The sequence below is a fragment of the Arachis stenosperma genome, chromosome 8 (assembly GCF_014773155.1).
Source record: "Arachis stenosperma cultivar V10309 chromosome 8, arast.V10309.gnm1.PFL2, whole genome shotgun sequence".
Lineage (NCBI taxonomy): Eukaryota > Viridiplantae > Streptophyta > Magnoliopsida > Fabales > Fabaceae > Arachis > Arachis stenosperma.
In genome coordinates this window covers 8826650-8970828 of record NC_080384.1, presented here as the reverse complement: position 1 = coordinate 8970828, position 144179 = coordinate 8826650, and the positions used below count along the sequence as shown (strand labels likewise).

Below are 144179 nucleotides of genomic sequence, written 5' to 3'. Positions count from 1 at the left end.
AAATGACAAATCACAAGGATTTGAGCACTTTTTACCTCAGCCCATATGAAGTAGGGATAGAACCCACTTGGAATCCATGTTGAAGTATCCCTAAACACCCAAAATTACAAGATTTCAACACTAACTACCCAAAAACGTGTAACAGTAGAGAATTTCGAAAACTGGGCAGAGATGAATGGAATACTCACCACAAAACTTAGATATAATTGTAGAGGATAAGAAGAGTGATGCGTGGCCACAAACGGCTCGTCAATCGGAGCTCCGTAGCTCAAGTTATGGTGGTTTGAAAATCAAAGAGAGTTAGGTTTTCTCTCTTCTCTTCTCTCTTCTCAATTTTAGTGCCCCAACCCTTCCTTTAGGGTAAAATAAGCTGAAATGCTCATAACTAATGTTTATATATGTTGGGTCTTGGGTCCATTTAGACCCGGTTCACTTATTTTTGTCCGTTGGTCCAATTTTGGACCAAAACCTTTAAGATTAGCACTCTAAATCGCACTTCAAATATTTCTACCTCCCCTAATTATAATTTCTCATTTCTTAATCCTATTTACTCATAATCAATTTTGTCAGCTACAGTACCAGACAGGTCTCAGCCGGTACTGCCGGTCAAAATTTCACTGCGCGCTTTTACGCAGAAAACTATGTCTTCCGACTCGGAAAAATTCACTGAATCCAAATATCATATTTAAATCATCAAATTCCAATTGCCAAATCTTCCAACCATATTCGCTTCTACTTAACTTATTATTTAATTAATTTCGGTTAGACCGGGTATTACAATCCCTATCCGAAACCATCTAGAACATTCTCAAACACTCTAAAAAACTATATAAATACTGTTAAATCTAACATTCTAAAATTTACCGTGACAATTTGCTAGAAATTAATTTGCTTTGTATATTTGTAATTCAATCCATTAGGTAACAAACAAGGAGTACAACCATGTAACAATTTTTTTTCAATTATTTTGTTGAAGATTACGTGAATTCAAATTATCATAAAAAACATCCAAAATCTAATAAAAAAATATCCAAAATAAAAAAACTTCTAAAACCAAATAATAACAAACATAAAAATCTTTTAAAAATTTTAAAATCATTTTAAAAATTTCTAATAAAAAATTATTCGAAGCGTAACAAAAAGAAACATCCAAAATTTAACAAAAATAATATATCCAAAAATTTTTTGAAATTTCAAAATCTAACAAAATGAAACATCCAACAAAATATTGGAAAAAAAAATCTAAAACTATTAAAACAGTAATACAAAAAGAAGAAACATCCAAATATAAGAAAAAGAAACATTCAAAACTTAAGAGAAAGAAACATTGAAAAATAATAACATCCAAAATCATTGTAAAATTATTTTAAAATTTTTAAATCATTTTAAAAAATAAAAAGAAACATCTGAAAGGTAACAAAAAGAAACATTCAAAACCTAAAAAAAATGAGATATTCAAAATCTTTTCAAAATTCTAAAATGTAATAAAACGAGATATCCAATAAAATATTGAAAAAAGAACATTCGAAAACTAAGAAAAGAAATATATAAAACTATTACAAAAGTCATCCAAAATCAATACAAGAAGAAAATCTAAATCATTAGAGAAAATAAATCTAGAACTAATAAAAAGAATTATCCAAAACCAAGAAGAAAAAAGAGGAGAAGGAGAAAGAGAATGTGAAGGAGAAGAAAAAGAAGAAGGAGAAGAAGAACGAGAAGCAGGGCTAGCGGCGCGGTGAGACGTGTTGCAAGGATAAGCTTTTCGTCGTGGTGATCACGGGCCGTGGAAGGGCCGGTGGTGCAGCGCGACATGTTGTATGAAGTGTCGCGCACGATCAGAGTTGGATGGAAAGGGACTGGCGTTGTCAAGAAAAGATGTGGAGGGAGGACACGGAGGCGCGCGCCCCGGAAAGAGTCCACGGATCGTGGAAGTGCCAACGGCACGGCGCAGCGCAACGTAATTCATGAAGTATTGCACGCGATTAGGGTTGGATAGAGAGGGGTTGGTGCTGTAGAGATAAAATATTGAGAGAGGAGAAGTGGAGGCGCACGCTGTGAGAAGAAAAAACAAAGAAAAATATTATGTTTGGGGTTAAATGTAAATGGTGTGTGTTTTTAAACCTAATCCTAATATTTAAAATTTTTAAAATTAAAATTTTTAATTTTTTTTATAAAATTATTCAAATTGACTTATACATGTAATTGGTCCATATACATACATACATACATACATACATACATACATACATACATACATATATATATATATATATATATATATATATATATATATATATATATAATTAATTTTTGTCGATTGCTTATTTGTTGAAACTGCAGTGTTGGCACACTTTTATTTTGGATATTTAGAGATACAGAAGGTAGATTATCCTTTGCGGTGTTAGTTAACTAAACAGATTAATTAAAAATAACGACAATGAAATGAATATTCCTACAATGGAAAAGTGCCTACTACACTAGTTTTATTGAATTAAATATAATAATGCTTGTTGACCTTGCTTAACAAAAAGAAAATTAATCAGATATATTAAAATTAATTATTAAATTAGTTATTTATATAAAATATATATTAAAAATAATAATATATATTTAAATATAAATACAAAATGATATATATAGTATTTTTTAAAATTAAAAAATAAAAATTATATTATATTAATTAAATAATTAATTCGTTTATTTAAATAAGTATTAAAATTTAAATTTGATCTTAAACATATAATAACTCATATGCGATGAATTAATTTTTGACATATATAAGAGTCGAAGACAATATGTTTACTTAAATACTAATTCTCCTGTTGATCATTTAATACAATGTACGTTTTTTTTTTGTTTGGAGACTTAATACAATACAATGTACGTTGAGGCAACTAAAGATATTTTTAAATTTTCCATGTATTATTAACAACGGACTATGATAGGGTGGGTAGCCTTTTCCAAATAATAATAATACATAAATATTCTAACAAAAGTTTTATAATTACTTATATAAAAATATTTTTTAAATTTTTGAATGGTAAATTATTGAATTTAATTTTGATATGTTTAAAAACTTTATTTTTATCTTTATTAAGTTTAAGTATGATTAAATAAATATTTTTATACAAAATGATTTTAACATTTTTGTTGGAAGAGTTGCTTAATATTGACTAATTAATTATATAACATGTCGGTAGTATGGCTATTCTCACAAAATGGATCTGGAACCGTACTTTTAAATGTGCGAGTGTGGTCATGTACCAATATATCATAGTCATGAATTTATGGCAGAACAGTTTAGATTTTAGTTGAATGGTTTTTTAATGTTGTTATATTTGGATTTTAAACTTGACAATAAATAAATAGAGATTTGGATACTCTAAATTTTAAATTTTATTTTAGAAAGTAAAATTTGATTTTTTATTTTTAAATAATTTTTCTCTTATATTTTTTTGAGTTTGATGAGAAATTAAACTTTAATTTTTAAAATAAAATTTAAAATTTAGAAGATCTAAATTTAATAAATAATGAATAAAATTATTTAATGCGTGTGAATGGCTAGTGTGTCAGTGTTTGTGATGCCTTGAAAGTTTGACCGAAAATAAAAAATCATGGCAGACATTGACATTATTAGCCCATAAACGTTTACATTTGTTTTCTTTTCCAACCATAGATGGTGTATGTCTATGGTTGCCCACAAGGTGGAAAGTGGACTATGCTTGACAGTTGACACCACTCACGTTTATGCGAGGTTTTGGAATTTGCCCACTCTTTCCCTCAAATCCCATTCTTTCCACCCTCATTCACTCTACATCCACGGTTCAATATACTAATATATGATATTAATTGCTGATAATTAATTAAGAAGTAAATTATTATTTTTAAAGTTTAATTATTCTGTTTTATAAAATTTTTAATTAGGTTTTTATATTTTTTTTCTTTTAATTAGATCTTTGTACTAATCTTTTTTATAATTGAGTTCTTATTTATATATATATATATATTTTATTTGAGTACTTATATTAAAATTTTTTTAGTTAGGTCCCTATATAATTAAATTAATTACTACCAATAGGGATCTAATTGAAATAAAAAATTAGTACAAAAATCCAATTAAAAGAAAAAAAAGTATAAAGACCTAACTAAAAATTTTGCAAAACTATATGGACCAACAGAATAATTAAACATATTTTTATTTATAAAAATTTATAATATTGATAAATTTATCTACGAATAAATAAAATTATTAATTTTATTCATAAAAAATAGACTTTTAATAATAAAACTACTCGAACCATAAAAAGTAACTTGAAATTTTAAAAATATTCTAATATAACCTAACTTTAATTTCTCTTTTTACTCTATATCACCACTCCTTCAATCCCAAATTCTATCACCATTCAAATCCTTCCTCACCACCACTCTCATCCCCAACTACGACTATTATTGTCATCATTACCACCATAACTGCCATCACTGCCTCCTTCTCTAATATCATGGTAAAGACAGAAATAGAATGACAACAGTTGTGCCTTGGCAGTTGTAACACCCTAACTTTTATCACCTTATGATCGTAATAAAAATTTAGGCATTACTTATCTCTAAATCTTTTTATTTTATACTATTTTTATTTAATATCGAGCCTTTGTGAATATAAACTAGAATTTTAATAAAGAAAACGTAGAGTCTTCATTTTTAACCACTTAATCAAAATGACTCACACATATATTCACGTAGCATTATATACTTAGAATTATATCAAGATTCTCAAATACAAGCCCTACCTCTCTAAAAATCAAAGACAATAAATGGCGAGGGAAAAATCCAAAGCTAAACCAAATACAGAAGATACAGATACATATGTACATAAGGCTCTGATGTTTAGTCACGGCTCCGCGCTAAGAATTTCTAAACCTGTTGCTGAAAGAAAAATCTATAGGGGGTGAAAACATCGTCCTCACATGTTCTCAGCAGGGTAAGTAAATGCCGTAAAAGTAATGCACGAAATGCGAATAATTAATTTTACTCGGTAAAACTGTTCTTTTATCAAACTTTTGAAAATACTTTTTAATTTTACTTTAGATAATTAATTGCTTTCTTTAAAATTTCTAAAGTTAAAATAAAACTCATTTACAGCATTAATTCTTAATCACTTCAATACATAAACTAATAGTACTAAAGATCCAATTGAACACACAAGCAAGGCAGAATAAGACAATTAGCACAATCACAAGGTAAATACAACAAGCAAAACACAACCAAATACAAATGTGCAAACAATATGATGCATGTCTGTCCTAAGAAGACCATGAACTCATGCGTCGGTTGTCTACTCGCAACTTGACGTTACTAGGGGCGAACCCCAAATATGGTCTCTTTACCGTGTTAGTTAGGCACAATTATTATCATGGGCTAACCCATGTCAGTCAAGATATCTTGACATCACGGTAAGAAACAGTCTATTAGTCAGGCGAACATTCCTGCATTAGCAATCTTAGACTATCAGTCAGGCAGGCACTTTCGTATTAGCAATTTGGCACAAAGGCTCATTCAAACATACAATATTCAACTATCCTTTCATTCCTAGTTTCTCATTCCTTTTCTTTTTTCATACTTTCGCATCACCATGTTACCAAGCATACCTCCACATCACCAAATAATCAATCACTCTTACCTCCACATCACCTTATAGGTATACTTTCAATCTTAGCATTAAAATCTTTAACTTTCAAATACCCAAACTTCTTTAACATTTAATCAAGATAAAAGTAATTTTTCTTAATAAACCGAACTTAATTCCTAACTTGAAACAATTTTTTCTCAATAGATTGAACTTAAAACATTATACTGTTCTTAATAAATCGAACTGTACAAGAATCTTTTCTTAATAAATCAAAATTAATTAATATGATTCTTAAATTAAATTTTCTTTTAAATAACGTTTTAAACAAGTCTTGGAGTTTTATAAAAAAATTTCTACATCATTTCCTCTAAAATTTGGGCTTTACCACCCTTTAAGGGTCCTTACCAAATCATCTTCAATTCTCAAAAACCCTTCTTGATAACTCAAACAAATCAAATTCAATATTATTATAATTTTATTTTCAATTCTCAAAGATCACTTCCAATAAATCAAATTTTTAATATAAAAACCCTTTTCTCCATTATGAGTAAATATATAAACCAAATCTTTTTCTAACATAGAGTTATTTCTCAAAATAAGTTTGTAAATCAGGTTTCCAAAATAAAATCATTTTTTCGTATATTTTTACAAGAATTCAGACAGAGCCTCCTCTTAAAAATAGACTTCACTACCCTCACGACTCCCTCACTTCCATCATTCCTTAACTTATCTCATTCCAAACTAGTACTCAATTCAGAATCAATCAAATTAATTACTAAATCAGTCAAGTCAGCCATTTCATCCGTCCCACACAATTCCGATCAATACACTATTCTCAATTCATACATTATTTTACCAAAGCATACACATAATTTATTCACAACCACAATTTTGGCAATTCTCACCACAATCAACTAGAAATCAGAATTTTAGCATCCTCAAACATTCAAGGAACCAAGCACATATTCGTCAAATTCAGTTATTTTCACAGTCACAAATCCAACATAAATTCTCCATTCAACTAGTCTAGACAGTCAGAAATTATTTGTAATTACTCATTAAGCTTTTGAGAATTCATGAATTAAAAACTTTTAACTTTAAAACGAACTTTCTACCTCCGTAGAAAATCAAAATCAACGAAAATTCTGGAGAAGTGATGCGTGAGCATCTTTCCTATCTTTTCCTAATGAATTTGCATTTGAATTTGTAAGTTTAATCAAGATTTAAGTACATTTAAGCCACTATGAATGCTACTTTGAGTTGTGTGCAATTTTATTTATTTTAGGTAGCATTCGGATAGATTTGACAACTTTGTGTAGCAGAAAAGGAAGAAAGTGAATGATGCTATCAACCCTGACCTCCTTGCACTCCAACAGAAATAACTTGAGCTATAGAGGTCCAATTGATGCGGTTCTAGTGGCATTGGAAAGCTAACTTTCAGAGCTTTCCAACAATATATAATAATTTACTCTTTCTTTAAGGACACATGGACAAGGTGGCACCTAACTTGGAATTTCCCAAGTTAGGCACCATGATCATAAAATGCTCAAAGTTCATTCAACCAAGGTGGCGCCTAACTTAGAATTTCCCAAGTTAGGCGCCATATTAGGCGCCATATGAAAGGAGAAGCTTCAAGTTCCATTCGGCCAAGGCAGCACCTAACTTCACTTTCTTGAAGTTAGGCGCTAGTTCAAAGAGAAACGCTGGTCCCCACATCCATCAAGCATTGGCACGGAGATTTTATTTAATTTTTAATAAAAACTTTTATTTTATTAACAAATAGAAAAAAATATTATTTAATTTTAGAAAATATATTTTACATTAATTAGGATTAGATATGAAAGGAGAAAAGATCTGGACTTAGGCTCTTCTCCTAATTTTAGTTTTCCACACTTTCATACTTTTTTCTACTAGGGTTTATTTTATCCATGAGAAACTAAGCCTCCATTGTTAAGATTAAGAGTTCTATTTACTTTGATGGATTAATAATTATTTCTTTTTCTACTCTTGATTAATATTTTGATTATTGTTTAAGAATTGGTTTCGTTCTTCATCTTAAGAATTAGTGATTATTGAGAAATAACTCTAATTCAACTTGAATTCTATTTGAATTTTGAAAAAGTTATATCATTAGAATTACATCTTGAAATCAATTCCTCACAACTCTCTATTTATCTGGATTTAACGCGATACGTGACATATAATCGTCTTATTTTTTGGTATCTAGGGTTTGTATGGCTCAAACTAGAATTGAACTTAATCTTCTAATTCAATCAAGTGACTAAGGAATTAGCGGTTGATTGAGTTAGAAGAGATTAATAAATTACTAAAGAATCAGGGTTTAATCACTTAAGGTTTACCATGAACATAATCTTTATATGATCAAGGTAGTTAACATTGAATATTAATCCAAAAATTTAAATATCTCTGACACCTTAACTATTTTTATCATATTATTTTCTTAACCAATTTTTGTTTGCTCTTATTTAATTTTCTGTTTTTATGTTATTTGCTATTGAAACCCTAAATTTTGATTGTCTGACTAGAATAATCAATTGATTATTGTTGCTTGATCTATTAATCCTCGTGGGATCGACCCTCACTCACCTGAGTTTTTACTTGGTATGACCCGGTGCACTTGCCGGTTCAGTTGTGGTATTCTAATTCCGCACCAAGTTTTTGGCGCCGTTGTCGAGAATTAATTGTGATTAACAACTACCAGTTGATTGATTACTTAGATTAGACTTTTTCTTTGTTTAATTTTCTTATTTTATTTTTACATTATATTTTTTTCCTTTTTCGAAATTTTTTTATTTAAAAAAATGATTTTTTTTAAAAAATAAAAAAAGAAAAAAAATTAATATCTCTTTTTGTTTTTTCTTCTTAGCTTTTCTGTTTACCATATAGTGCATTGAATTCTATTTGGTGTTTTGTGCTAAGGAAAATAATGGAGAGAGATCACATGGTTTACTATTCACACCCAAGGAGTGATTGATATTACTGTGGATGGAGGAACTACTCGAATTTTGGTTGGAAAAGTCAAGACCAAAGAAACTTCAGTGCTCCATGTTCCAACTATCAAGAACCATCATCTCCTTTTTATTCATATCAAGAGCCACCATCTCCTTATTCATATCAAGAACCATTAGCTCTTGAGCTTTTCATGAGAGAATGCATACATGATATAAGAATGAGTTTCAAAAATATAGAGAAATATGTGGAGTTGATTATCAAGTCCCAGGAAGAGGAACAAGAAAATTACTTCCCAAGAGATACAATGTAAACTCCTATGGAAGAAGTTCATACTCCAATGAATTAGAGAACTCTCCACCCTGACACATGGAAGAAGAGGAAGATGCACAAACAAAGGAGGTTGTAAGGGATGAAAACAATTATAAAAATCTATACTCCAATGAAACAGAGAGTAACATAGAGGGTGAGTTTATTGAACCACCAATTCAAGATGTTCTTGATGAAAGATACACTTCAACCATCACACAACATCCAAATTTTGAAATCAAAGAAGTGAAGAAAACTAAGAAAAGCATTGAAAAGGGGATTGTGACCAAGAGACAAAAGAAAATATCCATGAAAAAGAGAAGGTCGGCAAAAAGCAATCCAACCTCTACCCCAACAAGCAAGGTGAATCAAGCTAATAACAATAAAAGAAATCTTGTTAGGAGAAATTTATATCAGGGGGAACAAATTTTCCCTTCTTCTCCCTTGGAGTCATTTCTTTTAACCAACTGGAAGAAAAGGAAGAAAATTCAAGAACAATCGTCAAGCTAGCAACGTTAAAGAAGCGCTTGTTGGGAGGCAACCTAAGTTGGTATTTTCTTTTCATTCTCCTTTTTGTTTTGCTTAAGATTGTGTATGTGTTCATGGATTAAGTTTGGTGTGCTACACCAAATTTGTATCCCACTGGATACTTGGCCTAGTTTTACATAGATTGTATCACACTAAGTTTGGTGTCCTCACACAAGTTTGGTATTGCCACAATCACCATGCAACACATTAACAATCTAGATATTTTATACTATTTTAGTTTTTCTTGAGTTTTGTTTTAATTTGATTAATTTATTTTGAATAAGACCTCTGCATTGCTTGATTTTTTTTCACTTGCTAGTCTTATTTACTCTTATTTCCATCACCATTATTTCTCTTTCTTTGTTGTTTGAGGACAAGAAACTATTCTAAGTTTAGTGTTAGAAGCTATGCTCTATATAGCTTAAAAGGGGATAAAGAAGAAGATAATGAAGAGAAAGGCAAAGATAGCTAAGGTTGTTTCCTTCCTTTTTAATTATATGCATGTGTATTCTTCCTTTTAGATAAGCATAATATAATTTTGAATTGTAATATATTGCCTTTACATCATGATTATCATCTTAAAATTTGTGAGTCAAGACAATTAGGCATCATGATCATCAACAAACAGGATAATTAAAGAAGAAGCTAGTATGAGCATATGAGTATTAGAAGGCTAGCATGACTATTTTTGCTCAAACACATTTGAATTTTGTTTGATTGAAATTTTTATCAAGAACACTTTATAAAATCTTTGAAATTTTAAAAAATTTGAAGAAGCTTGTCAATTAATGATCAAGTATAGAAAAAAAAAAGAAGAGAAAGGGAAAAATGAGAAAGCTGAAGGCTCTGAGTACCAATGACAACTCATTAGTCAAGTACTTGTAGTGTTTATGTATCAGGCAAAAAGCTTGAAAACAAAACACTTAGAGTCAAAGTTAGGCTCAAGTGCAAAGGACTCCCTCAAAATTCAAGGTTCTGAGTATTAATGATTAGAGAGTAAAGAAAAGAAACAAAAGTAAAGCTTAAAGAGTTCTCTAGTTATATGCTTGTGGTGCTTATGTATCAGGTGGTAATACTTGAAAACAAAGCATTTAGAGTCGAAGCTATAAAAACAAATGGTGCAAATCACCCAAGAAGCTAAAAAAAGAAACGAATGAAAAGCTTATTTCAAGGAAGGAATATAAGAAAAGATTTCATAAAGTGAGCAAGATAAAATCATCAATCATTTGAAATTCTTTTGTGAGTGTTGCATGCATAATAAACCAGCCAACCATCAATATTAAAATTGCTATTATTCTTACCTTGGATTGTCAATTTATATTACATGGTTCTTTGTGTAACACCCTAATTATCAAAATGTCACGCTTCCGGTTGCGCCACTCTGATGGCTCGAGTATTACAACTCTTAAAATATTTAATACTAAAATATGAGCCTATTTAAATCTTAAACCAAATTTTCGAAACATACATCCATACTTTTCAATACAATTCATATAACTCATGTAATTATAAAAATATATTTTTCATACTATTATCGACTTATAACAACTCTTAAAAGTAAAATGAATTTAAGAAAACGTCCCTACCTTGATAAGTCAAAACTATAGCCCAAACGACTCACAGAATTCCTTTCGTCTCGACCCGAATCGACTGCAACCAAAACCTCAGCTCCGCTTGCTTTCTCAATAGTAGAAGCATCCTCACTCGCTACATGTAAACTCGATTACTAATTCCTAACTCATTAATATTGCAAAGACTTTTATACACTCAACAAGACACTAACACGGAGGTTTTCAAAACGTAAATACTCACTGTAATGATAAAACGAAGCAGCGGCGGTCTCTGAATCGGTTCGGCGGCAGCCACCTCAAGCGGCAGCGGTGACCTGAACAACATGCAGCAACAATGAAGTTCCCAGAAACTCAATGGAAAAGAAAATCAACTCAAATCTCTTACCGGCAGTGGTCATCGGCGACGACAGCGGGGTTCTCCGGCGCAGGAGCTTGGCGGCGCACCCCCATCTGCGACGACAAGGCTCGCGACAGTAGTTGGGCACAGTGGCAGGGATATCTCTGCAACGGTTCTTCTCCTCCGATGCGGCTCTCTCCTTCTCGCGACGTTAGCGGCATGTAGACCGGCGACAACTCCTCACGGACGGCGACTGAGTGGCGGCGAACGATGTCTCTCTCCTCCCTCTTGGTGGTGACACGACAGCGGCAGTGACGCGGAGCTCCAACGGCGAGGCATGGCGACATGCCGGCGACGCTCTTTTTCCCTCCTCTCGCACCTTCTTTCCCGTTCCCGTGGCTCCCCTTTTCTTTCTTCCCTTTCTTTCTTTCTTTTTTGTTTCAGCTGCTAGTGTGTGTTTGTGTTGTTGGTGTGCGTGTGTGAGCCGTGGGTGAGAGGGGGTGCGGTAGCTAGGGTTAGGGTTAGATCAAATTAGGATTAGGTTTAGATGAAAAATAGGATTTGATTTGGAAATTTTTGGGTTTAATTAGAGTAAGATAGTTTGAATAAAATTAAGGCATATGATATTAATTTAAACTCTAATTAAATCTTTAAAAATTACTTAAAAATATTATTTGTTGTACCAAAAGACTAATTAATTAAAAGTCAAATACTTTAATTGAAATTATAAGATAATAAGATTAATTTTCTTTATTTTTAAAACTTAAAGTATTGAACTATAAAAATATCAACTATTTAAATTAAATAATATAAAATTCTTATTATTTTATAATTACTAACATTATAATTTAAATATAGAAAATAAATAAAAAATTATAAAATTCGATAAGAATCTTAATCTATTTCAAATTCAATTAATCAAAACTTGTTTTAAATATTCTTTAATAAAGTAATTTTTGAAATTAAAGCTACAAATAAGTAATTGAATTTGAAATTAGTTTATAATATACCTTTTTAAAAGTTCTGGGTCTTACACTTTGTTTGCTTGAGGACAAGTAAAGCTTAAGTTTGGTGTTGTGATGCGTGAGCATTTTTCCTATCTTTTCCTAGTGAATTTGCATTGAAATTGTAAATTTAATCAAGATTTAAGTACATTTAAGCCACTATGAATACTACTTTAATTTATGTGTAATTTTATTTATTTCAGGTAGCATTCAGATGGATTTAATAAGTTTGTGTAGCAGAAAAGGAAGAAAGCAAATGATGTTGTCAACCCTGACCTCCTTACACTCTAATAGAAATAACTTGAGTTATAGAGGTCCAATTGATACGGTTCTAATAGCATTGGAAAGCTAACTTCCAGAGATTTCCAACGATATATAATAGTCTACACTTTCTTTATGGACACATAGACAAGGTGGCGCCTAACTTGGACCATAATCATAAAATGCTCAAAGTTCATTCAACCAAGGTGGTGCCTAACTTGGTAGCCATATGAAAGAAGAAGCTTCAAGTTCCATTCGGCCAAGGCAGGGGTGCCAGTTCAAAGAGAAACACTTCAAAGAGAAACGCTGGCCCTGATAAACCACTATTTTATGGTTTATATTGTGCTTAATTGAGTGGATTTTATCAATCTTTCATACACTTATTCATACTAAATGCATGGATTTACATTCTCCTTCCTGATTTTGTGCTATTATTGAAAACATGCTTCTTTGGTCTTAATTTTGCTCTGTTTAATCCTCTCTTATTACCATTCGATGCCGTGATATGTGTGTTAATTATTTTCAGAGATTACAGGACAGGAATGGCTCAAAGGATGGAAAGGAAGCATGCAAAAGTGGAAGGAATACAAGAAACTGAAGGAATTGCCAAAGCTGTCAGCCTGACCTCTTCGCACTCAAACGGTCATAACTTGAGCTATAGAGGTCCAAATGATGTTGTTCTAGTTGTGTTGGAAAGCTAACATCTGGGGCTTCGATTTGATATATAATTTGTCATAGTGGCCATATAGCTAGGCAACGCGAATGCATACTCCACGCGGACGCGTCGCAGTGACGAAAATCAGCGTGGCAGATTTTGCAATCAGCGATTTCTGGGCTGTTTTTGACCCAGTTTTGGGCCCAGAAAATACATATTAGAGGCTATAAAGTGGGAGAATCCATTCATTCATTTAACACAATATAGACGACTCATAGTTCACTTTTCATAATTTAGATGTAGTTTTTAGAGAGAGAAGTTCTCTCATCTCTCTTAGGTTTTAGGAATTAGGATTTCTCTTAGTTTTAGGATTTAGGATTATTTCTTCTTTATCACAGGTTAAATGTTCTTTTACTCAATTCTCTTTTACTCTTCATGTTAGATTTGATTCTCTATTTAAATGCAATTTGAGATATTTCATATTTATGATTGCTTTCTTCAATTTATGTTATGATATGGTGTAATGGCATTCATGTTAATAGAGTAAGTTTCCAACTTGGCTTTGGAGTTGATTAATATTAGGAGACCCTTGAGTTGGGATATTCAAGAGTTCAATTGTAATTGGTTCGTTGTTGGTTGGCTTGTTAGTAACTAACTCTAATTCTTCCCAAGGGAAGGATTAGGACTTGTGAATAGAAGTTGACTTTTAACTTAACTTTCCTTCCTTCGTTGAGGGTTAACTAAGTGGAAACAACTACTAATTATTAATTGACCTTGAGAAAATTCCATCAAGGATAGAACTTCTGATTAATCTTCTCCTAGTCAATACTTTTTATCGTTATTATTTTATTTTCTCTGCAATTCACTCTTCTTATTTCTTAATCCAAAACTCCAATTTACACAAACTCATAACCAATAATAAGAACACCTCCCTGCAATTCCTTGAGAAGACGATCCGAGGTTTAAATATTTCGGTTATCAATTTATGTAGGGGTTTATTACTTGTGACAACCAAAACTTTTGCACGAAAGGATTCTCTGTTGGTTTAGAAACTATACTTACAATGCGATTATATTTGTGAATTTCTTTACCGATAGAAATCCGATCGTCAGTCCCCACATCCATCAAGCATGGGCACGAAGATTTTATTTAATTTTTTATTAAACTTTTATTTTATTTAGAAATAAAAAAAGATATTATTTAGTTTTATAAATTATATTTTTACATTAATTAAGTTTAGATATAAAAGAAGAAGAGATCTGGACCTAGGCACTCTTCCTAATTTTAATTTTCTACACTTTCATACTTTTCTCTACTAGGGTTTATTTTCTTCATGAGAAACTAAGCCTCCATTGTTAAGGTTAAGAGCTCTATTTACTTTGATGGATTAATAATTATTTGTTCTTCTACTCTTGATTAATGTTTTTATTATTGTTTAAAAATTGGTTTCGTTCTTCATCTTAAGAATTATTGATTATTGGGAAATAACTCTAATTCAACTTGAATTCTATTTGAATCTTGGAAAAGTTATATCATTAGAATTACATCTTGAAATCAATTCCTCACAACTCTCTATTTATCTGGATTTAACGCGATACGTGACATATAATCGTCTTATTTTTTGGTATCTAGGGTTTGTGTGGCTCATAAACTAGAATTGAACTTAATCTTTTAATTTAATCAAGTGACCAAGGAATTGGCGGTTGATTGAGTTAGAGGAAATTAAATTACTAAGGAATTTGGGTTTAATCACTTAAGGTTTACCATGAACATAATCTTTGTATGATCAAGGTAGTTAACATTGAATATTAATCCGAAAATTTAAATATCTCTGATACCTTAACTATTTTTATCATATTATTTTCTTAACCAATTTTAGTTTGCTCTTATTCAATTTTCTGTTTTTATGTTATTTGCTATTGAAATCCTAAATTTTTATTGTCTGACTAGAAAATCAATTGACAATTGTTGCTTGATCTATTAATTTTTGTGGGATCAACCCTCATTCACCTGAGGTATTACTTTGTACGACTCGGTACACTTGTCGGTTCAGTTGTGGTATTTTAATTCTGCACCAAAAAGCTTTCTAACTGAGCTGTTGAAGAAGAAAACGTGACCAAACTAAAAAAAAAGAGGAGGTATATTACCGTCAATTTTTATCAGACAAAAATAATACTGATGAATAAAAGAGGAGAATACGAATATTTTTATTGGATTAGATTTTTTATTAGAATTAGGAATATCTGAGAAATCGAAGTTGAAAACTTTGGCGAGGGTTATGGTTCCATGGAAGCTCACATTCTCTCTCTCGATCTTTCTTTCTTTTTCTTGTCCGTGACAAGAATGAATGAATGGAAAGGAATAAGTGAATGTTATGATTAATGGGGATTGGTGTAAACCTCATTAGGTGGCATCGCCAATTAATGAAAGAAAGCATATGTCATACTTATATAAATATATGCACTAAGCCGCATTTTCTATTTTCTTTTCCTTTTGTGTATGACTCGGTGGTGATGATAATGAATGATTTAGAAATGATTAATGACCAATTAATGTAATATATATATATATATATATATATATATATATATATATAAACCACATTTAACTTTCTTTTTCCTTTGTTCCATTTAATGGTTTCAGCTAGTTGCTTGAAACCAAGAAGAAATAATAATAATAATAATAATAATAAATATTTTAAATAAAATAATAAATTATGAATAACTTATTATTTAATTTTTAAAAATTCGAGTTGTTATTAACATTCTAAATTTTTATAAATAAAAATAGTAGTTTACTCTTAATTAGACTATAATAAGAAGTTTAGAAGCCTAAGCACTAGGCAACTTGTGTGTATTGATTAATCAATGCATTTTTTTTTTAAATTCATTTTTTATTATCTTGTGGTTATAACTTATAGTTATAAGTCCATCCAAGACTTAATTATCTATTTTTTTTGTTATACTATGTCTTATTGGTTGATAATAAAAGAACATTTACTGAGTATCTTAGATGTGTAATACAGTATTTATTATGTATTCTGAATGTATTTGATATATGATATTGTTAATCAAAAAAATATTTTCGAAAGGATAAGCTAATTTGAAATGTTAGAGAGATGTTAGGATGGGAGTGGAAATCAAAAAGACGCATGTGCAAGCATTAAATGAAAGTTATTTGACGCGTATTCAATTTCAATACCTTAGCAAATCGGGAAAGTAATTCGAATAGGGAGTCAAATGGTGCTTTCAAGTTGAGAATCGAGCAGTTACACAAAGAAGGAAATTGAAGGTTTTCCTCTGGGTTTGGAATTTATTGGAACGTTCATTAGCAAAGGAGCGAGAACGATTACCTAGGAATGCGCATGCCAGGCAGCACCATGTAATTAATGGTCGGTTATAGAAGTAGATTATAAATATTAGCAAGTTTTAGGAAATAAGGGTTGGAACTTTTCTTCAGAAATACACTCAAGCACACTCACATCCCCAGCAAATTTCTGAGTCTGCATTCGAGTTCAATTTCTGTAGGGTTCCTTCCATTGTCTTTGATTTTCCATTTACAATTTATGTAAACTTTACTTTTTCTTGTCAGATTTATCTTCAAAGCATCTTTTAATATTATTGTCAGATTTACATTCAAAGTTTCTTTTACTTACATGCCCAATTTATGTTTCAGCACCTTTAAGTTCTCTGTCAAAAGCCCTTTGATCAAATCAAAGGCATTTTAATCGCTTTCTTTATAATTCAGCACAAGTCATTTCTGTAACACCCTACTATACAGAGTTTTACGCTTAAGTCGTAGCACAGAGATAGTGGGGGTGTTACGGACCTCTATGCGAAAAATATTTACATATAATAGTGAAAGGAGGTAATACACTAGGAGTCTTGAAAAACGGGTAAACAAAAATCGCAAAATAAAAAGCGCAACGCTCAAGAGATAAGATTACTTGCGTGCTAAGAAACGTAGAAGATAAGGATAAGAATAAGTAACAGAATAAAAGAAGGCCAATAATACAACATAACTAGCTCCCAAAATACACAAAATACAAAATAAGATCCTATCTCTCCCTCAACCTCTATGAGGAGCAACATACACAAGTTTCTCGGAGAGCAAGCTAAATACATATATACATATATATAAACAGAAACCAAAAAATACACCCAGGAACTACTTCGCTTCAAAGATCCAGACGCCTAATGAGGAGCCTCTCGACCTGCATCTAAAAAACAATAACACAGTATGGGATGAGAATCGGAGGTTCTCACCATGGTAAAGGTGCCACGCGTATAATAAATAAGGTCCTGGGAATGCCAGAGGTAATCCTAGAACTCCGTCACAATTACAGAACTTAATTTTTAAGTAAAAGCCATAAATAGAGGTAGGTAGTCTAAGTATACTATACTCCCTTGCCTTAAACCTAAAACCTAACACTTAACCAATTCACTATTCCTCCATCCCTCTGTCATCCATAATTCAACAAACACAAACAACCAAACAGATTCACACACAAGTAAGAAACAGATCGTGCAAGTAGCAAGTGTACAACTCGCAGGATATATACATTCAGTTAGGCAATCCCAGGTAGTGCACAACAACCAAAACAAACAAATGCACATGATGTATGCCTGTCTTATTGATGAGAGGATAATTTATACGCTTTTTGGCATTATTTTTAGGTAGTTTTTAGTAGGATCTAGCTACTTTTTAGTATATTTTTATTAGTTTTTAAGCAAAATTCATATTTCTGGACTTTATTATGAGTTTGTGTGTTTTTCTGTGATTTCAGATATTTTCTGACTGAAATTGAGGGACCTGAGCAAAAATCTGATTCAGAGGTTGAAAAAGGACTGCAGATGCTGTTGGATTCTGACCTCCCTGCACTCGAAATAGATTTTCTGGAGCTATAGAAGCCCAATTGGTGCGCTCTTAATTGCATTGAAAATTAGACATCATGGGCTTTCCAGAAATATATAATAGTCCATACTTTTCTCGAATTTTGATGACACAAACTGACGTCCAAACGCCAACTTCCTGCCCTATTCTGGCATTAAACGCCAGAAACAGGATACAAGATGGAGTTAAATGCCCAAACTGACATAAAAGCTGGAGTTTAACTCCAAGAAAAGTCTCTACACATGAAAGCTTCAATGCTCAATCCAAGCACACACCAAGTGGGCCTAGAAGTGGATTTCTGCATCATCTACTTATTTCTGTAAACCCTAGTAACTAGTCTAGTATAAATAGGACCTTTTACTATTGTATTTACATCTTTGGATTATCCTTAGATCATCTTTGATCAGTTTTATGCTATCTTAGACTTTTATGGGGGCTGGCCATTCGGCCATGCCTGGACCTTCATCACTTATGTATTTTCAACGGTGGAGTTTCTACACCTCATAGATTAAGGTGTGGAGCTCTGCTGTTCCTCGAGTATTAATGCAAAGTACTATTGTTCTTCTATTCAATTTAAACTTATTCTTATTCCAAGATATTCATTCGCACACAAGAACATGATGAATGTGATGATTATGTGACACTCATCACCATTCTCAACTTATGAACGCGTGCCTGACAACCACTTCCGTTCTACCTGAAAACAAGCTTGAATGTATATCTCTTGGATTCCTGATCCATGACGCATGGTTACCTCTCCTGACAACAGAGCCTTCCATTTCGTGAGATCAGAGTCTTCGTGGTATAAGCTAGAATAATTGGCAGCATTCTTGAGATCTGGAAAGTTTAAACCTTGTCTGTGGTATTCCGAGTAGGATCTGAGATGGGATGACTGTGACGAGCATCAAACTCATGACTGTTGGGCATAGTGACAAACACAAAAGGATCATTCGATCTTATTCCGACACAAGTGAGTACCGACAGATGATTAGCCCTACGTAACCCGTAGCTAGACCATTTTCACTGAGAGGATGGACGGTAGCCATTGACAACGGTGATCCCCCTACATACAGCTTGCGATGGAAAGGAGTATGAATGATTGAATGAAGGCAGTAGGAAAGCGGAGATTCAGAAAGAATAATGCATCTCCATACGCTTATCTGAAATTCCCACCAATGAATTACATAAGTATCTCTATCTTTATTTTATATTTATTTATCTTTTAATTATCAAAACTCCATAACCATTTGAATCCGCCTGACTGAGATTTACAAGATGACCATAGCTTGCTTCAAGCCGACAATCTCCGTGGGATCGACCCTTACTCACGTAAGGTTTATTACTTGGACGACCCAGTGCACTTGCTGGTTAGTTGTGCGAAGTTGTGAAAAAGAGTTGAGATTACAATTGTACGTACCAAGTTGTTGGCGCCACAATTTCGTGCACCACTTATGGCTGATGAGGCTCATCTGTCGGTTATCCAGCCAACCCGACAAGTCCAAAAACCTTAGACTGTCTCTCGTTGCACATCCCCACGAGTCTATGCATAGATTTCACATTCATTCATCATTTAAAACACTCACTGGGGGCTATCCATACCCGGGAATTTATACGTGCCCGATCACCCTTACGACGTAGAGTCAACAGAGTGTGGAGATTCGACTTGGAACACGTGGTGAAAAGCCACGGTTCTTACCCAGGGAAACTCATATCTGAGACATCATCATTCATAACCCATTTCATAGTCATAATCATTATTTAATCATTCATCAAGCCATGTCATATTAACTTCATTCATTAACCACTTCCCTTTCACATTTCTCTTCATATTTACCTCTTTCTTCACTCTCAAGTTACCTCAAACTCCTAACTTCTGCTATTTAGTAAACTTACTAATAGAATTTAGGATTAATATGGCAAAAATAGGGGGTTTAGAGTTCAAAATCATGTTTAGAACAGGAAAACATAGGTGCTGGAAAACAGGGCGTGTGCGTATGCACATACCTGTGCGTGCGCACAGCTCAACAAGAAAGCAGAACGTGTGCATGCGCACGAATGCGTGCGTGCTCACACATCACTTGGTGTGCAAGTGCCTCACCTGTGCTGGCGCCACCAATAGAAGGCCCATCCTGGTGTGCGTGCGCACAAGTAAAATTTTGCTTCTGTTGGGTGCGTGCGCACAGACCTGTGCGTAGGCACACACCAGAAAACTTGGTTCTGCTGCAATGTTCAAAAATCCAGTTTTTAGCACCAAATTTCCGGCATCCATAACTTCCTCTACAGAATTCGGTTTTCCACAAACTTTATATCAAACTAAAGCTTATAAAACACTCTTTAATTTAAAACAAACCTTATCTTGATTCAAAATTTGTAGAGCAAGATATGGACTACCAAAGTTCATCAAAATTCACATTTTACCAGAACACCCCAAACCCTATTTTTACCAAATTCACATTCCTTACCCACACAAAATCTGCATATATACAATATATCAAGCCCTATTCCATCATCACCAACCTCTAGCACATCAATGCTCATACCATTCCATAAAAATCCATACAATAGTCCCAATATTTACCATTTCAACCATAAGCTACAAACTTCAAATATTCTTTAACTTACTCCTTTAATTCATTAATGGAAACTCATAAATTATCATTGACTAATCAGCAAGCCATAATTGCCAAGATCTCATCAACACATACCACAACATCATCAACTTATCATTAATAACTCCAAAACACATATTCAATGACACCAACAATTCAAGCTTACTAACTCCAACACAAGCCCACTCATTGATTCATACAACATCATTGCAAAGCTAAACATTCAATGCATTTGACCATTTCAACTTATCCTATAATGCTCTAGCCTAAGTTTTCACAACACTATATATGTTAAACACGCAAAACCTAAACCATACCTTGACCGATTACCGCGCTTGGACCAAGGCAGCCACACAATCACAATCACACCCCCTCACAAGCTTGAGAAACCAACTAAAGTCTTGGCTCCAATCACCACCAAGATTCCAAATGCTTCCAATTTAATTCTAATGCATATATATCTACTTAATTCACACCTAATTCATATATATGTTCCGAATTCAGATTTCTCATAATCACTGCAAGATTGGGTTAGGGTTTAGGTTGTTCTTACCATACCCATACACATAATAACTCAAGCCCAATAAGCTCCGAAAGCTAAATCGAACCTAAAACACCAAATTGAGTAAGATTTCATCACAAGGGTCCAATTTCACCACAAGAAAATGGGTAGAGATTCTGAAACGAAAATGGAGCTTACCAGTGAAATTGATCCGACAGGAATATAGAGCTCGATGCGCTAGACACGTGGCCGTGAACGGTGCGGCGATCGGAGCTCAAACGGAGAAGTTATGGTGGTTGGAGTGTTTGATGAGGGTTACGGAACTCTCTTCCTCCCCTCTTCTGTTTGGCGTCGCTGGAGCTAAATGGGGAAGAAGAAGCTGCTGCTTCTTTTAAGTTATAGGTCCGGTTGGACCCACGGATCCGGTTTGGGCTTCGATTTAATCGGTTCAGTCCTTCCGGTCTAATTTTGGGCCAAAATTTTTCGAAATCAGTATCAAAATTCTCGTTTTGACGAGCTCTATCCTAATTTGATATTAGTTTTGCATTTTTAATTATCCTAATTAAAATTCAATTTATTAACTAATTATTTACCGATTTTAGCGAGGTTTACAATTTCGATTTCAGTCAAGTTTACTTTTCGAATCTTTTCTTTTACATTTATTTTATTCTTTTTGTACTTTTCAAATTTGTTTTTTTATTTTAAAACTCGTCTAATTCGAACATCTTTGATACACTTATAGAATTGGTACCGCAAAAGAGGAGTATCTTTCGCTTCCAAACTATTAGAATCGAACCACTATTGATTTATTGAAAATCGACAAAACAAATATAAATATACAAATTAAATACTGAGTATCCAAGATATGTACATAATAAAATAGAATACTCAGTACCCGCGATATGATTAAATTGTTAAAAATAGGTAGTAGTCGATCTATTATGTCATTTGAGGTTTTTTTTAAGTTTTGAAAAGTTTTGAAATTGCATAAGCTCAACGCTAGAATTACATATACTCCAAAAATATTGACAGGCTAAATGCTTAGTTTGTATTTTTTTTATTTTAAATATTTAAGTTGTTGAAGTGTTATAATATTTTGATTTATTTAATTTTAAAATTGATATATTATTATTTCTTGATTTAATTAGATGAAAATTTTATATTTTCTATATGTTAAGATATTTGAATCTTAGTAGTTAGAGCCAGCATTAGTGTTTATTACTTTAAATTTAAATGGTTTAAATTGTTCAAATAATTGGAAGAGTATTATTAACATTAGAATCCGGTTAACTATATATGAAGCTATAGTTATTTTAACAAAAAAACTTTTTATTAAGTTAACATGTTAATAATATAATTTGATTAAATTAAATTATTTATTTAAATTAAATTATTTAATTAAATTGTTTGCTCTGTTATAATTAAATTTATTCTATTATTTATAATATGTAGTAACATTGTATTATTGAATTAATCAATTATATATGAAAGTATATTTTTTAATTAAATTATCTATTCTATTATATAGAAACATTGTATTACTTATTAGTCAATCATAAAATTCAATTAATTAATTTAGACTTTTTTAAATTATATGCAATATTATTGAAAGGAATAATGAACAATATTGTGATAGTCACTGTGGTTGCTCTTATCACGTCGCATGACGTTGTCTATCTCACTGTCTGACACGTTATTATCGTACATTAAGAAGGTTGGATTCGAATATGCAATAGAATTAAAGGATTTCATCTTTAGCAATGTTTCACTCTCTGTATTTGTGAAGCAGTAGAGACTCGAGACCCATATTTTTCATCTTCTATGGGTTGAAGCCACCATCACACTCCAAGATGTGGCTTATCATCACCCAATTGGTGGCTGTACTAAAAATTTTCAGCAATACCATAGACACCCCACATGACAGTAGATTGAGGACTTGTTAGATGATAGACCTCCACCTCAGTCAGATAACAGGAAGCAGATTTTCGGGCTGAAGATTACATGGCTCAAAAACAGGGTTGCACATATTCTGCTAGAGCGGATCCAGATACTGATATGGAAAAATAAAGTAAACAAGAAGACAAGGTTTCAAACGGAATAAAAAGATACTTTAAAATTTAAATAAAAGCAAAAAGGATTGATTGAAATTGAATACAAAGAGAATCACTATACTTTCTACCCAATTTCTTGACGCAATAAGAAAGGAACTTCTCAACCTAACTTGTCCACGCTATAGTTTAGGAATTGAATCGAAGGGACTCCTCAACTTTCTACCCAAATTTGTTAGGTTGAATATTATTATATAATATTTGAGGCTATGGTTTTTATTACGTTTAATGAAAATTGAGTGATCTAAAAAATAAATATGGAGGTGACATACATACGTATATTCAGGGACGGACCCATTAGTTAAGAAGAGGGGGCACTTGCCCCCACAGTGTTTTTAATTTTTTTTAAAAAAATATATAGTTATATATAATATGCCCCCACTTTAAATTTTAAATGACCCCACTATAAATAAATTAAACTCAATTAGCTAAAGTTCCAAATTCACTTTTTTTATTTCTCTATCATTTTGATTATTATTTTACCTAATCAAATTTAATTCTTGTGTCGTCACTCCTTTATTCCCTTAAACCCTCTTTATATTTTTATATTTTTAACTTTTTTTTCTATTCCTTATCTAGTGGTCATCTTCTCTTTATCAAAAAATAAATTTTAAATTTTTTTATGTTTTTTATATAGTTTTCCATGACCCTATGTATCTTCTAATTCCATTATTTCTCTTTTTGATATTTTTAATTGCAAATTTTAATTCAAACAATTGTAGTTTAGGTATTAATCTAATATTTTATTTTCTTCGTGACTTTATATATTTTATTTATTTTTGATTTATTCATTTTTATTACTTATTTTTTATCTTTTGTTCTATTATATGTACCTATGTTGCGTATAAAATTTTAAAATAAATTGATTAATTTATTAATTTAGAATATATTTTTTATTTTTAGAAATAGTAATAAAAAAATATTTTAATTACAATACATAATTAAACAGATGTATAAAATCTTTCATCTAACATTATATCAAAATTAAATTAAAAATTATATAACAAATTTAATTATTTTAAAAAGAAAGAAAGAAAAAATAGTGAATTATGTTTCTATTATTTTATATAAACATACTTTTCGTATACAGATTTAATTTTTTTAGTATTTATATATAATTCTAGTTTCAAATTATAAATATTAGTGTATCATTAGGTGCTAATATACCAATTAATTCAGTCTTTTATTATTAAATGTGTATACAAAATTAGTTAGGATTATAAGGTATTTATAATTTAATTAAAATATTTTAAGTTAAAGTTTTAGAAATAAAAATTATTTTTTTATAAATTATATATAATGAATAGTATTTTAAGAATGAAAGTGTTCACTAACTCTTTAATTTTTATATCTCTATATAATTAATAATATTTAACAAAATTTATTTTAGTATATATATTTTTGCCCCCACTTTTAAAATTTTCTGGGTCCGTCACTGCGTATATTAATACAGAAAGAATATATATTCAAAACACAAATTCATCCTTTATCTTCAGTAAATATTTAGATTAATTCAGTTAAATGAGTGTTTTAATAAAAGGATAGACTATTATTATTATTATTAAAATAAAAATATCATTAATTGATAATTAGTTTAATAATATATTAAATATTAATTTGATATAATTATAATGAAAATATTTTCTCAAAATAATATAATCATACATTATTTATGAGTTAATTATAATGCAATTAAAAATATTATTATAACATATTATTTACTTTATTTCTATTACACTTTGTACATATCATCAGTTAATTATAATGCAATTAAAGATATTATTATAACATATTATTTACTTTATTTTTATTACACTTTGTACATATCATCAAAAGATGCATGTTTCATTATTTTTTTCTTGATAAAATCTGTTTTTATCGGGAAAAAAATTGTGTTTAGGTCAACAATTTACTATATGTTTAGGTAGAGATTTTTTTCGAATATAATGAAAATACAATTAAAGAAATAAAGGATAAAAATGAACTTAAATATATCTGATACTACTTCATTTTATTAAAATATTTAAAAATAGCACATCCACAAAAAATACTCATAATATATAAATTGAAACAATAATTTTAAATTCTCTAATACTAATTTAATCAAATACTAATATTAAAACCAAATTACTTAAACAATATTGATTCTATTCTAGTCCTTAGTCACGTATAGAATAAAGTCATTCTCGTAACGACAACCAACTGAAATAACATAGTAAGTTTGAACATTTAGAATTCGTGTAAATTCAGACCATCCTCGTGTTAAATAAGCTTCATCATCCGCTATCCATGCAATGCGACAAGGTATAGAATTGCCACACCGAGAAACCAAACTAACCCTTATTCCCCTAAATGGCATTGCATGCATGCAAAAGAAAGCCGATACTTTCTGAACAAAAATCACAATATGTTATAAAAGTATTCTAATAACGAAAAGCTTAAAATAAGAAAATTTAAATATATTACCAATCGTTGAAATTATATATCCGAGTTTGTCACGAATTTAGCAAAATTGAACTTAAACTGAGGGAATTCAATCTCATTATGTGCTCCACTTCGAAGATCTTCGGGCAGATGTAAAAAATATGGAGGGGATGAAACTTTAACTTGCCATATAAAGTTCCATGGAAACAATTCCTCAATAAAAAATCGAGCTCCTCCCAAGAAAGCTAACTTTAACCACATTCCATTAGGTTGGTCATAATAGGTGACTAGATCCAACCATCCTTCGGTAAAGTAGAGATTATTGCCCCTTCTTTGAACGCTTACATCCATGTAGTTGAACTCAAATCAGTGAAGACAATTCGATGATGTATTTCATGGATGTGATGCATTGTAAACGATTGTGGCAAAAGACAATCAAACTGGAACATTAGACGATAAGAATAACTTAGAGTAACAACAATTAATAAATTATCAAAAGAATAATATAATAGAATGAATATATGAAGAATATTATAAAAAATTATAAATTGTATCTTAAAATGATCAATTTCAATAAAAAACGAAGAATACATTCTTATTCTATGAAGTAGTAAAAAAATATAAAATTATGAGTTGACTCTCAAATTTAGATTCATGTACCACAGAAAAATATTATATATAGACTTTAGTAAAATAAAAATAAATATGTAAATTATTTATTATTAAGGTAATTTTTTATTAAATACATTAATTATGCATCATATATTAATTTTATTAAAATTATATAATTTTATCATATCATAATTAGAATCATTATCTTCTATCATGATCAGAGAAATCTCGGACAATAAATGAGAATATTATACCTAATATACACAGATTAAAATAGAAAGGAGGTAAAGATATATTATCATGGACGAATTTAATAACTTAAAATGTTTAAAATAAATATCATAAGAAAATAGAATTATAATGGATTAAAGTAATAAAAAAATAACTTGTACAATTATTATATGCTAATGCTAAAAATAATTTTACGTAACCCTATTATAATTTTTACAATTACCCGTAATAAATTATTATAATTTTAAGTTGTTACTTTACCCACGTGATAAATTCAATTTTATCAATTATAATTTATTATTATTATTATTATTATTATTATTATTGAATAATGAATAAGAATTAAAATTATATCAATATTTTTATAATTAATATAATTAAAATAAGTAAAAATATTTAAAATCAATTTGCGTTATTAATATTATAAGATTTGATCATTTTATGATTAGAATCAAATATTCTTCTCATGATTACCACGACCGGTGTTATTATCATATCATTATCGTATATTATTATTATTATTATTATTATTATTATTATTATTATTATTAATTAAAAAGTAGTTTAATAGTGTATTAAATATTGTTTTGATATAATTATAATGAAGATATGTTTCTAAATTACTATAATTATATATTATTCATTAAATATTAATTATAATATAATTATAATAAAGATATTTTTTATAAAATAATTTGGAATAGATGGAAAATTTCATTATTTTGGAGAGAAAACGGACTCACGAGAGATCGACACGTCACTTTTATTAGTTAGAGAAAAATTCAATTTTAGTATATTAAGTAGATAAATAGATAGATAACTCACTAGTCGTGTCTAAACTTGTAAATGCTTTAATATATTGGTTAACTAATTTTCATTTTATTTCATTATTCAGTCTTATCTGCTGAGAGAAACGGATTAACTTCCAGTTTTATGTATTGAGTATTGACATAAAATACATCAAATAATTTATTCAAAATCATTTGAGCACTAATTACTTAGCTTTTATAATTTGAATATAAAGGGATCCAATCTGAAAGAAAATCTTGTGATGCATTTTCTTCAAAAAATAGACAGATTATGTAAAATCTACACTTATGATTTGGCTAGTTATCTGGCAATACAAGAAAATGATGTAACCTATACCATTGGATCTGTTTAACACTTTGGTACCAATTAGGATCCTTTACAATCTTAGCGTACACACAAAGTCTCATTTTTTGGGTTAATTTACATATATATAGTTTTATATGTGAGGACAAAAAGACATCCATTTTGTAACTTAGATTAGATTGATATTTACTGCCACTGAAGCATCAAGTCCACTTGTGCCTCATGTATATATATTAAGAGGAAGATATATGATTAATTGGCTCAACAAGAAACATTAAATAATTATGAGAAATTGGTTTCAATAATTTTACTTTTAGTATCATCTTCTCTTGGACTGTAAGACCATAACACGAGGTTTCAAAATAGTTTGATAGATTGCAAGTGTCAAGATGGTAGCTTTGTTATGAGGTATTGAAATGGAGAAGATTGAGAAACTACATGACATTTAGTTTTATATTTGTTTGTTTAGAAATTAATACTAAAATTTTAATTTTTATTTATTTAAATTTTAGTATTTTAATATCTTCAAAAAGTAAAGACGCAAGAGATTAAAATTTTTTAAAGATAAGAAACTAAAATTTTAATAACATTTTATATCTAAAATATCTCTATTTTAATTAATTAATTAATTTTAATTTTATTCTTTATATAAATTAAACTAAAACTTCATTTTTATTTCCATCTCTATCTTTCACATTATACTAAATATAATATTAAAATTTATTTCAATCTCAATTTTTCAATTTTTATCTCTCATTTTTTATTTTTTAGTCTTTGTCTCTCTCCCAAATTATGTAAAGTAGGATAATTGATTGAATTACGGACAATACTGAATTTAATTAAGTCATTATTGTTGATAAAAATATATCTATGTATAAGAGAAAAGAAGCAAAAAAGGATGATGACAAGGAAACATTAACCTATCCAAATAAATGGGTCCTAAAACATCAGCCACAAATTCAGATTCCGAGTCTTCAATATCCAGAATACTCAGATATTTATGTCTTACAACGACAAGCTTCTAAAAGTTCTTGTTACATATAACACTCAAGCATATGCCACTTCATATTCCAAGTAACTTCAACTAGCTAGTGACCATCAACTAGATCATTTTTTATTTGAACTCACTAAAAATATATATATATATATATATATATATATAGAATTATCTGCAGGTTTGTTTCTCTGTTGTTAATTAAGCGCGAAAGTTGAAACGATGGCTGCTTTTACATCGGTTGCTCTACAACCTTTGGTACCTTCTTTTGAAGGAACCCGTGATCATAGTTCATGGTTGGTGAGTGTGAAATCACACAGATACACAACAGGTCAGAGATTAAATCAGATGAACATTGCAAGGGGGTTAACAATTCATTGTGCAGCAACAAAACCAGCAAAATCACCAGGTATTAATATTAGTTTTCTCTGTGTTACTGTCACTGAATTCCAGTTGTGTTTGTGGTAGCAATTTGAGGAGCATTAACCAGTTTTTTATTTCAACTTTTCTTGGTGATATTAGCTGAAGAAGACTGGAAGGTTAAGAGAGAAGTTCTGTTGGAAAAGAAGGTATATCTCATTCTCCTTATCAGAATAAAGTGTTATTTGAACATAATCGTCATGGTATTCTATGCTTCATCATAAATTCCATGCCTTATTTAGATCCCAAGTTATAATATATTCAAAGAACTATGACCTTACAAGAGAGATCATAGGATAAAGTATGATACCAAATATTTAACTAACTAAGAGCACTGCTGTAAAGTTAAAATGGTAGGCAAAATCTATTTCATAATCATATCACATCAATCTAAAAAAGAAGTCTAATGCATTTTTCCTAATAATTTGTGTTAAACATAAGGGAATGTAAAATGCCACTTTTATCATCAAATTCAGAGTAAATGAGTTGCATGGTATGATAATATGGAAATTGCAGGTAAGAAGTGTTGATGTAAAGGAAGCTCTGCGCCTTCAGAAAGAGAATAAGTTTGTGATTCTTGATGTAAGGCCTGAAGCAGAGTTCAAAGAGGTTAGTGAACAATGTGCCTACACACACATTTATCTAGTTTCATGTGTACAATTCTTCTCATTTCCACTAATCTGATGAAAATAAAAAACCAATGGGTTTGAGAATTTGTGCAGGCTCATCCTCCAGATGCCATTAATGTGCAAATATATAGGCTTATAAAAGAGTGGACTGCATGGGACATTGCTAGGCGCGCTGCATTTGCATTTTTTGGTATTTTTTCTGGTACAGAAGAGAACCCTGAGTTCATAAAGAGTAAGAGATATACACTACATGATGCATTTCTTGAATTCATGCATTTCATGTTTCCTGAATCTAAAGAAATATTTGGTTTATGCTGATGGCAGCCGTTGAATCAAAATTAGATAAAAATGCAAAGATAATAGTAGCTTGTTCATCAGGGGGTACAATGAAGCCAACACAAAATCTGCCAGAAGGTCAACAATCAAGGTACTAACTTTTCTCCATCTTCATATATTCATTTCAGAGTATAGAGGGTAGTAATAATACTATTTTATTAGTAACAATATAAATGATTGATTCTATGAAATTGAAATCCATCCAGAATTTTAACATAGCCCTAAACTCCAAATTAATAATTCGGGGGCTGAAATGCACAAGAATTTGTGTAGTTAATTAATTAATAGCTTGCATTGCGTGCATGTAAGACTAGAGTAAGTCACATGAATGTTTCGTTAGCATGCGGCATATCACTCTTGCAAGTATAATAGCCACAATTGATTTGTTCAGGATTACTCACTCATTTAATACAACATAACCTCTATATAATTTTTTCTCAACAGTAACATAATAATATACTAGGAAAAAAAATACCACTATACACAATAAGATATATTTCTACTCTCTATTGCAAATAAATTATTAATTCTTGATAACTAAGAGCAAGTTATAATGGAGGTGAAGAAGCATGTAAAATCCAACTTACTTTGCTACTTGATAAGCAAGTCAACTTGTCTTACTACTAGATAAATATGCTTACATAATTTTGATAAACTCTAGTCATAAAATTTGATTATCTTTTTATAATTTGATCAATTTTGACTTGTCAAACTTCTATAATTTCCTATAACCTTCTTGCAACATAGTCAACTCTTGTCCATTCTTTCATGAAATTTTCATCCTTCACCATTTGTTATCAACTTGAGTAAATAATCTTGTCATTCATGAACATTCTAGCAATCTCTAGGAGTTCTAATGCAACTTGAATTCTTCAACTTGGTTATTGGTAATTTATAAGTTTAGTTTAATTTCCAACATTTATGCTTGATTTTCACAAATTATTGTAAACTTCAAACCACTAATCTGTTGCTATAATAGTTACATTTAATTCTTTCATAGGTCTCTGATAGCAGCTTACGTGCTGGTCCTTAATGGTTTTACCAATGTGTTCCATCTAGAAGGAGGCCTTTACGCATGGTTTAAAGAGGGTCTTCCTACTGTTTCAGATGAGTGAAGCCAAGGCCACGTTTTGACCATAACGAGAGTGCCCATAAATGGATAAATACCTATAGAACAAATGAAATGAAATGTCACCATTGAACTAGTTCGGAAAAATAGTGTTAGAACTGACAAGAAAATGTGTCAAGACTGGTTCCCTTGATTACATTTTGAGATGTAGTGATATGCATACACTAAGGATTCTGAACCTCTCTGTATGATGTACCATACTGCTTCAATTAAAACACTTGGTTCTATTGTTCCTTTGTATATCTTATCAAAGAGGAACTACCTAAGCCTTTAAGGATGCTCTTGCCATAGCTAGAGCACCTTCATAAGTTTGATTTCCTCCGATAAAACCACTCATGTGAACAAATGTACAACCTGGGATGCCAGCAACCTCAGAGAGCTTGTCATTCTCCAAACCCCTCCAAGGGGATGGTAATGGTTTTCTGCTCTCGAATCTAGCAGGTGAAATTACCACTGCCTGCAGTCTCCACTTCTCGCTTCTATCATCCTACAGGTAAAAAAGGTCTCCAATGTAAAATTTTCTTAATAGAGGGACAAAATCATTAAATAAATGATGAGAAGAAGGATTTGCTTCCTATATGATAGTTTGCGTACAATCAATCTTAAACAGCCATTGACTAAATCAGTTAAACATACATACCGGATAAAGAACATATTTGATGGAAGGACTAATTTCCATTTCCTTCTCAAGCTCATGTATGTGAAATTTCCACTGAGGAACAAGGGAGAAAAGGTTTCAGGTAATTAAAATGAATATTATCAAGAATCAAATATGATAAGTAAAAAGTTCCCATTATCCCAAGAGAAAGTACTAAAAATTTGTGCGAATCCATAAATATGCCTTGTATGCTTACAGGACAAGATCTAGTCAGCTTTATGATTTCTCCACTAGAATCAATAGTTTCTCTTGCTGCAAGACACTCCATAACAATCGACCGTGCCGGTAACCATGATTTTGCATAATAGTTCACATTCTGTAGTATGAAAAAGAATTAAATTAATCCTTTTCAGAGCAGAACAGAGAGAGGTATGTGAGACGCAGTACAAGCATAATGTACAAAATCAACATGGACCTTCCAAATAAGTCTCACTTACATCCAAAAATTCATCACCGGCCAGGGACATTGCACGATGAAAGGCCTCATTTTCTCTCTCAGGTGACTGATCAGAATCCATCCAATCTAAATTCAATCGTTTTATTCTGGAGGACAAGCTAGTATTAATTACATATTTTGGAGGTTCTTCGATGTCATATTGATTCACTCCATTATCCACAGCATCAACTGCCTATATTTAACCACATATCCACTAAAAAATTGGAGAAAATTATATACTTAACCACAGATGCGCTGAAAAATTAGTTACCTCTACAAAGTTTCTGTATACAGCTTTATATAACTGATGTACATGAGGGTGTCCTTCATCAAGCTGAAGCACCTTTGCAATTATCTCCAACCCATAATGCTGCATGAATTCAGTACCATATATATTGTATTAACTTGGATACAAATATAAAATATGAATAAATAAGTGAGACAATGAGACAAACACCTTGTAGACAAGGCCAGCGCTGCTTAGCTTAGTGGCAAAGCCATGACCCAACACTTCATCGAAGCCTCTTTGATGGTGATCGTAACGGTGTCATTTAGGGTCATACACGCCTCCAACATCGACTACTGCATCAAGTGTTTCCAAAACCTGTCAAGGCAAAAAATAAAAAGATTTCTTTTTTGTAGCACCAAAAAACAAAAAGAGCAGAAAAAGGAAATGTGAGGAGGTTAGTTACGTTTGGGTTTCTAGTTCTTAGAATATGGGCATTGGAGAAGTATTGGGTAAGGCGAAGCATGAAGCAAGCGAGTGCTTCGTCGCAGTGAAAGGTTCCACTGTGAGTTCCCACCCGCTTAGCAGCGAGCGTGCAGAAACACGAGGAAGCTACAACGCCATGGTTTGGCAGAGAAGGCTTTCGGAATGTGAAGACCACATTTTTCCACGCTCCCGCGAGCTTCACCATTTTCTTCGAAGTTTTCTCCTTTGCTCTGTTTTTTTTTTCTGCCTCTGCCACTGCAACGGCAAGTAAAGCACGAAACAGAGAAAGAGAGGAGGACTAGCTCGTGCTTTATTGCCGCCTAAACGCCGTCGTACTTGGCGACTGGTTCGTATTTCTTTTTTTTTTGGGGTCTTGCGGTGTATTTCATTTGAGAAAGTACAAGAGATTAGTATATTTTGTGGTTTTTAAGTATCAATCATGTTTTTAATAGTATGAGATTGTATTTAATGGTATAAAATTATTTAATTTTTTTTGATGGTTAAATGCTGGCCAGAATTTAACAAAAGTGCTGGCCCTAACACTCTTCATTTCATTTCTTTAGAATGGATGATGTGGCGGGTTGGCTCGTTCCGTCTTATTTAGTGAGAAAGTCTTAAAATTTTATACTCATTCTGTTTAATTGTGGACTGGCGAACTATTAAATAATATATAATTTCACAATTATTTTAATAAATTTATAATTTTTAAAGGTATAAAAAATTATAATTTTTATATTCACAAACATTAAAGTTTTTATAATTATAAACTAAATTTTCATCCAAAATATAATTATAAATATTGTCTTCAAAGTAAAATAAACATAATTCAAAACATAATTATAAATATTGTCTCCAAAACAAAATAAACATAATCCAAAACACTCAATTTTCATCTTCATTCTCTTGTAAGTTGAGTCGAGGAAAGTTGAATTTTGGCCAAAAAAAATTACAAAAATACCCTCTTGCCAAAAAAACACTAAACCCGGCGGAAAAGTCCACCAAATCCCGCAATTTAAGCGGTGCGGATTAGGCGGACTTTTACTATTTGGCGGTCCCAATTTTCTAGTCCGATCCACCTTTTTTGGCTGATTACGTGGATTGGCCCGGCGGGTTTAGACTCGTTTGCCACCCCTACTTGTGTGTTTAAGGTTTCGGCTTAAATTTTTCTTCTCTTTTTTGGTCCAACCAAAAACAGAAACAGATCAAATGCAACCAGATCTGATGAACCAAATTTGATGAAACCAAGCAACCAGGTAAAAGACAAGTAGAACAGCAGAGAGGCTGAGATAAACGAATAAGAAAATCAAAGCAGGAATCGACGAGTTAGGAATAGAGGATGATGAAGGTGAGAACAGAGATGGATGGTGCGACGACAACTAGGCTGTGCGATGAGGAAGAGAAGAGAAGAGAAGACAGTGAGCGACGCGACTGTGAGACAGCGATGAAGACGCGGCTGCAAGACTGCTAGTGGATGAAGAAGCGATGAATGTCGAGATGGTCACTGATAAGAAGATTAAAAGTTGAAAGATCTGAAAAGGAGATTGTGAGAAGAGCAGAGGAAGGAAAACGAGTGAGAGAGATGCACAGAGAGGGCACACCGCCGAAATAAAATATTTAGAGAATTAGGGATAGGGTTTCTGATTTTTTAAGTTAGCTATATATATATTATTGAATTATATATTTATTTATTAAGTTGCGGATCTGTGGATCGAATTTGCGGATTCAAGTGTGATATTCGAGATTCGATCCCCTTATAATGCGGATCGGATCTTATTTGATCCAATGATAGTGTGGATCAGATAATATCTATAATTTGTGGATTGGATGCGAAGGGGTTAGGGGGAAGGGATTGTAGTGACAAGATAGAGGTTATTTTGGTTGTAGAAAATATTGGTGGTGTTGATAGTTTTGGTGAAAATGTTGACATAGTTGGATTAGAGAAGGTGGGAGCAAGTGAATAGAGATAAAATTGAAATTGGAAATAAGATTAGAGATAAAATTAGAAAAAGTAATTTGACTAATAGTTGATCGCCAAAAAATTATGAATAAGTTTAAATTGAAATTTATTTTAAACATTAAGAAAAAAATTAAAACAAATTAAAATTTAGTAATATTTTTAAAATTTTTTGAAAATATTAGAAATAAAAGATATATTTTACTCAAGAGAAAAAGAAAGTTGTGTAAAAAATTTATACAAATCCAAATAAAAAGTTCTTACATAAGAGACATGTTAGATATAATTATTTACGCACTTTTTTCTATCACTTTAAACTTTTAAGAGAACTAGTTTGATGACAAAATTAAATACCCAGTAATACGAAGTCAGCATGTAATCAAGAGATGACAACAATAATAGATTAAGAGTAGTGAAAGATTATTGAGTAAATAATTATTTCTAATCATATAAAATTTGATTACTCACAAAACTAACCACAAAATATTTAAATTAATGTTATATCCATAAAAGATGAGTATCATTTGACAAAAATAACTAATCGTTAAAATTAAAGTTGTCTCAGTTAATCTTCTTTTAATTTTTAAATTACCCTTATTCTATTATTATCTTTAACCTATTTCTTCCTTATCCCTTATTAGAATCAATCCCTGCCAAAATCAAAATCAGAATCAAAATTAAAACCAAAATCAAAACCAACCCTCACCCATACCTTCTTTATTCTTTCTCACCACTCTCACTGTCTCAACTTCATTTACTCATATTTATCCGTCATCTCAACCCCTCCCTCACTCTTTCTCGTTACCAGCCAAATTACCGCCAAATCTACTCCTTTTCACTTTCATCTCATATTGTTGTCACCCAGTATTTCTTGTCATTGATTGCTTTAATGGCAAAAAACAAAGCGTACACGTAGTAGGAAAAGATGATAGAGGTGTATGCATCGGGGACGAGATCTTCCTCGCTGTTGCACCCTCTTCCTTTTTATCTTCTTCATTCTTCTTTTCTGTTTTCCTCTCTTTCTCGCTCGTCTTTCTTTGGTTTTACTTCCAACATCAGCGGCAGCGTGACGACTCTCTCTTTCGTCGACGGCGTGTTTTCTTTTTCTGTTCTTTCTCATCTCTACTTCTTTCTTCTTTCTCTCTATTTATTGTGTGTATATATTGTGTTGATGGTGGCGTTGTTATTGGTAGTATAGCAGTAGTATGGTTGTCGCATTTTTTCTTCTTTCTTATGTGTATGTGTGTTGTATTTATGATGGTGTTGGCAATGGTAGTGGTGGTGGTGGTATAATAGTAGTGGGGATGTGGTGGATAAGAAAGAGATTTAGAGAGTGTGGAGGAGATGAGAGAATAGAATATAATTAAAGGTTGATTTTAGTAAAGGTAGGATTGATTCAGATTTTAGAAAGATTTCATAGTTTGATTTTGGTTTTGGTTATGGTTCTGATTTTAATTTTGGAACAGATTGATTATGGCAAGGGTAGGGTAGAGAAGAAAGAGGTTGAAGATAATAATAGAACATGGGTAATTTAAAATTTTAAAAAAAATTAACGGAGTCAACTTTAATTTTAATAATTGGTTATTTTTGTCAAATAATACTTATTTTTTATGAGTACAGTATTAGTTTAAATTTTTTATAGTAAATTTTGTAACATCCTAATATTCAAATCCTTATACTCGAGTCATAAGTCAATGATATTACGGTGGTACGACTCTCAGGTGGATTCTTAATACATAATTATAAGTATAACTGAAAGGAGTATTAATCGAGAAGCCTGAAAAGAGTAAAAATAAAATCGCGAAGACGTATCACTCACGTTTCAACAACCAAAAGATAAAACGTGAAGTCGAAAGCGATATAAGGATAAAGGCATAAAGGAGATTAAGAGAAGGACAACATATAGATATAAAACATAAGTAGATAGCCACTAGTCGCGACCCACAAAGTTTAGGCCAGCTAGGGTACAGTATGAAAGTGGTTGACAACAGTACCTCCTAATCTCTCCCAAATAAAACATGAAATCCTCTATAGGCAAGTTCAAAAGAATTCAATACATAATATGAGTTTTTCAAAATAAAGGTGGAGATATTCTAAGCACAAAATTAAGAAGAGAATATAAAGATCTTCGCCATCTCTCAAATGAACCACAGCTCTCTTCTGAGCACCTGGACCTGTATCTGAAAAACAAGAGATATATACGGAATGAGAACCCCCGACCCATGGGTTCTAAGTACGGTAAAAGTGCCAAATAAATACAATGCATTGTAATAAAAACTCACTAAGCATCCTAACCTCCCTTTCACCAAACATTCACCCTATGTTCTCGGTAATCCATAAATAGGCAACTGTCATAAGGGAATGCTAAGTCTAATTCATATATTTCATGCTTCTCAACTCTCTCTAACTCTCCAATGAATCAGAATCAGAGCCATAAACAAAACCATCACCAGTTATTCTATCTCGACAATTCTATATCGTTACCTCATATCCTTACCTGGAGCAAGTGAAATCACCTCATTGCGTCTACCCAGGGAACTCAAATTATCTCATTCAATAATCATCATCATTATTTAATTGCATGATCAACTCATCTCATTCAGAACAGTCCTCAGCGTTAACCGACACCAGCAAGAGGGACCTCTCAGTTGTACAAACACAAGCAATATACAGATAAGGTACAAGCATAACATGTAGCATATAGTCAAGTACCATAGCATATATGATATAGCAATCCAAACAAATAGACAAACCCAAACAATTCAAACACATGCCAATGATGTATGCTTGTCCTATGACTGATGATATCATCTGTCGGTTATATAGCCAACCCGACACGTCCTGGTAGCTAACCATGGACAAAAACACCCATCGCGGAGTAAGTAGGTTTGAGCTATAACCCCCTTGCTACTACTCGCTCAACCCAGAGCCAGTGGAATAACCACTACTGCGGCTACTATCCAGGGGCTGTTTAAAAGCTCAATCTGGAGCGAGTTGAATCACCACTACTGCCGCTACTACCCAAGTGTCACAATCTCTTACCTGGAGCAAGTGGGACGAACCAAACCCTTTCTACTTCCCAAGATCTCAAAATATACATTCATTCATTTTAAAATCAATCATCATTGTTATCAAATCTCAAACATTAACCTGGAGCAAGCAGGACGAACCACCACTTTTACTACTACCGAGGTATCACAAATACACATTTATTCATAATCACCATTCATTATTATCAATTCTCAGACAATGATCCGGAGCAAGCGGGACAAATCACGACCCTTGCTACTACCCAGGTATCATAGATACACATTTATTCAAAACTCCATAATTAAACTCATTTATCATAATACTCCTTCCCCATCTCATACACGGAGCAAGTGGACAACGCCACTGCCTACTATCTGGGGTCACACGTCACATTCAACACTTTCCATCATTACTCATTTACCACATTCATTAACCATATATGCATCTCCGGCATACTCGCCACATGTTCAAGCTCCCTCAATCAATCATAATCATTTAATCATTAATAATATACATGTACATACTCAGCCATATTTCAATGCTTGTCACAGCCATCCGGCTCATAACATATACAGCACTCTCACCATCATCCTCAGCAACTTGTACAATCATCATTACTCATCATTCATCATTGATTCTTACTCTACTTCATCAAAAATTTACCACATGTCCTAACTTCTTTTCATTACTAGGCATGCTATAAAGATTTAGGACCTAGAGGATGAAAATAGAGGCTTAGAATTTTGAAATTCAGCTTTAAAAATTAAAAAAACCAACTTTTGTTGAAAACAGGGTCACGTGTGCACGTCGCCCATGCGCACGCGTGGAAGCCAGAAAAAAACAACGTGATGCATGCGCGTCGCCCACGCGCACGCGTGGTGGTAAGAAAAGCAGAGCGACGCGTATGCGTCAGCCACGCGTACGCGTGGGTGCGTTTTGTGCTCCTCGCACAAAACCGCACAGTATCCGCACAACTCTCAGGATTTTCTATGGGGCATTCACATTAGTGAGTGACGCGTACGCGTCGGCTAGGTGCACGCGTGGGTGAGTAAAAATTGAGACTGACGCGAGCGCGTCGGCCACGCGTGTGCGTGGTAGCACGATTTTCCAAAATTTTTTACTAAGTTAAAAAGTTGCAGAATTACACTTTTAAACCCCAAACTTCTAACACACATAACTTCTTCTACAAAATTCTTTTTTCAACCATTTATGAACCGTTGGAAAGATCTTTGAATAAACTTTTATAAAAATTCATTTTTGAAGGATTTCAAACTCCGTGGACCGAGTTACGAACCGTCGAAGTTGGTCAAAAATCAGTTTTTACCCAAACATAGAAATCACCAATTTTTCCAATGTTCACAAGCCAAATTCATTTCCACTCATCCAAATGACCACAACCCAACCACATTCACATAATTACAGTCAACTAAGCCAAACCTACCTCCTCTATACAATTTCACCCAAACTATCAAATTTCACACCTCAATTTTCTCAAACCTTATTGTTCAATAACCAAACCAATTGTTCATACATTCAATATTAAAAATACATCCAATCTCTTATATCATCACACAATACACACATCAACTTACCTTCCTTACCTTTTTTCAGCCTCCGGCCCAAATTCACAATTTAAATGCATATTCCACAAACCAATACTCACTATCCAATTCATCAAATTCTCAATACACCAAACATAAAATTCACACAATTCTCAACCCAATCATTAATTTACATTATATATCAACTATACATATTAGCAACAACTATTTACACAATCCAAACTTAATTCTAGGGGCATCTAGCCTAGGAATTCTCATCACACCACACGGTACTTAAATAAAACTTAAACCGTACCTCTTGTAGCCAAAATAATTGAGCATCTCCTTTGGAAGTCTCCACCAACCCTTAGCTCCAAGCCTCACCAAGCTCCACAAGCAACACCAACCTCCCAATTGTGCACCAAAATCACCAAATACACTAACATAACTAATTTCACATATATACATCAACCTAGGATTCATAAAAATGATAAATCATAAGGGTTGGAGGGTTTCTTACCTTAACCCACTGAAGTTTGTGATACCCATGACTCATACTAGAGTACTTCTAGACAACCAAAATCACAAGTATTTCTCAAAACCCAAATTAAATTCAAATTTAAAGAAAAAAATGAAAACTGGGCAGAGAACAGTGGGATAATCACCACAAAACTAGATAGAATTGTAAAGGATAAGAAGAGCAACGCGTGGCCGTAAATGGCTTGTCAATCGAAGTTCCAGAGAGAAAGTTATGGTGATTTGAAGTTGGAACTTGGATTAGATTTTCTCCTCTCTTCTCTCTTCTCCAAAGCTGCGTCCCTACCCTCTTCCTTTAGGGTAAATGAGCTGAAATGCTCATAACTAATGTTTATATGTGTTAGGTCTTGGGTCCACTTGGGCCCGGTTCACTTATTTTTGTCCGTTGGCCCAATTTTGGGCCAAAACCTTTAAAATTAGAGCTTTAAATCGCATTTTAAATATTTCTACATATCCTAATTATAAATCCTAATTTCTTAGCCTTATTCACTTATAATTAATTTTCTCAGTTGCAGTACCAGACAGATCTTAGTCGGTACTACCGATCAAAATTCCAGTGTGCGGTTTTATGCAGAAAACTATGTTTTCCGACTCAAAAAATTTACTGAATCCAAATATCATATTTAAATTATTAAATTTCGATTGCTAATTTTTCTAATCATTTTCACTCATATCTAATTTATTATTTAATTAATTACGGTTAGACCGGATTTTACAAATTTTGTTAGCGTCAAATCTTATATGGTTAAAAATAACTATTCACTCAAGATTATTTTAAATAGATAAATGCATAAATAAATAAAATTATAATTCTAGAATAAAATAAAACTCAATTAAAATAATTGCAAGTTGAAACGAGCTAGTTAAAAATGTTAGTTTGATCGACCATGTTGATTTACAGTTTTTGACACTCTAGAGTCATAACAAAAAATTAAAAATAAAATATATTTTTTGTTTCTAATATTTGTAATTTTTTAAAAATATTTATAATATCTAGTTTCATTTAATTTTATTTTAACATTTTCAACTCATTTTATTTTCAAAAATAATATTTATAATTTTTTATATACTTCTTACATTTATTTGTTTTTAGTAAAAAAATATTTTTTTTATATTTTTTCTTTTTAACAATCACATCAATATCATAAGTAAAAGATATGAAAAAAATAATATAAAAAATAATATAAATTCCTACCTAACTTAAAGCCACTTTCGTATTTTCTAAGAAAAAACACGCAACAAGAGAAAGTTTAACAATGACTCCAAAAAAGGCCATTCTCGACTTAGGTCCAATAGTTATACAAGGCCTAACCCTTCGAATCAAGTCTCCTATTTCAGGTGAGTAACTTGATTCTAACCTAAGATGGAGATTACTCTAGTAATTTCCTACTTATGAGAGGATCCAGCGCATTAGAAGCGATCCAACCTCCCTAATACGAATAAGCAAGCTACTATAGGTGATAACCAAGATGTAACACCCTACTCTTCAAAACCTTATGCTTAAGTCATAAATCAATGAGGGTTTGGTGCTACGATATAAAGCTGAGATATAAATACTTATGTATAGAAGAAATATTAAACTAGAAGCCTGTAAAGGAATTTAAAATCCCAAATAAAAGACAAATCGCCATTCATTCACACTCGATAACATGCGTAAGCGCGTTGGGAGAAAGGTAGATAAATTAAAAACTTGAAGGAAGAATAAGAGTAAAAAGACATATATAAATATATATATAATGATATCTATTAGTCCCGGACGGCGAAGATTAAGCCGGTTAGAGTTACAACAGTAAAACAGTGGATATACATAACCTATCTCTCCAAGGATGCATCATAAGCCTCTATAGGTAAGTCTTTAAAATAAATACAATATAAGTGTTTTCAAAGGAAAGAGAGAGTCTAAAACCAAAATGGAAACAAAAGTCTTCTTCGCCATCTTCCAGGTAGAACTGCCGCTCACTGAGGATCGCTAGAACCTACATCTGAAAATTAGAAATAATGTATGGGTGAGAACCCAACCCAACGAAATTTTTATTAGGGTAAAAGTGTCAAATCGATACAATATAAAGTAACAAGAAATCTCTAAGTAATCTTAATCTTCAACGTCTCATTAATCCAAGCCTAGGATTCTCACTAATCCAAATTAGGGTAATTAAGCTAAGCATTCCACTATACTAGTAATTCATAATCTCATTCTTTCAATTTCATCTCTCAGCCTTTCTCCTTTCACTATCACAGGTCATCATCATATGATTCAGTAATTAAGTATCAAAACTCAACTTTTTACAAACCTCCAATCACCACTTTCAAATCAAGAACAATCTTAAGTGCCACCACCGCCAACATAAGAGATCTCTCAATTGTCAAACATGACTAAAACCCTAAAGTGGTCCCTGAGATTGGGCGAGTTACCCATAATAGTCCTTGACTTTCAAAATTCCCTAATAGTATCCCTCACATTCAGCTCCGGGACCCAGAGTTGTCCTGCGACCCTTTCCGGTGCACAGTCAGCAAACGGAATAATGATCTGGCACCTCCCATGCCATGCTGGAGCCAGCAACGGCTAACTGACGTGGCAAATCTTAATTTTCTACCCAATGTGGTCCTGGTCCTATTAAAACCCTAAAAACTAAGAATGATTATTATATGTAGTATCTCTTCTTTCCTTCTCCTTCCTCCCATAATTGTGGTCCACCATTGTGATTTAACGGAGATTCCATTGACATGTGCAAAGGTGCTTTCCACATAATAAAATCAACCTGTCAGAGCCAGATCTCAGTGAAAATTTGGGGTTGCAGGATGAAACTCGTGATGAACTTAGTGCAGAGTTCCACAAGAAGTTGGATTTGAAGGATGAGGATGAAAGGGTAGCTGAAAATGAGAAGAAAGATTCGGACTTTATAGCTAGTAGTGGAGAATATGGTGGTGAGGAATTGGGTGGTGAAGGTGGTTGTGCCACAAAAACACATGAAGCACAAGGGAGTGATGATAATGATGGTTGGAATGATGATGAGGGTTATGGCTGGAATGAGAATGTGAAAGAGAGTGAGGTTGATAAGGTAAGTGGAGATTTCGATGTTAATAGTGATGGTAATGGTGATGATGAAATTGAAGTTGAAGGTGATGAAGAAGTGGAGAAGAAGAAAGATAGAACCAGTGGTAGAGTTCAACAGCAATATCCACTGAGGCCTGATGCTGAAGATTGTGCTTTCTATCTTAAAACTGGAACTTGCAAATTTGGATTCAATTGCAAGTTTAATCACCCACTTGGTAGGAGGAAGAACCAGGTATTAATTATTCTTCTGTTCCTATTATCAATCTAGCATAGTGGTCTGGACTGCATGTTTGAAAATTAAGGTTGAAATTTACTTATGAATATTTATCATTTGCCCAAGATTTTTTTTTCTTGTATTTTTAGCATTATATATTATATCAATGGAATGAGTAGATTGAGATAAAGGGCATTTATGCTTAGCTGAATAATCACTGGCTTGCCTTTCATCTCCAAACATTGCTTCAGAGCATCAATGGAATCTCCGTTAAATCACAATGGTGGACCATAATTATTGGACGAAGGAGAAGGGAAGAAGAGATACTACATATAATAATCATTCTTAGCTTTTAGGGTTTTAATAGGACTAGGACCACATTGGGTAGAAAATTAAGATTTGCCACGTCAACTAGCCGTTGCTGGCTCCAGCATGGCATGGGAGGTGCCAGATCATTACTCCATTTGCTGATTGTGCACCGGAAAGGGTTGCAGGACAACTATGGGTCCCGGAGCTGAATGTGAGGGATACTGTTAGAGAATTTTGAAAGTCAAGGACGATTATGGGTAACTCGCCCAATCTCAAGGACCACTTTGGATTTTATTCTGTCAAATACATACAAAGTAGTACAAAGAATACACAAGTAGAGAGAACAGATAAAGCAGTTAGATCAAATATAATATAGATACAATTAATCAAGAAGGCAAACCAAAGACCAGATGCACACCCAATCAATACGTACAAATGCAAATGATGCATGTCTGCCTACAGCCAATGAGCTCATCTGTTGGTTATACAGCCAATCCTGGCATGTCTGGTAGCAAACCCTAGACAGTCCCTTGGTGCGCGTATCCCCAAGAGGTATTCATTTTCCTTGGAGGAAACTATCCAGAAAGGTCTAAGTGTCCAGCCACATCTTGCAACGGAGGGTCAATAAAGTCTCAAATATCTAAACCCAGAGCAAGGGGGGCGAACCACTGCATCTACCCAAGGAGTTCTAATCATCTTAACTAGGAGCAAATGAGGTGAACCACACCCTTGCATTTACCCCGGGAGGTATCATTCTAAACTAGGAGTAAGTAGGACGAACTACACCCTTGCATCTACCCTGGGAGCTTAATTACCGACTTGCAGTAAGCGAGACAAAACTACAATCTTTGTATCTATCCAAGAAGCTCAAATAATCTCAATCAAACTTATTCTCATCATCCAACCACATCAATTTATCCCTTCAATTACTTCCAACTCGTCCCAATCTCAATCCGAAGCAAGTAGAGCGAACTACTGCATCTACTCAGGGAGCTTCAAATCTCAACCTGGAGCAAGTGGGGTGAACTACTGTATCTACCCAGGGAGCCTCATATCAATCCAACTCATCCTCATCATTCAAACATGTCAACTCATTCCCTTCAATCACTTCCAATTCATTCCAATCTCAACGTGGAGCAAGTGGAGCGAATCAATACATCTACCGAAGGAGCTCAAGCACATATCAATTGATTTTCAGTCATAATTCATCATAATCATTATCACCCTCAATCATATCTCAACATCATAAGTATTCATAGATATACACTTACACATAATCCCCGTCATTATCATCTCATTTCAATAATATCAACTCATCATTAATATAAATCCTCCACTCCACAATCTCTTTCAATATCAATTTAACCTATTCAATGTGCTCACACTCATTTCAAAGCCTAAGAACTAGCTATTAGACCTTAAAAGTGGATTGGATAAGCTAAAACAGTTAAAAAAACATATTTTCTGAAAACAGGTTGGTCGTGCGTATGCATGTCTCATGCGTACGCACAAGTCCACTTTTGCACGTATGCATGGTACTCACATGAAATCTTTTAAATTTTGGAACGTCCATCATGCGTACGCATAGGTCATGCATACACATACGCATGACCTTAAAATTCTACAACTTTTGTAGAATTCAATTTTTAAACCAGATTGTCAAATGTTCGTAATTTTTTCGTTAAAAATCGTTTTTGGGTCCGTTCTTCGAACGTCACAAAATAGACAAACCAAATTTTTATTTAAAACAAGTTCCATAAAATTTAGAGGTCCAAGAGCCAAGTTATGGCTCGTCAAATTTCGTCAAAAATCTATTTTCACCCAAATATTTCTGCATAACAATTTTCAGCAATTCAAATTCCAATTCAGTTCAAAAACCATTCCAACACCACTTCTAAGCTCCCTTAACATGCATTTATCAATTCTCTACCCTTTCTAATTATTTAACACATATTTAATCAATATCTCAAGACAACCTCAACATACACATTCATACAAACAAAATCTACAACCAATCATCATCAAATATCTCATTCTCATATAACATTTCACACCACTTACCTCAACTTACCTCATAGGGGATTCATCATCCTATCATAGCCTCTGGCCCAATTTTTATATCAACGCCTCAATAGGCAATCAATTCACAATATTTATTCAATCTCATTCAAACTCAATCATCAACCAACATATATCACAATTCCACTAAACCAAACAACTAATCACAACAATTTAACAATAATCCTAAGTCCACTAGCCTAGGATTTCATGTCATATTACATGGTACATATCTGAAACTTAAACTCATACCTTAATGATATAGTTTCAAGCTTTTTCCCTTCAAACTTCCAAGCCTCAATTCGACTCTCACCGATATCCGAGTCCAATCTCCACAAATATACCAAAACAAGCTTTCAAATACTCAATCTAATGCCATATCATACAATTTGGTACAATATCAAAAACTAGAGTTTATATAAATTGATTAACCAAGAGGGAAAAGAGATCCTTACCTTTATCCACTGAAATTGGTGATAGAAACCACCAAGAACATAAGCTAGAGAACCCTTATAACATCAAAATCATGAAAAATCCTCAATACCTAAACTCAAATATAAAATTAGCTTTGAATGAGAAATTGGAGCTGGGATTTTAAGTTACTAACCAAGCTATTCAAATAGAATTGAAGAAGAGGAAACAAACTTCGCATGGCTGCAAACAGTGTGGCGATCGGAGCTCAGAAACAAAAGTTATGGAGGATTGAAGGTGGTTGGAGTTAGGGTTTGCTCTCACTTCTCTTTTCTCTCATTCTCTTCTCTATTTCAGCAACTTCCTATGAAATGGAAAAATGAAATGTTGAAATATGTTAAGGAAAAGGCTTATAAGCCTTGGGCTTAGACCCAACATGGGTTCGGTTCAACTGTTTTAACCTGTTAGCCTAATTTTGGGCCAAAACCGTTAAGATTAGTATTTTAATTTCTTGACCTTCCTCACTCATAATTAATTTTCTCACTCGCAGTACCAAACAACTCTAAGCTGGTACAATTATCCTTGGTCGCAACTTTGGCCACACCTGCATTTTTTACTCGCCTATCTTACTGTCATCACTTGTATCACCTATGACGGTTAAAGCCCAAAATCACCGACACTGAAGAAGTCTCTGCCGGTTGGTATCAATCGCCATAACGTCTTCTAAAATGGTTGCTGCGATACCCATTGCACATTCTATTCTTCTTCAATTATTACCCCTGTTGAAGTTGTTTTGTCGTCGTGTTTCCATAAAGATTTGTACTTATTGCCCTTCGGTCGAAACGAAGCGTTTTGCTCCCTCGCTCTCTACGCTGCTAGACATTGCACCACTTGTGGTCTTCCTCCGATTTCAGAATCCACCTACCTTTCCAAACTGGTTGACGAGAAAGCCCCGAGCTACCCTCTTAGTGTCGCCGAAAAATGATTCTCCATCACCTTCTGATGTAGCTTCTTTGGCAAGTCTCCCGGTCCGGTTCATTGTCCTCCTCTCCCATCTCCAATGACCAGATTCTCTGTTTTTTTCTATATTCCTTGGCCCTCGGTTGGACCCCTACAGATGCATCTATTCAAGTTTTGAGCCTCTGACAATGCTATTTGTTATAGATCTCCTTGCAAATTTCATGTCCAGTCTGCCGTTAGTTCATTCGTCATGCACTTTTTTGCTATTTGATGCGCTAGAAAATTTCTTCCCTTGGAATCCATGTGAAACCACTTCTTGGGATTTCCGAAGCTAACCATTGTATATCTCTAAAAATTGGTTCTATCTCCCCTATCATGGCCTTTAATTTCACAACTTCGACTAAGATGAAACTATCAGATTCAATCATTACTTGCTCTATTTGAAGATTTCTTGCCAAAATTAGTGCTTCCCTAACTGCATATGCCTCTGCTGCTAGACTAGACGAGACTTTGATCTTCCCTATTGTTTCAGTGATTATTTTTCTGTCCAATCTCTGATTGCTACTAGTAAGGCACCCTCCCCTATTTGGTTTTGGTATGCTGCAATAACATTTGCTTTGACCTAATCTTCTGGAGGCAGTCTTTAGGTAGCCTTCTTGTCGCTTCTCCTTGATTGTACTACTGTTGTTGCTTGAGTTGTTTCTCTTATTATGTTAGCTGCTCTGAATTCTAATTCCATCATGTTTGCTTTTATAATTGTTATTTGTGGATTGATTTCTGCTTGTTAAAAATTGTATTATTTCTAGTTGTCCATATCTTCCAACTCATGAATCCAATCCTGGCCATCCTGATTTTGTTGTCCTCTCTTTCTTGTGTCTTTATTCTTTTGAACATCTCTATTAGCCATGCACCAAAGCTTGTTACTACTTCTAAGGTTAGGAAATAATGAGTTTGTCTATCAAACTATACTGTTCTTGTCCATGAACAGAGCAACAAAACATGCTCAATCATTTTCACTTCTTCCATGCAAATTTGACATTTAGGATCGTTTGCAATTCTTTTTTTTTTGCATTAATTGTAATTGACATGAATGATATTATGTATTGTTTTCTATAAAAAAATTAATTTTTTATGGGATCTGAAGATTCTATATATCTTTACATAAGTCTCTAAAATCTGTATTAGTTGACAGAACTTCCCCTCTTGATCTGATAGCTCTTTTTTCACAGGATAGTAACCCATCTATAAGGCCATATAAATTTGTCTTCTCTATTATTTCGGTTAATTAGAGTTTGTAAAATATTTTTCTTTATCTCATTTGGGAATATCTCACTAATTTTATGTTTATTCCACCCTACGCCCTCTCTTAAAAGATCTCTCACTAAGTGAATATTAGGATTCCTTCTGCATTGAATTCTGTCTAACCCTAATATCCATTTATCTTCTCAAATTTTGTTCTTGGAACCTTCCCCAATTCTCCATCTACCTTGTCTCTTTAAAAAATCTCGTTCGATTAAAATGCTCTTCTAACCCCAAAATGCCTCTCTTATGCTCTTATTCTCCTAAAAATCCTCATTCTCACAATATTTAGCTTTTAAAATCTGCACCCATAATGCTTCTAAATTCTTTATAATCCTCCAAGCTTGTTTAGCAAGATGCGCAATATTTTGACATTGAAAATCTCTAAAGTCAAGCCTCCCATCAGCCTTACCTTTACTAGTTCTACTCCAACTTTTTCAATGTATGCCTTTATCCTTGTTCTCCGATTCCTCTCAGAACGTTACAATTTTAGCACTTAATCTTCTACAAAAATCCTTTGGGAACAACACCACATTCATTGCATAAGTTGAGATAGCTTGAATGACCGACTTGATTAAAACTTCCTTTCTTGCTTGATTTAACAGTTTTTCCATCCATCCATTTTAGCTCTAATATTTTCTTCAATCTATGCTAAAACTTTATTCTTTGACCTTTTTCATTGCACTGGAAGCCCTAAATATTTCTCGGGTCATCCCAAGCCGCTATACCCATGATGTCCTTTGCATCTATCTTGATTTTAATGGGCACTTATCGACTAAAGGTGATTCCTAATTTGTCTAAGTTGCTCCTCTGTCTTAAAGCCTTAGTGTATTTATTCAAAATAAGAATAATTTGATAAATTTTTTTTCTCCTTTACTTCATTAAAGATAATGCAGTCATCTACAAACAAAAAGTGGATAATGACAGGGGCTATTGAGGCTATTTTAAACCCCAAGATTCTTCCTTGATTTTGTCTCCTCCATAAGAATAGAAAAGACCTCTGGTGCTAGAATGAAAAGATAGGAAGAGAGCGAATCACCTTGTCTTAACCCTCTGTATTGATTGATCTCATTTGATAAGTCATCATTAATTTTGAATCTGTAAGTTGCACTCATGACACATTCCATACACATCCTGACCCACTTGCTATGAAACCCAAACGCTACCAAAACTTTCTCAATAAAATTCTATTCAAGCTTATCATATGATTTATTCATATCAAGTTTGATCGCTAAACAATTAGAGCTCCCTTTTCCTTTCTTGTCAAGCTAGGAAAAGCCTCTTGTACAATAAAAATATTGTCTTGAGTGTATATTCCTTTACAAAGGCACTTTGAATAGGAGATATTATTTTATCTAACATGTTCTTAATCTTATTCAACAAAATCTTTGAAATAATAGGTCTTAACTGATTTAAGCTTTCCAGTTGCCTTATCTTTGAAATTAAAACGACTGTAGTCCCCTTTCTCCCCCATCCCTTTTGACATTTTCTAGTTTACAAAGAAATCTTTAAAAATTATATTAACCTTCATTTGTATCTCCTTCCAATGGTTTTGGTAAAAAAGACTATTTAGGCCATTAGGTCATGGTGCTTTTAGCCTTTCTGTCATAAAAATTACTTCTTGAATTTCTTTATTTGTGGCTTCCTTTATTAATTCTTCATTCATTTCCTGTGATACCCTTCTTGGAATCTTTTTGATGCAATCCTCAATGCTGCCTCTTGTTGTTCTCATGAAGAGATTTTGAAAATAGTCCTCCACTAACCTCATAATATCTTTGCTACCATTGACCCATTGTCCTTCTTCATTTTTTGATCTTTCAATCCTATTTTTATCTCTCCTTTGGACTATAGTCACATGAAAAAAAAAGAAGTAATTTTGTCACCCCATTTCAACCATTTTACTAGTGTTCTTTGTCCCCAAAATTTTTCTTTTCTTTTTCAAAGTTGAGTTATCTCCTTTTTTAACTTTTGGATCTGCATCTATTGAGCCTCACAAAAATTCTGGTTTTGTAGCTTGGTTACTTTCTCCTTTAATTGATCAATCTCCCTGTCAGCTCTAGAAAATGTGGCTCTGCTCTAGCACTTTAATTCTTTTTTGCAATTGTTCATTTTATCCTTCAAAATATTCCAATTTTCTATTTCCTAAGTCTGCTGATTCTAACCTCTTTTTATGACCTTATTACAATCTTGATGATCCTTCCAAAATGTCCCATATTTAAAAAAATTACTACATCTTTCTTTTTGTGCAAGCTTGAGTAAATTTGGAATGTGGTCACAGCTTATAGCCGGGAAAGCTTCCATTGATGTGTGTTGATATATCTTCTGCCATTCTCAATTTGCCATGGCTCTATCTATTCTCTCCCTGGCAATAAAATTATTTCTTGGGTTACTAAACCAAGTATATTTGTTACCATTTAGCTCCATGTCCATGAGATTATTACTATCCACAAACGTTTTAAATTCCTGCATTTGCTCTCTTGGCTTTAGGTGTAGGCCGATCTTCTCATCTTGGTTTAGAATGTCATTGAAATCTTAAATAGAAAGCTTAGGACCTGCTAACCCCGTGTTATTTGTTGTGAGTTCTCGTCATTATTGTTTTCGTTGCCTAAAAATTTGATTTCCATAAAAGAAAAGTAGTCCCAAATATTTCCTATATTATCTTTAATATGCGCATTAATATATCAATGCATGCAAGAGTAATATCAACTTTCAAACTTTTATTCCAAACTAGAGCAAGACCTCTGAATAACCTGGGGTTCTATTCAAAAAGAGTGTTCAAAACGTAATATCCTTCTAAATCTTTTAATTTTACATTCCTTAACTCTAGTCTCTATGAAGAACATGACGACTAGTTTTAACTTCTTACATAATTCCAATTCTGTCGCAGGTGCCGCTATCCCGCGATAGTTCCAACTAAAGAGACTTATGACTCTAGGTGAGGCTGGATTAGACCCGCCTCACCAGCCATAAAACTGATCTTGAGCTCTTCTTGGATAATCACCATTTGTGCATCATCCTCTCCCTTGCTTGTTCCTTCAATCCTGCTCCTCTTTATAATGCTCCTAACTACTTTATCTTTCTCATGTCCCTTATCTTCACCCATGATTCTGAGTATTCCTTTCTCCTCTCTCTTCTTTTTAAAATTCAATTTACTGTTGATACCTTTCACCAATTCTAATTTTCATCGTGTTGGTTCATTTGTCATTGTCCCATCATCTCTACTTCCTTCTTCTTCTTCATCACGTGCCAGCTCCACAATGTATACCTCATCGTTCTCTGTTTTGTGAATTTCTTTTTCCTTCCTATTATCTTTTCTGCTATCTTCATTATTCTTATCACTGCATCACCACTATCCTCTTTTACTAATTCTGTAACTACTGTCCTTTCTTAGAAGCTTGTTTTCTCTCATCTCCTTTCTTGTCTGAATGTGTTCCTGTCCCTCGTTCTTTCTCCTAACCTTTTTTTAAAGATTTTCTTTAATGTTCTGGGCTCCTTACTTATACCAGCTCCATCCCATTGTTTATGATCTTGAGTTGGGCTATTTGTTTCATTGGCCTATTTTTTATTTATATCATGGTTTCTTAGACCCAAAATAGAATGTCTTTGACTAAATAAATCCTCCATGCTGTTAGTTTGGTCATCTTTTTCACTTAAGCCTCTTATATCCAATCACATTTTCTTTATATCATTTTACTTTCTGATTGTCTTGGTAACCTTTTCCATTACTTCTATTAGATCGGCAACATACTCTTCTAGATACTTCTCATTCAATCCCTGAGTTTTAGGAATATCTTCCAACTATTCTGCCAAATTCTGATTTTTCTGCTTTCTACTCTTCTATTTCTCCATGATTTTTTCGTCTAATTGATTGTGTCTCTCCTTAAAATTATTTTTTTTCTCACTAGCTGCTGGCTCTTATTGACATACTATGCACCTTCTTTCTTCTTGAAACTTATGCGCCTCCTCCTCTGCCTCTTGCTCCATTTGTTCTTCTGACCTGCCGCCTGTATCATATCTGTAGCTCAAATTTTTGACTTGGTTTGTTCCTAAATCTATCGTATATCTTGGCTTTGAAGGATCCCAGATCGTTATTGTTGTTTCTCCTGAACATTCTTGTCGTCCATGCGCAAGTATCTTGCAGTTGAGACAGTAACTGCTTGAAGTCGCTCATATTTGAAGAAAATCTAACAGTTTGGCAAGTTCTCTCTTTTCAACCAAAAACCTATTGGGAGAGCCTCTTTCACATTCAATGCCACCCTATCTCTTAAAAAATTTCTACAATGTTGTCTCTTATCGGATCCTTTACCTCTTTCATGCTACCTATTATATCACCAATCTTCGTTGCTGTTTCTTTTTTAATGAACTCCAAAGGTAATCCATGTATTTGAATCTTTTTTAATGAACTCCAAAGGTAATCCATGAATTTGAATCTAGAATTCTATAAAATTGTGTCCAAACTCTTCAATTGCCATATTTTGTGTCCACAATTTAAGATTCAGCAATTGGCCTTTGAAGCTCCATAGCCCGTTCTTAAGGATCTATAGCCCTTTTCTCTGATTTTGAAATTGATTAAGATTTTATTTTTTGTTTACTTTTGATATGAATAATTGAATACTCCTTCGAAATTTTTTCACATTCCTATTAATGCATTTTTGCATGTTCTAAAGTTGATTTTCTTCTCAATTATGAACTTTCCTACAAGATTGATGCAGTCCATTCTGAATCCTTTGAGTTCTTCTTGCTTGAATTTGATTGTTCTGCCTTCAATGGATATTCGGTGTATTCCAGCCATCTAGTTTTGTCGATTGTGGTTAAAAGGTTTGGTGATGATGTTGTGTTGAGTTTGTCTTTATGGTTCTGTTTCAGGTCTAATAACTTGGATTTAGGAGAAATCTAAACTTAGACTACGGTTATGAAAAGGTTTGGTTACAAAAACCTTTGGTTAAGAAGAAGAAAAATTTGGTGATTTGTGATTATGTCTCTCCCTATTGGAGCAATTTCAAGTTCTCTCTCGATGAGAGAAAATTTCTCTCCTTGTTAGAGCTTATGCAAATTATAACATCATAGTCTATCAATATTCATTATTTTATATGATTTTTGTTACAGGCCCAATTGTCTTTATATGTCCAAGGTATTAATGTAACATCTCAAAATAATACATATAATATTTTTCGATAATCTTTGGCATAATTTATTGTTTATCAAATTCCATGTCCTGCTCCGGAATATATTACCTTGGTGCACAATGATAAATTATAAGTGAGCCAAAACTTAAGATTTCTTCCAATTATCGCAGAAAAGAATGTTAACAAACAAATTTAAAAAATAACATGATGCATTTCATTGACAAAAGAAAAAAATGCATTTCGTTTTTTTAAGACTGACTACTCAATATTCACATCGTATTTTTACACTAAGAAAAATTACACTGTAAAATTCTTTTCTTTGCACTTTAATGCACAGATAATTTTTTTTCCTGTAGTAAAAAAAATTATATAATTAATGACTGAAAACCCCCAAACTAAAAGAAAAAAAATAAAAAAATAACCAATGCAATATAATTGTTAGTACCAAGCAGCTACTTTACAATGTTTTTGTTGAGCCCACCTATAGAAGAAAAAAAAACAATTCAGATCTAAATCACCCGACCCTTCCCTCAATTGATTGAGTATCCTTCTCAATGGGCCCCGAATATTCCTTCTCCTCCTTCCTCCTACTTCCCATCCGCAGAAGCCCATACAACTTCCGGAACTCCCTTACAGTATGAAAGCTTTCCCTACATATAACCGCACCCGGTTCGTTATCATCACTGCTCCGACCCGAGCCGCTCTCACTCAACCTCCCTCCCCCTCTTGCTCTCCTCGAATCACCACCACCGTTTGATTGAGCCTGCAAAGCCGTTATAACCGTTTTCAAGGCCCGAGTCGGTGAATTCCGGTTCGATATCATAATCTCGCCGACTTCGGCCGGGCTAAGCCGTGCCCCAGTCTGGAAAACTTCCTCCACCTGAGTGAAAAGCTTGTGTTCCTTAAGCCCTAGGTAACTGCTCGCGAGAATCTTGAACGTTGAGAAATCGCATAAGGGAAAGTGTATGTGAACGTCAACCCTACCAGGCCTCAGCACCGCTTGATCCACCTCATCCTTCGTGCCGTTCATCGTGAACACCATCACGCGCTCCTCGCCGCAGCACGAAACGATGCCGTCCATGAAGTTCAGCATGCTCGAAACGCTGATCACCGCCGTTGACTTTCCAGACAGCAACCGGTCTAGGTCCTCGATCACAATCATCGATTTGCTCGTCGTTTGCATCAGCAGAGTTTTCCAATTGGATCCGTCGGTTACCTTCGAAACATCGATGTCGTAGATGTCGTAGCAAAGGAACTTCGCCATCGCGGCGATGAAGCTCGATTTCCCCGTGCCGGAGGCACCGTAGAGGAGGTAGCTCCGCTTCCAAACGCGGCCTAACCGGTGATAGTACTGCTTTGACTTGAGGAACTGGTCCAGATCCAATTTCACCTTGTTCTTCAGCTCGGCGTCCATCGCCACCGTATCGAAGCTCGCCGGATGCGTGAACGCGACCGACCTCCACCGCGACGACTCGCCGGCGCTGGAGTTCGTGTACAGCCTGATCTCCTTCCTTCGCAGTTCAATTTCCTCCGCCACGGAAAGAATGTGCTGGAAGTACTGCCGGAAAACCCTGCGCTTGTCCTTCTTCTTGATTCGGAGCACGAGAGCGGCGGAATCGGAACCGACGCCGCCGATGACGGCGTCATTGGTCTTGGTCCAAGAGAGTTTGGCGCCGAGGAAGATGTCCTGAATGGTCTGGTTGGCGTCGAGGTGGAGGTAGATATCTGCGGGGTTGTGGCCGGAGAAGAGGTTAGTGTAATCGGAGTCTTGTACCGAAGGGAGAGAATCAAGGTAGGTGAGGATTTTCCGGTAGAGATGATTCTCTTGGAAATGGTGGTTGTAGAGTGGGACTTTGAAGGACTGGTGGACATGGAGTCGGTCCTCGAAGGAGAGCCACCATTTATTGAGGATTTGGAGAGCAGAGGTTTTGCGGAAGAACCGTAGGACAAGGAAGGTGGAAACAACGATGAAGAAGAGGGTAGATATGGAAGTGGCCCAAGGCCATGGCCAAAGCTTCATGTTTTTGTTGATGAGAACTGAGAAGTGAGAAGGTAAGAGAATTGATTTATTTGAAGGCGAATATAATTTTGGTTTGTAAAGTGTGATGAAGAATGAATCAATGATGATGTTGCAGGGAATGATATTGTTGGAATTGGTATTGATAATGGTGATGATGGAATTAGTGTGTTTGAACTTTGAAGAAGTCGTCGCACAAAGAAGGTCCGTGCCGGCAAGTTTTATATTTCAAAGTAAATGGATATATAAACGTGTTGTTCTTTTAGGGCGTTCCGTTTTCAAGGTTTTTGACTCCTACTTGTTCTGCGCAGAAATTTCTAAATTATTCCCATTTTTTTTTTCTTTTATTTTGTTTTAACTCTTAAGACTTAAGAGGGATGATATACATATACATATACATATATATATATATATCCTTGCCATATCTTATTGACCAATGAATTCGAGAAGTGCTGCTTCTTCGCAGAAAATGACAGGCTATAAGGTAAGTTGTCTTAATCAAATCAACTATGCAACCATGAACAATATTTCATTATTTTGAGAGAGAAAGAGAGAAAGAAAGGAAGACTATTATGTACTATCACTCACTCTGCAATTTTTAAGTTAAAGTAAGATTACTAATATTATTAAGTTTGCAAATAATATATTGCTTCGTATGTGAAGAAAATATTTCCTTCATTCACTAATGTTTGCTTCTATGAAAACACTTTTGGGCAGGATAACTTAAAAGTTAAGCTTTTGTTTCCCCTTAATAAAAAGGAAAAGATAATTTGGGTCTGGATATTAAGATTTATTAAGAATTTGTCTGCAAAATTAGTTAATTTTAAGGAAAACGAGTGTATACAAATTATATCTTATAAGGGGGTTTACCTTTTTTCTTTCTTCACTTTCAGCTTATCTAAAACAAGTTTATTAAATAATTCATATTAAATATATCAATCAAAAACCCATATCAAAATATGCCTCTTTTTCTTTTTTTTTTTTTTAAATCTAAAAATTTTTATTGAAAATCCATTTTATTTTTTTAAAGTACCATTTGACTTTGTGCTTGTTTGAATATTATTATTTTGATAAAAAATATCTTTTTTTAATGAAAAAAGCTTTTTTTTAGCGTTTTTAGCAAATTTCTAGTAATAAAAATAAAAGTACTAAAAAAAAACATATTTTGTGAGAAGCTACAATTTACATATTTTTTCAAAAGATTTTTTTCATAAAAAAAATATTTTTTGCATAATAAATAAATAAGTACTTTTATATTATTGGGCAATTTACGTATTTAAATAAAATCAAAGAATCGTTTACCCAAATGTACAAAACAGATAGTTATTACGTGCTTGTGCAAATTTTGTTATTATGTAAACCGTGGGAGCCAACCACGGTTTCTCATTTGTACATAAATCGTGGCTGATAGGGACGGTTTATGGAAGGAAAAGAATGACTGTAAACCGTGGCCACCAACCTCGGATTAGGAAGGGAGAGTTTAAGGCATAAATCGTGGGTGGCCACCACGGTTTATGAGTGTTTTGGCAATAAACGTAAAAATTTTAAATTTTTAAAATTAATTTATTCTTAATTTGTGAACAAGTCCAGCAACAAAAAAGTCAATGATCCGGGTGTAGCATTATTCGGTGAATAAAAAATCTGAAAAATATTTTTAGAAAAATTTAAAATTTTAAAAAATTAAATTTTTTATTTTTTTAATTATAAAATTAAATATTTTTATTTAAATTTAAAAAATAAAATAAAATCCAATAATATCTAGTAAACAATAAATTTGTAAATTCATTTTTTTATATTGAATCTAAAAAAAAATTATTCTAACAGTTAAAAAATAAAAAATAACAATAATATCTAATAAATAAAAAAATAAAAAAATTTTAAATTTTTAAAATTAATTTATTCTTAATTTGTGAACAAGTCCAGCAACAAAAAAAGTCAATAGGCCGGGTATAACATTATCCGGTGAATAAAAAATCAAAAAAATATTTTTAGAAAAATTTAAAATTTTAAAAAAATTAAATTTTTTATTTTTTATTTTTTTAATTATAAAATTAAATATTTTTATTTAAATTTAAAAAATAAAATAAAATCCAATAATATCTAGTAAACAATAAATTTGTAAATTCATTTTTTTATATTGAATCTAAAAAAAATTAATTCTAACAGTTAAAAAATAAAAAATAACAATAATATCTAATAAATAAAAAAATAAAAAATTTTAAATTTTTAAAATTAATTTATTCTTAATTTGTGAACAAGTCCAGCAACAAAAAAAGTTAATAGGCCGGGTATAACATTATCCGGTGAATAAAAAATCAAAAAAATATTTTTAGAAAAATTTAAAATTTTAAAAAATTAAATTTTTTATTTTTTATTTTTTTAATTATAAAATTAAATATTTTTATTTAAAATAGAAAAATAAAATAAAATTCAATAATATCTAATAAACAACAAATTTATAAATTTTTTTTATATTTAATCTAAAAAAAATTAATTCTAACAGTTAAAAAATAAAAAAATTCCAATAATATCTAATAAACAAAAAAATAAAAAAATTTTAAAATTAATTTATTCTTAATTTGTGAACAAGTCCAGCAACAAAAGAAGTCAACAGTCCGAGTGTATTATTATCCGATGAATAAAAAATAAAAAATATTTTTAGAAAAATTTAAAATTTTAAAAGATTAATTTTTATTTTTTTAATTTTTACTTTCTTAAATTATAAAATTTAATTTTTTTATTTAAAGTAGAAAATTAAAATTTAGCAATAGGACAAGAACACTCTCCTTCTCACTTGCCATTATGATAATGATCTCTCTCATGCAGCTTGAACCTCACCCACATATATATAGATGTTTACTCCTCATAAACCGTTGTAGGCTACAAGGGTTTATGTCAATTCCCACTCCTTCATAAACCGTTGCTGGTAGCAAAGTTTTATGAAGATTTACATGCAATCATAAACCGTGGTAGGCTCTCACGGTTTATGCTCATTTTCATCCAACACGTAAACCGTCCCTGCCAGCCACGGTTTATGTACAAATGAGAAACCGTGGTTGACTCTCACGGTTTACATAATAACGAAATTTGCACAAGTACGTAACAACTATCTGTTTTGCACATTTGGGTAAAGGACTCATACATTTTATTTAAATACATAAATTGCCCTATATTATTATACCAAAATATAATTGATAAATAAAAAATCTTTTTGCATGAGATATCCAAACATAAAATTACTTTTTCATAAGATCTTTTAAAAAAAGATAACTCAAAAAATATATTTTCTTAGAAACTCACCCAAACAAGCCCTTTGTAATACTTCTCAAACTGTAATATTTTCGCTATGTGGTTATCCTTGGTTTTCTTTAACGTTGTGGTAGTTTACTAATAGACAGAACTTGATCGATTGAGGAGTATTGAGAAACAAAATAATTTGACCACCATGTGTGGAATGAGGAGGTAGACAAGAAGTAACAGACAACATCCAAATGCTGATATTGTTTGTTCATTATTTGGTGATTGAAATCCAAAACTTTGTCAAATTTTTCTATCTTTGACATTTCATAATGAACCATTTGTGCTTTTAGGTCAAGAGATAAAAGAAAAGGTAGTACTTAACCTAACCCAAATTGTCAAGCTACATATTGAAGTAGATAGGTCACTAATTTTTTTTTCAGAGCCATTGTTGAATCACGAGGAAGCCCGACAAAAAGGAGTTGAGAGTGAAAATACGTGACCATAAGCCATTAACAATGGTCTAATTTTCTGGTTTGAAACTTACGAAAGAATTGAGAAAGAGCAAAACACTTGTTCGATAGGTGAATGCATTAGGATAATAAGAGGTATTGTCATCTGATTTAATGTTCAACATTAAAGAAAGGAAATGACAAAAGGATTTTGTAGTAGGCATATTTTTGGGTTTCGACAATGAGAAGAAGGAAAGTCGAACTACATCAATAGATGACTTTGGAATGTTGACCGAAGAAGAAGTGAATTGTGGTTCTAAAATAGCTTTCAACAAAAGATTCACAACCTACATAGGGCCAAATAGGTTAATCGAGAATTTCCCTCAACGCACTAACCATTAGAGATAAAGACTCATATAGTTGACCTATAATAAGGGATGAAAGTTCGATGTATTTTTCATTATATAGCATGATCACTAAAGGATGATAGTTGATTTTTAAATTTAAATTGACTTGGGACAAAAAAACAAATGCATTACATCTGCTAACATAAAAAAAAGCTACATACTCGCTATTAGAAATAGGGTCACCACTTGTACTCATGTTATTTTGAACAAAGCCTGAGATAACAGTCGAGTCAAACTTAATATCAAAAGTGTCTTTAAGACAATCAGAAGGCTAAGATACACATTTTCTATTAGAAAGCAGACTTGTTAAAGCAACAAACTCCATCAAGATTGGTCTCATCATACTATAAAAAAAATTGTTGGTCAAAGTACACCAAAGTTAAAGACCCCCTCCTAAAAAGGGTGCAATATGTGAAAGGTTAAAGGTGGCAAATTTTAGAGCTTGAGTGATGCCTAATAATTTTTCATATGAACTTGTATGTCAGAGCAAGTCTCGACATCTAAAAAGAAAATAAAGTAGTGCTTGACTCTTTAGAAGGGGTTGTTCAAAAAACTCAACTACCAAAATAAGTGGCTTTGGTGAATTTACAAAATATGAGATGCAAGTGATTTGGGAAGAAAGAAAAAAAAAGATGTAGACTCTACTTGTTCTTGAGTTGAAAGGGGTCTTAAGAAAGAATGCATAACTTCATTAATCTTGAAAGAAAAGAATACCTGGCTTCGTCAAAACTTAGTAGCCTCCACAGTTAAATTTAGGGTGCTCAAAGTGCATCTTCATTATAAAATTGAGTTATATTGGCAACCAAAGAAGGTGGTTCCATTACTTGAACATCATCTTTATCTTGCTAATGAAGGATTTGAGATAAGGAAGCGGTGATAATAGAGTTAGAAGTTGCAGCAGCAGCAACAACGATAAAGGCCGCCACGACAATATTAGTAGTAGAAGATGCAATGACATTCACAAGAGTTGGGTTTTGGACTTATGAAGATGAGATTTTTTAAGCAACAACAACTCTAGGAGATTGAGAAGCCATAGGAACTTTTGATGAAGGAGTATCGTTTTGAGAAAGATGGAAGATTTTAGAAAATGAACGATTGCAGAAGATGGAAGGAGTGAAATGTGAATGAGAAGATAGAATCTTCTTTTTCAAAACATTTTAAATGAAGTTAATAATAGTAATAATGGCTCAAAGCCCATAAGTCTGGAACCATAGAGTAATGTTACGCATTTTCAGAAAAACACTCGCATCATTTCAGCCCTTATAACTATCTTTTTTAAATTTTAGAATTTGAAAGGACAACATATTTGGAATATAAAACCCTTTTTTCTCAGATATTTATGAAATGATAAGTTTTAATGGGTAATTTATTAGTACAAAACGAACTTTGACCAAAACTATATCCTTCGACTTAAAGTACTTGTTGATAAAAACAAGTTATACTAACTTTCAAGATCGAGAAAATGTAAGAAGTGTGGTATCAATGATGGTGGTGTTAAGCAATCCTCGATACAAATACATTATATTAAGCTGTGAAGTCGAAAATGAAGAGATCGGTTTTGTGGGTGATGTTTTTACATTTGATATGTATTCAGTTGACCAAGTAAAAAGATACTTCTAAGGGTATTCACCAAAGATTCTTCTATAAGATATTGGTTAAAAAAGATGAAAGTAACAAAGGGTGTCGAAGATATGGATAAATGATCATAATTAACACGTGCTTAAATTTTGTAATTTGATCCAAATGAATAAACTATCATGAACGTGAGGTGCATTACTTGACTCCCAAGTTGAAGCAGAACTTGGGTGTATGATGTTGAGGAGCAAGTTTAGAAAGAATGTGGAAAAACCTACGTAACTACCAAGAAAAACTTCTAATGAATCAAGAGTTTTCTCTATAAATAGAAGAAGCAAAGAATTACAGAAGACTTTCACTTAACAACACAAATTTTCATTTCAAGTCTGTTTGATTCTACTTTCATGTTCACTTCTGATAAACATTTGTTTGTATAATTCTTTTTATTCGTGATACTGTTCTACTCGTTTTTTGGTCGACTTCGACTGGAAATGCTGCCCTTTCTCTTTGACTGGAAATGAAACAAAGTTGCATCCACCAATTCTGCCCTTTCTCTTTGACTGGAAATGATTGAAAAAACTCATGCTTCCAAGCTTACAGGTCGAGATGTTTTAGTCAAAGTTGTCACTCGAACCACTAACGCTTAAGAAGTAACACACGAATCTTCGAAGCTGGACAACCTCAATAGGATCTGAAGCTAATGTTAAGGAGCTTACTCTAATTGCCCTTATTATGTTTAGTATTTTTTACTTTCTTTGTTTTGTTAACGACAATATTTGTTGATATACTTTCTTTTTACTGCGTGATTCGATTGTTATTTGTATCTCATTCTATGTGCATTATCACCAACAAATTTTTCGATTTCAAAGAGCATTAAAATATTTTCGACTACAAAAAGATCTCAGTTTTGTCCTTTAAAACTTGTGTCAAAGTAATTTTACTAAATCACGTGTTCTTCACATGTTTCTTTCAAATTTTTAAATTTTGGAAAATGGTTATAAGGAAATGAAACGGTCCGTGTGTTTTTAGGAATGTTAACGTTTCTAATGGGCTTTTCATTGATTTAAATTCTTTTGGTATTCCCATGTCCTCATCATTACTCATTACTTTCATTAAGCACTTCCTAAAAATTCGTCTCTCTCAAGACTTTCTTACTTTCTCTGCAAACCCTTCTTTATTTGAAAATTTCATTGCATGACTACTCAATCTGGCCTTCATTCTAGTAGTGCCTCCTCTTCATCTTCTACCATGGCTGCAACCACTACTACCAACATCCCTATTACTATTTCTACTACGGGGATGACAATGGCATCTGTTTCTATCTCTGCTGCCAAAGCTACTACTGCTGCTCCAGGTGGGGCTTCTACTACTCCTACTTCTTCGTCCTAAGAGGGTGATGAAGACATTCACATCATAGGTCATCCACCTCTGTTAACCAGCGTGTCACAATTTTATAATGATGATGGGACTCTAAAATCTCTCAATCCCGGTGTCGAGACTACCGTCTTATGGTGTAGTCAGGTACTATTTCCATTTCAAGTCTCCAATGTCACATATTCATTCTTAGGTCCAATCTCGACTTTAGAACAACTCGAGTAGATTTTTTCTTTCTTTCCTTTTCCTCCGAAACACCTTCCTTTAATTTTTTATAAGAATGCCAAAGTTGCTTACTTTTCCAATTAAGTCTTTAGGACTACTACCCCAAAAGAGTAGAGCTCATGTTTTTCGACTTGACTGTCGAGACTTTCTCTCACTTACAAATCTTTATGGAAGTCTCTAGGTATAGTATCGGCTCTTCGACTTTCAACCCATGACCTTTCCTACACTTCCCCTTTACTTGGAGCTAGTTTATACTTTTGGTGTCCAGCCACAAATAATTTTCATTTTACTTATGGGAAGATGGTCCGACCCTAATAAAAATCTTAGCTCTGATTGGTTTATCTCTCGATGAAAAAGATGTCTGTTGGACAACCCTGTGTCTTAAAGATGTCTATGACATTAATTTCGACTCAACTTCTGTGTCGGGTTTCATTCACAATAACATAGGTTCTGATGAGGATCCCATTACCGACAGTGAACATGTTGTCTTTTTGCTTTTATGGTTTAATACTTTTGACTTTTGTCCGAAATCAATCCAAATCTAGAAGAGCAATTACCTTTCATTAGCTATCATACTTCATCACAAGAAATACATCAATCTTTTCTCTCTTATCTTGGATCAATTGTATGAAGCTCTTTCTTTGGTAGTTAGTGAAATTTGATGAGGGGAATCATTGATCAATCCGTTTGGCCCCTTCTAGGTTGTCAATTTATGGCTCAGGTAGTGTTTGAGCCTCAATTTAGTACCCCTTTCTGAATTCTCAAAAACTCTACTTGAAGGTATTGGACTTTCTTCTCTTACTTGGTTGGAACCTGAGGGTATGTTCTCCATTGATGTTTTTTGCCACTTCATTAAACTCCTCCTTAATGTTGAAAAAAAACGATGACTCAACCTATCATCCAAACCCTCTGGCCTGTTGAAAAAGTAAGATAGGCTACCTTCATTCTTTCACAAGTATCAAGCTTGAAAATTAAGAAGCTCTTGATGAACTGTGGGCAAAAACCCTTACTCCTCAAATTCTCTCTGTAGGGCTTCTTCGTGAGTCAACCATGGCTCTCAAGAAGAAATTTGTCACATATTTTTCACAGTATTTGTCAAGGCAATTTGGTCTCACACAAGCACTACCTTCCCCACTCTCTCTTGAAGTTGGAGCTCAAATGATTCATTATGAAGTGTTGGCTTTGAAAGAATTCGACCAAATTTTGGATATGAATCATCATCGAGTAACTACCCAATACTAAAGATTTGGTCTCAAATTATGCTTCCTTTCAACCACCTGATTTTCACAAAAGGTGGTTTAATTATTATGCTTCTCGTTGCCCTTCAATTGATCAAGCTCTTTCTTACTTGATTTTTCCTCCTACACAGACTGCTGCTCCATCAAAGAAGATCAAAGGTGAGCACATCAAAGAAATTGTTGCCTTTGAGAAATATTATAAGGTAAAATGGAATTTTTGGAACGTAAAGTACATTTTCATCGAGGCCAAAGAGGTATGAAAAAAGAAAAAGAAAGCACACTTTCACATATGTCTCGATCACTATTTGAAAGCTTTAAGTTGAGACCCTTTTGTGCAGAAAAAAAATTATAAAACCATTTAAAATTTCTTATTTTCTTAATGCTTCTTTTAATTGGCCTTGCTGATCAACTATATATATGACCCTCCTAAAGGAACTTTAGGATTAGATTATCGATTCCGGAGAAAAGACCCTCATACCTCGACAAGCGAGATTAACCACCGTTCTTGACAGGTGCATAGCGACTCATCAATATCAATATATAAATAGTATATAATAAATCTCAGTGATCACTACTCATATGGCACAAGTCCATTAATGCTCATCTCATCAATCTCAATAACCACAATAATTCGTTATCAATTTCCAAACTCATCATCAATTCTCAATATATTATCATATCAACACTCCGTCAATCCACTCAAGTCATTTCATCCACAGAACTTCCCAAGCCTAAGTCTCCGTCTTCTAAAATCATATACAAAATATCTAAGTTAAGTTACCAATCCCATCCTCACTAGTCTCAAAGCCTAATCACAAGTTAAGAGTCTTAAGTAGAGATTAGAGAAGTTTAGAAAGGTTGAGAAACTATTAAAATATTAAAAAAAAAAGTGTTCAGCAAACAGGGGTCATGTGTAACTCCCTTACTATCAGAATGTCACGGTTCTGGGTGCGCCACTCTTATGGTGGGGGTATTATGATGACTTTATTATGTTAAATAATAAGGTATGAGCCTTTACGCATAAATCTATTGATGGCTTTACTAAAAGCTTAAACTTTTTCAACAAGAACAAATAACACATATTCACATACTTAATATTAATAATACATTATAGTATTACATACAAAAGCAATTACAAAACCTACTCTTCTGAATAAAACTCTAACTAACAAGGAGAGGGAAAAATAAATTCTAACAACTCAACTCATAAATATAATCTTCTATGCTCCTATAGCTCTGCACTAAACCTTCGCACCTGTAGCTGAAAGGGGTGAAAATAGGGGATAAGAATTAGGAAGTTCTTAGAAGGGTCACCATAGCCAACAACAACGAGCAATAGAATACATTTAGACTTAACAAATAAAGAACATAGAAATCAAACAATCATATAGGACACCCACAATTACAGAAAACACATTCACAAACATATATGATGCATGTCTGTCATATGGTAATGAGCTTATTTGTCGATTATATAGCCAGACCCGACAAGTCTGGTAGCTTATATGGTCACTGTCTTTCTGTTGTGTATTAATACCATTAGAGTAAATACGTGTCCAATCACCATTAGAGGAATTATGTGTCATGTCACTATTAGAGGGAATATGTGTCCTATCACCCTCACAACCAGAGAGAAAACACAAACATACGTATCATCAATCATCCTCAACCATGTCTCATTTATCATATTCATTAAATTTCATAATCAAACTCAGTTTTCTTCATTCTTCTTCCTCATTCCTTTTCCGGAGTAAATGGACAATGCCACTGCATTTTATCTGATAATTCAAATCTTAAATATCCTCTTTGTGACATTCTCCAAAATCCTTCAAAACCATTTCACTTAAAATCAATTCTTCTTTCAAAAGATAAAAGAATAATTATTTATTAGTTAAATCCCTCGGTAGACCTTTAGACTTTTAGAGGAACGACAACCAATCTCATTTCAAAACCAAATCATTTAAACTCAAAAATAATTAATTCTTTTCTTAAATAAATTAAAATCAAATAAAATGATTCTTCAATCCAAATTAACCAAAATAAAACTTCTCAAAATTCTTTTAAAAATTTTGGCAGCACCTCCCCCAAAACTCGGACCTTGCCACCCTTCTCGGGTCCCATCCAAACTATTTCTAATAGCAAAATCATTTACAAAATCGAACCAATCCTAATATTAAATCTCTTTCAAAATCAAACCAACTCAAAATCCAACTGCTTTTAAAATCAAATCATTTTCTTTAATAATTCAAAATCAATTTATATAATTCTTAAAACTTTTGAAAATTTATTTTAACCCTCAAACTTTTTAGAAATTACACTTTAATCACTAAACTTCTAAAAATTCTATTTTAACTCATAAACTTTCTTTTATTTAACTTCCAGTCTCAAAACTCTTTCTTAATTATATTTTGGCCACAAAATAGTCAAAACATAAGGGTTTTGTATTTTTCAAAGAACCAAATCAAACTCATCAAAAGTTAATCAAAATTACTTGATATTTAACTAGTTTTTCATCAATTTCGGTAATTGATTTTTCACAGTTTTTAATTTAATCTCGTAGCCATCAAATCGCATCAAATTTATCTCGAAATACCACATCACAACATCCCCAAAATAATCAAAACACCCCAGCTGACTGTTCATACATAGCCGAACAAAAATCTCAAGTAAACAATATAATTCAACAAAAATTCAACATAAACTTAATCAAACTCAAACAATAATTAATCAAACCAATATTCACTTATAAAATTACCAAACCTTACCTCCGTACAGAAATTATAACAACCGAAGCTTCAAGAAAGGTTTTTAAATGAGAAATTGAAGAAGAAAAAGTCAAAATCGGCTATTCCACCTCCAGGGCTCCCTCGGCCAAATTTTGCATAGAGGGACAGCAGCTCCACCATAATTTTTTCTCGAACAAAGGTGACGTCAATGTGAAGAGGAAAAAGATACGAACACTTTGATCGAATTAAAATTTTTATTGGAGTTACGGATCTCAAGAAGTCGAAGCTTGAAGGTCACGGTTCTATGGAGGTATTCATTTTCTCTCTCACGGTCTTTCTCTCTTGTTTTCCTTATGGTTTTGGTGGTTCATGAGAGAAGATAGGATTAGTTAATTAATGATGGTGGTTTGGTGGCAAGGAGGGCTTGGGTGTTACATTCTTAAGCTGTTGAGTGAGCGATTCAAATTATAAATATCTTAAACAGATACTTATGAAAGATGGATATACTAAAACACAAGTAATAATATATTTAGGGATAAATATGTTTGAGTTACTAATATAAATAAAATTAGTAATATAATTATAAAAGATATACGATGAAACATTAGCAAAGCTAAGTTCAGCGAATAGTACCGATATTTACTCATATCGGTGGATATCGAACTTGATAATAATACTATTAACTAAACTCTATTTTTAAATTAAAAATATCAATTATTCTACATATAATTTTTATTACTTATAAATTACTAGAATTATAGTTTTAATTATATAAAATATTTTATCATAACAAATATATATATATATATATATATATATATATATTACTTTTACTAAAATAATTTTTGAAAATAAAGAACTCCAATTAATAAAATAAATTATGACTTATTTATATTTAGATTTTTAAAAATGTGGGTCATTATATTCTACCCACTTTACAAGAATTTTGCCCTCGAAAATTGATACAATAAAATAACAAAATCTACGAAAAAGAAACTAGATTCATGAGAAAAATACAAGCAACGTCAAGGATGAATACTCAAAAAGATTCAAGTGAACAGATAGGATCACAATTAGGCAACGATATACATGAACAATAAGGTGTAATTGAAAGAAGTAATCAAATCATATTTTAAGGAGAGAATCCGAAACAAAGAATTCCAATGAAAATAATGAAAGAATAGATGACACTAAATCACATAGCATGAATAAAGAAATCTTTAAAACACAACTTCTAACATTCCCAAATCCCGTGATTTGCATAACCTGTTATTTTTATTTCGTCTATGAAACTCCATTAGTGTTTCCGTATACACAAATCATCAGTATTAAGTTGGCCAGACCTAATACCATGAGAGATGTAATGGTCGACTAACAGCATTAATCAGTAGACAATTATGCATTTGAAACTCAAACTCTTGTCATTAAGACAAGTCCTACTGCATGACAGACACTCACAATATGCAGTAAATTATAGTCAGTTCATTTCCTAGGCTCTAACAGGAACGAACTGCTCTGATACCATAATGTAACACCCTTACTATTAGAATGTCACGCTTCCGGGTGCGCCACTCTGATGGCGGGGGTATTAAGACAACTTTCATATGTTAAATAATAAGGTATGAGCCTTTATTCGTAAATCTATCGATGGTTTTACAAAAAACTTAAACTTTTCCAATAAGAACAATCAACATATATTTACATACTTAATATTAATAATACATTTTAGTATTACATACAAAAGCAATTACAAAACCTACGCCTCTAAATAAAACTCTAACTAACAAGGCGAGAGAAAAATAAATTCTAACAACTCATCTTGTAAACATAATATTCTGTGCTCCTGTAACTCCACACTAAATCTTCGCACCTGTAGTTGAAAGGGGTGAAAATAGGAGGTAAGAACTGAAGAATTTCTAGTAGGGTCGGGGTGTATAGTTATGTTCATTTTATTATCATAACCAACAAAAACGAGCAATAGAATACATTTAGACTTAACAAATAAAGAACATAGATATCAAACAATCATATAGCACACCCACAATCACAGAAAACACATTCATAAACAAATATGTGCAAACAAGTATGATGCATGTCAGTCCTATGGCTAATGAGCTCATTTGTCAGTTATATAGTCAAACCTGACATGTCCGATAGCTAGTCCAGATACTATCTCTCTGTTGTGCGTTAATACCATTAGAGAAAATATGTGCTTTGTCATCATTAGAGGGATTACGTACCCTGTCAAAAATCTTAGCACCTCGGCTGACCGTTAGAGGGAATAGGTACCTTGTCACCCTTACAACCAGAGAGAAAACACAGACATACTTGTCATCAATCATCTTCAACCATGTCTCATTTATCATATTCATTCAATTTCATAATTAAACTTAGTTTCCTTCATTCTTCTTCCTCATCCCTTTCCTGGAGGAAACAAATAACGCCACTACATCTTACCTAATAATTCAAATCTTAAATCTCCTCTTTGTGATATTCTCCAAAAACCTTTAAAACCATTTCACTTGAAACCAATTCTTCTTTCCAAACTCAACTCTTCTTTCAAAAGACAAAAGAATAATCGTTTATTAGTTAAATCCCTCGACAAGACCTCTAGACTTTTAGGGGAGCAACAACCAATTTTATTTCAAAACCAAATCATTTAAACTCAAACATAATTAATTCTTTTCTTAAATAAATCAAAAACAAATAAAACAAATCTTCAATCCAAATTAACCAAAGTAAAACTTTTCAAAATTCTTCTAAAAATTTTGGCAGCACTTTTTCTAAAACTTGGACTATGCCACCCTTCTCAGGTCCCATCCAAAGCATTTCCAACATCAAAATCATTTACAAAATCGAACAAATCCTAATATTAAATCTCTTTCAAAATCAAACCAACTCAAAATTCAATCGCTGCCAAAATCAAATCATTTTCTTTAATAATTTAAAATTAACTTATATAATTCTTAAAGCTTTTGAAATTTTATTTTGACCCCCAAATATTTTAGAAATTACACTTTAATCACTAAACTTCTAAAAATTCTATTTTAACTCATAAACTTTCTTTTATTTAACTTCCAGCCCTAAAACTCTTTCTTAATTATGTTTTGGCCACAAAATAGTCAAAATATGAGGGTTTTATTTTTTTCAAAGAATCAAATCAAACTCATCTAAAGTTTATTAAAATTACTTGATTTTTAACTAGTTTTTCAACGGTTTCAGTAACTAATTTTTCACAGCTTTTAATTTAATCTCACGGCCATCAAACCTCATCAAATTTATCTGAAAATACTACAACACAACAGCCCCAAAATAATTAAAACACCTAAGCTGACTGTTCATACATAACCGAACTAAAATCTCAAGCAAACAACAATAATTCAACATAAGCTTAATCAAACTCAAACAATAATCAATCAAACCAATATTCACTTATCAAATTCACATTTAATTATTATAAAAGGGTAAAGTATACTTTTTGTCCTTGAAGTTTGACAAAAGTTTCAAAAATACCCTTAAGTTTTGTTTTGTTTTAATTTTGTCCTAAAAATTTTTTATTTGCATCAAATATACCCCTGACGGATAATTTTTCAAAAAATTTAAGACCAATTCAACAACAATTTCATAAGAATAACCCTCAACACAAGCAAATCAAACATAATTTTATGCATTATTATTGGATTGGTCTTAAATTTTTGAAAATTTAGCCGTCGAGGGTATATTTGATGCAAATCAAAAACTTTTGAGACAAAATTGAAACAAAATAAAACTTAAGGGTATTTTTGAAACTTTTGTCAAACTTTAGGGGCAAAAAATATACTTTACCCATTATAAAATTATCAAATCCTACATCCATATAGAAATCACAACAACCAAAGTTTCAAGAAAGGTTTCTGAACAAGAAATTGAAGAAGAAAACGTCAAAATCGGCTACTCCACTTCTAGAGCTTCCTCGGCCAAACTTTGCTTGGAGGGACAGTAGCTCCACCATCAATTTTTCCCAAACAAAAGTGGCAGCAACGTGAAGAGGAGGAAGATACGAACACTTTGATCAAATTAGATTTTTTATTGGAGTTACGAATCTCAAGAAATCGAAGTTTGAAGGTAACGATTCCATGGAGGTATTCATTTTCTCTTTCACGGCTTTTCTATGGTTTCGGTCAGTGGCGGATCCAGAAATTTTATAAGAGGGCGGCCAAATTAAATACAAAATAAATTAAAATAATATAATAAAAAATCAACAAAATATAATTTATAGTATATAGGTCAAAATTAATAATTATATTATATAGAAATTAACATTCAACTACATACTTTAGGATTTTAATATTTTTAAATTTGTTATGTGATATTTCATATAACTAAAATATCAATTTATCATTTGAAATAAATTTTGAAGCATTTTCTTTTTCAATATATACAATCATATAATCTGCTAAAAATTCATCTTTTATCTTATTTTAAAGTCTTATTTTAATAATTTTTATTGTGTAAAAAATCTATTTAATTATTACTATTGCCATAAAAAAAGTCAAAATAAGAAATTTTTTATAGTTGTTACTTTTTACATTAATACAAATCCATATTTTTAATAACTTTTTAATTATTTATATATTTATACGTTTTTATTTTTTTAACCTATTTGTTAATTGCCAAAAAATATATTATAATACACATTATAATTTATACATATTAAGTTTCTAACATGTAAATAAATTTTTTTAGTGTGTTAATATACTAAAATATATTTAATCTATAATAAATATATATTAATTATATAATAATAATAAACTAATAATTTTTTTTAATGGGGAACCATGCCACCTTAGTCTCCCGTAAATCTGCCACTGGTTTCGGTAGTTTATGAGAGAAGATAGGATTAGTTAATTAACGATGGTGGTGTAGTGGTAAGGGAGGGTGTCACTTTCTTAAGCTGATGAGTTAGTGATTTAAATTATAAATATTTTAAAATAGATAATTATAAAAGCTAGATATATTAAAACACAAGTAATAATATATTTAGCGATAAATATATATGAGTTATTAATATAAATGACATTAGTAATATAATGATAAAAGATATACGATGAAACATTAGCAAAGCTAAGTTCACCAAAGAGTACCGATATTTACTCATATCAGCGGATATCAAACTCGATAATAATATTATTAACTAAACTCTATTTTTAAATTAAAAATATCAATTACTAAAATTAAAATATACATATAATTTTTATTACTTATAAATACTGGAATTATAGTTTTAATTATGTAAAATCATTCATCATAACAATATATATAAGAATATGAATTTAATTGAATTCAAATAGTTCTAAAGTTAATTTAATTATTTTTAATAAAATAATTTCTAAAAATAAGGAATTTCAATTAATAAAATAAATTATAGCTTATTTATATTTATATTTTTAAAAATGTGGATCATTACATCATACGTACGCATGCCCATCTCGCGTATGCATGGGTGTCAAATTGCCCAACTCGCGTACGCGAGCTACATCTGCGTACGTGGACACTTGAAACAGAAAGGGGATGATGCGTTGCGTGTTACAAGTCGCGTACGCATGCCTGTAAAAATAACATTCTTGCGTAAGCATGCCAGTGGCATATATGCAAAAGTACCTGGCAGGAGTCAATAATCGTGTCGCGTGCACTATCTACGTACACATGCCAAGAAAACCTTTGAAAAATTTTAAAAGTTGCGAAATTCAGATTTTTGTATCGAACTTCAAATGCGTATAACTTTTTTGTTTTAAAACATTTTGCATCCATTCTTTAAACATCTTAAAGCTCTCGGACCCAACTTTCATTTAAATCAAGTTTCATCAAAATTGAAGATCCGAGCACAAGTTATGACTCGTTAAAGTTGGTTAAAAATAAAATTTTGCCAAAACTTAAAAAGTTTCCTAGTTTTCCAAACTACAATTCAAACCAAATCAACAATACTCCAAAATCATCATCAAAATACTGCTACACACTACAATTCACTCTCCAAATATACTTTAAGCATTTTCACACCTATTTCAATCAATATTTCCATCTCTTCCATTCATAGTTCAACAAAGCCAATCATTTCCAAACCAAGAATACAATCTCAAAAAAATTTACATAATTTTAACTCATTATAAGCATTCATTCATTACATATCATCACAAATCCTTATCGACATCCATTTTCATCAATATTCATCATCAATTCAATAATTATCTACAAACATCAACAATTCAATCCTATCCTAAGATCCACTAGCCTAAATTTTACGAAACATTACATATTACCTACAGAAAACTGAAACTATACCTTGGCCAAATCCCAACACGCACAAAACACCTAAAAATGATTCCAAACAAGCTTCCAAATCCAAGCAAGTCTTCCAATTCAATCCCAATGCTTTAAGTAGCCAAATCAACTCCAAAAATCATAATATGTCAAGCTATACACATTCAATTTACCACAATTAATATCTAGGGCTCACAAATACACCAAGCCATAAGAGTTTTGAAGTTACTTACCTTATCCAATGTATTAGGGTCAAAATCCAACAATAATTCAATGCTAGATCACCCCTAAACAACCAAAATCAAAGAATCTACTCAATAATTAAAACCAAAACGCAAAATTTGTTAGGGCAGAGGAAAAGAGCATGGAATTTGAGTTCTTACTAACTTTGTTTAGTTAGAAATGACAGGCTTGACAAGAGCTACGCGTGGCCACAAACGGCATGCGAATCGGAGTACCATAGCTCAAGTTATGAGCTTGAGAAGATAAAAGTGAATAATAACATTCTTCTCTTCTCTCTTCACTCTCAATTCTCAGCTGCAAGTGTTTGGTGTTGTTACGAGACTGAATGGCTGCACTAATGGTCTTATATATGTTGGACTTAGGCCTAACTTGGGTCCGATCCAACTGTTTAGTATTTTTAGTTTGTTTGACCCAATTGTGAGTTAAAACCTTTAGAATTAGCGTCCAGATTTCAATTTTAAATATTTTTATAAGTTTTTCTATAGTTTTATTTTCTTTCATGCAGTACCGGACAGACTTAAGCCGGTACTGTCGGCTAATCTACTAGTACGTATTTTTACGTAATTTTTCGTAGAAAATTATATTTTCCTACTCAGAAAAATCCATTGAATTCAAATCTCACCTTTAAATTTTCAAATTAAGATGTCTAAATTTTTGAACCTATTTCGGACAATTAAATTATTATTTTTACGTTAATTAATCGGTTAAAAATCCCCAGTTCTTACAACATCCACATGCACCCATTCATACAGGTCTTCCTTAATCTCCACTACTTTTTCTTTCGATTTTTTTATAGCTAAAACAGAGTAAGCAAAAGCCAACAACAAATGAAAAAACTAACCTTCTGTAGCCATTTATTTTCCTTTTTTGGCCTGGTATGTCAAGAACCCCTTCCAACACATAAACAAACTGAAGAAGTTCGAAATACAAAATCCACTATCACACGATTCGTATTACAAATTAACCCTAGCCGTTAGATAAAGTAACTGTTCACTTCCCCAACAACACTTCAATGGCCATGATCACCGTGAGCCAATATCCCACTACTATTTATTGCTGAGAGAAAAAAAGCGTGCCATTGTGTTTCCCAAAAATAATAATAAAGACACATTAGTAATTAATAAAACCGTTACAAGCTTGACTACTGTGGAAATCGGCACCATATTGAGCTTGGGGGCTCGGATACAAGTAAAAAAGATATAACGTTGAAAATTCAGATAAAAGCTCAACTTGCTATCGACACCAGCAAGTCAAGTTTGGGGGCTGTGATCCGTATTCAAATAACTCGGAGTCGACGGTGTTATACCTCGGAACTACTAGGTCAAAGTCGATGTAACCAATCTAAAGAAAAAGATCCGCGATACACCTCTATACTGGCCGCATGAATCTCAGAATCACAACAGATGGACACTTGATGCACTTTCGAGATAAATACCAACATAGACAACCTATGAAGGACGTGACGAAAACACATGACTAAACAAAGCCTTCTCATATGAAGTTTGATAATTCTAAGATAATAAATTGACTTCAGCATCGGAGTTCTTTTTGCAGGTTCTCCACGCTGCTCGGACAAGAGTGGAACATGTGGTGCAGCACAAAAGAAAAGGACGTCACTGGTGCTCTTCCCATTCTGGACGCACTACACCTCGGAGTCCAGTTCCAAACCAGAACATATATATATATATATATATGTATGTATGTATGTATGTATGTATGTATGTATGTATGTTGGCACAAACTAAAATTCGACTAACAAAAATGGTTTCGACAGTTCGATCACAAAACGATGCAAGTTGAAAAATACTTGGGGATTAAATATTAAATAAGTCAAAGGAAAAATAGAGTCGTAGAAATGATAAGAAAAAAAGGCAAGTAACACATAAAAATATTGGTGCATAATGGATAGGAATTAGCTTAAATGTGGAGACTGTTGTCTAACCTCCACGATATAGTAAAAATGTAGGTAGGTGGCCTTGGAGAACAAGTAATACAAAGAACGTGGTAAAGTAACTGTCAAAAGAAGGGTCTTAACTCAGGATTCTCTCTATAAATAGGAGAACCAAAAGATTTTAAAAGAACTTCAATCTTTCAACATTATACGACACACTAAATCTTTACAAAATTTTAAATCACACGATGAATATAGAGTGCAAATGAGTTAAGCCTCAAAGTGGTCCTTGAAGTTGCACCCGAGCCTCAAAGTAGTCCTTGAACTTAAAAGTTACTCATATTCATCCCCAAAGTTACAATCCGGGACTCAGACTCGTCCTTCCGACACATTCCGTCCATCTGGTGCAACTAAAAAGCTGATTTGGCCTCTTTCGTAACATGTTGGCAAAACAGAAATGACGTTGCTATTGTGCCAAAATGACATGAAACGACGTTGTTTCATGCTCAAAATCTCCCTCCCCTCAATATTACACTAACGTATTGTCTCCCCTCTCTCAAAACACAACACAAATAGAGGTCTCTTCTTCTCCGCTACACTCATCAATGGTGTTTGTGCGATTGCAGTAACCACACCGAATTTCATTGAAAACCTAGGTTCTAGAGCATCGGTTTCGTCATCTGCATCATACAAAGAGTTGTGAAAGCTGGTTTCTTTGAAACAGGTAAGCGAAAAAAGAAAAAAAATATGTGGTAAAGCTCTGTTTTTTAATATTGTTGTTAATTTAATATTTACAATAGTTGAGTCCATTTTCTTCGAGTGTAATGTGTGAGTATGAATGCTTCTGTTTTGTGCTATTTGCTAGGGTTTGATCAGAAACTAGGTTTCTTAGTGGTTAGGCCAATAAAATTATAGACTGACTAGGTTTCTTGTGTTTTGTTAATATGAAAACTTGTTCTTTATGTGTTAGGATTTACTGCATTTAGTTGTGGAGATTCCAATTTGTTAATGTGGTTGAGGACAATGAGTCTGATCAATCAAATTTTTTTTTTAAATTACAAATGGGTGATCCTTTGATTACCATCATATTTCACCATGGAGGGTCATTCATCACAAAGGTTGATGGAAGTATGTCTTACAATGGTGGAGAGATTTCTGAGTTGTCGAACATTGATATAGACACATTGGATATATTTTTTGTCTGAGACTATCACACGAATATTGGGTATGACAAGGTTACTCAAACTTGGTAGCTGGTGCCTAATAGGCCTTTGTAAACTGGTTTAAGAGCCGTAACAGATGAAAAGGAGCTCATGGAGATGTGTTACCTTGCTCAGGAGAACAAGGGAGTTATTCATGTGTACTATGAATATCGAGTCTCTGAACCTCTGTATAGTGAGGAATCAGAACCAGTGGCATCTAAAGGCAAGGAGTTGATGGTGATACAAAATATTTTTCTCACCAAACCCCACCACCAATGTCACGACCGAACCAATTCCCACCACAACACCATGTACTCTGACTTCTGAACCAAAAAAGACTACTGATACAACAAAACAAATGATCCCACCACCTATTTCAAATTCTGCTGGTAACCCAAACTTACTAGAAAAAATACACCTCTAACCCACTGTAACTCTTATATCTAAACCCAATCCACCAACCAAAACAATGGCCCAACCCAGTAAAACTAAGCCCAACATCCCATAAAAAAATGACCCAACCCACTGCAATTCCTAAACCATGGTCCAAAGTGAAAGAAACCAAGAAGTCTGTTGTACCAAAAAGAGGCTCTAAGAATGTAAAAACAGCAGCACCATATGGAAGGAGGCCACTAACAAGGGCTGCTGCTACTGGAAATATTGCAAGAACAATTGGTAATGGAAAATAGCCCCAAACAATCTTTGTGGCTTTGTCTAGCTCAGATGAATCCTCAGATAGCCATGACAGTGATGATAGTGCAGAGGATGAACCATATCGGCCCGGTGGTGATGATGTGTCTAGTGAGAAAGACTTACTTGTGGATAGATCAGTAGCAAAGACTAATGTAAAACTGAAAACTAGGACAGATAAGAAACTTACAAAACAAAAGAAGGCTGTTATGATTGAGGATGATGGTCCTGTGTGTGCAGACTCGGATTCTGAGGATGATGAAATTTTTTTGGATCAATTCCTAAGTTTGGATCATCAATGGCTCCTTATCATGATGTCCAAGATGAATCTTATAATGACTCTGATAGTGGAGACTCATGGCACTTAGACGAAATAAAGACTCCTCCAAACTCTGAGGATGAGTTAGAGAAAGTTGATTCAGATGAAGTCTTCCCTGCATTCAGAAAAGGAGGGAGGTTTGGAGAGCTTCAGCTTGAGGTTGGAATGACATTCACTACAAAGATGGAGTTCAAAGAGGCTGTGCGTGAATATTGTATATAGGAAGGTAGGAGGATTTGGTTTAAGAAGAACGATAATGTGAGGATGAGAGTTGTGTATAAGGATGAGAGCTGTGGCTGGCTTGTGTATGCTTCTAATAATACTGAGAACAATTGCTGGCAGATCAAGGCGTTCATGGATGACCACACCTGTGCAAGAGAGACCAAAAACAGACTAGCTAATAGGAAGTGGCTAGCCTGCAAATTGGTGAAGAAGCTAAGAAAATATCTTAATTTGAGACACTCGGAGGCTGCACAATATTTTAAGACAAAATATAATTTGGATCTAAACAAGTCTTCACTGACCAGGGCCTTAGGAGATGCTAGAGCTATTGTGTCTGGTGATGCTGCTGCCCAATATGGTATAGTGAGGGATTATGGGCTGACACTGTTGAAAATTAATCCAGGCTCTACTGTCACAGTTGGTGTTATACCTTAACCCAACCCCGATGATGATCCAATCTTTGAGAAGATGTACATTTGTTTAGATGCATGTAAAAAAGGACTTCTTGTTAGTTTCTGACCCCTTATAGGCTTGGATGGAGTTTTCCTGAAGATCCGACATGGTGGTCAAATCCTGTCTGCTATTGGCCAAGATTTAAACAACCATATATATGTGATTTCCTATGCAATTGTCCTTGTTGAGAACATTGAGAACTGGAGGTGGTTCTTGAAATTACTTCATCAAGACTTGGGGGATTATAAGCAAAACAAGCTGTGTTTTATATTAGATATGCAGAAGGTATGCAATCTTTGTTGTCTTTATTAATTGTCACTTATCACTGGTGTGTGATTAGTCTATTGTTTCCTTTATTAGTTGTTACTTATCTATTGTTTCCTTTATAAGTGAGAAACTATTCATTACATGGTTCTTGAACATGCTGTTTATATACTGGACTGCAGTTTATACATGCTGCACAATGTCCTATTTATATGTAAGAGTTCTAATTCGATTAGTTTTAATGATTGCCAAGGGATCACCCTGATGTCACTTATAAAAGTTTAGGGACTATTTTAGTGCTCGATAACAAGTGTTTGACAACTATTTTTTTACTCAACTAGGGTCTTATCCATGCAATTAAGGAGGTTTTTCCAGATGTCCATCACAGATTCTGTGTTTGGCATTTATGGAAGAACTTCAATAAGCAATGGAAGGATCTCCAGCTTAGAGGGCTACTGTGAGATTGTGCAAGGTGTACTAGCCAAAATGGATTCTTTGAAATTCTCAAAAAGATTGAAAGGATTAATAAGGATGCTTGGGAGTATTTGAACAAGTGGCCTAGAGACTCTTGGAGCTAGGCATTCTTCAGTAATGCACCTAAAATAGACAACATCTGTAACAATGCCTGTGAAGTCTTCAACTCCAAGATCAAAGAAGCTAGAGCCAAGCCTATTATCACACTCTTGTAAGAAATCAGGATGTATGCAATGAGGTCCATAGTTAGGAACAAGGTCAAGCTTAATTCAAACATTGGAATTCTACCTCTTATACAGCGCAGCAGGTTAGAAAATATAAGGAATGAATAAAAAAGTTGGGTCCCGGTGTGGTCTGATGACACAAACTATGAGAAATTTGAAGTTTATGGCTGGCCAACCAACATGGTTATGGACTTGGAAAAGAGGCTCTACACATGTAATTTTTGGCAATTGAGTGATAATATTTTTTTAATTATTTATTATTATTATTATTATTATTATTATTATTATTATTATTATTATTATTATTATTATTATTATTATTATTATTCGAGGTTGTTGTTGGCTTAATGTAGTTGTCTTTATTGTTGTGTTAATGCTGTTTAGTGATGCCATGTGTGCATGCTTGTGCTGCATTGGCAAGGGCTAGTAAGAGACTAGAGGAGTTTTGTTATAAGTGGTTGACCATGGAAGCATATAATAACACATATGCCTTTCATATCAATCCAATTCCAGGTCAAGCACTATGGGAAACGTCAATATATAACAGACCACAAGCACAAAAATTTAGAAATAAGCCAGATCCACTTAAGAAAAAAGAAGAAGAAAGGATGCAGATGAGGAGACAAGTGGGAGTAAGAAGCAGAGGACCAAGATGAAAAGAATTTATAAAAAAGTTTGATGTCGTTATTGTGGTGAAGCAGAACACACCAAAAGAAATTGTGTAAAGCAAGCTGCTGATGAAGAGGCTGCTGCAGCTGCAGAGGCTGCCGTTGCACAACCCACTGCTGCTAACGGTGGTGAAGGTCAGGCCAACTCTGCTGCCCCTGTCCCACAAGCCCCGACTGAAATTCATCTTGAACTCAGTCAACCACCCTTGTCAGAAACTGATGACTCTCAACAGGTTCACAAAATTAGATGACATTGAATTTATTAAATACATATCCTTACATAGTTTACTAACTATTTTACATGTTTTCGCTGATAGGTTTTACCCTCACTGGTTAGGCCACCAAAACTCCCTCAAAAAAAAAGTTGTCCAAACAAGAAAAAATAACTTTAGGAAGCAGCAATCCATCAGTAACCACCCCACCTGCTACTATCCCACCAGCAAGCAAGCAGTTAACCAGCAAGGAATCACCCACCTAATCCTATGCAAGGTGTAACACAGGAGACTGCTGCAAGGCTTGCAAACTTCATGAAGTTTGTGCCCAACCCTGGATTCAAGGCACCCCAGGCACAAAAAATGAAGACTAAGATGATTATGTTTAGAGACACATGGTGTCTTTGTGTATCTATCTTGATAAAGTTATTTACTATGTATGCTTTCTTAAACAATGTCCTAGTGTTGGAAACTTATGAGGTCAATATGTTAACAACTTTGATATATTTGGTGACTATTGTTCTGGCTGTATATTGCCTTTTTTGGATGAAACATTATGAATATGAATCATGACTTTCTTGAATTGAGTTGTGTCATTTTTTTGTTATATTTTGTCCTCTGATACAGAATTAAGAGTAATTCAAACCCTGTCCATTTCCATTTCATCACAAACCAGAAATTAGGATCCTAGAATTAGTGGTGCAGGAACAGAAGTATGCATATAATCAAACACTTTATTTTGCATTTTTTTCAAACAAAAAGACAGGTACAAATACAGGAACAACATATGCATATAACAAGCATGTCACTTTTTTTTGCTAGATATAATTGACCCTGTTGCCTATCCAACTTTAATAGAACAACACCTACTATAATCAGCAGCATAAACACAAACACCAAAATCTCCCCATTTTTAGAACCCTAACTTCAGTCTCTAGTCTTCCAAGTTTCCAAGCAATCTTCATCTTCCATTCTTCATTATCAATTGAAGGACTTGTACTACCATCACATGCTATCACATCTTCTTCCAGAATTTTATCTACCCACAAAAACAATTCACACCATCTAATCTACAGTCTGCACCCAAGAAAGTGAATCAGCAAATTTTATATCCAGAAATACAACAAACAACAACAATAATCGCTTACATTGTAGTTTGGGCAACCGAGGAATGGTCTTCCTGAATTAGAATCCGTCCCTGACCACTGCAGCACTGGTCTCGACCCGCACCCACACCATTCTAGCAAACGCAATTCTCTGTTTCTATTTATTCTCCTAATAATGCTTCCAAATAATCGTGGATTGTTCGAGCTCCCATCTGCGTTGCTCACGCTAGCCATAACCATCTGCCTTTGAAGACGGAGAAGATAAGAGAAGAGAACCGAAGAGAATAGAAGAGAGTGAGCACTGTGGAGATGGTTCTTCAAAATTTGGGATTAGGGTTTCTAACTTGAATTGAGGGACTAAATTGAATCAGAACAGTTTACTTTACCACGTTAGCTAGCCGTTTCTTTGCCAACATGTCACGAAAGAGGCCAACTCAGCTTTCTGATTGCACCAGATAGACAAAATGTGTCGGAAGGACGAGTCTGAGTCCCGGAGTGTAACTTTGGAGATAAATATGGGTAACTTTTAAGTTTATGGACTACTATGAGGCTCGAGTGCAACTTCAGAGACCACTTTGAGACTTAACTCAGTGCAAATACATATAAATATTAGGAGTCAATTTTAATTTTTTATTATTGTCTTTACTGTTTTTTTATTTTTTCTTTGTCAAGTTTGTTCTAGCTTTCCTTTCAAGCATTTTAGTTTTTGTCTTCTACTTTGTAATAAGTGTTTGACATTTATCTTTCTCATTATTACTAATGCAAAGCTCTAATTAGTTTTTCATTAGTTGCAAAGTTACCATCTGTATTAAAATTGATAAATTCTAAATCAAGTCCACTTTTTTTTATAGGAGTCGTATCGACTTTTCGAATTGATATTATTGATACAAGATTGAATCGATATCTGTGTGGAGATTGAACCAAAATCAAGCTTGAATCGATATTTCCATATTTATTCAAATAAAATAAATAGCGATGGAAAAAAGAATAAATAGTATAAATAATTAAATAAAAGGATAGTTCAATTAAAATGGACATGAATTTCTAGAAATATATTATGGCAACTATTAAGAAGAGACATCTTATTTTTTTTAGTTTTCCATGGTATTTTTTAATTCGGCAGGACAAGGACTAATCTGCCGTAAACGGATTAGTAAACTATCCACTAGACCAACTCAATTTGGTTCAAGAAGAGACATATCTAAATCTAAAATATTGTACTTAAAACTGACTTTTGACCGAGGCGATTGATTAAATCTTGACTGTGAATATAACGAGATATATCATATATGGTTCGACAATTTTCTTTTAAAGAAATTGTAACTGCAAAAGAAATTCTCTTATAATGGACATAATTGAGTTGAGTATGACAAGATACACTATGAATCTTTAGGGACAGTTCCTTCTTGCTGATCTTTCGAGGCTTAAAGATCTGAGGGGCCAGCATCGTAAATTTAATAGTTATGACTTACTATTAAATGATTGTGGTCAGTGCCCAGCGGCTACAAACATTGCCATGTTCGTCAAACAATTAAGCCTTGTCATGCCACTGACAGCAACACCATATTTCGCTTCTAAGTAAAGAAGTTTGCTAAATTCCCCAACCAAAAAGAAATGATGGATTAATTGTAAAGAAACCCTTCTAAGAGAGTATTAGTCTTCAATTTTCTTACTTAATAAATTTATTTACTTTGAAAGTACAAAATTTGAATTATTATCTCCATTTCTAAGGCTTCGATCATGACGGGGATATTTCTGAAACCAAGCGCTAATCATAAAAGGAAACACCGTTCCTTCTTGTATTGTCTTCAACCTTTCCTTTACTTTAAAAAATAAAAAACAGAAGAGAAAAGCTTCCATGTTCACTTTTTTACACTTTTTTAACCCTCTAACCTTAAATTAAAAAAGTGGTTTAGTAATTATGGAACCACGAGACAACAAAACACAAGGATTATTACTGACCCACAATGCTTAAAAGTAATAACCATGCCGAACACACTTCAATGCCAGTTTATTTCCCCCGAGGGTCTCAATCATTGATGGTTGTTGGCAACTTGCTTACAGCATCCTCTTGATGAATCTTAAGCTTATTCTGTTGAAGTTGTTGCTCATGTCAGTGTTGGATCTAACTCTATTAATCAGAAGTTTAATCATATATAATACAGCAATGCAGGTTAACATGTGGGTTATCTTAGTAGCAACAAGATTAAATATGAGTTTTTTTTTTTTTTTTTTTTTTTTTTTTTTTTTGTTGAAACTGATTCATATAGCATGATTTTCCTCTTCCCTATAAATCTAGACAAGACTTAACAATGGTTTGGTTATTTAAACCTGGATCTTTAGTCCACTAAAGTCTAAAGTCTAAACTGTTCAGGCCTGAAGAAAATATTTAATTTTGCCCCCATTATGTATCAGAATTAGTACTATACGAGTTGTAGAATGTGGATGTATCATCTATCTTAAATAAATAAAAATGAGCTAAACCTGTTACTATTTTGTCATTTCAATGCATCATACTATTAACAATATTCAAATTTATTTGCGTAGCAGGTATAGTAATCATCATCCATAGTTACCCATACATATAATTTAAAAAGTGCTGCAACAAAAATACGTGCAACATATATAGAGCAAAATGCAAAAGCCAACCACGGATTTCTATAATATAATCAATATATAGTAATAATAAAGTTACTCTAGAACTACTATAAGTCTATAACTAGGAAGTAGTAGTTGTTAGCCTGTTACAATCTGGAATGGGCAACATAAGTAATAGCAGAATAATGCTCTAAACAAAGTCAAACATTTTACGGATCCTGAGCATGGAGGTTAATCATGTGAGAAACCACAAGCTTAGAAATTTCATTGATTGCAGCTTGAAGTTGATAATCACCTGACTCACTTGGTGTCCATCTTGATGATGACAACCCACTGTATGCACTTGCAGCAGCCTTCGTCTTCTGGGAAGTGTCAAGGACCTTCTCCAAATCCAACTGCGACAAAGGCCTAGGCACCTGATAGGTTAAAAATAGATCAAGCTCAGTGAATGTCAACATCTCCAGCACTTCATATATGATAACGCCACCAACTCCCTTACTCCATCCATAAGTTACAAAACAACAGAAGGCACGGGCAGCTTCTGTTTCAAACTTTCAATACTGTATAATCTAAAAGCCTTTGAAAATAAAGGGCAATTTGAATAAACAACTTAATTAAAATCTTCTAGAAAGGAAGCTTAAAACATAAGGACTTATATTAAAAGTAGCTTATAAATAAGTTATTTTGTATTTGACTTTTTAGTCACAGAAGTGCTTATTTTGAAAAGGGAGTGATAGACAGCTTTTTGTTATAGGAAAAGTTACTCTTTTTAACTTCTTCATAGGCACTTCAAATAACTTTTCGAAAAGTCATAAGTTAATTTTGAAAACTGTACCAAACATTAATACTATGACTTTTCATAGTTTAAAAGTTAAAAAAAAAAAAAATTCTGGACTTTCGCACTAAGGGCACATGTTAGTTAAACCCTTCCTAGAAAGTAACTATAGAAGTCATATTGTAACACCAAGTCACAAACTGATCTACCACATTCTGTAGTTGCTTCCTTTTTTACCAGTGCAGTTCAAGCATGCAAATAATATAACTATTGGAACACACAATAATGGGTAAAGTACTGTTTTGGTCCCCAACGTTTAGGGTGAATATTATTTTGGTCCCTAAAGTTTTAATCGTTCTATTTTTATCTCAAGACGTTTAAAATGACATCAATGTTATCCCACCGTCAAATTCCTCACTAACACTTGACGAAATTGATGTACTATTAATAATGCTTTTGTTAAAGCTACATTTGCTCAACCCCCTCTCCTACCTTCAACTTCTCAACAAGCCCGAACCCCATTCTCCTACTCTCTTCTTCCTCCTCCTCAAACCCCTCTTGGAGAATTAATAATTAATAGTGTAAAAGGGAGTAGGAGAATGGGATTTGGGTTTGTTGAAAGGGTGAAGGTGGGATAGGGAATTGAACAAACGTAGCTTTAACAAAAGCATTATTAATAGTACATCAATTTCGTTAAGGGTTAGTGAGAGATTTGACGATGGAATAACATTAATGCCATTTTAAACATTTTGGGCTAAAAAAGGACGATTAAAATCTTAGGGACCAAAATAGGATTTACCCCAAAAAGAAAATCGATTTGTCCTTTAGTTAACATAAGCGAACTGATATCCATATGGATTCCAGTCAAGTGAGCTGTGGATATCCACCATAGAGAAATGGAAAGATTGAGGTGGAAGACAAAGTACAAGAGATAAAAATTGTACTTACGGAAGAACGTTTTCCCTTCTTCTCTTCATCTAGTAGTTCTCGAATAGGAAGATAGGCAGCCTTCTTGCAAAGGTCAAACAGATCTGACCCAGTATAACCATCACATAAGCTAGCTATATAATCAAAGTCTATGCCTTCGTCAACCCTCTCTCCCCTTAAGATAACCTTCAATATTGCAGCTCTCTCCCTCTGGTCTGGAATTCCAATTTCAAAAGCTTGAGGAAGGCGTCGAAGTATTGCTTCATCAAGTTCAGAAGGACGATTGGTAGCTGCAAGGACCATAACTCGAGCATTATCTACACACACAGAGAGGAATGCAGAAGTCATCAGAAATTACTCAAATATAAATAACTTGAAAAGACTAAATAAACCTCCATCAAAATTGCTATTATCATATTTACAACTTATTTTGAATATCTTAGCATAAAAGGAATATTATGTCATAATGATTACAGAACTTACGATCTGTGGTAAATCCATCCCATAGAGCCATAAACTCAGTTTTCATGTTTAATAAAGCCTCATGATCCGATGTACGACGTTGACCCAAAAAACTGTCAACCTCATCAATGAATATGATGGCAGGCTGGAGCTTATTAGCAAGGGTAAATACAGCAGTCACTGCAAAAGAATAGCAGAATATTATCATTAACATTAAATTAGAAATAAACAAATAAAAAAATTTAAAACACAAAAACCAAACATCAAATGAAGAACATTAGGACATAAGTCAGAAGTACGAACATTAAAAATCAAAGGCAGGCTTGAAAACTAAGATAACTTATCACAAATGCATTATCATTATTATTCAAAAATAATCAATAAGCTCAGCAGATTACATTGAAATATCATCTTACAACTTATCTGTAAAACTTCACCCATAAAAATAACTAATAACTAAGATAACTTGTGTTGAATTTGTCATAGAAATTTTGTCATATATAAATAGTATTTCATATAAGTTTTTCTATCTGAATGGTAGTAACTACTCGCATAATTCACTAAAACAACAGAACGTGTATAACAATAAGTACAACACAGGAAGACAAGCCAATTTTCAATAGACATAAAACAATAGTCAATGATACACTACTGTATTATCTTCACAGTTGAACTTTTATGTGTGACCGATAAGAGCATAAGAGTTTTAATTTATTGAACAGAAAGCCGAAGTCGACAATAACTCTGCATGGACATTCAAATATTCAATCAGGAAATAACAGTGTCTGTCATGATAACTATAGTTTTGATGTTTCATAGTATAATGTAGGATTATTCATGAAGATATGTTGCACTTACCAAGCTTTTGGGCATCACCAAACCACTTGCTCATCAGGTTTGATATCCTCACATTAATAAAAACAGCTCCTGACTCCTTAGCAATTGCTTTCGCAAGCATGGTTTTCCCAGTTCCTGGAGGACCATACAACAGGACGCCCTTTTGAGGTCCAAGAAGCTTACCATAAGAAAACAAGTCCGGTCTTTTCAGAGGCAGTATAACAAGCTCAAACAGAGCTTGCTTGATTGTTTCCAATCCCCCAATAGAGTCAAACTCCACATCGATGTGATCAGGATTTATAACGTCGCCTGCTATAACATCCTGCAAACAATTAAGGGCACAAATTAAAAAAAGAAATACAATCCTATGTTTAAATTAACGAAAAATCATACTAATCTGTCTTGAGATTTCGGTGAAATTCCACCAAACTTCTTTAGGCTTGGGTAGATTTGCATAATAAAACACTCCGTAGTTTGTAAACGATAACATTGAAAACATTAAACTCTGCACAAATAGAAGGGAGTCACAATGGATTCCACCAAACCTCAGGCAGATAAGTATAGTTTGCCCTTAAAAAATAATTTCTTCATCAAAGAGGATTCCAAGTATAATCAAACCATAATTGAGACTTAAACTAACAGGTCTTAAACTAACAATTCAAAATTCAATACTTAAACTAACAATTCAAAATTCAAACCAATTCTATGTATTTGGAGCAGTAGCAACATCGTAACTCAGAAACTAAAGGGCATAAAACCAATCCTAACAAATTCGAAAGTAAACTGAAGAAACAAACAAACAAACAGAGGAAAAGAGAGTAACCTCGTAAGGGTTGGTCTGGACAAGGGGTCGACCAAGACGCTTGGCAATCTCTTTCTTGTGTTCGAGGACCTTTTTGGAAGCCTCCCGGGTTGGGTCAAGTTGTCGTAATCCAACGAAGAGAACCAGGCAACTCATAGCAGCGCTGGCCGCGTACAATAGCAAGTCTTGCAGGAACTTCGTATCTGATGAACCCCCCATTTTTTTCCAACCCCTTAAGTTTCACCTCACTCAAAAAATCTTAACTTTTGTATGGCGATTTTTTTTTTGGCGATATGGATAACAAGCATTCACAATCAAAACCCTTTCTTCTTCTTCTTCTTCTTCTTCTTCTCTATATCTATCGCGCTCGCTCGAAGAGGGTCGGTCTGTAAGGCGAAAAGAATCCCAACGTGCTTGCTTGAGGTTGAGGATGACGAAAGGGGGCCACACTTTTGGGCCTTGTTTCCTCGGTCCGAGTTTCTTCTGGGCATCGCTCACCTATTGACTCCAGCCCAATTAAATTAGTCGAGATTTCTGAGCCCATTTTTTTAACCGAAACTTTTGTCTTGTCAACTTGACGCTCATACAACGAAAAAAAACATTGACCTTCATTTTCCCATGAACATGGCTCGTTGACCTATCATAACGTACAGCGTATAAGAGTGGTATATTCCCAGTCCCCCACATTTCTTATTCTTACTCTTACCGCATGCTTTGGCCACACGCCACTCTCCCCAGTCTCCACCACCACCACCACTACTAAACAACACATAACAGAAATGGAAAAACACGCACTGATTTCTTAAGCTTTTAAGCCAAGCCAACAACAACAAAAACATGTTTAAGTTAGTGAAGCTAGGAACATAGCAGCTACCCCAATTTTACAGGCTCTTATTTCCTCCAACTCGTCCCATCTATGAGTCAACGCCAACCATTTTCATTTTCCCATTAATCATTCCAATAAAATTCCACAGCCGAACACATAGCTCGCGCGCACAAAAAAAAATAAAAACTTTACTTCCAAAGTGGGTAGTTGTGTAGTACAAAAAATATTCTTACAAATCGCCTTTTTAGAAATTGGTTTGTAGTACCACACAGCTGCGTTGTACTACATGCAGAGAGGGATATTGATGAAGGTTCATCTGTATTCATATATAAATAGCGCACTTTGCCGCTTATTTTCACCTATGCTATTGCCTTCTACATACTGGTCTTTTTATCATCAATACTAATTGGTGCGTCTACGTTCTGTTCTGAGTTTCACTGATTTGAAAGCTGCAAAACTCTGGAGTGTGGTTTTTTCTATCTCAGACTTTGTTGTTTTAGGTGGGCAATATTATTGTCCTTCTTCATCTTTTTCTGATCCTGATCGTGGAGAATTGAAAGCTTTGGTCTTTGTCTGAAAGATTCCATTTTTGTTTATGGGTGTAGTTGAAGAGGAAAGAAGAATTAAGAGGTAATCTATCTGTTGGGGGTTTCTTTTCTCACCAGCCATTACGTTGAAATAAAATATCTGATTTTTTCCCCGTTCTAGTATCAGATTCTAATACCATTTTGTCCTTTTGGTCTCTGGACCAGATATCTTATTAGATTTTTAATTTATTCTTCATTTAAATATTAGTATATTTCCTTTCCTCAATTATAAATACGGCATTGTTTGTTCTCTTTGCTTAATAAGTATAACAATCAAGTGTATCAGCAATGAGTTTTAATAACAATCATTGAATATTATGCTTCCTAATTTTCTTTTTTGGTGATGCTTGATTCACTCACAGGTGAGGATTTGATGAATCCAATGGAAATCAATAGTATAAACAGTGAAGATCTCAAAGAAATTGAGAATTGCAACAGAGAGGACCCTGAACAGCCGCAGATTGAGGGTGAGGAGCTGAACGGGATAGCTACATGGGGAAAGCAAATCACTGTCCGGGGACTAATAGCTAGCTTACTGATTGGAATCATTTACAGTGTGATAGTGATGAAGCTGGGCCTTACAACTGGACTAGTACCTAATCTCAATGTCTCGGCTGCACTTCTTGGCTTTGTGTTCATTAGGACTTGGACTAAGCTCCTTTCCAAAGCCAATATTATTTCAACACCTTTCACTCGGCAGGAGAATACCGTAATCCAGACTTGTGCAGTGGCTTGCTACAGCATCGCCATAGCAGGTTGGTTTTCTCAAGCTGTTGAATTGTGTTTGTGTAAATTATACTAGGAGTGCTTTGCATATTTGGTTTATTGAATTGAACTCTATTGTTTGGTTGTAGGTGGTTTTGGTTCTTATCTCTTGGGATTGAATAGGAGGACATATGAGCAAGCAGGGATTGATACAGAAGGGAATACACCTAACAGCATCAAGGAACCTGGAATCGGCTGGATGACAGCCTTTCTCTTCGTTACCAGTTTTGTAGGGCTATTGGCGCTGGTCCCCATAAGAAAGGTATTGAATTGAATCTCAATTGTACAAGAATTTTTACTTGAATGGTGTTGCTGATGAAACTTTTGTTCTTTAACAGATAATGATAATAGACTACAAATTGACTTATCCCAGTGGAACAGCTACTGCAGTTCTTATTAATGGATTCCATACTCCTAAAGGAGACGCCATGGCCAAGTACAAATCTGTTTCTTTTTTTTTTTTTGTTGATTTCTGGCTTATCTTATTTTGTCCAACAAAGTAAATATTTATGTATGAAAGGTAAAACTAACTGAACTGCTTTTGCAGGAAGCAGGTTCACGGTTTCATGAAATACTTCTCATTCAGTTTCCTTTGGGGATTCTTTCAATGGTTTTATACGGGTGGAGATCAGTGTGGGTTTGTTCAGTTTCCAACTTTTGGATTGAAAGCTTGGAAAAACTCGTGTGTCTCTTCATCTAAATATCTTCCATTTAGTAAAAGCATTGAGTACTTGTTCATTGTCATTGATTAAATCACTTTGAATTTTGCAGATTTTACTTTGATTTCAGCATGACTTATGTTGGAGCAGGAATGATTTGCTCCCATCTTGTAAATCTATCCTTGCTTCTCGGTGCTGTGCTTTCGTGGGGCATTATGTGGCCATTAATCGGCAGACTGAAAGGCGAATGGTTCCCTGCGAGCCTACCAGAAAGTAGCATGAAGAGTCTTAATGGTTATAAGGTCTAAATTTTGTTAGAATTGAAGGAATCCAAATACACACACATTTCAAGGCTTTAATTTTCCTTCAATTATCCCCTTTGATGTAGGTCTTTGTTTCAATCGCCTTGATCCTTGGTGATGGGATCTATAATTTTGTCAAAATTCTCTGTTTCACAGCCATTAATATCTATGCAAGCATGCAAAAGAAGAATCGTAATACATGTAATCATTCTAGTCCATGTGTCTTTCTGCATAGAGCTGTTGTTTGGTTTGTCTGTTTATGATCTCAACCATTTTCATACTGCAGATTTGGAGAACCAGAGGCAGCTGTCTCAGGACGAATTTAGACAGAATGAAGTGTTTGTAAAAGATAGCATTCCAGTATCGTTGGCGGTTGCAGGGTACATATTGTTCTGCATCATTTCCATAATTGTGATACCTTTGATGTTCCCCCAAGTGAAGTGGTATTTTGTGGTGGTTGCGTATATTCTTGCACCCGCTCTTGGATTTTGCAATGCTTATGGTGCAGGATTAACTGACATGAACATGGCTTATAACTACGGCAAAGTGGCTCTCTTTGTCCTTGCATCCTTGGCCGGAAAAACTGACGGTGTCGTTGCAGGGCTTGTGGGGTGTGGCTTGATCAAATCAATTGTTTCCATTTCTTCTGATTTGATGCATGATTTCAAGACCGGCCATCTCACTTTCACATCCCCTCATTCAATGCTTTTAAGCCAAGCAATCGGCACAGGGATAGGCTGTGTTGTGGCTCCACTCACATTCTTCCTTTTCTACAATGCCTTTGATGTTGGGAACCCAGATGGTGATTACAAGGCCCCATATGCCCTCATTTATAGAAACATGGCCATTCTTGGCGTCGAAGGCTTTTCCGCCCTCCCCCATCATTGCCTGCAACTTTGTTATGGTTTTTTCGCGTTTGCCATAGCAGCCAACTTAGTGAGGGATCTTTCCCCCAAGAAAGTTGGAAGATGGATTCCACTTCCAATGGCAATGGCTGTCCCTTTCTTAGTTGGTGGATACTTTGCAATTGACATGTGTGTGGGTAGCCTGATTGTGTATTCTTGGCACACACTGAAGAGTGAGGAGGCAAATTTGATGGTTCCTGCAGTTGCTTCTGGTTTGATTTGTGGTGATGGATTATGGATTCTACCTTCGTCCCTTCTCGCTTTGTTCGGGGTTCGGCCACCAATCTGCATGAGCTTCTTTACATCCAAGTAGTATTTCAGAATCTCCCTTCATATATGGAGAAATAGATGAAATATAGATGTAGCAGAAATACTAGATGAGGTAATTATAGCATAATGTCATACGAGGAGGATGCTTATTAGTTACTGGTCCATTCCTAAATGGTGGTCCTTTTGATTTTTTTTTTGGCTACATTCATGAATCAGAGATCAGTGTATCTAGTTTGCAACTACAATTCATTGGAAGGCAAAACAAATTCTCAAGTTACATGACCAAAATGACACTTAAAAGTGGACGGAAAGGATATGGTTTAAAGAAATATTATTATTCATGGGGGAACAAGTTTTTGCATAAGGTGTCGAAGACTGCCTTTGATGCATGAACCAAATGTTGAATAAACAAAGATTATGTGTACAGCAGTGGAGCAATGTGACTAATAGTATAATGATCACTTTCTTCAGCAAAAAGTACTAGAACCCTTTCAATGATGAAGGCTCCTATTTACTCAATTATTCTTGCTTTTTGGACTGATATATAAGCATATTTCAAATAATATTCTGAGGAATATCATCCGAATTATTCAATAGCATCAAAATTAATTATTTTTAGATTAAGATAATAGAACACATATTTTATAAAAGTTACAAAATTAATTGTGATTAATTATTTATTTTATCAACTTCCTCACTTTAGAGGATCTAAATTCTATTCAATGTCCATCCTATATATGGCTTATAGATGGTGATGGTGATTCTGTTTTTTTTTTTTTTCTCTCTTTTAATCTGTTTTGTTTTTAAATTATCTATCCTTCCCAATCAATGCACATACACCAGTCTCCTTCATTATTGTTTTTACTTTTTTCAATTAGAAGAATAATTTCATAATTCCCAAAATCAATAATATCACTTTTTTGTGTGATTTTATTAATTATCTTTTAATTTATTATTTTATTTCTTATCATTTTTTTAAGAATAATTTGCTAATAATATACAATTAGTAAATAATATTATCATTTAAAAAGTGAAAAAAATTATTTTTCTTTCTAGTTCTAAAATTATTTATAGTGATAAAGTAGACGAGGAAAAAAGGTTTTCTTTTAAGAAAAATTGTACTAAAATTTTCTTTTATTAGAAAGGTGAAAGGGAGTAATAGGAAAAATATTTGTGAGTATTCAAGTTGTGTGGAATGATACAATATAAAAGAGTATTTATAAGTATTAAGAGAATCATAATAATAAAAATGTAATATTCTATAATTAATGAATTAATGAACTAATCGGAAGTTTTTTATTCTAACATATTCTGCCATACTGAAAACTACTGAAAAGTAACAAACGAAAAGATGACAAATTATCTCGGAAGGTAACAAAAACATATGATTTCTCTATGAGAATAAGTAAGTAGTGAATTAATTGATGAGTTTGGAAAACTCTAAACTAAATTGATGATGATCAAACATTATTAACAGCAAAGTTATTAAGTTAATCTTGATTAATGTGTTAATTAAAATAATTTTGTTGTGCAGGTTTAATATTGGGCTGAAAACAAGTTTCTGGTGCAAGCCCAATATACATTCAGCCCTTGGTTTTAATAATTTATGATGAATATGGCTGAATGGAAAATAAATTAATTGGGCCAAAACTCAAACATTATCATAAGCCCAATTAATTTGATTGAATCAAAATTTTATTGGGTCAGATTAAGCTTTATTGCAACAAAGCCCAATTTCAATTTTGATGAATGTTTCCATGCATGATCCGAATCCAAAGTCCAACAGGAAAGCAAAAGTTAACATTTGTTGCTTGCCTCCAACGGATTCCATTTCTCACTTTGGATGGAATTCAAATTTAATTTAATGCATTGGAAACATAAGAAAGAGAGAGAAGATTGATTTGATGGCTATTATGACTATGCACGCCACTCTAAGGGAAGTAAAAGCAAACTATTCTCAAAATTAATGTGTTTAACCACTCTACATTGCTTTTCTTCAGATTCTTTAATTCTCTCTCATCTCTTTCCTCTTCTTTCTTCGGTCCTTGTCCAGGAAACAATGGAAGAAATGTTCTTCAACCAAGAAAAGGAAGAGGCTGCATGCATCAAGACCATCAAGCTGATGATGGCAAGAAAAGATACTAAAATAAAAATGAGCTGTAGCTAAGATACTTACCAAATGTGGTTAGATTTGGTGAGGTTATCTTGAGCTTTTCATGCTCAAAAAAAGGAAGATGAAGATTCGGCCAAGAGGGAGATTCTTGAAGCATGGCTTGTCTTTGATTCTGCTCAACCACCACAGGGAGTAGCTAGAGTGGCGAAGTGATGGTTGAAGGCAGAGATTGAAGCAGATGAAGTCATTATCATCATGAGGCATCAAGGGCCAGAAATCCATCTTGGAGAGCAAGCCAAGGATGGAGAGCCCGGATTGATGAAGGGTGATGATCAAGAAAGGACTAGAGGTAATTGCATGTTGGTTAATGTATTGTTATCTCTTCTCTCTCTGTGTGGCCAAACCGGTTCTGTGTTTGTTGAAGGAGAAAGAAGTTGGTTCGGTTTTGGCTTCAAGTGTGGAGGCTTTCCTCTTCTTTAAAAAGGGGGAACAACCACTGTTTGAAGCAAGGAGAAAATTTGAGAGTGCAAGGCACAGAGTTCTCAGAGCTACCTGAGCTAACAATTTTTCTCTTCTCCTTCAATGTTCTCTGTTTTGTAATTTTTCTGTTTAATTTTGTCATGTCTTGAGTCTCATGGAAAAAGGCAAACAAGTGAGGTTTGTATGAAAAAGCCATAGAGCGGAAAAAGGCAGAGAGTGCAAAATTAAAAGAAAAGCCATAGATGTCTTAGAGGTCTTTTGTTCATCTATGTTGTGTATCATGATTCTGTGGGAATCCCCTTGTAAGTTGGGTTAGCACTTTACAAGTTGTAATCAGATTGATTATAGTGAAATTCCATCATGTTTGTGATGGAGACTGGATGTAGGCTGCACTGCACTTAGCAGCCGAACCAGGATATATCTGGGTGCAATCTTCTTCTATTTTCTACTCCATTTCTGTTTTCAAATACACAGGAGCAAAAACCAGAATTATCTCGTGCCAAGTGACGAGACAAAAAGAAAAGTCTCGTGGCAAGGGACGAGACAAAACAAAGTTGCTCGTGTCTATTGACGAGAAAAAACAGAAAAGTCTTCTCTGAAGGTCAGCAAGTGTTAGCATCGAAAAGGGGGCTAAGATTCAACCCCCCCTTCTCTTAGCCACTGAAACCATCAATTGGTATCAGAGCTTGGTCTCAAAGAGATCAAGCTTTGCAGCTTGGAGTAAAGATCCTCATGGCAGAAAACAGTGGCGTAAGTGTGTTGTCATACAATCTGGCTGAAGGTCAATCAAGCAACAGACCTCCCCTCTTCAATGGGAAAAATTATACCTATTGGAAGGAGAGGATGAAGATATTTGTACAAGCCGTGGATTACAGACTTTGGAAGATCATCTTGGAAGGTCCTAAATTTCCAACTACCACAAATGCTCAAGGAGTAAACTCTCTTAAACTAGAAGCAAGCTGGACCGAGGAAGATAGAAAGACGGTGGAGTTAAATGCCAAGGCAACCAATCTGCTCAACTGTGCCATCAGCTTTGAGGAGTACCGACGAGTATCACGATGCACAACGGCAAAGGAAATCTGGGACAAGTTGCAAATCACTCATGAAGAAACTACCATTGTAAAGAAGACTCGGACAGACATGTTAAACAGGGAATATGAAATGTTTGCAATGAAGGAAGGAGAGTCCATTGATGAACTGTTCGAACGGTTCAATATCATCACTGTTGGCTTAGATGCTCTTGGAATCACACATTCAGAATCTGTGCTAGTGAGAAGAGTGTTGAGATGTCTCACAAAAGAGTGGGAAACAAAAGCTTTAATTATTTCTGAGAGTAGTAACTTAGATTCCATGACACTTGATGATTTGAGAGGAAATCTTCTTGCTTTTGAAAACTCCTATTTGAAAAAAGATTCAAAAAAGAAAGGAATTGCTTTTTCTTCTGTGACTAACCCTCTAGATGATGAATCCAGTGATAACTCTTCTGAAAATGAGTTTGTGTTGTTTGCAAAAACATTCAGGAAAATGGCAAAGCTCAAAGGCAAAGGCAGCAGCTCAAGGAGGATGAAGAAAGACCCTAGCAAAGTAATCTGTTTTAATTGCAAGGAAATGGGGCATTTCAAATCTGATTGTCCCAAGTTGAAGAAGGAAGAAAAGCCGAGAAAAGGAAAGAAGAAAGGACTAATGGCTTCATGGGAAGAGTTGGAAAATGACTCAGATGATGATGATGAAGAATCAGAAACCAAGTCTCAACAATGCCTTATGGCAGATCATGTAAATCAGGTAGTCTTTCATAACCCTGACACTGAAGATCTTCATCTTATGATAGACCACCTTTCTGAAAAAATAAGATGCTTTCTGCTGGAAAATCAAGAACTTGAACAACAAATCACCATTCTTCAAGCTGAAAACAGTTTTTTAAAAGAAAAAGTGAGAGAGGCCGAAATTGCTTGTGATCTTGTTGAAGAGAATAAGCAGTTAAGAGCCCAAGTTAGAAGTTGTGAAAGTGACCATTCGGTCCTTGCATATGTGGATTGTTTTAAGCAAAATGAAGAGTTGCTTAAAGAGGTTAAAAGACTTAAAGAAGACTTAGCCAAGTTCACCCAAAGTTCTGAAAATTTGAATCAAATCTTGGCTAGTCAAAAACCTCTTTATGATAAAGCTGGGTTGGGGTTTTATAAATCTGAAAAATCACATTTTGAAAACATTGCTTCATCTTCAAATGATACAAAGTATCAAAACCCAACTCACTTTAACAAAACAGCAACTCCAAGATTTTGTAGGCTATGCAATCGAAATGGACACTTTCCTATTCAATGTTTCTTTGGTGAAAGAATGATTGGTGATAAAGTTTGTAAAGTTGTTTTTGATTACAATGGCTTAGGACATAGAAGATGGTTTAACGTAAAAGGATCCAAAAGGATTTGGATACCTAAGGTCTCTTAAGCATTGTTTTGTAGGTGTGCCTAGCATCCAAAAGAAAGGAGAACATGTGGTATATGGACAGCGGATGTTCTAGGCATATGACCGGAAAGACAACATTCTTCATAAAGCTAGATGAGTATGATGGAGGACTTGTCACTTTTGGTGATGATGCAAAAGGAAAAATAGTGGCTGTTGGGAAAGTTGGTAAAAATTTTTCTTCTTGTATAAATGATGTGCTTCTTGTAAATGGTTTGAAACATAACTTGCTTAGTGTTAGTCAATTGTGTGATTTAGGTTTTGATGTTATCTTTAAAAAGTTTGTTTGTTTGGTTGTTTGTGAGAAAACTGGGGATATTTTATTTGAAGCCAAGAGATGCAACAATGTGTATGGATTAACTCTTGAGGATTTAAAGGAACAAAATGTAACATGTTTTACATCTTTTGAATCTGAAAAATGGCTTTGGCATAGAAAGTTGGGACATGCTAGCATGTACCAAATTTCTAAGCTAGTTAAAAAGAATTTGGTTAGAGGAATTCCAAACATCAAGTTTGACAAGGATCTTACTTGTGATGCATGTCAATTGGGCAAGCAAGTAAAATCCTCTTTTAAATCAAAAGATGGAATCTCAACCAAAAGGCCATTAGAAATGTTGCATATTGATCTTTTTGGCCCTACTAGAACTCAAAGTTTAGGAGGTAAACACTATGGTCTTGTAGTGGTAGATGATTACTCTAGATTTGGTTGGGTACTTTTCCTTGCTCATAAGAATGATGCATTTTATGCCTTTTCCACCCTTTGCAAGAAAATTCAAAATGAAAAGGATTTAAAAATTGCCCATTTGAGAAGTGATTATGGAAGGGAATTTGAAAATCAAGATTTTGAAAAATTTTGTGATGATTTAGGAATTTCTCATAACTTTTCATGTCCTAGAACTCCCCAACAAAATGGGGTGGTTGAGAGAAGGACTAGAAGCCTTCAAGAGATGACTAGGGCTATGCTATGTGAGAATGAGATTCCTAAATTTTTGTGGGCAGAAGCTGTGAACACAACATGTTATATTTTGAATAGAACAATCATTAGAAAAGGGCTAAAGAAAACCCCTTATGAGCTATGGAAAGGAACCCTTCCAAATCTTAAGTACTTTCATGTTTTTTGATGCAAATGCTTTGTGCTTAATAATAAAGAAAATCTTGGAAAATTTGATCCAAAATCCTATGAAGGAATGTTTGTTGGATATTCCACCACAAGCAAGGCCTATAGAGTTTATCTCAAGGAGCATAAGACAATAGAGGAATCCATACATGTTACTTTTTGTGATTCTAACTTAATTCCCAGTACTGTGATAGATAATGATTCAGATGGAGAAGGAGCTGGAACAAGCAAAGAAAATCCCAAATCTGTCCAGAATGAAGAATCTGCCAGTCCATTTTTGTCTCGTCAGATTGAAGGAGAAACTTCCGTTTTGTCTCCTGAGCAGGCACGAGAAACTGAAACAGTGAGACCACCAGAAGTTCATCAAAACTCAACACCTGTCCGAAAGCCTAGAGAACGGAAGTCCATGAGAGGATATCCTCATGACTTCATCATTGGTGATCCCTCTCAAGGAGTAACAACAAGATCATCCATCAAAAGGCCAACCGAACCTAGCAATCTTGCTCTCTTGTCACAAATAGAGCCCAACAATGTCAAACAAGCTCTTGAAGATCCATCATGGGTCAAGGCCATGCAAGAGGAGCTTGCTCAATTTGACAAGAATAAGGTTTGGACATTAGTACCTCATCCGGATGGTAAGAAGGTAAGGGGTACTAAGTGGGTATTTAAAAATAAACTTGGTGAGGATGGACAAGTTGTTCGTAACAAAGCTAGATTAGTGGCCCAAGGTTACGATCAAGAAGAGGGTATTGATTTTGATGAGTCTTTTGCTCCGGTAGCTAGAATGGAAGCTATTAGGTTGCTTCTTGCCTATGCTGTCCATAAGGGTTTCAAAATGTTTCAAATGGATGTTAAGTGCGCTTTCCTTAATGGCTTTATTGATAGAGAAGTGTATGTGGCTCAACCCCCCGGTTTTGAACATAAAGAGTTTCCAAATTATGTTTTTAAACTAACTAAGGCTCTTTATGGCCTTAGACAAGCTCCAAGAGCTTGGTATGAAAGGCTTAGTGCCTTCTTGTTGGAAAATCATTTTCAAAGGGGAACCACCGACACTACTTTATTCATTAAAGCATCTAATGATGATATCCTTCTTGTTCAAGTTTATGTTGATGACATTGTATTTGGTTCGGCCAATGTTTCCTTGTGTGAAGAGTTTGGAAAACTCATGACTAGTGAGTTTGAGATGAGTTTAATGGGAGAGCTTACTTTCTTTCTTGGCCTCCAAATTAAGCAAACTCCCAGTGGTACTTTTATTCACCAAGGAAAGTATGCAAAAGAACTTATCAAAAAGTTTGGCCTAGAAAATTCCAAATCAATGGGCACTCCTATGCATCCCAATACTAAACTTGAAAAGGATGATGATGGCCAAGATGTGGATGAAACAAGGTATAGAGGAATGATAGGTTCACTCATGTACCTTACCTCCTCTAGACCGGATATAGTCCAAAGTGTGGGTGTATGTTCAAGGTTTCAATCTAATCCAAAAGAATCCCACCTTACGGCTGTTAAGCGCATCATTAGATACATTAAGGGAACTTGTAATTATGGATTATGGTATCCTAAAACTGATGACTTTTGTGCAGTAGGTTTTTGTGATGCAGATTATGCGGGAGATCGAGTGGATAGGAGGAGCACCTCTGGCATGTGTTGCTTCCTTGGAAGCTCACTCAACATGTGGTCAAGCAAGAAACAAGCCACAGTGGCTCTATCCACTGCTGAAGCCGAATATGTTTCCGCATCTGCATGTTGCTCTCAATTAATTTGGTTAAAAACACAATTGGAAGATTACAAATTAAAGATCAATAGTATTCCTTTATTTTGTGATAATATGAGTGCTATAAACATTTCAAAAAATCATGTCTTGCACTCAAGAACAAAGCACATTGAGATAAAATATCACTTCATTAGGGAACATGTGCGAAAGGGTACTATTGATATTCAATTTGTAAAATCTGAAGACCAAATTGCTGATATTTTTACAAAACCTCTCTGTGAAGACAGATTCTGTACCTTGAGAAAAAGTTTGGGAATGTTTGATTTAAGTTTCATTGAAAATTTGTGAATATGTGACTCTGTTCTGTTTTGCTCGTAGGTTTGGACGAGATGAAACTGATTGCATAATGGAAGAGCTGTGGTCAAGGGGGAGGCAACGCAGAATTCAAAATTTTATGGGCCCCACCAAAATTCCAAGACCCCACCATAACAGTTTTGTTAGTTATCTCTCCATGCAAATAAGAATCCTCTTCCTTATGTCATCATATCTTTTTGGAAGTGGTTATTGTCAAATCAAATCCCTCTCTCCATCTAATCCCTTGATTTAAGGCAACAACTTTTCAGTTTTAGATTTCAAAAGTTAAAAAAAAAGGGGGAAATCATCTTTTTGGGTAATAACCACCCCATAATGGTCATTAACCGCTCACTAATGATCATTATTTCCACCATTCTCTCTCTCCAAGCCTCATTTAATGCGTCACCTACCTTGCTTCTCTCCCACTCAACTCGGTTATCAAACCCAACCCTTCATATTTCATTCCTCCATTACCATGAAAAAGAAAACCGCGCCAAGAAAGAGTGAAAGAATTCTTCTTTCTCAAAAACCATCAACGCCTCAAACCCACACTCATATCAACATTCATTCAACCTCATCATCTTCTCTTTCACCACCGTCCAAACAAACAACCACCATGAGAAAAAAGGTGATTGCCCACAAAAGTTCAGGCCGAGGCAAGAACAAGAAACCTGTAGTTGAGGAAGAAGAGCAAGAGTCTCATACTTCTCCCACTCCTTCACCTCCACCCTCATCACCGAAGAAGTCTGCCCCCGGAAAAATCTCACAGAAGAATCAGGGGTTTGCACTCAATGACACGACTGAACCTCCAAACTTGGAATCCATGGAATTCAGAGACAAGTATGGCAACACTCACTCTCATTTTGATCCAAGCAGATTTAACTCCTGTACCTCTTTTGAGTTTCACAAAGAGGTTATGTAGAAGCGTCATTTGTGCACTACCTATCTTGTTAGTCTCGAAAATCTCAAGAGTACCAACATTTTCTCTCTGTTTGAACTCCTCAACTGGAAGCCTCTGCTCCTCATCAAGAAACCAGTATATCCAGGTCTTGTTCGAGAGTTTTATGCTAATATGCGACTTATTGACGGCACCCTTCATTCCTATGTCAAAAGGGTTCAAATAGCCCTTGATGCTGAGACAATTGGAGCGGCCCTAGGCTTCAAGGATGAAGGACCGCGAGCATATATGGTGGAGAAATGGGACACACAAGTCGGCGTTTCTCACAAAACTGTTCTCCAGCACATTTGCAAAAACCTTTCTGGATTGCATGGCACCACTCCAACTCACAAAGCCCTTGGACCAGTCAAGTCCCTGCTTCACCGAATCATCACTCATATTCTGACTCCCCAAAGCGGCTCACACAACCGAGTAACATTTTCTGACTGTCTCATATTGTTTGCTTTGGTTACCTCTACCCCTATTTCCTTTGGTTATATCATGATTAGGCACATGTGGGATTCTGTTAGAAGCACCAGAAAGGCTAACCTGCCTTATGGTATGTTTTTAACTAGAATTTTTGAGTACTTTAAAGTTGATTTGTTAAATGAGAAGGTAGAAAACGAGGTGTCTACAATCCGAGAAGGAGGAGCAACTAAGGAAACCAAAGGGCGAAAAACTGCATCGGATAGTGACCATGAAGGCAGGCCAGAATCTTCCAAAACAATCAGATCCATCCAACAGATTTTGGGAGAATTTTCAAACATGGTGGACATGATGTTTCGATCTCACAAAGAGGCCCGCAAGCAAGCTTATAAGAGTGAGAAAGCTTGGAAAAATTGCAAAGAAAGGGTCAACCTGATGCTGGAACATCTTAATAAGGATTTGGGAGATGATAGTGAAGGAGGCGCTGAGGAAGAAGATATTCATTTTTCTGATGATTAGTAACTGGGTTTATCTTGTTTGATATTGGCTCCATTAGGCTCAATCTTTTTTTGTATAAGCATGACTTGATACTCACTGCTCTAGGATAATCTCTAGGATACTGTGATATACTTTTACTACTTTCTCTTGAATATTCTGTTGTGATTATCATGTTTTGTGCAGGTGCCTCCATGATGACAAAAGGGGGAGGAAATTTAGGTTCCAAAATTGAAATTGGAACGAAACAGGGGCTGGAAAAACAGGGCAACAGGGGTTGAAATTTTCAATTTTGAAAATTCATGATCACCCTTGTTCAAAGAATGCATGTTGTTATTGCACTGGTTTTACTATGGTCATTACTGTTTGAACTGCATTTAGTTTTTTGTTTATCATGATTAGTCTATTTGGCATCTGGATTATAATGATGTTGGATGTATTTTGATGCCTGGCTGTTGATTCATCATTGATAAACTTGTTGGATTTAAAATTTATTTTTGGCAGTTCCTTTAATTTGTGTAAAATATCAAAACTGCCTTGTTTTGTTCTTCAAATATTTTTCATAATGTTATTTTGCTCTGATATCCTAAACAGGAAAATGTTTGAAAAATATTTGGATACTTTTTGTAGTTTGAGCAGTAAATCAGTTTATGATATCAAATGAGTTTTGATTATAAATTAAAACTGCTCATAAATCAAGCATTTAGCATCATGTATAAAAATGCTAAATAACATTGTTACTTGAAGCTTGATTTAAATGTTACAGGTTAGTGCTTCCCTTGGTAAAATAGCATACATTAAGGGGGAGCCATGTGACATTTAGAAAGGGGGAGAAATTCAAATTCAAAGGGAGTATTCTTTACTCAATCTCTAAATTTCTTTCCATTTCAATTTTAATAATGTTTGTCATCAAGGGGGAGATTGATGAGTTTGGAAAACTCTAAACTAAATTGATGATGATCAAACATTATTAACAGTAAAGTTATTAAGTTAATCTTGATTAATGTGTTAATTAAAATAATTTTGTTGTGCAGGTTTAATATTGGGCCGAAAACAAGTTTCTGGTGCAAGCCCAATATACATTCAGCCCTTGGTTTTAATAATTTATGATGAATATGGCTGAATGGAAAATAAATTAATTGGGCCAAAACTCAAACATTATCATAAGCCCAATTAATTTGATTGAATCAAAATTTTATTGGGTCAGATTAAGCTTTATTGCAACAAAGCCCAATTTCAATTTTGATGAATGTTTCCATGCATGATCCGAATCCAAAGTCCAACAGGAAAGCAAAAGTTAACATTTGTTGCTTGCCTCCAACGGATTCTATTTCTCACTTTGGATGGAATTCAAATTTAATTTAATGCATTGGAAACATAAGAAAGAGAGAAAAGATTGATTTGATGGCTATTATGACTATGCACGCCACTCTAAGGGAAGTAAAAGCAAACTATTCTCAAAATTAATGTGTTTAACCACTCTACATTGCTTTTCTTCAGATTCTTTAATTCTCTCTTATCTCTTTCCTCTTCTTTCTTCGGTCCTTGTCTAGGAAACAATGGAAGAAATGTTCTTCAACCAAGAAAAGGAAGAGGCTGCATGCATCAAGACCATCAAGCTAATGATGGCAAGAAAAGATACTAAAATAAAAATGAGCTGTAGCTAAGATACTTACCAAATGTGGTTAGATTTGGTGAGGTTATCTTGAGCTTTTCATGCTCAAAAAAAGGAAGATGAAGATTCGGCCAAGAGGGAGATTCTTGAAGCATGGCTTGTCTTTGATTCTGCTCAACCACCACAGGGAGTAGCTAGAGTGGCGAAGTGATGGAGAGATTGAAGCAGATGAACTCATTATCATCATGAGGTATCAATGGCCAGAAATCCATCTTGGAGAGCAAGCCAAGGATGGAGAGCCCGGATTGATGAAGGGTGATGATCAAGAAAGGACTAGAGGTAATTGCATGTTGGTTAATGCATGGTTATCTCTTCTCTCTCTGTGTGGCCGAACCGGTTCTGTGTTTGTTGAAGGAGAAAGAAGTTGGTTCGGTTTTGGCTTCAAGTGTGGAGGCTTTCCTCTTCTTTAAAAAGGGGGAACAACCACTGTTTGAAGCAAGGAGAAAATTTGAGAGTGCAAGGCACAGAGTTCTCAGAGCTACCTGAGCTAACAGTTTTTCTCTTCTCCTTCAATGTTCTCTGTTTTGTAATTTTTCTGTTTAATTTTGTCATGTCTTGAGTCTCATGGAAAAAGGCAAACAAGTGAGGTTTGTATGAAAAAGCCATAGAGCGAAAAAAGGCAGAGAGTGCAAAATTAAAAGAAAAGCCATAGATGTCTTAGAGGTCCTTTGTTCATCTATGTTGTGTATCATGATTCTGTGGGAATCCTCTTGTAAGTTGGGTTAGCACTTTACAAGTTGTAATCAGATTGATTATAGTGAAATTCCATCATGTTTGTGATGGAGACTGGATGTAGGCTGCACTGCACTTAGCAGCCGAACCAGGATATATCTGGGTGCAATCTTCTTCTATTTTCTACTCCATTTCTGTTTTCAAATACACAGGAGCAAAAACCAGAATTATCTCGTGCCAAGTGACGAGACAAAAAGAAAAGTCTCGTGGCAAGGGACGAGACAAAACAAAGTTGCTCGTGTCTATTGACGAGAAAAAATAGAAAAGTCTTCTCTGAAGGTCAGCAAGTGTTAGCATCGAAAAGGGGGCTAAGATTCAACCCCCCTTCTCTTAGCCACTAATATCAATAATATCACTTTTTTGTGTGATTTTATTAATTATCTTTTAATTTATTATTTTATTTCTTATCATTTTTTTAAGAATAATTTGCTAATAATATACAATTAGTAAATAATATTATCATTTAAAAAGTGAAAAAAATTATTTTTCTTTCTAGTTCTAAAATTATTTATAGTGATAAAGTAGACGAGGAAAAAAGGTTTTCTTTTAAGAAAAATTGCACTAAAATTTTCTTTTATTAGAAAGGTGAAAGGGAGTAATAGGAAAAATATTTGTGAGTATTCAAGTTGTGTGGAATGATACAATATAAAAGAGTATTTATAAGTATTAAGAGAATCGTAATAATAAAAATGTAATATTCTATAATTAATGAATTAATGAACTAATCGGAAGTTTTTTATTCTAACATATTCTGCCATACTGAAAACTACTGAAAAGTAACAAACGAAAAGATGACAAATTATCTCGGAAGGTAACAAAAACATATGATTTCTCTATGAGAATAAGTAAGTAGTGAATTAATGAACTAATCGGCGAAGTGAGAAAGCATCGAAGCATTGACAAAAGAAAAAGAAAAAAATGACACTGAAAAAAGTATGAAAAATACGGTAATTTTACCCAAGATAAATAACATATCCTCTTCAAGAAAGATACTATAATTCTGATATCATGTTAGAAAGGATAAAAGAAAATAGTAAAGAAAAGGTTTATATCTATTCAAATTGTGTAGAATGATACAATATAAAAAAGAATTTATAGGGACTAAGAGAATGGTAATAATAAAAATATAATATTTTATAATAAATATTCAAATATATTAAATAATTCTAATAAATACTAATTAATTCTAATATACACACAAGAACATTGCTGACCTTTACACGTGAGAGATCCCATAATTTTGAAAAAAAATTTTAAAGTGACAATACTAATAAAATAATATTTTAATCATCTTTAAATTTATAATATTTATTATTTATAAACTTATTATCTTAATTTAAAAATAACTAATGATATATTTTTTTTGATAAATTATATGATAAAAATGTAAAGATGTAAGTTTATAGATCTTTTCTTTATAGGATGAAAGAAAGATTAAAAAAAAAAGTAAAAATCACACTTTGAATAACAATAAAATAATAAAAAATAATTATAAAAAAATTATTTTCTCTTTCTATACTATTTTATTCTGTATAGTAGAGTATTTTTTTTTTCTAAAATATCAATATAACTTCAGATCCCATATTTTATAAGCAGATTTATTACGAAGAGCTTTGTCAACATATGAGTATGTGATTGTGACGCAGAAATCTTGGAAAAGTCATCCCCTGCCCTTGCATTAATTAATCCAGGTCCATATCTTTAACTTTAATAGGAGTAAATTATGGTTAGTTGACCATTTACCACTGAATTGCAAAGAGAGAGACTGCCTGTCCCCTTAGTAAGTGAATTAAATAAATATAATTTAAAATTTAAATTATTATTATAAAATAAGAAAACTTAAAGAAAAGAATGTTTTTCAATAAAAAATTTTAGTCATGATATCATAGATAAAATGATTAGAAAAAGCTTTTAAGACAAGAATTAGTAATCAGTTATTGTTAAGGTGGGGTATTTACATTTAAAAGTTAAAAAAAAAAATAGAATATTTCACCCTAGAAATATGCAAACTAACAAAGCGGTGGCGGTGGCCCTTTGCTGAGTACTTCTGATCAAAGTGGAGTACTGACTGAGTGACTGTACTGTCTGTAGTACAACAAACAAACGTTTTAATTTTTATTTTTTAAAAAGAGGTAGTTAGCAGTACAACACAACAACGTTGTACTATCTCACACGCAGAGATGTTAATTTGTTTTTGGTAAAACGAAAACAATTCAAATTCTCTTGCAATGCCAAACACACATTGGTAATTACCAGAATTTCGTTCATCTCATCTTGATTCTGTTCTTGCTTCATTTCAGGTACCTAAGTTTCCGAGATTCTCACGCTTCTCGTCTCGTCTCTTTTTCTTAGTTAGAACATGCAAGACAGCTCAACGTAATTGCATAATTCAATTACAATTCACCGAGGGAAGAACACAATTCTTGCCAATTACACTCAAAGAGTTCAAAGCATAGCTTGTTCTTCTCTTGAAAATTCTGCTTTTTTCCACCTCCAGCTGAAAATTCAGGTAATAAGATTAACTTTTGGAAAAAATTTTCAGCACTAATTACGTTAAGTATAGCATTAAAAATCTTGCTTTTTTTTCATCGTAGAATCAGATTCTCAAATTCCTCTGTATTCTTATCATCTGATTGGTTTACATGATTATCCTTCTAAATGTATTAACAATCATATATTATGTTTCCCTATTCTGTTTTCCTTGCTGCTGGAATCACCAAGAGCTGAAGATTTGACGAATCCAATGAACAATATAAACAATGAAGAACTCAAAGAAGCTGAGAATTCTAACAGAGAGGACCTTGAAGAGGCTTCCATTGAGCCTGAGGATGTGGCTAAGATAGTTCCATGGACGAGGCAAATCACAATCCGCGGACTAGTAGCTAGTATATTGATTGGAATTATTTATAGTGTGATAGCAATGAAGCTGAACCTGACAACTGGATTAGTCCCCAATCTTAATGTTTCAGCTGCACTACTTGGCTTTGTGTTCATTAGGACCTGGACTAAGATCCTTTCCAAAGCCAATATTGTTTCAACACCTTTCACTAGGCAGGAGAATACCGTAATCCAGACATGTTCAGTGGCGTGCTACACACTTGCAGTTGGAGGTCGTTGTTTAACTGTTATAGGAATATTCTCTGCTGTTTACTGTTTAGATTAGCCCCCTAATTAAAACTTGTTTCCGTGTAAATGATGGTGTTTCTCAACTCTCTATGTGTGATGTGTATAAATTTGTGTGTAACTGTAGGTGGTTTTAGTTCCAATCTCTTGGCCTTGAATCGGAAGACATACGAGCTAGCAGGGGTTGATACATATGGAAATAGTCCTACTAGCATCAAGGATCCTGGATTTGGCTGGATGTCATCCTTTCTCTTTGTAGCTAGTTTTGTTGGGCTATTTGCATTGGTCCCCATAAGAAAGGTATTTTTATTAGTAAGGAATTCTATGGGTTTTTTTTCAAACTTCTCTGGACACAATTGGTAATTTAAAGGCTGTTATTCTCCAAGTTTATTGGTTTAGTAGTTTGATGTAGAAGTAATGAATTAATAAGCTTAATTGCACAAGAATTTGGTTGTGAGTGACTTTAATGGTGTAATTGACGATGATAATATTGTTGTTTAACAGATTATGGTAATAGACTACAAATTGACTTATCCCAGTGGAACAGCTACCGCTGTTCTTATTAATGGGTTCCATACTCCTAAAGGAGATGCCATGGCCAAGTGTGAATCTGTTCCTATCCCTTTTCCCTTTTTCTTGGAGTCTTTCAAGTTGAAACAAGGTCAATCTATATAAAGGATAAACTAGTTCAACTTCTTTGCAGGAGACAGGTTCATAGTTTCATGAAGTACTTTTCATTGAGTTTCCTATGGGCCTTCTTCCAATGGTTCTATGCAGGTGGAGATCATTGTGGATTTGTTCAATTTCCCACTTTTGGATTGAAAGCCTGGAAAAACTCGTGCGTCTTCTTTGTCTCTATTCTTTTAAATAGAAGTCTGAATCATAGAATAATTGTTCAATGTCATTGATTAAAGCACTTGAATTCAGCAGATTTTACTTCGATTTTAGCATGACTTATGTTGGAGCAGGAATGATTTGTTCCCATCTTGTAAACGTATCCTTGCTTGTCGGTGCTGTGGTTTCATGGGGCATTATGTGGCCACAAATCAGGGGACAAAAGGGAGAATGGTTCCCTACTAATCTACCAGAAAGTAGCATGAAAAGTCTAAATGGCTATAAGGTATATTAGCTCGAGTTGAAGGACTCCATAAGATCTATATTGTTTTCATCTTTGAAGGCCTCAATTTTTGTTCAACGTTTTACCCTCCCAGGTCTTTATTTCAATTGCCTTGCTTCTTGGTGATGGGCTCTACAATTTTGTGAAACTTATCTGTTCCGCAGCCTTGAGGATACATGAGAACAAGAAAAGAAAAAATCTTGATACGTGTAAGGATTTTGAGTAAACAAATATTAAGGCCTGATACATGTAGTATAGACTGTTAGACATGTATGACTGCTGAAGCTTATATGTCTGTGAAATCTAATATTTCTTTGTCCATGTAGGTTTGCACAACAAGAATCAGCTGCCTCTTGATGATCTTAGAAGGCATGAAGTGTTTCTAAGAGAAAGTATTCCAGTATGGTTGGCAGCTGCAGGGTATATTTTCTTCTCCGTCGTTTGTGTCATTGTAATCCCTCTGATGATTCCCCAGTTGAAGTGGTATTATGTGGCGGTTGCATATATTCTTGCACCTGCACTTGGCTTCTGCAATGCATATGGTGCAGGCTTAACTGACATTAATATGGCCTATAACTATGGCAAAGTGGCGCTCTTTATGGTTGCGGCCTTGGTTGGAAAGAACGATGGTGTAGTTTCTGGACTCGTGGCCTGTGGCTTGATCAAATCAATTGTTTCCATTTGTTCCGATTTGATGCACGATTTCAAAACCGGCCATCTAACTTACACGTCGCCTCGATCAATGCTTTTGAGCCAAGCAATCGGCACAGCAATAGGTTGTGTTGTTGCACCTCTGACATTCTTCCTTTTTTACAAGGCCTTTGATGTAGGGAATCCAGATGGTGAGTACAAGGCCCCATATGCCCTCATATACAGAAACATGGCCATTCTTGGTGTTGAAGGCTTCTCCACCCTCCCCCAGCATTGCTTGCAACTTTGTTATGGTTTTTTCGCGTTTGCCATAGCAGCCAACTTAGTGAGGGATCTTTCCCCCAAGAAAGTTGGAAGATGGATTCCACTTCCAATGGCAATGGCTGTCCCTTTCTTAGTTGGTGGATACTTTGCAATCGACATGTGTGTAGGTAGTTTGGTAGTGTATGCTTGGCACAAACTAAAAAGTGAGGAGGCAAGTTTGATGGTTCCTGCAGTTGCTTCTGGTTTGATCTGTGGTGATGGATTATGGATTCTACCTTCATCAATTCTTGCCTTATTTGGGGTTCATCCCCCAATGTGCATGAGCTTCTTTTCATCCAAGTAGAATATCACAAAGGACCTATGTTACTACCTAAGGTAACTATGGTTATAATGTTGTAGAAGGAAGTTATTAGTTATTAGGAATTTAAGTTATAAAGATGTATAGCTCTTAGTCAAATGACAGTTTAGAGTTGTTGTGTAAATAAGTTCGGCTGATACTTGGTGTAATTGTTGACAGAATTACTGCTTCCTTATTCTTTTATTTTCTTTTCGTTCTCTTAATTGTTTTTTTCTTATTTTATTTAGGACTGGAAGTATGATCCTAAAGCCATTTAAGACATTTCATAATGATTGACAAAACTAAAAGAATTAAATGTCCATTTGGATTAGAGATGTACATGGTTAAAGTTAACCAAAAAAATAAATCTAATTTTAGTTAACTAGAAATTTGGTTTAGATTAGTAAACCAAATTAGTTTTAAACAGAAAAGTCAGTTATTAATCGATTTTAAACCGATTATAAAAATAAAATCTGGTTTAAAAATAATCGTTTTTTTGTTTAAAAATTTTCCAGTTTAAAATCGATATTTTCATTTAAAAACCAGTTTTTCCATTTGAAAACTGATTTTATAAAAAATCAAATTTAATTTATAAATTTAATTTTTGACATTTTAAAAAACCAATTTAGTTTTTTTTTTTTAATTATAAAATCAGTTTAAATCTATAACATCTATAATAGGGGTGTTCAAGACCTGGTCTGGCCTGAAATTCGGCCCGGACTCAAGACATATTTTGTTGGGTTCGGGTTTCCATTTCTTGTCCGGTGTTATTTTCGGGTCGGATCCCGACCCGAAATTACTTTTTGCAATATATATATGAGTTATTTAATAATGTTATATTATACTTTTATAATTTAATTAATATTTTTTATATTATACGATATTATTTTTGTTTTAAAATAATTTATTTTAATATAAATATGAGCTAACATTTATTAAATTTATTTTTAAAAATAAAATTTTATTATTTTAATATATAAAATTTACAAATTTGTATATACTAATGATCCGGTTTAATCCAATTTATTTTCGAGTTACTTTGGGTCGGGTCGAAATAAATTTAGTGTCTTTTCAGGGTCAAATTTGGGTCTACTTAAATTCGGCTCTGCCTGGTTCATAAATACCTCTAATCTATAACATATTTGTATTCAAAAATTAATTTTAAAATTTTAAATCATCAAATTAATTTTGATTTGGTTAACCAGTTTAAAAATTGGATTTTACTAATTCAGTTAGCTGCTTTTTAAGAGGGGTTATAATTTATAAACTACTTTCGAAAACTGATCATTTAAAATTTACTTAAGATTTTTTAACTGATTAATTAATTTATTGGTGTTTGATGAACAACCCTAATTTGAATTAGTTTTTCTCTAAAAAAATAAATAGTTAAAAAGTAATTTTATATAATATAAAGATGTTTGCTTATAATTTTTTTAAAAGTATTTTTAAAATAAAAAATTTTTTTATGTTAATTAAGAAATATGTTATTTAAAAAAATTAAAAATAATTTTTTTAATGAATGGTTAACTAGAAAAAAATACTTCATATATGTTATATTCAAATATTTTACCTTTTCTAATAAAAAAGAAATTTTTTTAATAAATAAATAATAAATAAATTTTTTTCTTTTTAGAATTCAATCTAACTTAGCTTGATACTACTATGGATTTAGAGTCATTGGAGAACAATCAATTTTTACATAACAACTGGTGTATGTTTCGTATCCTTTACAGGATAATACATAAAATTAGGAACGGACATATTGGGGTGAGTGGAGATTTTGAACCCCAACTTTTTTTAAAAAAGTTAATAATAATAAATTATTAAGTATAATTTAATTTTAAAAAAATTATTTAGTATTTAGTCTAGTATAAATAAAAGTCTAGTCTAATCTAAATATTAATAATTTTTAATATCTAAAAAGTAAGTAATAATATTAAAAAAAATTGAAAAAAATATTATTACTAAGACTTTTTACTTAAATAAAATTTTTCAAATCTCATAAAGTGAATTTTTTTTTTTTTCTTGTGACCGTCTTTCTTGATTCATTTGATATTAATTTTCTCTGTTTCAACTGCTACAACTGAGAGATTTTTTTCAGCTATGAATATTGTGAAGAATAACTCAGAAACAAAATAAAATTAAAGATGAATTTCTTACTAATTGTCTTTTAATTATATTGAAAAGAAAATTATTGAAAAAATTGACACAAATTCTATTATCGATGAGTTTTATGATACAAAGAATGGACCACTTCGTTAGTAAAAAGTACACACATATATTTTGTATTTTAAAATATATTCTCTATCGGCATATTTTTGTAACATATCTTACATTATATAATTTTTTTTGCATAATTTTTAATATTATATATGTTATTGGCTCCCATGATAATATTTCTGGATCCGTCGTCCCTTCATAAAATTATATAAAAAATTTTATTAAAAAATTAAATAAAATATATATAGTAATTATTATTATAAATATTTTACAAATTTATAATTAAAATCAAACGCTCAGGATTTTTAATATTAAAATATTAAAAATAATTAGTGTTTGTCTTAGTCAATTTGAGTTTGTTGAGTGATCATCTCACTCGTTCGCTTAAATAACTATTAGGAGTTAAAATCTCGCCTTGTGTGTGTAGCGATCCATTGGCTGGCGATAAACCCTTAATAAATGGAATATCAATACGTAGTTATACTTGTCAAGAGTACCCGAATACGCGGGTACTCGACCCGTCCATACTCGATTGGGGAGGGTAATAACTTGACTCGGGTCGGGGCAGATTTTGCTAGGCATGGTCGGATTTAGGGTGTACTCGCTCTGGATATATACATATAAACACTTTTTAGGAATTAGGATTTGCCTCACATCATAGATTCAGTGATTCACAGCTTCAATCCATACTTTATAGCCATGCAAGAGAAACTCAGTCATCCTCACCAGAGTCTTCTTCTTCTCGACTTCTTCACAAAAAACCTCACAACTCCCGTCATCGTCGTTGTTGAACCCATTGTCGTCTATCCCTTCACAACTCCCATCTTCCTTCACAGCTCATGCTGCTTATCCCATTACCGTCACTGTTGAGCTCGTTGCCATCTTTCTCCTGTTGAATCTCCTCTCTCTCTCTCTCTCTCTCTCTCTCTCTCTCTCTCTCTCTCTCTCTCTCTCTCTCTCTCTCTCTCTCTCTCTCTCTCTCTCTCTCTCTCTCTCTCTCTCTCTCTCTCTCATATCCAAATTTGATCTATGTGGTTGAGTATTTTAATATGGCGATTATCGTAGTTTCGTTACAACACTAATGTGATAAAAGCTGTGGTGATTTTATAACTAATATATGAGATAAATCAGGTTATTAAAGTAATCAAGGAAATAATATTCAAATATGTGCATAAAATTTATAAGATGTGATTATCTCAGGAAAATATATATGTATAGCCCAAGTGAAAGATTGTTAGAAAATTATTATTTCTTAATATATTTATGAGCAATACATATATTAATTATAATTACAAATTAAGTAATTTCGTATTAAATGATTTATATAACGGTGATCTCATTTATTGTCATAAATATTGAATTAAATAAGTCATTATTACTTTTGATTTGGATAAATGAAATTAAAACCATAGATACTATTTTATGAGTTTTAGGGTTTAATGAGTGTCACACTCAAATATAAATAATGACTTCAGGATTTTGGTCTCCAACACATCAAACTCGTCTCTGTAGCTCTTTTCCCACAGTGGAGCTGTGATTCATCCCTATCAGGGATACAGAAATTTTGGTTGACGAAGATCAAAGAACCCAAAAGTCAAGCTCTCTAATCTCAATCATGCTCTCGAATAAAGAGACGCTTTCGCGCTCTTAGTTATATTTCTTAATGATTTAACATGGATGATTTTGGGGTTGAAAAATTCTAAAATTTTCAGATAAAATAGAATTTTTATTCAATCAAATTATGATAAATAATTTTATTGAATTAAATTATATTAATGTGATCATTAAATAATAAAGAATGCTAGAAAAATAAATAAATAATATTTTACGAGTATAGAAATATTAAATTGTCATTTCAATTTACTTTCTTAATCAACGACAATAAATATATTGAATTAATTAAATTTTTACAAAAAATTATATACCTAAAATTATTTCATTTTTTCAAAAAAAATTTGAACATACAATGGTTCAATGAGAGATTGACTATTGAGAATTGAATATAATATTTTTAAATTCTTATTTTCCATAAAAAGATGTATTTAATTTTATCCATCTTAAATAATTTTATATTCACTATTACTTATCCATCTAAATAATTCTAACATTGATAGAATATTATTGTTAGATGCAAAAAAATTAAAATATATTTATTCTACTTCAAAAATCAATATTCATATGTAACTTAGGATTTTAAAAAATATGACAAAAAATATTATATTTTTTAGTTAAAAAAATAAAATACCTATAAATATGTTTTTGTGCTTTAATTTGAGATTTTTCAAAAAAATTTGGTAAATTAATGAAATCAAATCATATTTCTATAACATATATAAGAATATATATTACACATAAATAAAAAATATTAGGTGTAATAAGAATAAATACATAAATTAAAGTTAAATTTTGAAAAATAAAAATCAATAAAATATTGAAGGAAAGAAATATAAATAGAAGAGGAATAAAATTATTATATTAGATGGAAGAGAAATAATTTAATAAATTTTATGTGTATATAAAAGAGGAATAAAAAGAAGATATATAATATCTTATTTAATTTAGCAAGATTTACAGAAATAAACACATAAAATAAAAAAATAATAATAATAATAAAAAAACTAAATATCTGAACTAATATCAAAAATAAAAAATAATAAAATAATAATAATTTATTATAATCTTAATCTTTTAATATAATTAATTAATAACAATATAATTAATTTTCCATAATCTTAATTTAATTTTTTAATATAATTAATTCTAATTAAGTAATCAAATAAATTGAATATAAATATGTCTAATGAAATCATATAAAAAAATAGTAAATTTTTTATAATTAAACATATTATATATATATATATATATATATATATATATATGAAATAAGACCACTTTAAAATAAGATTATTATTATTATTAATGACATAAAATATTAAAATTATATTTATATATTAATTGAAATACATTATTAGAATAAAAAGTTACAAAAATTAAAATAACTGAAATTTATTAACTTTAATTAGTTAAATTAACATAAAATAAGAAAGAGATGATTAATCAAATTAAATGAATTAAAAAAATATTACTGAGTAAAACAAATATCACAATAATTATATTACTAATTAAAAAAAATCAATTCAATCAATTTAAATTTTTATTTAAAATAGATAATTAAAGATCACCAATAAATAAAAATAAATGAGATATAATAAAAAATAATTTTGGTAGTATAAATATTTAAATTAAATTAAATTATTATATACAATTTTTATTTTTTCATCTTATTATAGTTTAAGTTAACATTAATGGTGAAAAACTAATTTTAAATAGCCCTTATTTGTATTTTATAACATAATTAAAGCACAATTCATAATTTTTTATTTTGTGATTATTCAATATTTTTTGAATTTTTTTGTTAAGTCTTCTGTATTTTATGATTGATAAATTTTTTCTACAAAACACAAATTTGTGATGAATTATTACAATTCTAATTAATAAGAAAAACAAGAAAAATTATAAAAAAATCAAATAAAAGATAAAAAAATAGAGTAAAAATTTATTTTAAAACTAAAAATTTATCAATTGTGCTAGAAATTCTAAAAATTTGTATCTTATTATATAATCAATTTTGTTACTCACTTCAACTTCATTATCCCTTTGTATCCAACAAATTATATAATATCACACTTATTTTAAAAAAGATAAAACTCTTCAAATACACGGTATAATGTATAATTTAAGAATAATAAGATAAAACAATATCTAAAATTTTATAATAATATTTAAAATTTTTATTGACGATGATTCAAAGAGTTTAAATCTACCAAATGAATTCTAGATCTCAATTTAACAGTTATCCTTTGTACATCTTATTTAAATTTAAATTTTAAAATTTAATTTGTATCTATTAGATCAAAAAAATATTTTATCAAAAAATTATTATAAGAAGATTTATAATTAGAGAATAATAAAAGCACTAATAATAATAAAGAAAAAGAAATGAAACTCATATTAAAGAAGGTTAGAAAAGAGATAATAAAATTTATATTAATAATAATGCTAAGAAATTATGTTACTGTTTTAGGCTTTTAGCCTCCGCTTTTGGCCATCATTTTTTTTCTTTCTTTTCTTTTTTATTTAAATTATCAAGTCATAAAAAAATAAAGAATAATTAAAAAAAAAGCAAGATCAATAGTAACTATATAAATCAAAATACATAGGAGATAAATAAAATATTATAATAGAATTAATATGAGTATATTTCATCATTAAATAAATAAAGTTAACGCAAAACAAAATTACATTTAAAGAGAAAAAAAAAAGAAAAAAGAGTTAAAATATCTAAAGTGATAAAAAGATTATTTTTACAATTATATATATATATATATATATATATATATATATATATATATATATATATATATATATATATATATATATATATATATATATATAAAAGACTATAAAACAATGAACTTCTAACTAAATTAAATTATATTTATTATTAGAGTAAAAGACAAATAGGTCTCTGACCTTTTTAAACGCGGACATTTTTGTCCCTTAAGATTAGAAAATACATTTCAATCCCTCACCATGTAAAATCCGTGATAATTATGTCCTTCCATCAAATTGAGGCTAGAAACGGTAACAGAGATTGCTGACCTGGAGGAGTGGTGAGTGATGTGTCCGTTACAGTTGTTAAGGTGGATGGAAAACAAATTGTTGGAGGACAATTTGGTCCATAATAGCCAAAACGACTATAGATGCTCTCCTACCAAAAGCTCATTTCTCAGCTTTCAGATCTCAACAGTAACTCAGTTTTCACAGATCTCAATAAGAGCAGCCATGCTGCAAGTGCTTCTTCTAATCTCCCATTAAACATACCGTTGAGTAATTCTATGAGCTGAGATGTGAGGAGATAAAAAGCTGTGGTACTTGGATACAGCCAATTAGATGCAACTGTTAATTAAGATTAAGTGTCAGATCACATATCATATGAAAAGGTAAGTCATTTACACGTGCTCCATTCTATGATATTCAATCAAAACTGCTTCAGGGTGATATACACACACATACCAAATGTCCACAGTCTATGAAACAACAAAAGAACTACAATGCCCTAATAAAAATGTTAATCAACTTTCAGGCAAAAAATCCCAGATGTAAATGCAAGCTCACCAACAAAAATAACATAAATGTATAATAGCATGCTATATGAGTAACATAAGCACAAAACATGTCTCAACTCACAAGAGGATACTTGCTACCATAAGGGAAATGGATAGCCAGAGATTTCATGAGCTGATGACTACAATGATTTGCCAGATCACACAAGAATAAATATCTTTGGGCATAATACAACTTTCTTATATATATATATATATATATATTATTGTATGCAATTACACATAACAATAAACATATACATTTTAGCACCATAGAACAACCATATAACCTATATATATATATATATATATATATATATATATATATATATATATTGTATGCAATTACACATAACAATAAACATATACATTTTAGCACCATAGAACAACCATATAACCTATTACTCATCCTAATTTGGACACCATAAGAAGCCAAACAAAATTGAAAAACATCAATCATAAAATGGAAAAACAAGTACCTATATGCTTTAGTATGTACCAGGTCAGGCTGCAAGACATTCAATTGATTGCTTGCACACCTATATTACCCCGGAGCCACGGTCATAGACAATTCCACCTGATCTAAGATTAGATAGTAAGGCATCACGACCACTCAAGACCACTTGGAAAAAGCCATTCACTCCTTTTGCAAGAAGATCTAATCCTTCTGAAAGCTTCTCTGTCGCTCTGCCTAATTGCTCAACAGTCTTCAGATCCAATTCTGTCTCAATGGGTTCCACCACATCAAGGATAATAGGGTATAATTCCTTAATAGCAGAATCAACTGCTTCCAACTCCTTCAACACAGTAAATCGCCCACTAGAAAATCTAACTGTAACTTCCTCATTTACAAGATTTTGCAAACTTTTAAATTCTGGAACCCATGTATATATTTCAGCCACATCCAAATCTATCAATTTCTTAGTCGAGCCTGAAAAAGCCGCTGCAAATACACTATATACAAATACTGTCTGAACCTTTACTCCATACATAGCTTGCATCAAAACCTTCCCCTTGGGAGACTTTTTGACCTTTGGCAGATCAAGTGACCCAACAAGATTATCCAAGATTCCATCACATTTTTCAATTCTAGGGTTCCTAGAATCAATATGCTTCTTCCAACTATCAAGTGAAGGATAATTATTTTTTCTATTTATTGTATTCTAGGGGGTCCTTCACTCATCATCGACGATCACTCCATCAATGGCCATTGCTTCGTCGATCCGATGGAATAGGGCTCATTCTAGCATACGGCGTCGTTTTGGCCATTAAGGACCAGATTGTCCTCCAACAATTTGTTCTCCATCCACCTCAGCAATCGTAACGGACACATCACTCACCACCCCTCAAGGTCAGCGATCTCCATTACCGTTTCTAGCCCCAATTCGACGGAAGGACATAATTGTCACAGATTTTACATGGTGAGGGATCAAAATATATTTTCCAAACTTAAGGGACGAAAATGTCTGTGTTTAAAAAGGTCAGGGACTTATTTGTCTTTTACTCTTATTATTATTAGAAATGGTAAGAGAGAGCAGTAGAGAAAATATTTGTGTGTATTCAAGTTGTGTAAAATGATTCAATATAGAAGGTTATTTATAAGTGCTAAGAGAATTGAAATAATAAAGACGTAATGTCCTATAATAAATATTCAGATATGTTAAATGATGCTAATTGATCCTATTTATACTCTAACATCCCCCCTCAAACTCAAGTAAATAAAAAATATGCATAAACTGATAGAACGGGTACAAACGAAATTGCCTAAAGAAAACGCAGACAGAACTATCAAAAGGATGCACAGACGGAATTATCGGAAAGAAGTGCAGATGAAACTGCCACAAGAAAACACAGACGGAACTGCTACAAAAAAACGCAGATGGAATTATCGAAAAGAAGCGCAGACAATACTGTTGGAAGGGAACGCAGACGGAACTGTCGAAAGAGAACGCAGACAGAACTGTCGCAAGAGTGGCAATTGCTGAAAAACTGCTGAAAAGATGACGAACTGCTGGAAAAATATTGAAAAGTGACAAAGTACGAAGAGATGACAAACTATCGAAAGGTGATAAAAAAAATATATGGTTTTTCCATGAGAGTAAGTAAGTAGTTGATGAGCTAATCGGTGAGTTAAGAAAAGTATCAAAGCATTGACAAAAAAAAAAAGAAAAAAATGGCATAGAAAAAAAGTATGAAAGTACGGTGATTTCACCAGAAGAAAATCAACTTATTCTCCTCAAGGAGGATACCATGACTCTAATACTATGTTAGAACGGGGAGAGGGAGCAATAGAAAAAAGGTTTGTGAGTGCTCAAGTTGTGTAGAATGATACAATATAGAAAGATATTTATAGATGATGAGAGAATCGAAATAATAAAAACGTAATATCTTATAATAAATATTCAGATATATTGAATAATGCTAATTGATTTAATTGATTCCAATTATATTCTAACAATTATAATCAATTAATTGATATACATAATATTAAATTGTGTGATATTTAAATATCTAATTAAATCAATTAATTGATATAATTAATCCATCGTAATGAATTGTATTTAATGAGTCAAAAGAAATAAATCAAAAAACACTTTTAGAAGTATGCCATGTCAGCTTTATCATTAAGTGCAAAAACTCAATTTTTATATAATAGAATAGATTAGGAAAGAGCCGTATATAAATTTATTTCCTTAATGAATGTTAATTTTGTTGTGAAATTCTATATTACCTTTAAAATTTAGCGTAATTGAGTCTAATTTTTATATTTTGAAATAAATTTACTCGAAAAAATTAATATGTAAATCACATTATTATTACAAAATTACTTTATTAACATAATTAGTGGTGCTTACTTGAACCATTAAATTTAGCTTATAATAATATTAAAGCCAATCTATTTTATTATCTTGTGCCTTCAAAAAATTTACACTACTGATATAAAAATCTAACAAAGTGAAAAAAATTCATTACAGTGGGTATATTCATTTTAACAAATATTCTTCCATTTATATACTATAAAAAATACACTGGTCACCTTGAATTACTACAGGTCAACTTCCATTCACAGTGAATACCTAAATTGAGATATATTCATCAAACAAACAATCAATAAAACTCATCCGTACTTTCTCATTTTGGGTACATTTATACATAAAAGAAATTATACATAAAAAAAAGAAAAAAAAAGTTGAAATAGTATTTGCAATAAAAATCATAATTCTTATAATTTTGTGTGGCCATCTATATACAGTAGACCAGACGATTATGATTATTTAATAAAATTAATTTGTATTTATTGCATTCAATTTAAATAAGTAAGAAATCATCTTATTTTAATTTAGTCCTTAATTCATATTATTTGAATTTGGCTCAATATATATGATTTGATTTGATTTGATTATTAGTTAAAAATATCTCAATTATCTATTTTATTCATAGATTTATTATTTTAATGACTAATAAATTAATTAATTAGTACACACAATAAATTTGGTTTAATAAACTAAAAGAAATAAATTAAAAAATACTAATAGAAACATTAAAAGAAATAAATTAGAAAATACTACCAAATCAAATTGATATAAATTATAATAAATTATGTGATATTTAAATTTTTAGACTACATCCTCATTTTGAACCCTGAGATTCACGCGATTACCCATTTTGATCTCCAAAATTCAAAATTACCTATGTTGGTCTCCCAGATTCAAGTCCAGACACCAATGTGGTCCCTCGACTCTTTCCGGCGATAACTAGACAAATGGAATGCTGAGATGGCACCCTCCCAACCATGAGAAAACGACGTCGTTTATCCTTGGCACCCAAACAAGTCAAAAATGTCGTCGCTTTGTATATGAAAGGAGAAGAAATGATGGAGACCCAAAATAAAGTATTCTTCTTTTTCTCTACCTCCACTGTTCTTTATTTCTGACTTGTTTGGGCGTTAAGGGTAAACAACGTCGTTTACTCATCATTTAGCGTGGTAGAAAAGGTGTCATCTCAGCACTCTGTTTGTCTAATCATCGCCGAAAAGAGTCGAAGGACCATATTGGTGCTCGAACTTAAAATTGGAGAACTAATATAAGTAATTTTGAATTTTGAGAACCAAACTGAGTAATCGCGAGAATTTCAAGGACTAAAATAAGAATTTAGTCAAATTAATTTGTTGATATAGTTAGTTTATTATAATAATTTGTATTTAATGAATTAAAAAATAAATAAAAAAATAATCTAAAAAATATGTCATGTATAATAGAATAAAAATTTAGTATAAAAATTTAACTTTTATATAATAAAATATAAAAATAGATTAATTAGACTCACTGTCTAACAGAAAAATTAATTAGACTCACCATCATTGAGCCCTCGTTTTGACAGATGAAATTATGAAACCATTGACAGATGCTTTGATATTTTCATTGGTTACGTAAATCGAAGGAACTTGATAAAAACGCATTTGAAAATTGAAAGTATCCATTATTGTTTTCTTAATACATTTCATTTTCTTTTACTATTATCTGTTCCGCTGTAAAATAAATTTTCCTCTATAATGATTTTTTTTAGTTAAAAGTAAGATTTGAATTCAAAACCTACATACATAATTAGTTTTTATTTTTCAAAAACTACGAGTATAATAGGAGTTTCTGTCTGACAAAAGAATCACTTTAAGATTTGGTTTAGTAAAATTTTTATTTTTAAAAATAATTTATAAAAATTAATTTTTAAAAAAATAATTTTTTAAAAATTGCAATACTTATATTTGGTAAAATTAAATTAAAAGTAGTTTTTAATAAGTACAAACTTCACAATTATATTTGATCAAACAACTTTTAAAAATAAAAAAGACTATAATAAACATATCTATAATGAAGAATAATTTTTTTTAAAATTTTTTAAAATTTCATATAATATAAAAAATAAATCTTTATTATATCATAATATCATCACGAAAATACTATATCAACCAAATAAAATAATTTTAAAATAAAAAATTCATAATAAACATAATAAATAAATTTTTTATTTTTTAACTTTAAAATTTTATACAAATATCATAAAAATACTAAACCACCTAGATCACAACCTAATTTTTTCCACTAAATAAACTTGTATGTAATTTAATGTTAATATTGGTACGTCCACTGTCCATATATATATATATATGTATATATATATATATATTGGCTCACTTTTAAAGATTACAAAAAATGCGACACATATCCTAAGTAAACCACTTTTATGGAGTAAATTTCGGTAATGGTCCCTGAGATTCAAGTCGTTATCCAATATGGTCTCTGAGATCTCAATTGCACCATTGTAATCCTCTAGATACGGCTCTGAACACCATAGTAGTCCTTGGACATCTTTTTGATTATGAATCATCATCGAGACGCTGACGTGGCCTCATTTTGGCACGCTAGATGGTGTCAACTGCTAGTTGAGCTGGCACAATTTCAATTTATACTCAATGTGGTCCTTCCCTCTATATTTAACCTTAAATTCCCAAATTTTGAGTAAGTTAATTTCTTCTTCCTGTTAATCATTCTCTTCTCATTCTTCTTGTTGTTATTCGTGGAGTTGGAAGCTAATATCCATGATGGGTGGTGGGAGCACTGGAGCTGGAAGCAGTGGCCAACGAACGAGAACGCAAAACAGGAGCAAAAGATCGGGAGTGCCAGAATTGCGATTGTGGCTGCCGGCCAGTTCTTAAGTGGTCTGGGACAGATTTAAACATAAACAAATTATTTTTTTGTTGTCCCAATTATAATGTGAGTTATCAGTATTACTTGTGTTGTTATGATTGTTCTTACCTCATTGTTCTTTTATTGTTCTTCCCTGATGCTTGAGCATGTTATACGTTTGCTTGATTACAGACAAGTGAAAAAAGATGGTGTGCGTTTTGTGTGTGGATAAATACTGGACAGGATGAACCACTTGAAAAACCAGAATCTTATGGAAATAATCATGAAGTGAAGATGAACTTTGATTGAAGGCTTGGGAGATTAGAAAAAGATGTACGAAATCAAAAAATGGTTAACCAGTTATTGGTATTAATTGTGTCTGTATTGATAGTGTTGATGATTATTCTGTGTTGTAAAGCATCAGTTAAAAGAGTTGATGGTGTGTACCCTGTATTCATTGAATGAACAATATATGAAAAAATAATAATATGATTATGGTATTAAAAATTGATGAATGGTATTTGTTGATGGAATGTAAACTTGGGTAACTCAATTAATGAAAACAGTAGTATACTAAAGAAGGCAACATAAGGAATTGAAAACCAACAACTAACATGAGCATGTTAAACATAGTTGCCTCAAAAACAAGGATTTTGTTGGGCCACCGTGGGGAGCTCTCAACTACCGGGGAGATTTCGAGGAGGAATCAAGACTGCGTTTGTTTCTAAGAATAGGACAGGACAAGACACTAAGAACAGGACAGGACAAGACATTAATGGAGAGAGACACAAAATTTTATGTTCTTATATTCTGTTTGGTGATAAACTAGAACAAATTTTGAAAATTCAATTTATTCTCATTTTTTTCATTCAAAAAATTTGAGATGAAAAATATAACAATAAAAAACATAATTATGAAAAATTAACAAAAATAATAAAAGAAAAAATAAAAAATAAGTTGTGTCTCTTATTAGTGTCTTAGTGTCCTTCCTGTCACGATGGACATAAAATACACTAATTCAGTGTCTCTGAACACAATGTCTATGTCTATGTCTCCTCTGTCAAACACGATTTTGTGTCTCAGTGTCCCTGTGTCAGTGTCCTGTCTCTGTAAACAAACGCAGCCCAAGTGAGATAATATAAGATGAGAAGACACCACATCAAACTCAAAACCTTATGGTAGAAAGTTAATGGGTCTCTCATCTTATAAACTCCTCACTCTTCCTTACTTTCTTTAATGTGGGACTAAATTCATACATCTCACACTTGCAATATTAACAATCTCCCCCTCATGTGTGAGTCTCCACATCAAGCATCAACTCCCCTCTAACTCCTCCACCACATATGAGTATTTGTCCATCACATCGCCGCAAAACACCGCAGGATACGCCGCCCGGACCACTTTTGCCAGGAAGACTTTCGATACTTCGCCTTGAATACCCCTTAAAACTATCAAACCGATTAAACCATCGGCTCTGATACCACTTGTTGGGCTAATCGTGGGGAGCTCTCGACCACCAGAGAGATTCAGAGAGGAATCAAGTGAGATAACATAAGATGAGAAGACACCACATCCAACTCAAAACATTATGATAGTAAGTTAATAGGTCTCTCATCTTATAAACTCCTCACTCTTCCTTACTTTTTTTAATGTGGGACTAAATTAATACACCTCACACTTGCAACAGGCTTCACAGCAAAACATAAAGGATCACACATCCTTGTGTAGTCTATTTCTAGTAAAAAGTTTCAAACCCAAAATAGAAAATCCTATACATATTAAGTTAAAGTCTTCAATTCTTTGTTCTTGGATCCTTAAATCTTAGAGTTGGGACGAACTTCATATAATTGGCAAGTCTTGTTGCAATTTATGTACTCGCACCCTGCATGGAATTCACTGGGCCAGAAGTTGCTAATGGAGAGGATCTTCTCCTTGGTGACAATTTTGAAGGCTTTTTCATTCCATGCTCCAAATATATATATATATATAACTCCATTATTTTTCTTAGCACACTTCATCATCTCTCTTATCTCTTTGTCACTATTCAAGCTTCTTAACCCGTTATCCAAGTCTTTCCCAAGAACATGTCACTAGCATTACTTTATCTCATCATAACTAAGCTTTTATGGTAGTTCCTTAAGTAGAAAATATCTAAAATATCCACATCTAGATCACTAAAATAGATCTTATTATCCGAGTAATATACCATTATTCTTTCTTGATTTTCTTTGAAATCACCTCTGTGATGAAATATAATATCCAACATCTTTTTCATTTGAAAAAAAAAATTCAAAAACCATTACTTGTCAATCACCATAAACACAAAATAGATTTTTCTATCCTATTTATACTAACTATTCAATAAAAAAAAATAAAAAGAGTAATATATGTACACAAACAGATTTTTCTTCCCTATTTACATTAACTATTTGCAAGATATAGCCACTTTATTTAGTAACAGGCAAATAGAATCAAATATTAGAGTTTTATAAAGATTCAGGCATTGAAATCAAGCAATATCTTCCATGAAACAAAACTCATGAAGAATGGATCGAGCATTTTGGTTCCAACTGGAAAAATTTTAAAGACATAGAATATATTTGACCCCAAAAGAATATTGGCTCTAGACAGGAAATTTTTAATTGAACAATACGATATGTATGTTTCAAGTTCTATAACATAATATCTTTTATGAAATTAATAAAGACTAAACTTTTGTGATAATATGTTGCTGTTTATTTTTGTTCTTCTAATAAAATTACAGTGGCCTAAATAAAATATATCTTCTAAATATTCTCATTATTATATATAAGAATTGAATTAGAAAAAGTATAGATTATACAATATAACTGCAGCAGAAATATTTATAGTATTATTTACATCACAAGTCATTGTAGTACTCACTCATATAACAGACATCAACAAATAAAAATGTTGTCAAATAGAACACTCATGACTATGAAACAGAGTATGGTTTCTAACTTTTTTCAGTAGGTAAATCCTCTACTAATTAACATTCATTGTTATCCTAAATCTAAATGTAAACTTGCTAAACTTACGTTAACGATGAATGCTATCCGCTCAAAGAAGAGACAATAACACAATACCTTAATCAAACAGAGCATCCTCATAAAATTTCAACCTACTCAAATTCTAGAACTATAGTAACAAAAAAAAACTGATAACACCAACCATACTCACAACACGAGCATAAAAAAAATTATCATGCATTGCAAAAAAAGAATATGAAAAAAATTTACCTTCACTAACGGCAGAACCTCTTGTTTATGATGCAGGAGGAGATGAACGACGAAGTGAGACTTGATTTTGAAGTCTTTTGGATGTAAGAATTTCAACTTCTCCAATGAAATCCTAAGATAGCGACATTGATGAATATAGGAGGAAGAAGAAGAAAAAGAAGTAGACAGACGGTAGAAGTGGAGAAAACGAGGGAAGAGAGAGTGTGTTTGATCAAACTCGTTTAACATTTTCATTTTTATTAGAACAATGACGTTTTTAACAAAATGGAGCGCCAAACCAAAACGCTAACGTTTTTACTCTCTCCAACGTGACAACTTCGTGATACATCAAATCGTCGGTGATAATTTATTATCAGAAAGATGTCCAAGAACTACTGTGGTGTCCGGATCCATATCTGGAGGATTACAATGGTGCCCTTGGAATTTCAAGGACCACATTAGGTAACGACCTGAATCTCGGACCATTATAAAAATTTATTCCACTTTTGTGATTATAATTTTGACTAATGTTCATTTAGTTAGTGTACGAAAATTTTATGATGAATTTCTATAAGTCACGTCTCCCACCTCACGTTCCAAAGAACAAAAATAAAAATATATTAGATCTATTAAAAAAATACAAAAATAATGCATAAAAAATAATATAAATAGATAGAAGTTTATACTTAATATGTGATAGAGATGTATTTGTGTTGGAATTTGTGAAAAATAGAGTAAAAAATTAAAAATATATGAAGATTGTGTTTGTGAAGATTAGTGTAAGATCTAGAATTTTTGAAAAATATTATTATGAGTCAAATTCAAATTATTTATTTATTAAAGATTTTATCTTTAGAAATTATTTTATTAAAAATAATTAAATTAAGCTTTGATAATTAAATTAAAAAAATTTACTTAATCTCATAATTATTGAGTAATTTTCTATATTTAAATTATACAACTTAACAGTTGTAAAAGGATAAGAATTTTAAATGATTTAATTTAAATAATTGAGATTTTAGAATTTAATACTTTAATTTTATAAATAAAAAAATTAATTATATTATTTCTAATTTTAAATTAGAATACCTAATTAGATGCCAATTAGTAAATTGATAATTAAAATAATATTTTCTAAAGTAATTTAAAGGAATTAATTAGATTTCAAATTAATACAATATACTCTAATTTTATTAAAATTACACTAATCTATTAACCCTAAATCCCCAAATTAAAACCCACTAACCCTAACCTTACCTCACCGCCACTCACCCTACCCTCTCTTAACACATACAACCGTATCAAGCTCCTGCACCTAAGCCATTCCAATTTGCAATTCCATTTCATTCATAGATTCCATTATTAAATAATGTCATGAGATGACTTAGTTAATTTCCCAAACCCAACAATCCCTAAAGCCCCTCAAATCTCACCACTCCATTGATTCATGCATTTTCCAATTCAGTACATGGAAGCCCTTCACCAACAAGCACACTTGTCTCTCCGAAGGCAAAACCCCTTCTGTTCCAATTGATTTTTCCAAGCTTTCTCTTCTCGACGATGATTCCACTCCTAAACCCGTCAATTCATCATCCTGCCATCATTACTACATGAAGCTGTCGAATGGAGCTGAGGAAGAGAGAGGGACGAACTCGTGAGGAAGAAAGAGAAGAGGTTGTGCCACCGCCGCTACCAGGGTCCGTCGCCGTCGCCAAAGCTCGCAATGCCATCGGAAAGCCCAGCCGCGGTGAGAGAGAGAGTGCTCATGAGGGTTAGAGCCGCGAGGAGTTGTGAACCGCCGCTGCTGACGGAGAAGAGAAGGAATCCGAGAGAAGGAGAGGAAGAGAAGCTGCGCCGCCTCCTCGCGCCAGTCACCGGCGCAAGCTCCGTTGCCACTGTTGGAGGTGGGTTGTCGAGCCTGTGTCGCCGGAAAATGGCGTTGCCGTAGCTGAGGTCCATTGCCGGTAAGGGTTTTCTTTTTTTAGGTTGGTCTCTATTCTTGTGGGTTTCGGAAAGATTATTGTTGCTGCATGGTTGTTACAGTTGTCGTTGCTGAGCTTCTGGCCACCGGGAACGGTGCTGTGGCCGCTGGAACCTTGGTTTGAGTCGCTGCCGATAGTCACTGATAGAGGTTGAGTATTGACGCTAGTGTTGCCGCGGGGCTGCTAAAGCTGCTACTAGTTTTGATTTTGTTATTTTGGTACTGGTCTGATCTTTCTCTTAGGTTTGGTCAATTTGTATGTCCTGTTTTATCACTTTCCATGTTCTGATTTTAATTCTAGTCCTTACTTTGTCTTGAATTCCCAGGACTGTAATTGCCACTGTCGTTCTAGTTGCGTGAGAGTCGCAGCTGTTGCCCATGAACTAAAGGAGAGGGAATTATCACGTTAAATTGTGCGAACTCGATTAATCGGGTAGGGGTTTTTCTTAAATCTAATTATATTATAGAGTTGTGATAACTAGATATTAATGTGAGAGAACATATGTCTGTGATTATGATTGTCTTCTAATGTGGTTGTTTGCTGGACTGAATGCTGATTGCTTGATTGCTGAGTAGTTTTGATTGCTGAAAAGAAATTATTTTGAAAAGTTATTTAGTTGATTATTAGGAAAAATGGCTTTTCTTGGTTTTGAAACTATTTTTGATAATGTAAAGGAATTGGCTTTGGAAATGGTTTAATTTTGAGTTAGTGACTTTATAAATGATTTAGTATTTGAGCTGGTTTGATTTTTAAAAAGAGATTTATTATGGGCACTGATTCGCTTTGAAAATAATTTGAAATTGGAACTAGCTGAATGGTGATTGGATTTTTGATGGTATAGAATTTTACAAATGAATTCTCGTTGCAAGTATAGTTTCTAAACTAACAATAATCCTTTCATACAAAAGATTGTTTGTCACAAGTAACAAACCCTAATTTATAAACCGAAGTATTCAAACCTCGGGTCGTTCTCCCTAGGAATTACAATAAAGTGTCTGTTATGGTTATGAGTTATTTTGGGGTTTGGATAAGAGCATGAAAAGTAAATGGCAATGAAAATAAACTAACAACTGTAAAAGGCTCTTGGCAAGGTATGAAAATTAGAAGTCCTATCCTAGTTATCCTTCTCAATTGTGATGAGAATTGTTCATTGCTACCACTTAGTTAACCCTTACTAAATAAAGGAAAGTCAAGTGGATGAATTGACTTGAGCCACAAGTTCTAGCCAACTCCCAAGGAAAGACTAGCTTTAGTGTACTCCAAACCAATTAGCAATCTCTCCAATTATCAATCAACTAAGGAATTAGATAACTCAAGTGTCACTAATTACTCTACCTAGGCCAAGAGGAACAAAATCTACACTAAAGCTAAAAGAGACATTTCAACAAACACATAAAGTGCAATAGAAGTAATCATTATTAAATGCAAGAATTAAAGGAATCTACAACTACAAAAACAAGAGATCAACAATAGAAAAGTAAAGAAGACACATTTAGTATGAATTACCTCCTATTGAATTGGAAGAATGTATAAGGAACAATACTAGATCTACAACAAAATATAAGAACAACATAAAGGAAATTACAACAAAAGAGTAGAAGAAGAAGAATGTATCAACAAAGAATTGAGAGATAGAAGTGGAAGAAAGCAAAGATTAAAACATAGATCTAAGAAATAATCCTAATCCTAATCCTAGAGAGAAGTGAGAGCTTCTCTCTCTAGAAACTAACTCTAACTACTAAAACTATGCTAATGGTAACTAACATGTCCATCCCCTTCAATCCTTGGCTTAAATATGATCAGAAATGAGTTGGATTGGGCCCACAAGGCTTGTAAATTCGATAGCACGAGTTTGCATGAAGTGAACCACGTGCATCAACGGTGCGTACGCGTACAGTGCGCGTACGCGTCCTTATACGTATAGCAACTATGGCAAATCTTATATCGTTTCGAAGCCCCGGATGTTAGCTTTCCAACCCAACTGGAACCGCATCATTTGGACCTCTATAGCTCAAGTTATGGTCGTTTAAGTGCGAAGAGGTCGGCTTGACAGCTTTCGGTTCTTTCATTTCTCATGAGTTCTCCAACTTTTCATGCTTTCTTTCTTCATTCCTTGATCCAATCTTTGCCTCCTAAACATTAAATCACTTAACAAACATATCAAGGCATCTAATGGAATCAAGGAGAATTAGATTTAGCTATTTAAGTCCTAAAAAGCATGTTTCACTCTTAAGCACAATTAAAGGAGAATATGCAAAACCATGCTATTTCATTGAATAAATGTGGGTAAAATGTGATAAAATCCCCAAAAATCAATACAAGATAAACCCTACAAATGGGGTTTATCAACCTCCCCACACTTAAACCAAGCATGTCCTCATGCTTAAACCAAGAGAAAGCGAAGGGCATCAACATTTATTCAATGGAAACTAACTAAATGCAATCTACCTACATGCAACTATCTAAATGAATGCAATTGCTTGGTCAAAATAAATCAATTTCCAAGAAGCATATATGCATGAGGGCTAAAGGACTAGCAAGTCTAATCCACAATTGAATTGAGCTATTAAATATTTTTTTTTTTACAAACTTGCATGAAAGGAGATGATCATATGTGGAGATTTGTAATTGAGCATCAAACCCTCACCGGATGTGTTTGCACTCTATTCGCTCAAGTGTTTAGGGCTGACTCTCTCAATTCTCCTCTATTTCATGCTTTCTAAGATTTATTTTTCTTCTAACAATCAACAAATATTTCATGCATGCATACATATATCATGAGGTCTTTTCAAAGGTTGTAATGGGGCTAGGGCTAAGGTTGGATGCATATTTGGTCAAGTGAGCTTAAAATTTGAATCTTTGATAAACTTAGACTTCTCACCTAACCTACGACATCCTATACAATTTCAAAGCTAGCCTAACTACCCATTTTTCACCTTTTCACATACTCATGCATTTTCTTTTTCATTTCACAACACTTATGCATTGATCTTATTGAGCTTCACTTTGGGGTATTTTGTCCCTTTTTATTTTTCTTCTTTTCTTTTTCTTTTCTATTTTTTTTCTTTTTCATATTATTTTTTTTTCTTTTCTTTTTCTTTTTCTCATTTCCTTTTTTTTTTATATACAAGAACATCAACGCATAAGGTTTTACATTTGATCAATATATGAGTATGTACCCAATCTCAATATTTTCAACAAAATAAAATACACCCTTTTATTCACCCAATGTCCCAAGTTTTCCCACTCTTGAATGATGCTTACACACACTAGCCTAAGCTAATCAAAGATCCAAATAAGGAACAATTATTTTTTTTCACTTAAAGGCTTGTAATGTGCTAAAATAAGAACAAGCGGGTTAAGCGTAGGCTCAAATTGGCTAACAATGAAAGATAAAATGTAAGGCTATTTGGGTAAGTAAGCTCAATGAAATGATGGCCTCAATCATATAAATGCATGAATACACAAAATAATGGACATAAAGAATCAAACAAATCAAATATTACAATCATATAAAGAGAATAATGCACACAAGAAGGAAAATAAGTGGTTATAAGATGTAACCACACCATTAGGCTCAAATCTCACTTGCTTGTGTTCTTAGCTCAAAAAAATGATCCACAATATATATAATTCAAGCAAGTTCTATGAAAAGTTTTTACTCAAATCAATTGGTGCCCTATAGATAGAATTCTTGAAAATTTTCATTATTTTGACTAAGCTTATTGTGTATATATATGCAAAAATAAAAAAATGCAAGTAAAAATCCTAAAATCCTAGAATGAAATTCAAAAGTGTTGGGATTAAAAATTTGTCACCCAAAATCGCCGATCGGTCGGACGACCTCCCCACACTTAAAAGTTTTGCACCGTCCTCGGTGCACTCAAAGATGAGCAAGGGGGTACGGCGAATCTCCGGATTGCTGCGTGTTCTTTCTTCCGCTTCCATGTTTGCTTGTGGTGCATTGTTCATGGAAAACAAAAATATAACACCATAAGATGAGACAATACAAAATCAAGGAAGCATACTTTGTTGGAGTGAGGTAAATCACTAGAATTGAGTGAGTGAATTAGTGTGACATTAAGAAATATTAGGTGTGTGAATTCTAAATTGCGCGGTTTAGAACACACATTAGCATAAAAGCTATGTCACAAAAGAAGCATGCACTTTACTCATTCTAGTATGCTTGAGATGCTTTAAGTGAACTTGTAAGGTAAAACAAGCATTAAAGAAGCATGAAAGCATGCAAGCTAAGCCTATAGATGCATATGTTCATGAAATACAATGCATTAAAGTAAATGCACATCATCATCCATCAAGAAGTTGCCTAATTACAAAATAAGGCTCAAATCACATGGTGGCCAAATCATGCAATTCAAAAAGAGTTACAAGCTCGAAGGTAATTCTCATCACTTGGTATTCGAAAAAGGTAAGCATGAAAAACTCAAAACCAAGTAGCAAAATATAACCTCAATCATAGAATTCAACAAAGATTATCTAAAAATATTCATGCTAAAATAGCATTTAGGCAATGAGGGGCAGCAATGTATAGTAAACAAAGTCAATAATCCAACACTTATGATGAAAAGAGAGAAAATAAAATGAAAACTAAACTAAAACTAACTAGTCAACTAACTAACTAACTAATAACTAACTAAAAATAAATGGTTATCGATGGTGTTTGGAAGTGTTGGATGAGGGGTAGGAGGGGGGAAGAAGAAAGGAGAAGGAAAGAAATAGAAAGAGGAGAAGCAAAGAAAAGTGGTGAAGGAAGGAAATCCGCGCGTACGCATGCATGCCGCGCGCGCGCGGATGGCTTATTTCGAGAGTGACGCGTACGCGTCATATACGCGTGCGCGTGAGTGGGGTTGTGCCAAAGGCACAACGTTGGCGCGGCGTAGGCATAACTCTCTGAAAAATGTATGGAATGTGGAACTTCTCAATCCACGCGTACGCACGCATGGCGCGCTCGCGTGGATGGTCGAAAAACGCTTGATGCACGCGTACGCGCGCAGTGCGCGTACGCGTGGATGGTGCTCTATTTTTCAAAAAATTTTTGCTATGTTTTTGCACCAATACAAGCATTCTAAACATCCAAGCAACTACCAAAACAACATAAAACCTTATTTAACATACTAAACTACCAAATATACTCAACTAACTAAACAAAGCATGAAATTAGACTAATTCTACCAAATATTTACAAAAGAGAAAATGAAAAGATATTACCATGGTGGGGTGTCTCCCACCTAGCACTTTTATTTTAAGTCCTTAAGTTGGACTTATGGGGAGCTTCTCTCAAGGTGGCTTGTGCTTGTACTCATCTTGGAACTTCCACCAATGCTTGGACTTCCAATAAGTTCCATCATTCAAGATTAATATCTCCAAGCTTTGATGGAGTTCTTCACAAACCATGGGCTCCCAATGTTGATCCTCATGTGTTCCCGGATCCCATATTTTGTCTTCACACCCATCTCCAAGTTGATTATCATTAATCCATGTGGGTGGTGAGCAAGGTGAATTCTCAACAAAGTGACCAAACATCCTTCTAGACCCATGTACTCTAGTTATACACCAACCTTTGCTATCAAGCTTTGGACATGTGACCATAGTGAACCTAGAATGATGCTTCCAACCACTAACCATCTCCTTTTTACTCTTAAAGCCACTAATTTTTCTAAGTTGACCATCCGTCTCAAGCAAACCATATTCAAGGGGAATAACAAAGCTTAAGTATAAGGAATTTACCCACTTGAATGAGAGAATGGATGGTGGTGGCTTGGGGAGAGGTATCTCCAATGTGCTTGCAAGCTCTACTCCCTTGTTTGCTTCTTTGTCAATCTCCACCTCTTCATAAACTTCTTCATTCTCAATCCTTTGTTCATCAACTTCCTCTAACTCTTCTCCATCACTCAAGTCATAAATGGGAGGTTGAGAGAAATTTACCTCCACATCACTCTCAAATTCATTGGGAGAAGGTTTTTCAAATTCAAAAGATTCTTCACCAAGAAGATTGGATGCATGATCTTCATCACCAAGGGAACTCAATTCTTGCTTCATTCTCTCCAAGTCTTCATATAGAATATGCCTCGGAGGCTGTGCACATTCCTCCTCAACATCAAATTTACTCTTCTTGGAGGGATTTTCTTTGATTTTAGCTTCCCATGGAGGTTCCGCATCTCCTAAGTCTTCAACCACTTCTTCATTTTCTTCAATCATAGGTTTCTCCAATTGTTCTAATACAAAATGGCATTCCTCATTTTCCACCGGAGTTTCCAATCTCTCCTTCATGCTATGCTCTTTAATTGGTTCTCCACATGTGACCATGGGAGTGCTTTGAGTGCTCAAGCATTGGGAGGCTAAAATGCTTACTACCTTGGCCAAGGTAGCCATAAATTCTAGTGTCTCCCTTTGCATTTCTCCTTGCCCTTGAAGTATAAGGCTAAGGATTTCATCTATTGAGGATTGGGGTGGATAAGAGGGTTCATTGTCTTGGAGAAAGGGTTCATTATAGGAAGGTGGTTCTTCTTGGTAAGGTGGTGGTGTGTATTTAGGTGGTTCTTGGAAGTAGTAATCTTGGAATTGTGGTTCCATGTATGGCTCATATGGTTCAAAAGGTGGTTGGTATGGTGGATAAGAATTAGAGTCATATGGAGGTATTTGGTGAAAAGAGGCTTGTGAGTATGGTTGAGGGCTATGTTGAGGGTATGATTCATAGGCATATGGTGGTGGTTCTTGAAAATCACAAGGAGATTCACCATAACCATTGGATTGGTATGCATCATAGAATGGCTCTTCTTTATAGTGCATTGGTGGAGGTTGTTGCCAAGAGGATTGATCATAAGCATAAGGCTCTTCCCACCTTTGATTATCCCATTCTTGATACACATTCTCATCAAAGTTCCCATCACCTACAACATAGTTGTAACTACACTCATAGCCAAAGTGAGAATTCATGGTAGCAAGAGAAAATAAGAAACAAAAAACTAATAAGAAATAATGAAACCAAATACTAAGACTAGCAAAAACTAACAAGCAATCCAAAAATCAAGCTATTCACAATATTCACATATATACAATAACCAATAACACAACACCATTGCAATTCCCCAGCAACGGCGCCATTTTGATGATTGGATTTTTGATGGTATAGAATTTTACAAATGAATTCTCGTTGCAAGTATAGTTTCTAAACCAACAATAATCTTTTCATACAAAAGATTGTTTGTCACAAGTAACAAACCCCTAATTTTATAAACCGAAGTATTCAAACCTCGGGTCGTTCTCCCTAGGAATTACAATAAAGTGTCTTGTTATTGGTTATGAGTTATTTTGGGGTTTTGGATAAGAAGCATGAAAAGTAAATGGCAATGAAAATAAACTAACAACTGTAAAAGGCTCTTGGCAAGGTATGAAAATTAGAAGTCCTATCCTAGTTATCCTTCTCAATTGTGATGAGAATTGTTCATTGCTACCACTTAGTTAACCCTTACTAAATAAAGGAAAGTCAAGTGGATGAATTGACTTGAGCCACAAGTTCTAGCCAACTCCCAAGGAAAGACTAGCTTTAGTGCACTCCAAACCAATTAGCAATCTCTCCAATTATCAATCAACTAAGGAATTAGATAATTCAAGTGTCACTAATTACTCTACCTAGGCCAAGAGGAATAAAATCTACACTAAAGCTAAAAGAGACATTTCAACAAACACATAAAGTGCAATAGAAGTAATCATTATTAAATGCAAGAATTAAAGGAATCTACAACTACAAAAACAAGAGATCACACTACAAGAAAAACACCCATTCAGGTACACTTGAAAAGTGTAGCCAAAAGTGAAAAAAAATGATGCCTTAGGCTACGGCTACGCTTTTTGGGCTACGGCTACGCTTTTTGGGGTGATTCCTATTCAGCCGTTGCCTATTCTCAAAGGCTACGCTTTTCTGCACCAAGGGCTACGCTTTTGGCGTTTAGGAATAGGCTACGCTTTTCAAGTGATGCTGTCCAGGACCAAAGGCTACGCTTTTCAGCTTTCATTCTTCCAGAATAGGCTACGCTTTTTAACGCTACTGCATTACTTATAAAGCGTAGCCACATTGTATACCATGGCTACTTTTTATAAGCGTAGCCTTAGGTTCCTCTTTTTTTTATATATACTATAGCTACTGTATATAAGTGTAGCCTTAGGTCTTGGTTTTTTTTTTTTTGTATACTATAACTACTGTATATAAGTGTAGCCTTAGATCTTGTTTTTTTTCTGTATATATATATATATATATATATATATATATATATATATATATATATATATATATATATATATATATATATAATTATCTAATATTATCAATACAACATAATAATTATATGATTACATGTATATATTTTGCATTTTTATTTAAATGAGTTGAATATTATAAAATAAAAATAAATATATAATTATACTAAATAATTTCTTTAAATAATATCAAAATAACCATAATATCACTTAAAATTTACTACTAATAATATCAAAGCTGACACTTCTGTTTCTGACTGTGAAAGTAGAGAACTTAAAATGAATATACAAATATACAAGCGAAACAAATTTGCAGCACGTGACAAGTATTTACAATTTCTTTTGAATTCCGGAGACAAGTCATCACAGTTTGAAGACCAGCATCACCAAATGTATCTGCACTACTACTTCCAAATGATATACTAGCAGCATTGCGCTCCTTCTTTGTCTTTCGAATATGCAAAGCTTCAAGATGGCTATGAAGTATTTTATTCTGAAGGAGGTTGATGACATCAATCACACAAGTAATTTGAAAAAAACCAATGCAATAAAATATAAATAATAAAAACAGTTCACACTATGTGGGCTTGCCACAAGGAAGAAACAGTGTTACTACCTGCTATCAAATACAGTTTATGGACATTCTGTTTAAAATTGCATTACAATGTGACCCATTATTTCTTTTATATTTTGAGTTGAAGATAAAGAGAAAATACAGAGTTAGGAAGAAGAGGTCATTCAATCACCAACAGTGGCACAGACTGCACATTGACAGTGATTAACTAGACTTGCTAACTGTAACTGATCTTAGGTTGCAAACTGCAACCAACACTCACCAAAGATACCAAATAAATTAACAGTCTTGTAAATAATGAATTCCTCATATACACATCAATGGACCACAATTTTTTAATGTGTTGGGTAGACAACAGTTTAATACTAGACAATAAGAGCAAGTTAGGACACAATAATTCAACAAGAACACTGAAGGATAACTGAATAAGGCATCAGTGAAACTAAACGGGTGAAAAGAAAACCTGCTCATTTATTTCATCATATTTCTTCTCAGCGTCATTTCTTGCCTTCTCAAGCAATTTCTTCTACTCTTCCCACTTAGCCTTCAGTTGACTCTGCAAAACACAAATATGCAAACAGGGTGAATTATCGGTACATCTATCTAGAAAATCAAACAAGCCAAAATTCCAGTAAATGGGAAAGAATATAAAGTAAGTAGACAAAGTGTAAAACAAACTGACAAATGCAACAGTAAACCACGTGGCTTATAGGGAAATCCCAGTGCAAGAAGAAATGAAAAATCCAACTGAACTAGCACTATCAAAGAATCACTAGACACACTGCAAGTTTCACACTGCTAGTATAGCATGAACAAAAACATCATCCACTTCACCCTGTTATCATAGTTACACATTTACACAATCAAGCCCATAATATCCAAATAACCAATCACATGAAAAAGAAGTTAGCTCTTTTGGAGAAGAAACTCAAACCCAAGGAACAAAATTGCAACCAGTTAACTAATAATAATATAGGATGAAACTAAAGACCAAAAAGAAATAGAAAGCAAACAAAACTTAACTAAATATGAAGCAGAATTTTGTGCAGAAGATGAAGCCTACTAGTTCTTCTGGGAATTTGTGCAGCTTCCTCTGAATTCATGTTTCCTCTGATAAAATCAACAATGGAATCATCAATTTGGAATCAAAAGTGATCATAAGCACGAGTGACCAGAAGCACTAATAATATGCCTTATAATAAAAAATAATATGCATAATAAACTAAATTCACTAATGAAACCAGCAAGAGTGATCAGAATGTTGGGGGTGAGATTGCCTAAGACTACACAAAAAATAATATACATAATAAACTAAATTCACTAATGTAAGCCCCAGCAGCTACTCCCATGCACATTACTGCACTAAGACTGCACACAAAAAGAATGTTGGGGGTGAGATTGCCTTCTCAAAACGAACAACTGCCAATATTCAAAGCCTAATGGAAATTGGTGTAAACTAATTTACTTTATGTCATTAAATAGAAATCAATTACAGATTAAGCTTGAACTTACTCACCCAAAAAAGTTGAGAACCTCGGCTATTTGATCTGCTAGGTCATCAACAAAAAGAATTGGATAATCTGGAACAATCTCAGGAGCTCCCAACTGCAACAACTCTTGAACAAAGTACAAGATGATAAGAAAGTAAGAACTTAAAATATTATCAATGAAGGAATTTATAACAGTGAGGAGATATATACATCAAGTAACACTGCAAAACAATCAAACACAGCTTAACATGATGAGCACAAAATATTCAAACACAGCTTAACATGATGGAAGCAGGAAATGAATGCTTAATTTACAAAAAGTTGAAGAAACTGGGATCAAAGAACTCAGCAAATCAGAAATCTATGGGAATCTGCAGGCTGTGTTTATAGAAATGGATAGCACTCAAGATATAAGCATAAGTCTTCAAACCTTGTCCCAATTACTACATAAACAAAAACCAGATTACAATTTTTTAAAAACTATAAACAGATTAACTTCCAAAGTTGTTAATCACATGTCACCTTATCAATTACTACATAATTTTGATTTCAAGGCATGTTTTGTTTGATGAAACTAAATTTCCTTATCATGAATTATTCAAAGCAGATTCTCCATCTCCAACTTACAATCAATTTCCTCATACTGTTTTAACTTTTCTTAATTTTACTACTATATCATCTCATAATACAAGTCAAAATTCTACACCTACTGCTACCTCAACAAATGAGATAAGGGATACTAGAAGAGCATAGAATTTCAAAAAATAGTGAAGCATCAACTCAAGTGAGAAGCATTACTAACAAAATGAGTATTTATAGCATGAAGACAGAAATATATTACAATTAAGAGAATAGATGAGACTTGGAATCATTGAAGATGTGAAATAATTGAGTATAAGGTTTATATGTTAGTATGAAACAATGATTACTTATACAACTATGAAGCTAAAAACGAACTTAACAAGCAAGATGCAAAATCAGAAAGCAAATTCTAATGAAGCAAGCGACATAAACTCAAAAAATTAGAAAGAGAATACCACAGCAAAATAACTTTAACTCCTATCATGTACTATTCATACAGTAAAATAAAAATGTTCACTCAAACAGAATTCAGAGTAGATTCATAAGATAATACGCATTCGGAAGCTAAAACCTATAACCCTAAAAATTAGAAACAATACGCATTCAGAAGCTAAAACCCCCAAATTAAAAATCATAAAATCAGAACCCTAAACCGCAGGACACCTTCTCACAAAACCAAAGTCAATTCATCACAAATTGAATAAAGAACAAAATTAGAATTCAACATTAATAATAACAAGCAATGATCAAATGCGATTCTGCACGGGAAAGCTTCTAACACAGACAGCACGGCAGAAATTGAACCAGACATAGAAAACCCCTAATTAAATATGAAATTGTGATATAGAATCCTAATTAAATTTAACCCTAATTTCAGAGTATAGAACAAATTTTCTTCAAGTGGCAATTTTACTATGGTGGTACAGGGTGATCAGCAGAGCATATAAAAGTGCCGTTAAACATCTCACCTTACCTTATCATGTGAAAGAAGTTCAAATAAAGGACCAAAATAGCACTCACAGAGATCTTCCATTACCTGCACAGTAAAATGGACTTCAAGTGTCAACTAATTAAACAGCCTTCCCTACAGAAATTGGACCTGAGTGGCTAACCTAACACTGGGGGCCTTTTTCAAAAGGAATATTGAGCCCAGCTGCATCAACTTGAGCAGTGTGTTTTGTTCTTGACAATGGGGATTAGGAACCCTAATTGCCTAAATCAGAAAAAAAAAACTAAAAGCCTACCCATTGTGATGAGGGAAAGCGAATCGAGCAGGGATGGATAGAGCAGAGGCGGCACAAGTAGCAAAGGAGACGCGGAGCACAAGAAAGCAGCGGCGAGCAAAGAAGCAGAAGAGCACAGCGAGGCGGTGGTGCGACGTAGGAGAGCTGCGGCGTCGTTGTGTCGTAAGAGAGCCGTGTGAGGATGTGGTGTAGTAGAGCCGTGTGAGGATGTGGTGTAAGGAGAAGAGGAAGCTTTGGACGAGGTTGAGGAAGAGAGCAAAGAACTCTCTCAACTCTTAGCTTTCTGCGAAAGGAGAAGGAGTGCGCGGGTGTTAAAATGGGAAAAAAATTTCCAAGTGTTATAGCGTGCACATATTAGGAAACGCTAATAAAGCGCACCCAAAGCCTAAGGATTTGACCACTCTTGAAAAGCGTCCTCTTTGATACGAAAAGTGAACCTATAGATATTCACCTACGGCTATGCTTTATAAGTGATATCTATAATACCTAAGGCTACACTTTTTAAATGATGCCACAATTGTGTATCCTTTTCTCTTATAAAAAGGCAACACAGAGAAAAGCGTAGCCTATTCATAGAATAGGCTACGCTTTTCAAATGTAGCTTAAAAAAAGTGTGGCTGAATGGGTATTTTTCTTGTAGTGTCAACAATAGAAAAGCAAAGAAGACACATTTAGTATGAATTACCTCTTATTGAATTGGAAGAATGTAGAAGGAACAATACTAGATCTACAACAAAATATAAGAACAACATAAAGGAAATTACAACAAAAGAGTAGAAGAAGAAGAATGTATCAACAAAGAATTGAGAGATAGAAGTGGAAGAAAGCAAAGATTAAAACATAGATCTAAGAAATAATCCTAATCATAATCCTAGAGAGAAGTGAGAGCTTCTCTCTCTAGAAACTAACTCTAACTACTAAACTATGCTAATGGTAACTAACATGTCCATCCCTCTTCAATCCTTGGCTTAAATATGATCAGAAATGAGTTGGATTGGGCCCACAAGGCTTGTAAATTCGCTAGCCACGAGTTTGCATGAAGTGAACCACGTGCATCAACGGTGCGTACGCGTACAATGCGCGTACGCGTCCTTATACGTATAGAAACTATGGCAAATCTTATATCGTTTCGAAGCCCCGGATGTTAGCTTTCCAACACAACTGGAACCGCATCATTTGGACCTCTGTAGCTCAAGTTATGGTCGTTTAAGTGTGAAGAGGTCGGCTTGACAGCTTTCCGGTTCTTTCATTTCTTCATGAGTTCTCCAACTTTTCATGCTTTCTTTCTTCATTCCCTTGATCCAATCTTTGCCTCCTAAACATTAAATCACTTAACAAACATATCAAGGCATCTAATAGAATTAAGGAGAATTAGATTTAGCTATTTTAAGTCCTAAAAAGTATGTTTTCACTCTTAAGCACAATTAAAGGAGAATATGCAAAACCATGCTATTTCATTGAATAAATGTGGGTAAAATGTGATAAAATCCCCAAAAATCAATACAAGATAAACCCTACAAATGGGGTTTATCACTGAATCTTGGAAAATGATTGAGATTTGGAAAAGGTTTGAGAAATGTTTGGATGGGACCCGAATAGGGTGGCAAAGTCCGAGTTTTAGAGGAGATGCTGCTGAAATTTTATAAAATTGGAAGTTTTATTTGAAGTAATTAACTAAAAAGATTTGTTTTTAAACATTATATGTTTTAAGAATAATCTATTTATCAAAGAAAGAATTATGTTTTGGAATTGAGATTGTTAATAAACAGAATGGAAAGAGGATTGATGAGGATTTTCTTTGAAATATAGTTTTTGAATGAATTTGGAAATGAGGTTTGGATTGATGAATGATTATGATGTTGAGAATGTTGAGATATGTGGCTTGTGAATTTGAATTATTTGAGATACGAGGTTCTCTGGATTAAGTACCGTGGCTTGCCACCACGTGTACCAGGTTGAAAACTCGATACTCTGTTGACCCTACGACGTAAGTGTGACCGGGCACTATATAAATTCCCGGGAATGTTACCCCCATTGAGCAATATTGATTATTTGAGAAAAAGCTATGCATAGACTCTTGGGGATGCACGTCGGGGGACAGTCTAAGGACAATTCAGACTTGTCGGGTTGGCTGGATAACCGACAGATGAGCCTCATCAGCCATAGGACAGGCATGCATCATATGCATTTGTATGCTTTGCTTGGGTTTGAACTTGTTTTGGTTTGCCTAATTGTTAAACTGTTCTTAACTGCTACTTGAACTATTTGCTGTAATTGCTACCTACTTGTATTTTCCTTGTCTGTCTTGCCTGTGTTTGTCCTGGCGTGCTACATTTGAGAATGAACTTTGGTGCTGGATTAATGATTGTGTTATTTGATTGCGTGGTTGGTTTCTGATTGAGATTTTCTTATAAAAAGGAAATGTTTCGAATTTCTGAAAAAATTAAACATTGTTTCTTCGAAAAGGTTTTGAACGATTACCTATTGGTTTTAAAAAGAAAATTCATAAGGCAATGATAATCACTGAGTTTGAAAATAGTTTTCTTATTAAATATCTTCTTATGACAACTTTGAAACTCCGTGGTGAGACCGTGTGGTTAGGTTCTCACTCCCTACAGCTTTACCTTTTCAGGAACCGGATGAAGAAGAATTAAGAAGAGTTATACTGCGCTTGGTTTTATATGTTGTTGTATTAATTAGTTTATTTTCTTCCCTCGTCTTTGTTATTACAAATTTGTAAGAGGGACAGGAATTGTATGTTATATATATATATATATTATGAGTTAGTATGAGTCTTCTATATGAATCTATGCCTGCTTGTATTTTTCTTAAGATAAGGTATTAATTTCCGGTTTTCAAAGAAATCAGCGATACAGTGTCGAGTCACAGGCTCCTATTTTAGTATTTAGTATGTAAAATAGTCGTAATACTTCTTGCTATCAGAGTGGCGTAGCCGGAAGCGTGACTTTTGATAGTGAGGGTGTTACATTGTGGTATCAGAGCGGTCCTTCCTGTAGAGCCTGAGGAATGAACCGACTATGCTTCAATTGCATACTCTGAGAGTCTGTCATGTAGTAGGTCTTGTTTGAATAACGAGAATTAGAACTTTATACACATGACGGTCTATTGATTAATGCCATTAATCTTGCATTGCGTAATTCCTGGTATTAAGTTTGGCCGGCTTAGCACTAGTGAATTATGTATATGGAAACACCAATGAGTTATCATAGACAATATGCGAGTCATAGATAATGCGAAACGCGGATTTTGGGAACATTAGGAGTTAATTTTTGAGGTTACTCGGTTAGGTGTCTTGAACTCTGCGAATACCTTGTATCTTATTCCTGCTTTGTATGCTTCAAGGTTCTTGTTTGCGATACTTTTCTTGGAAAGTAATCAGATTATCTTTCAATCCTATTCTCTTGTTCACGTAAGCTCTTGTTTGATCCTGACTGCATATGCCTGTTTAAAACCCTTGGTGTATTTACCTTCTTTATTTAGCCACTTCCTCTTGAATCATGTATTATTTTTATATACATTAGAATCTGTTTTGATGCAATACATCTTTCTAAGTTCATATTTTGAGTCTTTTGTAAACAAATTGTAATTTAGTTTTCCTCTTATTTGACAATAATTACAGCCATTCTTTAAATCTTAACAAAACTGCTTTTGATTTGAAATATACAACCGCTTTTAATTTGATATATACTTCTTTATATAAACGTTGAAAGATTCTTATACAGTTTAAAACTAATTGTTTCCAATACCTCGCCTGTTTCTTCACTGATTTATGGAAATGTATATATACTTTAAATATAATTTGATTTTCTAACAATTTTATTACAGTTTTTTTTACGAATATCCTTATTTGATTATATACTTAGATATTTCTCAAAGAAAGGTTTTTATCTCTTTCCGGTTGGTTTTTGTTT

General features: G+C 33.2%; 7 protein-coding genes across 12 annotated transcripts; 3 read left to right on the top strand and 4 right to left on the bottom strand.

The window, feature by feature from the left end:
* Nucleotides 1–28776: 28776 nt before the first annotated feature.
* LOC130943324 (rhodanese-like domain-containing protein 14, chloroplastic) lies at nt 28777–31506 on the top strand. Its single transcript, XM_057871158.1, has 6 exons — nt 28777–29159; nt 29273–29319; nt 29687–29779; nt 29893–30031; nt 30124–30226; nt 31136–31506. The coding sequence occupies exons 1-6, from the start codon at nt 28973–28975 to the stop codon at nt 31248–31250; spliced, it is 684 nt and encodes a 227-aa protein (XP_057727141.1). The 5' UTR covers nt 28777–28972; the 3' UTR covers nt 31251–31506.
* A 20-nt stretch (nt 31507–31526) lies between these two features.
* Nucleotides 31527–33290, bottom strand: LOC130943325 (uncharacterized). Its single transcript, XM_057871159.1, is given in 7 exon segments — nt 31527–31751; nt 31905–31976; nt 32119–32238; nt 32360–32551; nt 32630–32728; nt 32816–32962; nt 33051–33290. Coding segments are annotated over 7 exon segments (1080 nt in total). The 5' UTR covers nt 33276–33290.
* Nucleotides 33291–53755: 20465 nt separating this feature from the next.
* Nucleotides 53756–55914, bottom strand: LOC130944469 (AAA-ATPase At2g46620-like). Its single transcript, XM_057872803.1, has one exon. It carries the CDS (start codon nt 55582–55584, stop codon nt 54079–54081), a length of 1506 nt encoding a protein of 501 aa, XP_057728786.1. The 5' UTR covers nt 55585–55914; the 3' UTR covers nt 53756–54078.
* A 27105-nt stretch (nt 55915–83019) lies between these two features.
* Nucleotides 83020–87906, bottom strand: LOC130946529 (uncharacterized). 2 transcript variants are annotated; one of them, XM_057875297.1, is made up of 6 exons: nt 87503–87906; nt 86701–87001; nt 85864–86022; nt 85402–85697; nt 83974–84094; nt 83020–83172 (listed from the first exon to the last, which is right to left on the bottom strand). In XM_057875297.1, the coding sequence occupies exons 1-6, from the start codon at nt 87698–87700 to the stop codon at nt 83168–83170; spliced, it is 1080 nt and encodes a 359-aa protein (XP_057731280.1). In that variant the 5' UTR covers nt 87701–87906; the 3' UTR covers nt 83020–83167. The 2 variants fall into 2 exon arrangements, with proteins under 2 accessions (XP_057731280.1, XP_057731279.1); XM_057875296.1 differs by lacking the exon at nt 83020–83172 and having other exon boundaries at nt 83707–84094.
* Nucleotides 87907–88186: 280 nt separating this feature from the next.
* On the top strand, nt 88187–92314 carry LOC130943688 (metal-nicotianamine transporter YSL3-like). Its single transcript, XM_057871681.1, has 8 exons — nt 88187–88937; nt 89257–89649; nt 89749–89921; nt 89998–90095; nt 90207–90341; nt 90431–90620; nt 90707–90821; nt 90907–92314. Exons 2-8 carry the CDS (start codon nt 89268–89270, stop codon nt 91836–91838), a joined length of 2025 nt encoding a protein of 674 aa, XP_057727664.1. The 5' UTR covers nt 88187–88937; nt 89257–89267; the 3' UTR covers nt 91839–92314.
* A 14071-nt stretch (nt 92315–106385) lies between these two features.
* Nucleotides 106386–110014, top strand: LOC130944335 (metal-nicotianamine transporter YSL3-like). Of its 5 annotated transcripts, none has more exons than XM_057872618.1 (9): nt 106386–106543; nt 106651–106807; nt 107028–107408; nt 107549–107721; nt 107926–108023; nt 108125–108259; nt 108349–108541; nt 108633–108747; nt 108865–110014. In XM_057872618.1, exons 3-9 carry the CDS (start codon nt 107042–107044, stop codon nt 109794–109796), a joined length of 2013 nt encoding a protein of 670 aa, XP_057728601.1. In that variant the 5' UTR covers nt 106386–106543; nt 106651–106807; nt 107028–107041; the 3' UTR covers nt 109797–110014. The 5 variants fall into 5 exon arrangements, with proteins under 5 accessions (XP_057728601.1, XP_057728598.1, XP_057728597.1 ...); XM_057872615.1 differs by having other exon boundaries at nt 106387–106543; nt 107020–107408; XM_057872614.1 differs by having other exon boundaries at nt 106453–106495; nt 106599–106807; nt 107020–107408.
* A 7700-nt stretch (nt 110015–117714) lies between these two features.
* On the bottom strand, nt 117715–128057 carry LOC130945328 (protein BPS1, chloroplastic-like). Its single transcript, XM_057874062.1, has 4 exons — nt 127792–128057; nt 127356–127413; nt 123872–123966; nt 117715–118324 (listed from the first exon to the last, which is right to left on the bottom strand). Exons 1-4 carry the CDS (start codon nt 128055–128057, stop codon nt 117715–117717), a joined length of 1029 nt encoding a protein of 342 aa, XP_057730045.1.
* Nucleotides 128058–144179: the final 16122 nt, after the last annotated feature.

Excerpts from the sequence above, each read along its gene's own strand:
- LOC130945328 (XM_057874062.1), bottom strand. The coding sequence starts at position 128,057 with ATGGACCTCAGCTACGGCAACGCCATTTTCCGGCGACACAGGCTCGAC. Across the intron at positions 127,414-127,791 it reads GGCGACGGCGACGGACCCTG|GTGCAGGAGCTTGATACGGT; the intron begins GTAGCGGCGGTG and ends GGAATGGCTTAG. Across the intron at positions 118,325-123,871 it reads TTCAGAGACACTGAATTAGT|AAAAAATAATTATCCTTCAC; the intron begins GTATTTTATGTC and ends TACAATAAATAG.
- LOC130944469 (XM_057872803.1), bottom strand. The coding sequence starts at position 55,584 with ATGAAGCTTTGGCCATGGCCTTGGGCCACTTCCATATCTACCCTCTTC.
- LOC130943688 (XM_057871681.1), top strand. The coding sequence starts at position 89,268 with ATGAATCCAATGGAAATCAATAGTATAAACAGTGAAGATCTCAAAGAA. Across the intron at positions 90,096-90,206 it reads AAAGGAGACGCCATGGCCAA|GAAGCAGGTTCACGGTTTCA; the intron begins GTACAAATCTGT and ends CTGCTTTTGCAG. Across the intron at positions 90,822-90,906 it reads AAAGAAGAATCGTAATACAT|ATTTGGAGAACCAGAGGCAG; the intron begins GTAATCATTCTA and ends TTCATACTGCAG.
- LOC130946529 (XM_057875296.1), bottom strand. The coding sequence starts at position 87,700 with ATGGGGGGTTCATCAGATACGAAGTTCCTGCAAGACTTGCTATTGTAC. Across the intron at positions 85,698-85,863 it reads GGATGGATTTACCACAGATC|ATAATGCTCGAGTTATGGTC; the intron begins GTAAGTTCTGTA and ends CTGTGTGTGTAG. Across the intron at positions 84,095-85,401 it reads AGAAGGGAAAACGTTCTTCC|GTGCCTAGGCCTTTGTCGCA; the intron begins GTAAGTACAATT and ends TTAACCTATCAG.
- LOC130943324 (XM_057871158.1), top strand. The coding sequence starts at position 28,973 with ATGGCTGCTTTTACATCGGTTGCTCTACAACCTTTGGTACCTTCTTTT. Across the intron at positions 29,320-29,686 it reads AAGTTCTGTTGGAAAAGAAG|GTAAGAAGTGTTGATGTAAA; the intron begins GTATATCTCATT and ends TGGAAATTGCAG. Across the intron at positions 30,227-31,135 it reads CCAGAAGGTCAACAATCAAG|GTCTCTGATAGCAGCTTACG; the intron begins GTACTAACTTTT and ends ATTCTTTCATAG.
- LOC130944335 (XM_057872618.1), top strand. The coding sequence starts at position 107,042 with ATGAACAATATAAACAATGAAGAACTCAAAGAAGCTGAGAATTCTAAC. Across the intron at positions 108,024-108,124 it reads AAAGGAGATGCCATGGCCAA|GAGACAGGTTCATAGTTTCA; the intron begins GTGTGAATCTGT and ends ACTTCTTTGCAG. Across the intron at positions 108,542-108,632 it reads AAAGTCTAAATGGCTATAAG|GTCTTTATTTCAATTGCCTT; the intron begins GTATATTAGCTC and ends TTACCCTCCCAG.